Source organism: Meriones unguiculatus, chromosome 19 (assembly GCF_030254825.1).
Source record: "Meriones unguiculatus strain TT.TT164.6M chromosome 19, Bangor_MerUng_6.1, whole genome shotgun sequence".
In the NCBI taxonomy this organism is placed as follows: Eukaryota; Metazoa; Chordata; class Mammalia; order Rodentia; family Muridae; genus Meriones; species Meriones unguiculatus.
This window is the reverse complement of record NC_083366.1, coordinates 1,964,745-2,108,923: the sequence shown is the minus strand read 5'-3', so window position 1 is coordinate 2,108,923 and position 144,179 is coordinate 1,964,745.

The window sequence follows — 144,179 nt, the reverse complement described above, 5'->3', positions numbered from 1 at the left end:
TTGAGTGAGCGACACACTTGTGATTTATTTTACAAAGTAGTGCTTTGGGTTTCTGTTCTTCTTGGAAACTTGTTTCTGTGCTGTACAGTGTGATATATCACTTTTCAGGTTTCCTGTTGTAATAATTGAATGGGCGAAATGTATGTGATTTAGTTTACAAAGTTGTGCTTTGCTTTTCTGTTCTTTCGATGGAAACTAGTTTCTGTGCCGTACAGTGCGAGATAACACTTTTCAGTTTTCCTGTATTCCTAATTGAGCGAGTGACACACATGTGATTCAGTTTACAAAGTAGTGCTTTTCATTTACATTCTTTCGTTGGAAACTTGTTCCTGTTAGGAAACTTGTTACTGTTAGGAACAAGTTAGGGTTAGGGTTAGGGTTAGGGTTAGGGTTAGGGTTAGGGTTAGGGTTAGGGTTAGGGTTAGCGTTAGGGTTAGGGTTAGGTTTAGGGTTAGGGTTAGGGTTAGAGTTAGGGATTAGGGTTAGGGTTAGGGGTTAGGGTTAGGGTTAGGGCCTTAGGGTTAGGGTTAGGGTTAGGGTTATATCACTTTTCAGTTTTCCTGTTATAATAATTGAACAGGCGACACATATGTGAATTAGTTTACAAAGTTGTGCTTTGCGTTTCTGTTCTTTCAATGGAAACTTGTTTCTGTGCCGTACAGTGTGAGATAACACTTTCCAGTTTCCCTGTATTCCTAATTGAGTGAGCGACACACTTGTGATTTAGTTTACAAAGTAGTGCTTTGGGTTTCTGTTCTTCTTGGAAAATTGTTTCTATGCTGTACAGTGTGATATATCACTTTTCAGTTTTCCTGTTGTAATAATTGAACGGGCGACACGTATGTGATTTAGTTTACAAAGTTGTGCTTTGCTTTTCTGATCTTTCGATGGAAACTAGTTTCTGTGCCGTACAGTGCGAGATAACACTTTTCGGTTTTCCTGTATTCCTAATTGAGCGAGTGACACACATGTGATTCAGTTTACAAAGTAGTGCTTTTCATTTACATTCTTTCGTTGGAAACTTGTTCCTGTTAGGAAACTTGTTACTGTTAGGAACAAGTGAGGGTTAGGGTTAGGGTTAGCGTTAGGGTTAGGGTTAGGGTTAGGGGTTAGGGTTAGGTTTAGGGTTAGGGTTAGGGTTATATCACTTTTCAGTTTTCCTGTTATAATAATTGAACAGGCGACACATATGTGAATTAGTTTACAAAGTTGTGCTTTGCGTTTCTGTTCTTTCAATGGAAACTTGTTTCTGTGCTGTACAGTGCGAGATAACACTTTTCAGTTTTCCTGTATTCCTAATTGAGCGAGCGACACACAGGTGATTCTGTTTAAAAGTAGTGCTTTGCTTTTCTCTTCTTTCGTTGGAAACTTGTTCTTGTGCTGTACAGTGAGATATATTACTGTTCAGTTTTCCAGTATTCCTAATGGAGCAAGCGACACACATGTGATTTAGTTTACAAATTAGTGATTTTCTTTTTTGTTCTTTCATTTGAAACTTGTCCCTGTGCTGTACAATGTGATATATCACTTTTCAGTTTTCCTGTTATAATAATTGAACAGGCGACACGTATGTGAATTAGTTTACAAAGTTGTGCTTTGCCTTTCTGTTCTTTCGATGGAAACATGTTCCTGTGCTGTACAGTGTGTTATATCACTTTTCAGTTTTCCTCTTATAATAATTGAACAGGCGACACGTATGATATTTAGTTTACAAAGTTGTGCTTTGCGTTTCTGTTCTTTCTTTGGAAACTTGTTTCTGTGCCATACAGTGTGAGATAACACTTTCCGGTTTCCCTGTATTCCTAATTAAGCGAGGGACACACATGTGATTTAGTTTACCAAGTAGTGCTTTGGGTTTCTGTTCTTCTTGGAAACTTGTTTCTGTGCTGTACAGTGTGATATATCACTTTTCAGTTTTACTGTTGTAATAATTGAACGGGCGACACGTATGTGATTTAGTTTACAAAGTTGTGCTTTGCTTTTCTGTTCTTTCAATGGAAACTAGTTTCTGTGCCGTACAGTGCGAGATAACACTTTTCAGTTTTCCTGTATTCCTAATTGAGCGAGTGACACACATGTGATTCAGTTTACAAAGTAGTGCTTTTCATTTACGTTCTTTCGTTGGAAACTTGTTCCTGTTAGGAACAAGTTAGGGTTAGGGTTAGGGTTAGGGTTAGGGTTAAGGTTAGGTTAGGGCTGGGTAAGGGATAGGATTAGCGTTAGTGTTAGGGTTAGGGATAGGGTTAGGGTTAGGGTTAGGGTTAGGGGTTAGGGTTAGGGTTAGGGTTAGGGTTAGGTTTAGGTCCTTAGGGTTAGGGTTAGGGTTAGGGTTAGGGTTATATCACTTTTCAGTTTTCCTGTTATAATAATTGAACAAGCGACACATATGTGAATTAGTTTACAAAGTTGTGCTTTGAGTTTCTGTTCTTTCAATGGAAACTTGTTTCTGTGCCGTACAGTGCGAGATAACCCTTTTCAGTTTTCCCGTATTCCTAATTGAGTGAGCGACACACATGTGATTTAGTTTACAAAGTAGTGCTTTGGGTTTCTGTTCTTCTGTTGCAAACTTGTTTCTGTGCTGTACAGTGTGATATATCACTTTTCAGTTTTCCTGTTGTAATAATTGAACGGGCGACACGTATGTGATTTAGTTTACAAAGTTGTGCTTTGCCTTTCTGTTCTTTCGATGGAAACGTGTTCCTGTGCTGTACAGTGTGTTATATCACTTTTCAGTTTTCCTCTTATAATAATAGAACAGGTGACACGTATGTCATTTAGTTTACAAACTTGTGCTTTGCGTTTCTGTTCTTTCTTTGGAAACTTGTTTCTGTGCCATACACTGTGAGATAACACTTTCCGGTTTCCCTGTATTCCTAATTGAGCGAGGGACACACATGTGATTTAGTTTACAAAGTAGTGCTTTGGGTTTCTGTTCTTCTTGGAAACTTGTTTCTGTGCTGTACAGTGTGATATATCACTTTTCAGTTTTCCTGTTGTAATAATTGAACGGGCGACACGTATGTGATTTAGATTACAAAGTTGTGCTTTGCTTTTCTGTTCTTTCGATGGAAACTAGTTTCTGTGCCGTACAGTGCGAGATAAAACTTTTCGGTTTTCCTGTATTCCTAATTGAGTGAGTGACACACATGTGATTCAGTTTACAAAGTAGTGCTTTTCATTTACATTCTTTCGTTGGAAACTTGTTCCTGTTAGGAAAAATTTAGGGTTAGGGTTAGGGTTAGGGTTAGGGTTAGGGTTAGGGTTAGGTTAGGGCTGGGTAAGGGATAGGGTTAGCGTAAGGGTTAGAGTTAGGTTTAGGGTTAGGTTTAGGGTTAGGGTTAGGGTTAGGGGTTAGGGTTAGGGTTAGGGTTAGGGTTAGGGTTAGGGTTAGGGCCTTAGGGTTATGGTTAGGGTTAGGGCTGGGTAAGGGATAGGGTTAGCGTTAGGGTTAGGGTTAGGGTTAGGGTTAGGGTTAGGGTTAAGGTTAGTGTTAGGTTAGGGCTGTGTAAGGGATAGGGTTAGCGTTAGGGTTAGGGTTAGGGTTAGGGTTAGGTTAGGGCTGGGTAAGCGATAGGATTAGCGTTAGGGTTAGGGTTAGGGGTTAGGGTTAGCGTTAGGGTTGAGGTTAGGGTTAGGGTTAGGGTTAGGGTTAGAGGTTAGGGTTAGGATTAGGGTTAGGGTTAGGGCCTTAGGGTTAGGGTTAGGGTTAGGGTTATATCACTTTTCAGTTTTCCTGTTATAATAATTGAACAGGCGACACGTATGTCATTTAGTTTACAAAGTTGTGCTTTCCGTTTCTGTTCTTTCTTTGGAAACTTGTTTCTGTGCCATACAGTGTGAGATAACACTTTTCGGTTTCCCTGTATTCCTAATTGAGCGAGCGACACACATGTGATTCAGTTTACAAAGTAGTGCTTTTCATTTACGTTCTTTCGTTGGAAACTTGTTCCTGTTAGGAACAAGTTAGGGTTAGGGTTAGTGTTAGGGTTAGGTTTAGGGTTAGGTTAGGGCTGGGTAAGGGATAAGGTAAGCGTTAGGGTTAGGGTTAGGGTTAGGGTTAGGCTTAGGGTTAGGGCCTTAGGGTTAGGGTTAGGGTTAGGGTTATATCACTTTTCAGTTTTCCTGTTATAATAATTGAATAGGTGACACATATGTGAATTAGTTTACAAAGTTGTGCTTTGCGTTTCTGTTCTTTCGATGGAAACATGTTCCTGTGCTGTACAATGTGATATATCACTTTTCCGTTTTCCTGTTATAATAATTGAACAGGCGACACGTATGTGAATTAGTTTACAAAGTTGTGCTTTGCGTTTCTGTTCTTTCGATGGAAACATGTTCCTGTGCTGTTCAGTGTGTTATATCACTTTTCAGTTTTCCTCTTATAATAATTGAACAGGCGACACGTATGTCATTTAGTTTACAAAGTTGTGCTTTCCGTTTCTGTTCTTTCTTTGGAAACATGTTTCTGTGCCATACAGTGTGAGATAACACTTTTCGGTTTCCCTGTATTCCTAATTGAGCGAGCGACACACATGTGATTCAGTTTACAAAGTAGTGCTTTTCATTTACGTTCTTTCGTTGGAAACTTGTTCCTGTTAGGAACAAGTTAGGGTTAGGGTTAGGGTTAGGGTTAGGGTTAGGGTTAGGGTTAGGGTTAGGTTAGGGCTGGGTAAGGGATAGGGTTAGCTTTAGGGTTAGGGTTAGGGATAGTGTTAGGGTTAGGGTTATATCACTTTTCAGTTTTCCTGTTATAATAATTGAACAGGCGACACGTATGTGAATTAGTTTACAAAGTTGTGCTTTGCGTTTCTGTTCTTTCGATGGAAACATGTTCCTGTGCTGTACAGTGTGTTATATCACTTTTCAGTTTTCCTCTTATAATAATTGAACAGGCGACACATATGTCATTTAGTTTACAAAGTTGTGCTTTCCGTTTCTGTTCTTTCTTTGGAAACTTGTTTCTGTGCCATACAGTGTGAGATAACACTTTTCGGTTTCCCTGTATTCCTAATTGAGCGAGCGACACACATGTGATTTAGTTTACAAAGTAGTGCTTTGGGTTTCTGTTCTTCTTGGAAACTTGTTTCTGTGCTGTACAGTGTGATATATCACTTTTCAGTTTTCCTGTTATAATAATTGAACGGGCGACACGTATGTGATTTAGTTTACAAAGTTGTGCTTTGCTTTTCTGTTCTTTCGATGGAAACTAGTTTCTGTACCGTACAGTGCGAGATAACACTTTTCGGTTTTCCTGTATTCCTAATTCAGCGAGTGACACACATGTGATTCACTTTACAAAGTACTGCTTTTCATTTATGTTCTTTCGTTGGAAACTTGTTCCTGTTAGGAACATGTTCCTGTTAGGAACAAGTTAGGGTTAGGGTTAGGGTTAGGGTTAGGGTTAGGGTTAGGGTTAGGGTTAGGTTAGGGCTGGGTAAGGGATAGGGTTAGCATTAGGGTTAGGGTTAGGTTTAGGGTTAGGGTTAGGGGTTAGAGTTAGTGTTAGGGTTAGGATTAGGGCCTTAGGGTTAGGGTTAGCGTTAGGGTTAAGGTTAGGGTTAGGATTAGGGTTAGGGCCTTAGGGTTAGGGTTAGGGTTAGGGTTATATCACTTTTCAGTTTTCCTGTTATAATAATTTAACAGGCGACACGTATGTGAATTAGTTTACAAAGTTGTGCTTTGCGTTTCTGTTCTTTCAATGGAAAGTTGTTTCTGTGCCGTACAGTGCGAGATAACACTTTTCAGTTTTCCTGTATTCCTAATTGAGCGAGCGACACACAGGTGATTCTGTTTAAAAGTAGTGCTTTGCTTTTCTGTTCTTTCGTTGGAAACTTGTTCTTGTGCTGTACAGTGAGATATATTACTGTTCAGTTTTCCTGTATTCCTAATGGAGCGAGCGACACACATGTGATTTAGTTGACAAATTAGTGATTTTCTTTTTTGTTCTTTCATTTGAAACTTGTTCCTGTGCTGTACAATGTGATATATCACTTTTCAGTTTTCCTGTTATAATAATTGAACAGGCGACACGTATGTGAATTAGTTTACAAAGTTGTGCTTTGCGTTTCTGTTCTTTCGATGGAAACATGTTCCTGTGCTGTACAGTGTGTTATATCACTTTTCAGTTTTCCTCTTATAATAATTGAACAGGCGACACATATGTCATTTAGTTTACAAAGTTGTGCTTTCCGTTTCTGTTCTTTCTTTGGAAACTTGTTTCTGTGCCTTACAGTGTGAGATAACACTTTCCGGTTTCCCTGTATTCCTAATTGAGCGAGCGACACACATGTGATTTAGTTTACAAAGTAGTGCTTTGGGTTTCTGTTCTTCTTGGAAACTTGTTTCTGTGCTGTACAGTGTGATATATCACTTTTCAGTTTTCCTGTTGTAATAATTGAACGGGCGACACGTATGTGATTTAGTTTACAAAGTTGTGCTTTGCTTTTCTGTTCTTTCGATGGAAACTAGTTTCTGTGCCGTACAGTGCGAGATAACACTTTTCGGTTTTCCTGTATTCCTAATTGAGAGAGTGACACACATGTGATTCACTTTACAAAGTAGTGCTCTTCATTTACGTTCTTTCGTTGGAAACTTGCTCCTGTTAGGAACAAGTTAGTGTTAGGGTTAGGGTTAGGGTTAGGGTTAGGGTTAGGGTTAGGGTTAGGGTTAGGGTTGGGGTTAGGTTAGGGCTGGGTAAGGGATAGGGTTAGTGTTAGGGTTAGGGTTAGGGTTAGGGTTAGGGTTAGGGTTAGGGTTACGGTTAGGGGTTAGGGTTACGGTTAGGGTTAGGGTTAGGGCCGTAGGGTTAGGGTTAGGGTTAGGGTTAGGGTTAGGGCCTTAGGGTTAGGGTTAGGGTTATATCACTTTTCAGTTTTCCTGTTATAATAATTGAACAGGCGACACGTATGTGAAGTAGTTTACAAAGTTGTGCTTTGCGTTTCTGTTCTTTCAATGGAAACTTGTTTCTGTGCCATACAGTGCGAGATAACACTTTTCAGTTTTCCTGTATTCCTAATTGAGCGAGCGACACACAGGTGATTCTGTTTAAAAGTAGTGCTTTGCTTTTCTGTTCTTTCGTTGGAAACTTGTTCTTGTGCTGTAGAGTGAGATATATTACTGTTCAGTTTTCCTGTATTCCTAATGGAGCTAGCGACACACATGTGATTTAGTTGACAAATTAGTGATTTTCTTTTTTGTTCTTTCATTTGAAACTTGTTTCTGTGCTGTACAATGTGATATATCACTTTTCAGTTTTCCTGTTATAATAATTGAACAGGCGACACGTATGTGAATTAGTTTACAAAGTTGTGCTTTGCGTTTCTGTTCTTTCGATGGAAACATGTTCCTGTGCTGTTCAGTGTGTTATATCACTTTTCAGTTTTCCTCTTATAATAATTGAACAGGCGACACGTATGTCATTTAGTTTACAAAGTTGTGCTTTCCGTTTCTGTTCTTTCTTTGGAAACTTGTTTCTGTGCCATACAGTGTGAGATAACACTTTTCGGTTTCCCTGTATTCCTAATTGAGCGAGCGACACACATGTGATTCAGTTTACAAAGTAGTGCTTTTCATTTACGTTCTTTCGTTGGAAACTTGTTCCTGTTAGGAACAAGTTAGGGTTAGGGTTAGTGTTAGGGTTAGGTTTAGGGTTAGGTTAGGGCTGGGTAAGGGATAAGGTAAGCGTTAGGGTTAGGGTTAGGGTTAGGGTTAGGCTTAGTGTTAGGGCCTTAGGGTTAGGGTTAGGGTTAGGGTTATATCACTTTTCAGTTTTCCTGTTATAATAATTGAATAGGCGACACATATGTGAATTATTTTACAAAGTTGTGCTTTGCGTTTCTGTTCTTTCGATGGAAACATGTTCCTGTGCTGTACAATGTGATATATCACTTTTCCGTTTTCCTGTTATAATAATTGAACAGGCGACACGTATGTGAATTAGTTTACAAAGTTGTGCTTTGCATTTCTGTTCTTTCGATGGAAACATGTTCCTGTGCTGTTCAGTGTGTTATATCACTTTTCAGTTTTCCTCTTATAATAATTGAACAGGCGACACGTATGTCATTTAGTTTACAAAGTTGTGCTTTCCGTTTCTGTTCTTTCTTTGGAAACATGTTTCTGTGCCATACAGTGTGAGATAACACTTTTCGGTTTCCCTGTATTCCTAATTGAGCGAGCGACACACATGTGATTCAGTTTACAAAGTAGTGCTTTTCATTTACGTTCTTTCGTTGGAAACTTGTTCCTGTTAGGAACAAGTTAGGGTTAGGGTTAGTGTTAGGGTTAGGTGTAGGGTTGGGTTAGGGCTGGGTAAGGGATAAGGTAAGCGTTAGGGTTAGGGTTAGGGTTAGGGTTAGGCTTAGGGTTAGGGCCTTAGGGTTAGGGGTAGGGTTAGGGTTATATCACTTTTCAGTTTTCCTGTTATAATAATTGAATAGGCGACAAATATGTGAATTAGTTTACAAAGTTGTGCTTTGCGTTTCTATTCTTTCGATGGAAACATGTTCCTGTGCTGTACAATGTGATATATCTCTTTTCCGTTTTCCTGTTATAATAATTGAACAGGCGACACGTATGTGAATTAGTTTACAAAGTTGTGCTTTGCGTTTCTGTTCTTTCGAAGGAAACATGTTCCTGTGCTGTACAGTGTGTTATATCACTTTTCAGTTTTCCTTTTATAATAATTGAACAGGCGACACGTATGTCATTTAGTTTACAAAGTTGTGCTTTCCGTTTCTGTTCTTTCTTTGGAAACTTGTTTCTGTGCCATACAGTGTGAGATAACACTTTTCGATTTCCCTGTATTCCTAATTGAGCGAGCGACACACATGTGATTTAGTTTACAAAGTAGTGCTTTGGGTTTCTGTTCTTCTTGGAAACTTGTTTCTGTGCTGTACAGTGTGATATATCACTTTTCAGTTTTCCTGTTGTAATAATTGAACGGGCGACACGTATGTGATTTAGTTTACAAAGTTGTGCTTTGCTTTTCTGTTCTTTCGATGGAAACTAGTTTCTGTGCCGTACAGTGCGAGATAACACTTTTCGGTTTTCCTGTATTCCTAATTGAGCGAGCGACACACAGGTGATTCTGTTTAAAAGTAGTGCTTTGCTTTTCTGTTCTTTCGTTGGAAACTTGTTCTTGTGCTGTAGAGTGATATATATTACTGTTCAGTTTTCCTGTATTCCTAATGGAGCTAGCAACACACATGTGATTTAGTTGACAAATTAGTGATTTTCTTTTTTGTTCTTTCATTTGAAACTTGTTTCTGTGCTGTACAATGTGATATATCACTTTTCAGTTTTCCTGTTATAATAATTGAACAGGCGACACGTATGTGAATTAGTTTACAAAGTTGTGCTTTGCGTTTCTGTTCTTTCGATGGAAACATGTTCCTGTGCTGTTCAGTGTGTTATATCACTTTTCAGTTTTCCTCTTATAATAATTGAACAGGCGACACATATGTCATTTAGTTTACAAAGTTGTGCTTTCCGTTTCTGTTCTTTCTTTGGAAACTTGTTTCTGTGCCATACAGTGTGAGATAACACTTTTCGGTTTCCCTGTATTCCTAATTGAGCGAGCGACACACATGTGATTCAGCTTAAAAAGTAGTGCTTTTCATTTACGTTCTTTCGTTGGAAACTTGTTCCTGTTAGGAACAAGTTAGGGTTAGGGTTAGTGTTAGGGTTAGGTTTAGGGTTAGGTTAGGGCTGGGTAAGGGATAAGGTAAGCGTTAGGGTTAGGGTTAGGGTTAGGGTTAGGCTTAGTGTTAGGGCCTTAGGGTTAGGGTTAGGGTTAGGGTTATATCACTTTTCAGTTTTCCTGTTATAATAATTGAATAGGCGACACATATGTGAATTATTTTACAAAGTTGTGCTTTGCGTTTCTGTTCTTTCGATGGAAACATGTTCCTGTGCTGTACAATGTGACATATCACTTTTCCGTTTTCCTGTTATAATAATTGAACAGGCGACACGTATGTGAATTAGTTTACAAAGTTGTGCTTTGCATTTCTGTTCTTTCGATGGAAACATGTTCCTGTGCTGTTCAGTGTGTTATATCACTTTTCAGTTTTCCTCTTATAATAATTGAACAGGCGACACGTATGTCATTTAGTTTACAAAGTTGTGCTTTCCGTTTCTGTTCTTTCTTTGGAAACATGTTTCTGTGCCATACAGTGTGAAATAACACTTTTCGGTTTCCCTGTATTCCTAATTGAGCGAGCGACACACATGTGATTCAGTTTACAAAGTAGTGCTTTTCATTTACGTTCTTTCGTTGGAAACTTGTTCCTGTTAGGAACAAGTTAGGGTTAGGGTTAGTGTTAGGGTTAGGTGTAGGGTTGGGTTAGGGCTGGGTAAGGGATAAGGTAAGCGTTAGGGTTAGGGTTAGGGTTAGGGTTAGGCTTAGGGTTAGGGCCTTAGGGTTAGGGGTAGGGTTAGGGTTATATCACTTTTCAGTTTTCCTGTTATAATAATTGAATAGGCGACAAATATGTGAATTAGTTTACAAAGTTGTGCTTTGCGTTTCTATTCTTTCGATGGAAACATGTTCCTGTGCTGTACAATGTGATATATCTCTTTTCCGTTTTCCTGCTATAATAATTGAACAGGCGACACGTATGTGAATTAGTTTACAAAGTTGTGCTTTGCGTTTCTGTTCTTTCGAAGGAAACATGTTCCTGTGCTGTACAGTGTGTTATATCACTTTTCAGTTTTCCTTTTATAATAATTGAACAGGCGACACGTATGTCATTTAGTTTACAAAGTTGTGCTTTCCGTTTCTGTTCTTTCTTTGGAAACTTGTTTCTGTGCCATACAGTGTGAGATAACACTTTTCGATTTCCCTGTATTCCTAATTGAGCGAGCGACACACATGTGATTTAGTTTACAAAGTAGTGCTTTGGGTTTCTGTTCTTCTTGGAAACTTGTTTCTGTGCTGTACAGTGTGATATATCACTTTTCAGTTTTCCTGTTGTAATAATTGAACGGGCGACACGTATGTGATTTAGTTTACAAAGTTGTGCTTTGCTTTTCTGTTCTTTCGATGGAAACTAGTTTCTGTGCCGTACAGTGCGAGATAACACTTTTCGGTTTTCCTGTATTCCTAATTGAGCGAGTGACACACATGTGATTCAGTTTACAAAGTAGTGCTTTTCATTTACGTTCTTTCGTTGGAAACTTGATCCTGTTAGGAACAAGTTAGGGTTAGGGTTAGGGTTAGGGTTAGGGTTAGGGTTAGGGTTTGGGTTAGGGTTAGGGTTAGGGTTAGGGTTAGGTTAGGGCTGGGTAAGGGATAGGGTTAGCATTAGGGTTAGGGTTAGGGTTAGGGTTATATCACTTTTCAGTTTTCCTGTTATAATAATTGAACAGGCGACACATATGTGAATTAGTTTACAAAGTTGTGCTTTGCTTTTCTGTTCTTTCAATGGAAACTTGTTTCTGTGCCGTACAGTGCGAGATTTCACTTTTCAGTTTTCCTGTATTCCTAATTGAGCGAGCGACACACAGGTGATTCTGTTTAAAAGTAGTGCTTTGCTTTTCTGTTCTTTCATTGGAAAGTTGTTCTTGTGCTGTACAGTGAGATATATTACTGTTCAGTTTTCCTGTATTCCTAATGGAGCGAGCGACACACATGTGATTTAGTTTACAAATTAGTGATTTTCTTTTTTGTTCTTTCATTTGAAACTTGTTCCTGTGCTGTACAATGTGATATATCACTTTTCAGTTTTCCTGTTATAATAATTGAACAGGCGACACGTATGTGAATTAGTTTACAAAGTTGTGCTTTGCGTTTCTGTTCTTTCGATGGAAACATGTTCCTGTGCTGTACAGTGTGTTATATCACTTTTCAGTTTTCCTCTTATAATAATTGAACAGGCGATACATATGTCATTTAGTTTACAAAGTTGTGCTTTCCATTTCTGTTCTTTCTTTGGAAACTTGTTTCTGTGCCATACAGTGTGAGATAACACTTTCCGGTTTCCCTGTATTCTTAATTGAGGGAGCCACACACATGTGATTTAGTTTACAAAGTAGTGCTTTGGGTTTCTGTTCTTCTTGGAAACTTGTTTCTGTGCTGTACAGGGTGATATATCACTTTTCAGTTTTCCTGTTGTAATAATTGAACGGGCGACACGTATGTGATTTAGTTTACAAAGTTGTGCTTTGCTTTTCTGTTCTTTCAATGGATACTAGTTTCTATGCCGTACAATGCGAGATAACACTTTTCGGTTTTCCTGTATTCCTAATTGAGCGAGTGACACACATGTGATTCACTTTACAAAGTAGTGCTTTTCATTTACGCTCTTTCGTTGGAATCTTGTTCCTGTTAGGAACAAGTTAGGGTTAGGGTTAGGGTTAGGGTTAGGGTTAGGGTTAGGGTTAGGTTAGGGCTGGGTAAGGGATAGATTTAGCGTTAGGGTTAAGTTTAGGGTTAGGGTTAGGGGTTAGGGTTAGGGTTAGGGTTAGGGTTAGGGCCTTAGGGTTAGGGTTAGGGTTATATCACTTTTCAGTTTTCCTGTTATAATAATTGAACTGGCGACACATATGTGAATTAGTTTACAAAGTTGTCCTTTGCCTTTCTGTTCTTTCGTTGGAAACTTGTTCTTGTGCTGTACAGTGAGATATATTACTGTTCAGTTTTCCTGTATTCCTAATGGAGCGAGCGACACACATGTGATTTAGTTTACAAATTAGTGATTTTCTTTTTTGTTCTTTCATTTGGAACTTGTTCCTGTGCTGTACAATGTGATATATCACTTTTCAGTTTTCCTGTTATAATAATTGAACAGGCGACACGTATGTGAATTAGTTTACAAAGTTGTGCTTTGCGTTTCTGTTCTTTCGATGGAAACATGTTCCTGTGCTGTACAGTGTGTTATATCACTTCTCAGTTTTCCTCTTATAATAATTGAACAGGCGACACGTATGTCATTTAGTTTACAAAGTTGTGCTTTCCGTTTCTGTTCTTTCTTTGGAAACATGTTTCTGTGCCATACAGTGTGAGATAACACTTTTCGGTTTCCCTGTATTCCTAATTGAGCGAGCGACACACATGTGATTCAGTTTACAAAGTAGTGCTTTTCATTTACGTTCTTTCGTTGGAAACTTGTTCCTGTTAGGAACAAGTTAGGGTTAGGGTTAGGGTTAGGGTTAGGTGTAGGGTTGGGTTAGGGCTGGGTAAGGGATAAGGTAAGCGTTAGGGTTAGGGTTAGGGTTAGGGTTAGGCTTAGGGTTAGGGCCTTAGGGTTAGGGGTAGGGTTAGGGTTATATCACTTTTCAGTTTTCCTGTTATAATAATTGAATAGGCGACAAATATGTGAATTAGTTTACAAAGTTGTGCTTTGCGTTTCTATTCTTTCGATGGAAACATGTTCCTGTGCTGTACAATGTGATATATCTCTTTTCCGTTTTCCTGTTATAATAATTGAACAGGCGACACGTATGTGAATTAGTTTACAAAGTTGTGCTTTGCGTTTCTGTTCTTTCGAAGGAAACATGTTCCTGTGCTGTACAGTGTGTTATATCACTTTTCAGTTTTCCTTTTATAATAATTGAACAGGCGACACGTATGTCATTTAGTTTACAAAGTTGTGCTTTCCGTTTCTGTTCTTTCTTTGGAAACTTGTTTCTGTGCCATACAGTGTGAGATAACACTTTTCGATTTCCCTGTATTCCTAATTGAGCGAGCGACACACATGTGATTTAGTTTACAAAGTAGTGCTTTGGGTTTCTGTTCTTCTTGGAAACTTGTTTCTGTGCTGTACAGTGTGATATATCACTTTTCAGTTTTCCTGTTGTAATAATTGAACGGGCGACACGTATGTGATTTAGTTTACAAAGTTGTGCTTTGCTTTTCTGTTCTTTCGATGGAAACTAGTTTCTGTGCCGTACAGTGCGAGATAACACTTTTCGGTTTTCCTGTATTCCTAATTGAGCGAGTGACACACATGTGATTCAGTTTACAAAGTAGTGCTTTTCATTTACGTTCTTTCGTTGGAAACTTGATCCTGTTAGGAACAAGTTAGGGTTAGGGTTAGGGTTAGGGTTAGGGTTAGGGTTAGGGTTTGGGTTAGGGTTAGGGTTAGGGTTAGGGTTAGGTTAGGGCTGGGTAAGGGATAGGGTTAGCATTAGGGTTAGGGTTAGGGTTAGGGTTATATCACTTTTCAGTTTTCCTGTTATAATAATTGAACAGGCGACACATATGTGAATTAGTTTACAAAGTTGTGCTTTGCTTTTCTGTTCTTTCAATGGAAACTTGTTTCTGTGCCGTACAGTGCGAGATTTCACTTTTCAGTTTTCCTGTATTCCTAATTGAGCGAGCGACACACAGGTGATTCTGTTTAAAAGTAGTGCTTTGCTTTTCTGTTCTTTCATTGGAAAGTTGTTCTTGTGCTGTACAGTGAGATATATTACTGTTCAGTTTTCCTGTATTCCTAATGGAGCGAGCGACACACATGTGATTTAGTTTACAAATTAGTGATTTTCTTTTTTGTTCTTTCATTTGAAACTTGTTCCTGTGCTGTACAATGTGATATATCACTTTTCAGTTTTCCTGTTATAATAATTGAACAGGCGACACGTATGTGAATTAGTTTACAAAGTTGTGCTTTGCGTTTCTGTTCTTTCGATGGAAACATGTTCCTGTGCTGTACAGTGTGTTATATCACTTTTCAGTTTTCCTCTTATAATAATTGAACAGGCGATACATATGTCATTTAGTTTACAAAGTTGTGCTTTCCATTTCTGTTCTTTCTTTGGAAACTTGTTTCTGTGCCATACAGTGTGAGATAACACTTTCCGGTTTCCCTGTATTCTTAATTGAGGGAGCCACACACATGTGATTTAGTTTACAAAGTAGTGCTTTGGGTTTCTGTTCTTCTTGGAAACTTGTTTCTGTGCTGTACAGGGTGATATATCACTTTTCAGTTTTCCTGTTGTAATAATTGAACGGGCGACACGTATGTGATTTAGTTTACAAAGTTGTGCTTTGCTTTTCTGTTCTTTCAATGGATACTAGTTTCTATGCCGTACAATGCGAGATAACACTTTTCGGTTTTCCTGTATTCCTAATTGAGCGAGTGACACACATGTGATTCACTTTACAAAGTAGTGCTTTTCATTTACGCTCTTTCGTTGGAATCTTGTTCCTGTTAGGAACAAGTTAGGGTTAGGGTTAGGGTTAGGGTTAGGGTTAGGGTTAGGGTTAGGTTAGGGCTGGGTAAGGGATAGATTTAGCGTTAGGGTTAAGTTTAGGGTTAGGGTTAGGGGTTAGGGTTAGGGTTAGGGTTAGGGTTAGGGCCTTAGGGTTAGGGTTAGGGTTATATCACTTTTCAGTTTTCCTGTTATAATAATTGAACTGGCGACACATATGTGAATTAGTTTACAAAGTTGTCCTTTGCCTTTCTGTTCTTTCGTTGGAAACTTGTTCTTGTGCTGTACAGTGAGATATATTACTGTTCAGTTTTCCTGTATTCCTAATGGAGCGAGCGACACACATGTGATTTAGTTTACAAATTAGTGATTTTCTTTTTTGTTCTTTCATTTGAAACTTGTTCCTGTGCTGTACAATGTGATATATCACTTTTCAGTTTTCCTGTTATAATAATTGAACAGGCGACACGTATGTGAATTAGTTTACAAAGTTGTGCTTTGCGTTTCTGTTCTTTCGATGGAAACATGTTCCTGTGCTGTACAGTGTGTTATATCACTTCTCAGTTTTCCTCTTATAATAATTGAACAGGCGACACGTATGTCATTTAGTTTACAAAGTTGTGCTTTGCGTTTCTGTTCTTTCTTTGGAAACTTGTTTCTGTGCCATACAGTGTGAGATAACACTTTCCGGTTTCCCTGTATTCCTAAATGAGGGAGCGACACACATGTGATTTAGTTTACAAAGTAGTGCTTTGGCTTTCTGTTCTTCTTGGAAACTTGTTTCTGTGCTGTACAGTGTGATATATCACTTTTCAGTTTTCCTGTTGTAATAATTGAACGGGCGACACGTATGTGATTTAGTTTACAAAGTTGTGCTTTGCTTTTCTGTTCTTTCGATGGAAACTAGTTTCTGTGCCGTACAGTGCGAGATAACACTTTTCGGTTTTCCTGTATTCCTAATTGAGCGAGTGACACACATGTGATTCACTTTACAAAGTAGTGCTTTTCATTTACGTTCTTTCGTTGGAAACTTGTTCCCGACAATTTAGGGTTAGGGTTAGGGTTAGGGTTAGGGTTAGGGTTAGGGGTTAGGTTTAGGGTTAGGGTTAGGGTTAGGGGTTAGGGTTAGGGTTAGGGTTAGGGTTAGGGTTAGGGTTAGGGTTAGGGCCTTAGGGTTAGGGTTAGGGTTAGGGTTATATCACTTTTCAGTTTTCCTGTTATAATAATTGAACAGGCGACACATATGTGAATTGGTTTACAAAGTTGTGCTTTGCGTTTCTGTTCTTTCAATGGAAACTAGTTTCTGTGCCGTACAGTGCGAGATAACACTTTTCGGTTTTCCTGTATTCCTAATTGAGCGAGTGACACACATGTGATTCAGTTTACAAAGTAGTGCTTTTCATTTACGTTCTTTCGTTGGAAACTTGATCCTGTTAGGAACAAGTTAGGGTTAGGGTTAGGGTTAGGGTTAGGGTTAGGTTAGGACTGGGTAAGGGATAGGGTTAGCGTTAGGGTTAGGGTTAGGGTTAGGGTTAGGGTTAGGGTTAGGGTTTAGGGTTAGGGTTAGGGTTAGGGTTAGGGTTAGGGCCTTAGAGTTAGGGTTAGGGTAGGGTTATATCACTATTCAGTTTTCCTGTGATAATAATTGAACAGGCGACACATATGTGAATTGGTTTACAAAGTTGTGCTTTGCGTTTCTGTTCTTTCAATGGAAAGAACGTAAATGAAAAGCACTACTTTGTAAAGTGAATCACAGGTGTGTCACTCGCTCAATTAGGAATACAGGAAAACCGAAAAGTGTTATCTCGCACTGTATGGCACAGAAACTAGTTTCCATCGAAAGAACAGAAAAGCAAAGCACAACTTTGTAAACTAAATCACATACGTTAGGGTTAGGGTTAGGGTTAGGGGTTAGGGTTAGGGTTAGGGTTAGGGCCTTAGGGTTAGGGTTAGGGTTAGGCTTAGGTTAGGGCTGGGTAAGGGATAGGGTTAGCGTTAGGGTTAGGGTTAGGTTTAGGGTTAGGTTTAGGGTTAGGGTTAGGGTTAGGGGTTAGGGTTAGGGTTAGGGTTAGGGTTAGAGTTAGGGTTAGGGTTATATCACTTTTCAGTTTTCCTGTTATAATAATTGAACAGGCGACACATATGTGAATTAGTTTACAAAGTTGTACTTTGCCTTTCTGTTCTTTCGTTGGAAACTTGTTCTTGTGCTGTACAGTGAGATATATTACTGTTCAGTTTTCATGTATTCCTAATGGAGCGAGCGACACACATGTGATTTAGTTTACAAATTAGTGATTTTCTTTTTTGTTCTTTCATTTGAAACTTGTTCCTGTGCTGTACAATGTGATATATCACTTTTCAGTTTTCCTGTTATAATAATTGAACAGGCGACACGTATGTGAATTAGTTTACAAAGTTGTGCTTTGCGTTTCTGTTCTTTCGATGGAAACATGTTCCTGTGCTGTACAGTGTGTTATATCACTTTTCAGTTTTCCTCTTATAATAATTGAACAGGCGACACGTATGTCATTTAGTTTACAAAGTTGTGCTTTGCGTTTCTGTTCTTTCTTTGGAAACTTGTTTCTGTGTCATACAGTGTGAGATAACACTTTCCGGTTTCCCTGTATTCCTAAATGAGGGAGCGACACACATGTGATTTAGTTTACAAAGTAGTGCTTTGGGTTTCTGTTCTTCTTGGAAACTTGTTTCTGTGCTGTACAGGGTGATATATCACTTTTCAGTTTTCCTGTTGTAATAATTGAACGGGCGACACGTATGTGATTTAGTTTACAAAGTTGTGCTTTGCTTTTCTGTTCTTTCGATGGAAACTAGTTTCTGTGCCGTACAGTTCAATATAACACATTTCGGTTTTCCTGTATTCCTAATTGAGCGAGTGACACACATGTGATTCACTTTACAAAGTAGTGCTTTTCATTTACGTTCTTTCGTTGGAAACTTGTTCCTGTTAGGAACAAGTTAGGGTTAGGGTTAGGGTTAGGGTTAGGGTTAGGGTTAGGGTTAGGTTTGGGCTGGGTAAGGGATAGGGTTAGCGTTAGGGTTAGGGTTAGGGTTAGGGTTAGGGTTAGGGGTTAGGGTTAGGGTTAGGGTTAGGGTTAGGGTTAGGGTTAGGGTTAGGGCCTTAGGGTTAGGGTTAGGGTTAGGGTTATATCACTTTTCAGTTTTCCTGTTATAATAATTGAACAGGCGACACGTATGTGAATTAGTTTACAAAGTTGTGCTTTGCGTTTCTGTTCTTTCAATGGAAACTTGTTTCTGTGCCATACAGTGTGAGATAACACTTTCCGGTTTCCCTGTATTCCTAATTGAGGGAGCTACACACATGTGATTTAGTTTACAAAGTAGTGCTTTGGGTTTCTGTTCTTCTTGGAAACTTGTTTCTGTGCTGTACAGTGTGATATATCACTTTTCAGTTTTCCTGTTGTAATAATTGAACGGGCGACACGTATGTGATTTAGTTTACAAAGTTGTGCTTTGCTTTTCTGTTCTATCGATGGAAACTAGTTTCTGTGCCATACAGTGCGAGATAACACTTTTCGGTTTTCCTGTATTCCTAATTGAGCGAGTGACACATATGTGATTCACTTTACAAAGTAGTGCTTTTCATTTACGTTCTTTAGTTGGAAACTTGTTCCTGTTAGGAACAAGTTAGGCTTAGGGTTAGGGTTAGGGTTAGGGTTAGGTTAGGGCTGGGTAAGGGATAGGGTTAGCGTTAGGGTTAGGGTTAGGGTTAGGGTTAGGGTTAATGTTTAGGGTTAGGGTTAGGGTTAGGGTTAGGGTTAGGGTTAGGGTTAGGGCCTTAGGGTTAGGGTTAGGTTTAGGGTTTGGGTTAGGGTTAGGGTTTAGGGTTAGGGTTAGGGTTAGGGTTAGGGTTAGTGTTAGGGTTAGGGTTATATCACTTTTCAGTTTTCCTGTTATAATAATTGAACAGGCGACACATATGTGAATTAGTTTACAAAGTTGTGCTTTGCCTTTCTGTTCTTTCGTTGGAAACTTGTTCTTGTGCTGTACAGTGAGATATATTACTGTTCAGTTTTCCTGTATTCCTAATGGAGCGAGCGACACACATGTGATTTATTTTACAAATTAGTGATTTTCTTTATTGTTCTTTCATGTGAAACTTGTTCCTGTGCTGTAGAATGTGATATATCACTTTTCAGTTTTCCTGTTATAATAATTGAACAGGCGACACGTATGTGAATTAGTTTACAAAGTTGTGCTTTGCGTTTCTATTCTTTCGATGGAAACATGTTCCTGTGCTGTACAGTGTGTTATATCACTTTTCAGTTTTCCTCTTATAATAATTGAACAGGCGACACATATGTCATTTAGTTTACAAAGTTGTGCTTTGCTTTTCTGTTCTTTCGATGGAAACTAGTTTCTGTGCCGTACAGTGCGAGATAACACTTTTCGGTTTTCCTGTATTCCTAATTGAGCGAGTGACACACATGTGATTCACTTTACAAAGTAGTGCTTTTCATTTACGTTCTTTCGTTGGAAACTTGTTCCTGTTAGGAACAAGTTAGGGTTAGGTTTAGGGTTAGGGTTAGGGTTAGGTTAGGGCTGGGTAAGGGATAGGGTTAGCATTAGGATTAGGGTTAGGGTTAGGGTTAGAGTTAGGGTTAGGGTTAGGGTTAGGGTTAGGGGTTAGGGTTAGGGTTAGGGTTAGGGCCTTAGGGTTAGGGTTAGGGTTAGGCTTAGGTTAGGGCTGGGTAAGGGATAGGGTTAGCGTTAGGGTTAGGGTTATTTTTAGGGTTAGGTTTAGGGTTAGGGTTAGGGTTAGGGGTTAGGGTTAGGGTTAGGGTTAGGGTTAGAGTTAGGGTTAGGGTTATATCACTTTTCAGTTTTCCTGTTATAATAATTGAACCGGCGACACATATGTGAATTAGTTTACAAAGTTGTACTTTGCCTTTCTGTTCTTTCGTTGGAAACTTGTTCTTGTGCTGTACAGTGAGATATATTACTGTTCAGTTTTCATGTATTCCTAATGGAGCGAGCGACACACATGTGATTTAGTTTACAAATTAGTGATTTTCTTTTTTGTTCTTTCATTTGAAACTTGTTCCTGTGCTGTACAATGTGATATATCACTTTTCAGTTTTCCTGTTATAATAATTGAACAGGCGACACGTATGTGAATTAGTTTACAAAGTTGTGCTTTGCGTTTCTGTTCTTTCGATGGAAACATGTTCCTGTGCTGTACAGTGTGTTATATCACTTTTCAGTTTTCCTCTTATAATAATTGAACAGGCGACACGTATGTCATTTAGTTTACAAAGTTGTGCTTTGCGTTTCTGTTCTTTCTTTGGAAACTTGTTTCTGTGTCATACAGTGTGAGATAACACTTTCCGGTTTCCCTGTATTCCTAAATGAGGGAGCGACACACATGTGATTTAGTTTACAAAGTAGTGCTTTGGGTTTCTGTTCTTCTTGGAAACTTGTTTCTGTGCTGTACAGGGTGATATATCACTTTTCAGTTTTCCTGTTGTAATAATTGAACGGGCGACACGTATGTGATTTAGTTTACAAAGTTGTGCTTTTCTTTTCTGTTCTTTCGATGGAAACTAGTTTCTGTGCCGTACAGTTCAATATAACACATTTCGGTTTTCCTGTATTCCTAATTGAGCGAGTGACACACATGTGATTCACTTTACAAAGTAGTGCTTTTCATTTACGTTCTTTCGTTGGAAACTTGTTCCTGTTAGGAACAAGTTAGGGTTAGGGTTAGGGTTAGGGTTAGGGTTAGGGTTAGGGTTTGGGTTAGGTTTGGGCTGGGTAAGGGATAGGGTTAGCGTTAGGGTTAGGGTTAGGGTTAGGGTTAGGGTTAGGGGTTAGGGTTAGGGTTAGGGTTAGGGTTAGGGTTAGGGTTAGGGCCTTAGGGTTAGGGTTAGGGTTAGGGTTATATCACTTTTCAGTTTTCCTGTTATAATAATTGAACAGGCGACACGTATGTGAATTAGTTTACAAAGTTGTGCTTTGCGTTTCTGTTCTTTCAATGGAAACTTGTTTCTGTGCCATACAGTGTGAGATAACACTTTCCGGTTTCCCTGTATTCCTAATTGAGGGAGCTACACACATGTGATTTAGTTTACAAAGTAGTGCTTTGGGTTTCTGTTCTTCTTGGAAACTTGTTTCTGTGCTGTACAGTGTGATATATCACTTTTCAGTTTTCCTGTTGTAATAATTGAACGGGCGACACGTATGTGATTTAGTTTACAAAGTTGTGCTTTGCTTTTCTGTTCTATCGATGGAAACTAGTTTCTGTGCCATACAGTGCGAGATAACACTTTTCGGTTTTCCTGTATTCCTAATTGAGCGAGTGACACATATGTGATTCACTTTACAAAGTAGTGCTTTTCATTTACGTTCTTTAGTTGGAAACTTGTTCCTGTTAGGAACAAGTTAGGGTTAGGGTTAGGGTTAGGGTTAGGGTTAGGTTAGGGCTGGGTAAGGGATAGGGTTAGCGTTAGGGTTAGGGTTAGGGTTAGGGTTAATGTTTAGGGTTAGGGTTAGGGTTAGGGTTAGGGTTAGGGCCTTAGGGTTAGGGTTAGGGTTAGGCTTAGGTTAGGGCTGGGTAAGGGATAGGGTTAGCGTTAGGGTTAGGGTTAGGTTTAGGGTTAGGTTTAGGGTTAGGGTTAGGGTTAGGGGTTAGGGTTAGGGTTAGGGTTAGGGTTAGAATTAGGATTAGGGTTATATCACTTTTCAGTTTTCCTGTTACAATAATTGAACAGGCGACACATATGTGAATTAGTTTACAAAGTTGTACTTTGCCTTTCTGTTCTTTCGTTGGAAACTTGTTCTTGTGCTGTACAGTGAGATATATTATTGTTCAGTTTTCATGTATTCCTAATGGAGCGAGCGACACACATGTGATTTAGTTTACAAATTAGTGATTTTCTTTTTTGTTCTTTCATTTGAAACTTGTTCCTGTGCTGTACAATGTGATATATCACTTTTCAGTTTTCCTGTTATAATAATTGAACAGGCGACACGTATGTGAATTAGTTTACAAAGTTGTGCTTTGCGTTTCTGTTCTTTCGATGGAAACATGTTCCTGTGCTGTACAGTGTGTTATATCACTTTTCAGTTTTCCTCTTATAATAATTGAACAGGCGACACGTATGTCATTTAGTTTACAAAGTTGTGCTTTGCGTTTCTGTTCTTTCTTTGGAAACTTGTTTCTGTGTCATACAGTGTGAGATAACACTTTCCGGTTTCCCTGTATTCCTAAATGAGGGAGCGACACACATGTGATTTAGTTTACAAAGTAGTGCTTTGGGTTTCTGTTCTTCTTGGAAACTTGTTTCTGTGCTGTACAGGGTGATATATCACTTTTCAGTTTTCCTGTTGTAATAATTGAACGGGCGACACGTATGTGATTTAGTTTACAAAGTTGTGCTTTGCTTTTCTGTTCTTTCGATGGAAACTAGTTTCTGTGCCGTACAGTTCAATATAACACATTTCGGTTTTCCTGTATTCCTAATTGAGCGAGTGACACACATGTGATTCACTTTACAAAGTAGTGCTTTTCATTTACGTTCTTTCGTTGGAAACTTGTTCCTGTTACGAACAAGTTAGGGTTAGGGTTAGGGTTAGGGTTAGTGTTAGGGTTAGGGTTAGGGTTAGGTTTGGGCTGGGTAAGGGATAGGGTTAGCGTTAGGGTTAGGGTTAGGGTTAGGGTTAGGGTTAGGGTTAGGGGTTAGGGTTAGGGTAAGGGTTAGGGTTAGGGTTAGGGCCTTAGGGTTAGGGTTAGGGTTAGCGTTATATCACTTTTCAGTTTTCCTGTTATAATAATTGAACAGGCGACACGTTTGTGAATTAGTTTACAAAGTTGTGCTTTGCGTTTCTGTTCTTTCAATGGAAACTTGTTTCTGTGCCATACAGTGTGAGATAACACTTTCCGGTTTCCCTGTATTCCTAATTGAGGGAGCTACACACATGTGATTTAGTTTACAAAGTAGTGCTTTGGGTTTCTGTTCTTCTTGGAAACTTGTTTCTGTGCTGTACAGTGTGATATATCACTTTTCAGTTTTCCTGTTGTAATAATTGAACGGGCGACACGTATGTGATTTAGTTTACAAAGTTGTGCTTTGCTTTTCTGTTCTATCGATGGAAACTAGTTTCTGTGCCATACAGTGCGAGATAACACTTTTCGGTTTTCCTGTATTCCTAATTGAGCGAGTGACACATATGTGATTCACTTTACAAAGTAGTGCTTTTCATTTACGTTCTTTAGTTGGAAACTTGTTCCTGTTAGGAACAAGTTAGGGTTAGGGTTAGGGTTAGGGTTAGGGTTAGGTTAGGGCTGGGTAAGGGATAGGGTTAGCATTAGGGTTAGGGTTAGGGTTAGGGTTAGGGTTAGGGTTAGGGTTAGGGGTTAGGGTTAGGGTTAGGGTTAGGGCCTTAGGGTTAGGGTTAGGGTTAGGGTTAGGTTAGGGCTGGGTAAGGGATAGGGTTAGCGTTAGGGTTAGGGTTAGGGTTAGGGTTAGGGTTAGGGTTAAGGGTTAGGGTTAGGGTTAGGGTTAGGGTTAGAGTTAGGGTTAGGGTTATATCACTTTACAGTTTTCCTGTTATAATAATTGAACAGGCAACACATATGTGAATTAGTTTATAAAGTTGTGCTTTGCCTTTCTGTTCTTTCGTTGGAAACTTGTTCTTGTGCTGTACAGTGAGATATATTACTGTTCAGGTTTCCTGTATTCCTAATGGAGCGAGCGACACACATGTGATTTAGTTTACAAATTAGTGATTTTCTTTTTTGTTCTATCATTTGAAACTTGTTCCTGTGCTGTACAATATGATATATCACTTTTCAGTTTTCCTGTTATAATAATTGAACAGGCGACATGTATGTGAATTAGTTTACAAAGTTGTGCTTTGCGTTTCTGTTCTTTCGATGGAAACATGTTCCTGTGCTGTACAGTGTGTTATATCACTTTTCAGTTTTCCTCTTATAATAATTGAACAGGCGACATGTATGTCATTTAGTTTACAAAGTTGTGCTTTGCGTTTCTGTTCTTTCTTTGGAAACTTGTTTCTGTGTCATACGGTGTGAGATAACACTTTCCGGTTTCCCTGTATTCCTAAATGAGGGAGCGACACACATGTGATTTAGTTTACAAAGTAGTGCTTTGGGTTTCTGTTCTTCTTGGAAACTTGTTTCTGTGCTGTACAGGGTGATATATCACTTTTCAGTTTTCCTGTTGTAATAATTGAACGGGCGACACGTATGTGATTTAGTTTACAAAGTTGTGCTTTGCTTTTCTGTTCTTTCGATGGAAACTAGTTTCTGTGCCGTACAGTTCAATATAACACATTTCGGTTTTCCTGTATTCCTAATTGAGCGAGTGACACACATGTGATTCACTTTACAAAGTAGTGCTTTTCATTTACGTTCTTTCGTTGGAAACTTGTTCCTGTTACGAACAAGTTAGGGTTAGGGTTAGGGTTAGGGTTAGAGTTAGGGTTAGGGTTATATCACTTTACAGTTTCCCTGTTATAATAATTGAACAGGCAACACATATGTGAATTAGTTTATAAAGTTGTGCTTTGCCTTTCTGTTCTTTCGTTGGAAACTTGTTCTTGTGCTGTACAGTGAGATATATTACTGTTCAGGTTTCCTGTATTCCTAATGGAGCGAGCGACACACATGTGATTTAGTTTACAAATTAGTGATTTTCTTTTTTGTTCTATCATTTGAAACTTGTTCCTGTGCTGTACAATGTGATATATCACTTTTCAGTTTTCCTCTTATAATAACTGAACAGGCGACACGTATGTGAATGAGTTTACAAAGTTGTGCTTTGCGTTTCTGTTCTTTCGATGGAAACTAGTTTCTGTTCCGTACAGTGCGAGATAACACTTTTCGGTTTTCCTGTATTCCTAATTGAGCGAGTGACACACATGTGATTCACTTTACAAAGTAGTGCTTTTCATTTACGTTCTTTCGTTGGAAACTTGTTCCTGTTAGGAACAAGTTAGGGTTAGGTTTAGGGTTAGGGTTAGGGTTAGGTTAGGGCTGGGTAAGGGATAGGGTTAGCATTAGGATTAGGGTTAGGGTTAGGGTTAGAGTTAGAGTTAGGGTTAGGGTTAGGGGTTAGGGTTAGGGTTAGGGTTAGGGCCTTAGGGTTAGGGTTAGGGTTAGGCTTAGGTTAGGGCTGGGTAAGGGATAGGGTTAGCGTTAGGGTTAGGGTTAGGTTTAGGGTTAGGTTTAGGGTTAGGGTTAGGGTTAGGGGTTAGGGTTAGGGTTAGGGTTAGGGTTAGAGTTAGGGTTAGGGTTATATCACTTTTCAGTTTTCCTGTTACAATAATTGAACAGGCGACACATATGTGAATTAGTTTACAAAGTTGTACTTTGCCTTTCTGTTCTTTCGTTGGAAACTTGTTCTTGTGCTGTACAGTGAGATATATTACTGTTCAGTTTTCATGTATTCCTAATGGAGCGAGCGACACACATGTGATTTAGTTTACAAATTAGTGATTTTCTTTTTTGTTCTTTCATTTGAAACTTGTTCCTGTGCTGTACAATGTGATATATCACTTTTCAGTTTTCCTGTTATAATAATTGAACAGGCGACACGTATGTGAATTAGTTTACAAAGTTGTGCTTTGCGTTTCTGTTCTTTCGATGGAAACATGTTCCTGTGCTGTACAGTGTGTTATATCACTTTTCAGTTTTCCTCTTATAATAATTGAACAGGCGACACGTATGTCATTTAGTTTACAAAGTTGTGCTTTGCGTTTCTGTTCTTTCTTTGGAAACTTGTTTCTGTGTCATACAGTGTGAGATAACACTTTCCGGTTTCCCTGTATTCCTAAATGAGGGAGCGACACACATGTGATTTAGTTTACAAAGTAGTGCTTTGGGTTTCTGTTCTTCTTGGAAACTTGTTTCTGTGCTGTACAGGGTGATATATCACTTTTCAGTATTCCTGTTGTAATAATTGAACGGGCGACACGTATGTGATTTAGTTTACAAAGTTGTGCTTTGCTTTTCTGTTCTTTCGATGGAAACTAGTTTCTGTGCCGTACAGTTCAATATAACACATTTCGGTTTTCCTGTATTCCTAATTGAGCGAGTGACACACATGTGATTCACTTTACAAAGTAGTGCTTTTCATTTACGTTCTTTCGTTGGAAACTTGTTCCTGTTACGAACAAGTTAGGGTTAGGGTTAGGGTTAGGGTTAGTGTTAGGGTTAGGGTTAGGGTTAGGTTTGGGCTGGGTAAGGGATAGGGTTAGCGTTAGGGTTAGGGTTAGGGTTAGGGTTAGGGTTAGGGGTTAGGGTTAGGGTAAGGGTTAGGGTTAGGGTTAGGGCCTTAGGGTTAGGGTTAGGGTTAGCGTTATATCACTTTTCAGTTTTCCTGGTATAATAATTGAACAGGCGACACGTTTGTGAATTAGTTTACAAAGTTGTGCTTTGCGTTTCTGTTCTTTCAATGGAAACTTGTTTCTGTGCCATACAGTGTGAGATAACACTTTCCGGTTTCCCTGTATTCCTAATTGAGGGAGCTACACACATGTGATTTAGTTTACAAAGTAGTGCTTTGGGTTTCTGTTCTTCTTGGAAACTTGTTTCTGTGCTGTACAGTGTGATATATCACTTTTCAGTTTTCCTGTTGTAATAATTGAACGGGCGACACGTATGTGATTTAGTTTACAAAGTTGTGCTTTGCTTTTCTGTTCTATCGATGGAAACTAGTTTCTGTGCCATACAGTGCGAGATAACACTTTTCGGTTTTCCTGTATTCCTAATTGAGCGAGTGACACATATGTGATTCACTTTACAAAGTAGTGCTTTTCATTTACGTTCTTTAGTTGGAAACTTGTTCCTGTTAGGAACAAGGTAGGGTTAGGGTTAGGGTTAGGGTTAGGGTTAGGTTAGGGCTGGGTAAGGGATAGGGTTAGCATTAGGGTTAGGGTTAGGGTTAGGGTTAGGGTTAGGGTTAGGGTTAGGGGTTAGGGTTAGGGTTAGGGTTAGGGCCTTAGGGTTAGGGTTAGGGTTAGGGTTAGTTTAGGGCTGGGTAAGGGATAGGGTTAGCGTTAGGGTTAGGGTTAGGGTTAGGGTTAGGGTTAGGGTTAAGGGTTAGGGTTAGGGTTAGGGTTAGGGTTAGAGTTAGGGTTAGGGTTATATCACTTTACAGTTTTCCTGTTATAATAATTGAACAGGCAACACATATGTGAATTAGTTTATAAAGTTGTGCTTTGCCTTTCTGTTCTTTCGTTGGAAACTTGTTCTTGTGCTGTACAGTGAGATATATTACTGTTCAGGTTTCCTGTATTCCTAATGGAGCGAGCGACACACATGTGATTTAGTTTACAAATTAGTGATTTTCTTTTTTGTTCTATCATTTGAAACTTGTTCCTGTGCTGTACAATATGATATATCACTTTTCAGTTTTCCTGTTATAATAATTGAACAGGCGACATGTATGTGAATTAGTTTACAAAGTTGTGCTTTGCGTTTCTGTTCTTTCGATGGAAACATGTTCCTGTGCTGTACAGTGTGTTATATCACTTTTCAGTTTTCCTCTTATAATAATTGAACAGGCGACATGTATGTCATTTAGTTTACAAAGTTGTGCTTTGCGTTTCTGTTCTTTCTTTGGAAACTTGTTTCTGTGTCATACGGTGTGAGATAACACTTTCCGGTTTCCCTGTATTCCTAAATGAGGGAGCGACACACATGTGATTTAGTTTACAAAGTAGTGCTTTGGGTTTCTGTTCTTCTTGGAAACTTGTTTCTGTGCTGTACAGGGTGATATATCACTTTTCAGTTTTCCTGTTGTAATAATTGAACGGGCGACACGTATGTGATTTAGTTTACAAAGTTGTGCTTTGCTTTTCTGTTCTTTCGATGGAAACTAGTTTCTGTGCCGTACAGTTCAATATAACACATTTCGGTTTTCCTGTATTCCTAATTGAGCGAGTGACACACATGTGATTCACTTTACAAAGTAGTGCTTTTCATTTACGTTCTTTCGTTGGAAACTTGTTCCTGTTACGAACAAGTTAGGGTTAGGGTTAGGGTTAGGGTTAGAGTTAGGGTTAGGGTTATATCACTTTACAGTTTCCCTGTTATAATAATTGAACAGGCAACACATATGTGAATTAGTTTATAAAGTTGTGCTTTGCCTTTCTGTTCTTTCGTTGGAAACTTGTTCTTGTGCTGTACAGTGAGATATATTACTGTTCAGGTTTCCTGTATTCCTAATGGAGCGAGCGACACACATGTGATTTAGTTTACAAATTAGTGATTTTCTTTTTTGTTCTATCATTTGAAACTTGTTCCTGTGCTGTACAATGTGATATATCACTTTTCAGTTTTCCTCTTATAATAACTGAACAGGCGACACGTATGTGAATGAGTTTACAAAGTTGTGCTTTGCGTTTCTGTTCTTTCGATGGAAACTAGTTTCTGTGCCGTACAGTGCGAGATAACACTTTTCGGTTTTCCTGTATTCCTAATTGAGCGAGTGACACACATGTGATTCACTTTACAAAGTAGTGCTTTTCATTTACGTTCTTTCGTTGGAAACTTGTTCCTGTTAGGAACAAGTTAGGGTTAGGTTTAGGGTTAGGGTTAGGGTTAGGTTAGGGCTGGGTAAGGGATAGGGTTAGCATTAGGATTAGGGTTAGGGTTAGGGTTAGAGTTAGAGTTAGGGTTAGGGTTAGGGGTTAGGGTTAGGGTTAGGGTTAGGGCCTTAGGGTTAGGGTTAGGGTTAGGCTTAGGTTAGGGCTGGGTAAGGGATAGGGTTAGCGTTAGGGTTAGGGTTAGGTTTAGGGTTAGGTTTAGGGTTAGGGTTAGGGTTAGGGGTTAGGGTTAGGGTTAGGGTTAGGGTTAGAGTTAGGATTAGGGTTATATCACTTTTCAGTTTTCCTGTTACAATAATTGAACAGGCGACACATATGTGAATTAGTTTACAAAGTTGTACTTTGCCTTTCTGTTCTTTCGTTGGAAACTTGTTCTTGTGCTGTACAGTGAGATATATTACTGTTCAGTTTTCATGTATTCCTAATGGAGCGAGCGACACACATGTGATTTAGTTTACAAATTAGTGATTTTCTTTTTTGTTCTTTCATTTGAAACTTGTTCCTGTGCTGTACAATGTGATATATCACTTTTCAGTTTTCCTGTTATAATAATTGAACAGGCGACACGTATGTGAATTAGTTTACAAAGTTGTGCTTTGCGTTTCTGTTCTTTCGATGGAAACATGTTCCTGTGCTGTACAGTGTGTTATATCACTTTTCAGTTTTCCTCTTATAATAATTGAACAGGCGACACGTATGTCATTTAGTTTACAAAGTTGTGCTTTGCTTTTCTGTTCTATCGATGGAAACTAGTTTCTGTGCCATACAGTGCGAGATAACACTTTTCGGTTTTCCTGTATTCCTAATTGAGCGAGTGACACATATGTGATTCACTTTACAAAGTAGTGCTTTTCATTTACGTTCTTTAGTTGGAAACTTGTTCCTGTTAGGAACAAGTTAGGGTTAGGGTTAGGGTTAGGGTTAGGGTTAGGTTAGGGCTGGGTAAGGGATAGGGTTAGCATTAGGGTTAGGGTTAGGGTTAGGGTTAGGGTTAGGGTTAGGGTTAGGGGTTAGGGTTAGGGTTAGGGTTAGGGTTAGGGCCTTAGGGTTAGGGTTAGGGTTAGGGTTAGGTTAGGGCTGGGTAAGGGATAGGGTTAGCGTTAGGGTTAGGGTTAGGGTTAGGGTTAGGGTTAGGGTTAAGGGTTAGGGTTAGGGTTAGGGTTAGGGTTAGAGTTAGGGTTAGGGTTATATCACTTTACAGTTTTCCTGTTATAATAATTGAACAGGCAACACATATGTGAATTAGTTTATAAAGTTGTGCTTTGCCTTTCTGTTCTTTCGTTGGAAACTTGTTCTTGTGCTGTACAGTGAGATATATTACTGTTCAGGTTTCCTGTATTCCTAATGGAGCGAGCGACACACATGTGATTTAGTTTACAAATTAGTGATTTTCTTTTTTGTTCTATCATTTGAAACTTGTTCCTGTGCTGTACAATATGATATATCACTTTTCAGTTTTCCTGTTATAATAATTGAACAGGCGACATGTATGTGAATTAGTTTACAAAGTTGTGCTTTGCGTTTCTGTTCTTTCGATGGAAACATGTTCCTGTGCTGTACAGTGTGTTATATCACTTTTCAGTTTTCCTCTTATAATAATTGAACAGGCGACATGTATGTCATTTAGTTTACAAAGTTGTGCTTTGCGTTTCTGTTCTTTCTTTGGAAACTTGTTTCTGTGTCATACGGTGTGAGATAACACTTTCCGGTTTCCCTGTATTCCTAAATGAGGGAGCGACACACATGTGATTTAGTTTACAAAGTAGTGCTTTGGGTTTCTGTTCTTCTTGGAAACTTGTTTCTGTGCTGTACAGGGTGATATATCACTTTTCAGTTTTCCTGTTGTAATAATTGAACGGGCGACACGTATGTGATTTAGTTTACAAAGTTGTGCTTTGCTTTTCTGTTCTTTCGATGGAAACTAGTTTCTGTGCCGTACAGTTCAATATAACACATTTCGGTTTTCCTGTATTCCTAATTGAGCGAGTGACACACATGTGATTCACTTTACAAAGTAGTGCTTTTCATTTACGTTCTTTCGTTGGAAACTTGTTCCTGTTACGAACAAGTTAGGGTTAGGGTTAGGGTTAGGGTTAGAGTTAGGGTTAGGGTTATATCACTTTACAGTTTCCCTGTTATAATAATTGAACAGGCAACACATATGTGAATTAGTTTATAAAGTTGTGCTTTGCCTTTCTGTTCTTTCGTTGGAAACTTGTTCTTGTGCTGTACAGTGAGATATATTACTGTTCAGGTTTCCTGTATTCCTAATGGAGCGAGCGACACACATGTGATTTAGTTTACAAATTAGTGATTTTCTTTTTTGTTCTATCATTTGAAACTTGTTCCTGTGCTGTACAATGTGATATATCACTTTTCAGTTTTCCTCTTATAATAACTGAACAGGCGACACGTATGTGAATGAGTTTACAAAGTTGTGCTTTGCGTTTCTGTTCTTTCGATGGAAACTAGTTTCTGTGCCGTACAGTGCGAGATAACACTTTTCGGTTTTCCTGTATTCCTAATTGAGCGAGTGACACACATGTGATTCACTTTACAAAGTAGTGCTTTTCATTTACGTTCTTTCGTTGGAAACTTGTTCCTGTTAGGAACAAGTTAGGGTTAGGTTTAGGGTTAGGGTTAGGGTTAGGTTAGGGCTGGGTAAGGGATAGGGTTAGCATTAGGATTAGGGTTAGGGTTAGGGTTAGAGTTAGAGTTAGGGTTAGGGTTAGGGGTTAGGGTTAGGGTTAGGGTTAGGGCCTTAGGGTTAGGGTTAGGGTTAGGCTTAGGTTAGGGCTGGGTAAGGGATAGGGTTAGCGTTAGGGTTAGGGTTAGGTTTAGGGTTAGGTTTAGGGTTAGGGTTAGGGTTAGGGGTTAGGGTTAGGGTTAGGGTTAGGGTTAGAGTTAGGATTAGGGTTATATCACTTTTCAGTTTTCCTGTTACAATAATTGAACAGGCGACACATATGTGAATTAGTTTACAAAGTTGTACTTTGCCTTTCTGTTCTTTCGTTGGAAACTTGTTCTTGTGCTGTACAGTGAGATATATTACTGTTCAGTTTTCATGTATTCCTAATGGAGCGAGCGACACACATGTGATTTAGTTTACAAATTAGTGATTTTCTTTTTTGTTCTTTCATTTGAAACTTGTTCCTGTGCTGTACAATGTGATATATCACTTTTCAGTTTTCCTGTTATAATAATTGAACAGGCGACACGTATGTGAATTAGTTTACAAAGTTGTGCTTTGCGTTTCTGTTCTTTCGATGGAAACATGTTCCTGTGCTGTACAGTGTGTTATATCACTTTTCAGTTTTCCTCTTATAATAATTGAACAGGCGACACGTATGTCATTTAGTTTACAAAGTTGTGCTTTGCGTTTCTGTTCTTTCTTTGGAAACTTGTTTCTGTGTCATACAGTGTGAGATAACACTTTCCGGTTTCCCTGTATTCCTAAATGAGGGAGCGACACACATGTGATTTAGTTTACAAAGTAGTGCTTTGGGTTTCTGTTCTTCTTGGAAACTTGTTTCTGTGCTGTACAGGGTGATATATCACTTTTCAGTTTTCCTGTTGTAATAATTGAACGGGCGACACGTATGTGATTTAGTTTACAAAGTTGTGCTTTGCTTTTCTGTTCTTTCGATGGAAACTAGTTTCTGTGCCGTACAGTTCAATATAACACATTTCGGTTTTCCTGTATTCCTAATTGAGCGAGTGACACACATGTGATTCACTTTACAAAGTAGTGCTTTTCATTTACGTTCTTTCGTTGGAAACTTGTTCCTGTTACGAACAAGTTAGGGTTAGGGTTAGGGTTAGGGTTAGTGTTAGGGTTAGGGTTAGGGTTAGGTTTGGGCTGGGTAAGGGATAGGGTTAGCGTTAGGGTTAGGGTTAGGGTTAGGGTTAGGGTTAGGGGTTAGGGTTAGGGTAAGGGTTAGGGTTAGGGTTAGGGCCTTAGGGTTAGGGTTAGGGTTAGCGTTATATCACTTTTCAGTTTTCCTGTTATAATAATTGAACAGGCGACACGTTTGTGAATTAGTTTACAAAGTTGTGCTTTGCGTTTCTGTTCTTTCAATGGAAACTTGTTTCTGTGCCATACAGTGTGAGATAACACTTTCCGGTTTCCCTGTATTCCTAATTGAGGGAGCTACACACATGTGATTTAGTTTACAAAGTAGTGCTTTGGGTTTCTGTTCTTCTTGGAAACTTGTTTCTGTGCTGTACAGTGTGATATATCACTTTTCAGTTTTCCTGTTGTAATAATTGAACGGGCGACACGTATGTGATTTAGTTTACAAAGTTGTGCTTTGCTTTTCTGTTCTATCGATGGAAACTAGTTTCTGTGCCATACAGTGCGAGATAACACTTTTCGGTTTTCCTGTATTCCTAATTGAGCGAGTGACACATATGTGATTCACTTTACAAAGTAGTGCTTTTCATTTACGTTCTTTATTTGGAAACTTGTTCCTGTTAGGAACAAGTTAGGGTTAGGGTTAGGGTTAGGGTTAGGGTTAGGTTAGGGCTGGGTAAGGGATAGGGTTAGCATTAGGGTTAGGGTTAGGGTTAGGGTTAGGGTTAGGGTTAGGGTTAGGGGTTAGGGTTAGGGTTAGGGTTAGGGCCTTAGGGTTAGGGTTAGGGTTAGGGTTAGGTTAGGGCTGGGTAAGGGATAGGGTTAGCGTTAGGGTTAGGGTTAGGGTTAGGGTTAGGGTTAGGGTTAAGGGTTAGGGTTAGGGTTAGGGTTAGGGTTAGAGTTAGGGTTAGGGTTATATCACTTTACAGTTTTCCTGTTATAATAATTGAACAGGCAACACATATGTGAATTAGTTTATAAAGTTGTGCTTTGCCTTTCTGTTCTTTCGTTGGAAACTTGTTCTTGTGCTGTACAGTGAGATATATTACTGTTCAGGTTTCCTGTATTCCTAATGGAGCGAGCGACACACATGTGATTTAGTTTACAAATTAGTGATTTTCTTTTTTGTTCTATCATTTGAAACTTGTTCCTGTGCTGTACAATGTGATATATCACTTTTCAGTTTTCCTCTTATAATAACTGAACAGGCGACACGTATGTGAATGAGTTTACAAAGTTGTGCTTTGCGTTTCTGTTCTTTCGATGGAAACATGTTCCTGTGCTGTACAGTGTGTTATATCACTTTTCAGTTTTCCTCTTATAATAATTGAACAGGCGACACGTATGTCATTTAGTTGACAAAGTTGTGCTTTGCGTTTCTGTTCTTTCTTTGGAAACTTGTTTCTGTGTCATACAGTGTGAGACAACACTTTCCGGTTTCCCTGTATTCCTAAATGAGGGAGCGACACACATGTGATTTAGTTTACAAAGTAGTGCTTTGGGTTTCTGTTCTTCTTGGAAACTTGTTTCTGTGCTGTACAGTGTGATATATCACTTTTCAGTTTTCCTGTTGTAATAATTGAACGGGCGACACGTATGTGATTTAGTTTACAAAGTTGTGCTTTGCTTTTCTGTTCTTTCGATGGAAACTAGTTTCTGTGCCGTACAGTGCGAGATAACACTTTTCTGTTTCCCTGTATTCCTAATTGAGCGAGTGACACACATGTGATTCACTTTACAAAGTAGTGCTTTTCATTTACGTTCTTTCGTTGGAAACTTGTTCCTGTTAGGAACAAGTTAGGGTTAGGGTTAGGGTTAGGGTTAGGGTTAGGGTTAGGTTAGGGCTGGGTAAGGGATAGGGTTAGCGTTAGGGTTAGGGTTAGGGTTAGGGTTAGGGGTAGGATTAGGGTTAGGGGTTAGGGTTAGGGTTAGGGTTAGGGTTAGGGCCTTAGGGTTAGGTTTAGGGTTAGGGTTATATCACTTTTCAGTTTTCCTGTTATAATAATTGAACAGGCGACACATATGTGAATTAGTTTAAAAAGTTGTGCTTTGCCCCTCTGTTCTTTCGTTGGAAACTTGTTCTTGTGCTGTACAGTGAGATATATTACTGTTCAGTTTTCCTGTATTCCTAATGGAGCGAGCGACACACATGTGATTTAGTTTACAAATTAGTGATTTTCTTTTTTGTTCTTTCATTTGAAACTTGTTCCTGTGCTGTACAATGTGATATATCACTTTTCAGTTTTCCTGTTGTAATAATTGAACGGGCGACACGTATGTGATTTAGTTTACAAAGTTGTGCTTTGCTTTTCTGTTCTTTCGATGGAAACTAGTTTCTGTGCCGTACAGTGCGAGATAACACTTTTCGGTTTTCCTGTATTCCTAATTGAGCGAGTGACACGCATGTGATTCACTTTACAAAGTAGTGCTTTTCATTTACGTTCTTTCGTTGGAAACTTGTTCCTGTTAGGAACAAGTTAGGGTTAGGGTTAGGGTTAGGGTTAGGGTTAGGTTAGGGCTGGGTAAGGGATAGGGTTAGCATTAGGGTTAGGGTTAGGGTTAGGGTTAGGGTTAGGGTTAGGGTTAGGGGTTAGGGTTAGTGTTAGGGTTAGGGTTAGGGCCTTACGGTTAGGGTTAGGGTAGGGTTATATCACTTTTCAGTTTTCCTGTTATAATAATTGAACAGGCGACACATATGTGAATTAGTTTACAAAGTTGTGCTTTGAGTTTCTGTTCTTTCAATGGAAACTTGTTTCTATGCCGTACAGTGCGAGATAACACTTTTCAGTTTTCCTGTATTCCTAATTGAGCGAGCGACACACTGGTGATTCTGTTTAAAAGTAGTGCTTTGCTTTTCTGTTCTTTCGTTGGAAAGTTGTTCTTGTGCTGTACAGTGAGATATATTACTGTTCAGTTTTCCTGTATTCCTAATGGAGCGAGCGACACACATGTGATTTAGTTTACAAATTAGTGATTTTCTTTTTTGTTCTTTCATTTGAAACTTGTTCCTGTGCTGTACAATGTGATATATCACTTTTCAGTTTTCCTGTTATAATAATTGAACAGGCGACACGTATGTGAATTAGTTTACAAAGTTGTGCTTTGTGTTTCTGTTCTCTCGATGGAAACATGTTCCTGTGCTGTACAGTGTGTTATATCACTTTTCAGTTTTCCTCTTATAATAATTGAACAGGCGACACGTATGTCATTTAGTTTACAAAGTTGTGCTTTGCGTTTCTGTTCTTTCTTTGGAAACTTGTTTCTGTGCCATACAGTGTGAGATAACACTTTCCGGTTTCCCTGTATTCCTAATTGAGGGAGCGACACACATGTGATTTAGTTTACAAAGTAGTGCTTTGGGTTTCTGTTCTTCTTGGAAACTTGTTTCTGTGCTGTACACTGTGATATATCACTTTTCAGTTTTCCTGTTGTAATAATTGAACGGACGACAGGTATGTGATTTAGTTTACAAAGTTGTGCTTTGCTTTTCTGTTCTTTCGATGGAAACTAGTTTCTGTGCCGTACAGTGCTAGATAACACTTTTCGGTTTTTCTGTATTCCTAATTGAGCGAGTGACACACATGTGATTCACTTTACAAAGTAGTGCTTTTCATTTACGTTCTTTCGTTGGAAACTTGTTCCTAACGTTAGGGTTAGGGTTAGGGTTAGGGTTAGGGTTAGGGTTAGGGTTAGGGTTAGGTTAGGGCTGGGTAAGGGATAGGGTTAGCGTTAGGGTTAGGGTTAGGGTTAGGGTTAGGGTTAGGGTTTAGGGTTAGGGTTAAGGTTAGGGTTAGGGTTAGGGTTAGGGTTAGGGTTAGGGCCTTAGGGTTAGGGTTAGGGTAGGGTTATATCACTTTTCATTTTTCCTGTTATACTAATTGAACAGGCGACACATATGTGAGTTAGTTTACAAAGTTGTGCTTTGCGTTTCTGTTCTTTCAATGGAAACTTGTTTCTGTGCCGTACAGTGCGAGATAACACTTTTCAGTTTTCCTGTATTCCTAATTGAGCGAGCAACACACAGGTGATTCTGTTTAAAAGAAGTGCTTTGCTTTTCTGTTCTTTCATTGGAAACTTGTTCTTGTGCTGTACAGTGAGATATATTACTGTTCAGTTTTCCTGTATTCCTAATGGAGCGAGCGACACACATGTGATTTAGTTTACAAATTAGTGATTTTCTTTTTTGTTCTTTCATTTGAAACTTGTTCCTGTGCTGTACAATGTCATATATCACTTTTCAGTTTTCCTGTATTCCTAATTGAGCGAGCGACACACATGTGATTTAGTTTACAAATTAGTGATTTTCTTTTTTGTTCTTTCATTTGAAACTTGTTCCTGTGCTGTACAATGTGATATATCACTTTTCAGTTTTCCTGTTATAATAATTGAACAGGCGACACGTATGTGAATTAGTTTACAAAGTTGTGCTTTGCGTTTCTGTTCTTTCGATGGAAACATGTTCCTGTGCTGTACAGTGTGTTATATCACTTTTCAGTTTTCCTCTTATAATAATTGAACAGGCGACACGTATGTCATTTAGTTTACAATGTTGTGCTTTCCGTTTCTGTTCTTTCTTTGGAAACTTGTTTTTGTGCCATACAGTGTGAGATAACACTTTTCGGTTTCCCTGTATTCCTAATTGAGGGAGCGACACACATGTGATTTAGTTTACAAAGTAGAGCTTTGAGTTTCTGTTCTTCTTGGAAACTTGTTTCTGTGCTGTACAGTGTGATATATCACTTTTCAGTTTTCCTGTTGTAATAATTGAACGGGCGACACGTATGTGATTTAGTTTACAAAGTTGTGCTTTGCTTTTCTGTTCTTTCGATGGAAACTAGTTTCTGTGCCGTACAGTGTGAGATAACACTTTTCGGTTTTCCTGTATTCCTAATTGAGCGAGTGACACGCATGTGATTCACTTTACAAAGTAGTGCTTTTCATTTACGTTCTTTCGTTGGAAACTTGTTCCTGTTAGGAACAAGTTAGGGTTAGGGTTAGGGTTAGGGTTAGGGTTAGGTTAGGGCTGGGTAAGGGACAGGGTTAGCATTAGGGTTAGGGTTAGGGTTAGGGTTAGGGTTAGGGTTAGGGTTAGGGGTTAGGGTTAGGGTTAGGGTTAGGGTTAGGGCCTTAGGGTTAGGGTTAGGGTAGGGTTATATCACTTTTCAGTTTTCCTGTTATAATAATTGAACAGGCGACACATATGTGAATTAGTTTACAAAGTTGTGCTTTGAGTTTCTGTTCTTTCAATAGAAACTTGTTTCTATGCCTTACAGTGCGAGATAACACTTTTCAGTTTTCCTGTATTCCTAATTGAGCGAGCGACACACTGGTGATTCTGTTTAAAAGTAGTGCTTTGCTTTTCTGTTCTTTCGCTGGAAAGTTGTTCTTGTGCTGTACAGTGAGATATATTACTGTTCAGTTTTCCTGTATTCCTAATGGAGCGAGCGACACACATGTGATTTAGTTTACAAACTGGTGATTTTCTTTTTGTTCTTTCATTTGAAACTTGTTCCTGTGCTGTACAATGTGATATATCACTTTTCAGTTTTCCTGTTATAATAATTGAACAGGCGACACGTATGTGAATTAGTTTACAAAGTTGTGCTTTGCGTTTCTGTTCTTTCGATGGAAACATGTTCCTGTGCTGTACAGTGTGTTATATCACTTTTCAGTTTTCCTCTTATAATAATTGAACAGGCGACACGTATGTCATTTAGTTTACAATGTTGTGCTTTCCGTTTCTGTTCTTTCTTTGGAAACTTGTTTTTGTGCCATACAGTGTGAGATAACACTTTTCGGTTTCCCTGTATTCCTAATTGAGGGAGCGACACACATGTGATTTAGTTTACAAAGTAGTGCTTTGAGTTTCTGTTCTTCTTGGAAACTTTTTTCTGTGCTGTACAGTGTGATATATCACTTTTCAGTTTTCCTGTTGTAATAATTGAACGGGCGACACGTATGTGATTTAGTTTACAAAGTTGTGCTTTGCTTTTCTGTTCTTTCGATGGAAACTAGTTTCTGTGCCGTACAGTGCGAGATAACACTTTTCGGTTTTCCTGTATTCCTAATTGAGCGAGTGACACGCATGTGATTCACTTTACAAAGTAGTGCTTTTCATTTACGTTCTTTCGTTGGAAACTTGTTCCTGTTAGGAACAAGTTAGGGTTAGGGTTAGGGTTAGGGTTAGGGTTAGGTTAGGGCTGGGTAAGGGATAGGGTTAGCATTAGGGTTAGGGTTAGGGTTAGGGTTAGGGTTAGGGTTAGGGTTAGGGGTTAGGGTTAGTGTTAGGGTTAGGGTTAGGGCCTTAGGGTTAGGGTTAGGGTAGGGTTATATCACTTTTCAGTTTTCCTGTTATAATAATTGAACAGGCGACACATATGTGAATTAGTTTACAAAGTTGTGCTTTGAGTTTCTGTTCTTTCAATGGAAACTTGTTTCTATGCCGTACAGTGCGAGATAACACTTTTCAGTTTTCCTGTATTCCTAATTGAGCGAGCGACACACTGGTGATTCTGTTTAAAAGTAGTGCTTTGCTTTTCTGTTCTTTCGTTGGAAAGTTGTTCTTGTGCTGTACAGTGAGATATATTACTGTTCAGTTTTCCTGTATTCCTAATGGAGCGAGCGACACACATGTGATTTAGTTTACAAATTAGTGATTTTCTTTTTTGTTCTTTCATTTGAAACTTGTTCCTGTGCTGTACAATGTGATATATCACTTTTCAGTTTTCCTGTTATAATAATTGAACAGGCGACACGTATGTGAATTAGTTTACAAAGTTGTGCTTTGCGTTTCTGTTCTCTCGATGGAAACATGTTCCTGTGCTGTACAGTGTGTTATATCACTTTTCAGTTTTCCTCTTATAATAATTGAACAGGCGACACGTATGTCATTTAGTTTACAAAGTTGTGCTTTGCGTTTCTGTTCTTTCTTTGGAAACTTGTTTCTGTGCCATACAGTGTGAGATAACACTTTCCGGTTTCCCTGTATTCCTAATTGAGGGAGCGACACACATGTGATTTAGTTTACAAAGTAGTGCTTTGGGTTTCTGTTCTTCTTGGAAACTTGTTTCTGTGCTGTACACTGTGATATATCACTTTTCAGTTTTCCTGTTGTAATAATTGAACGGACGACAGGTATGTGATTTAGTTTACAAAGTTGTGCTTTGCTTTTCTGTTCTTTCGATGGAAACTAGTTTCTGTGCCGTACAGTGCTAGATAACACTTTTCGGTTTTCCTGTATTCCTAATTGAGCGAGTGACACACATGTGATTCACTTTACAAAGTAGTGCTTTTCATTTACGTTCTTTCGTTGGAAACTTGTTCCTGTTAGGAACAAGTTAGGGTTAGGGTTAGGGTTAGGGTTAGGGTTAGGGTTAGGTTAGGGCTGGGTAAGGGATAGGGTTAGCGTTAGGGTTAGGGTTAGGGTTAGGGTTAGGGTTAGGGTTTAGGGTTAGGGTTAAGGTTAGGGTTAGGGTTAGGGTTAGGGTTAGGGCCTTAGGGTTAGGGTTAGGGTAGGGTTATATCACTTTTCATTTTTCCTGTTATACTAATTGAACAGGCGACACATATGTGAGTTAGTTTACAAAGTTGTGCTTTGCGTTTCTGTTCTTTCAATGGAAACTTGTTTCTGTGCCGTACAGTGCGAGATAACACTTTTCAGTTTTCCTGTATTCCTAATTGAGCGAGCGACACACAGGTGATTCTGTTTAAAAGAAGTGCTTTGCTTTTCTGTTCTTTCATTGGAAACTTGTTCTTGTGCTGTACAGTGAGATATATTACTGTTCAGTTTTCCTGTATTCCTAATGGAGCGAGCGACACACATGTGATTTAGTTTACAAATTAGTGATTTTCTTTTTTGTTCTTTCATTTGAAACTTGTTCCTGTGCTGTACAATGTCATATATCACTTTTCAGTTTTCCTGTATTCCTAATTGAGCGAGCGACACACATGTGATTTAGTTTACAAATTAGTGATTTTCTTTTTTGTTCTTTCATTTGAAACTTGTTCCTGTGCTGTACAATGTGATATATCACTTTTCAGTTTTCCTGTTATAATAATTGAACAGGCGACACGTATGTGAATTAGTTTACAAAGTTGTGCTTTGCGTTTCTGTTCTTTCGATGGAAACATGTTCCTGTGCTGTACAGTGTGTTATATCACTTTTCAGTTTTCCTCTTATAATAATTGAACAGGCGACACGTATGTCATTTAGTTTACAATGTTGTGCTTTCCGTTTCTGTTCTTTCTTTGGAAACTTGTTTTTGTGCCATACAGTGTGAGATAACACTTTTCGGTTTCCCTGTATTCCTAATTGAGGGAGCGACACACATGTGATTTAGTTTACAAAGTAGTGCTTTGAGTTTCTGTTCTTCTTGGAAACTTGTTTCTGTGCTGTACAGTGTGATATATCACTTTTCAGTTTTCCTGTTGTAATAATTGAACGGGCGACACGTATGTGATTTAGTTTACAAAGTTGTGCTTTGCTTTTCTGTTCTTTCGATGGAAACTAGTTTCTGTGCCGTACAGTGCGAGATAACACTTTTCGGTTTTCCTGTATTCCTAATTGAGCGAGTGACACGCATGTGATTCACTTTACAAAGTAGTGCTTTTCATTTACGTTCTTTCGTTGGAAACTTGTTCCTGTTAGGAACAAGTTAGGGTTAGGGTTAGGGTTAGGGTTAGGTTAGGGCTGGGTAAGGGATAGGGTTAGCATTAGGGTTAGGGTTAGGGTTAGGGTTAGGGTTAGGGTTAGGGTTAGGGGTTAGGGTTAGTGTTAGGGTTAGGGTTAGGGCCTTAGGGTTAGGGTTAGGGTAGGGTTATATCACTTTTCAGTTTTCCTGTTATAATAATTGAACAGGCGACACATATGTGAATTAGTTTACAAAGTTGTGCTTTGAGTTTCTGTTCTTTCAATGGAAACTTGTTTCTATGCCGTACAGTGCGAGATAACACTTTTCAGTTTTCCTGTATTCCTAATTGAGCGAGCGACACACTGGTGATTCTGTTTAAAAGTAGTGCTTTGCTTTTCTGTTCTTTCGTTGGAAAGTTGTTCTTGTGCTGTACAGTGAGATATATTACTGTTCAGTTTTCCTGTATTCCTAATGGAGCGAGCGACACACATGTGATTTTGTTTACAAATTAGTGATTTTCTTTTTTGTTCTTTCATTTGAAACTTGTTCCTGTGCTGTACAATGTGATATATCACTTTTCAGTTTTCCTGTTATAATAATTGAACAGGCGACATGTATGTGAATTAGTTTACAAAGTTGTGCTTTGCGTTTCTGTTCTCTCGATGGAAACATGTTCCTGTGCTGTACAGTGTGTTATATCACTTTTCAGTTTTCGTCTTATAATAATTGAACAGGCGACACGTATGTCATTTAGTTTACAAAGTTGTGCTTTGCGTTTCTGTTCTTTCTTTGGAAACTTGTTTCTGTGCCATACAGTGTGAGATAACACTTTTCGGTTTTCCTGTATTCCTAATTGAGGGAGCGACACACATGTGATTTAGTTTACAAAGTAGTGCTTTGGGTTTCTGTTCTTCTTGGAAACTTGTTTCTGTGCTGTACACTGTGATATATCACTTTTCAGTTTTCCTGTTGTAATAATTGAACGGACGACAGGTATGTGATTTAGTTTACAAAGTTGTGCTTTGCTTTTCTGTTCTTTCGATGGAAACTAGTTTCTGTGCCGTACAGTGCTAGATAACACTTTTCGGTTTTCCTGTATTCCTAATTGAGCGAGTGACACACATGTGATTCACTTTACAAAGTAGTGCTTTTCATTTACGTTCTTTCGTTGGAAACTTGTTCCTGTTAGGAACAAGTTAGGGTTAGGGTTAGGGTTAGGGTTAGGGTTAGGGTTAGGGTTAGGTTAGGGCTGGGTAAGGGCTAGGGTTAGCGTTAGGGTTAGGGTTAGGGTTAGGGTTAGGGTTAGGGTTTAGGGTTAGGGTTAAGGTTAGGGTTAGGGTTAGGGTTAGGGTTAGGGCCTTAGGGTTAGGGTTAGGGTAGGGTTATATCACTTTTCATTTTTCCTGTTATACTAATTGAACAGGCGACACATATGTGAGTTATTTTACAAAGTTGTGCTTTGCGTTTCTGTTCTTTCAATGGAAACTTGTTTCTGTGCCGTACAGTGCGAGATAACACTTTTCAGTTTTCCTGTATTCCTAATTGAGCGAGTGACACACAGGTGATTCTGTTTAAAAGAAGTGCTTTGCTTTTCTGTTCTTTCATTGGAAACTTGTTCTTGTGCTGTACAGTGAGATATATTACTGTTCAGTTTTCCTGTATTCCTAATGGAGCGAGCGACACACATGTGATTTAGTTTACAAATTAGTGATTTTCTTTTTTGTTCTTTCATTTGAAACTTGTTCCTGTGCTGTACAATGTCATATATCACTTTTCAGTTTTCCTGTATTCCTAATGGAGCGAGCGACACACATGTGATTTAGTTTACAAATTAGTGATTTTCTTTTTTGTTCTTTCATTTGAAACTTGTTCCTGTGCTGTACAATGTCATATATCACTTTTCAGTTTTCCTGTTATAATAATTGAACAGGCGACAAGTATGTCAATTCCTTTAAAAAGTTGTGCTTTGCTTTTCTGTTCTTTCGATGAAAATTTGTTCCTGTGCTGTACAGTGCGTTATATCACTTTTCAGTTTTCTTGTTATAATAATTGAACAGGCGACACATATGTGAATTAGTTTGCAAAGTTGTGCTTTGAGTTTCTGTTCTTTCTTCGGAAATTTGTTTCTGTGCCATACAGTGCGAGATAACACTTTTCGGTTTCCCTGTATTCCTAATTGAGCGAGCGACACACATGTGATTTAGTTTACAAAGTAGTTCTTTCATTTACGTTCTTTCCTTGGAAACTTGTTCCTGTTAGGAACAAGTTAGGGTTAGGTTTAGGGTTAGGTTTAGGGTTAGGGTTAGGGTTAGGTTAGGGCTGGGTAAGGGATATGGTTAGGGTTACGGTTAGAGTTAGGGTTAGGGTTTGGGGTTATGGTGAGTGTAAGGGTTAGGGGTTAGGGTTAGGGTTATGGTTATGGTTAGGGGCTTAGGGTTAGTGTTAGTGTTATTGTTAGGGTAAGGGGCTTAGGGTTAGTGTTAGGGATAGGGTTATATCACTTTTCAGTTTTCCTTTTATAATAATTGAACAGGCGACACGTATGTGAATTAGTTTACAAAGTTGTGCTTTGCGTTTCTGTTCTCTCGATGGAAACATGTTCCTGTGCTGTACAGTGTGTTATATCACTTTTCAGTTTTCCTCTTATAATAATTGAACAGGCGACACGTATGTCATTTAGTTTACAAAGTTGTGCTTTGCGTTTCTGTTCTTTCTTTGGAAACTTGTTTCTGTGCCATACAGTGTGAGATAACACTTTTCGGTTTTCCTGTATTCCTAATTGAGGGAGCGACACACATGTGATTTAGTTTACAAAGTAGTGCTTTGGGTTTCTGTTCTTCTTGGAAACTTGTTTCTGTGCTGTACACTGTGATATATCACTTTTCAGTTTTCCTGTTGTAATAATTGAACGGACGACAGGTATGTGATTTAGTTTACAAAGTTGTGCTTTGCTTTTCTGTTCTTTCGATGGAAACTAGTTTCTGTGCCGTACAGTGCTAGATAACACTTTTCGGTTTTCCTGTATTCCTAATTGAGCGAGTGACACACATGTGATTCACTTTACAAAGTAGTGCTTTTCATTTACGTTCTTTCGTTGGAAACTTGTTCCTGTTAGGAACAAGTTAGGGTTAGGGTTAGGGTTAGGGTTAGGGTTAGGGTTAGGGTTAGGTTAGGGCTGGGTAAGGGCTAGGGTTAGCGTTAGGGTTAGGGTTAGGGTTAGGGTTAGGGTTAGGGTTAGGGTTTAGGGTTAGGGTTAAGGTTAGGGTTAGGGTTAGGGTTAGGGTTAGGGCCTTAGGGTTAGGGTTAGGGTAGGGTTATATCACTTTTCATTTTTCCTGTTATACTAATTGAACAGGCGACACATATGTGAGTTATTTTACAAAGTTGTGCTTTGCGTTTCTGTTCTTTCAATGGAAACTTGTTTCTGTGCCGTACAGTGCGAGATAACACTTTTCAGTTTTCCTGTATTCCTAATTGAGCGAGTGACACACAGGTGATTCTGTTTAAAAGAAGTGCTTTGCTTTTCTGTTCTTTCATTGGAAACTTGTTCTTGTGCTGTACAGTGAGATATATTACTGTTCAGTTTTCCTGTATTCCTAATGGAGCGAGCGACACACATGTGATTTAGTTTACAAATTAGTGATTTTCTTTTTTGTTCTTTCATTTGAAACTTGTTCCTGTGCTGTACAATGTCATATATCACTTTTCAGTTTTCCTGTATTCCTAATGGAGCGAGCGACACACATGTGATTTAGTTTACAAATTAGTGATTTTCTTTTTTGTTCTTTCATTTGAAACTTGTTCCTGTGCTGTACAATGTCATATATCACTTTTCAGTTTTCCTGTTATAATAATTGAACAGGCGACAAGTATGTCAATTCCTTTAAAAAGTTGTGCTTTGCTTTTCTGTTCTTTCGATGAAAATTTGTTCCTGTGCTGTACAGTGCGTTATATCACTTTTCAGTTTTCTTGTTATAATAATTGAACAGGCGACACATATGTGAATTAGTTTGCAAAGTTGTGCTTTGAGTTTCTGTTCTTTCTTCGGAAATTTGTTTCTGTGCCATACAGTGCGAGATAACACTTTTCGGTTTCCCTGTATTCCTAATTGAGCGAGCGACACACATGTGATTTAGTTTACAAAGTAGTTCTTTCATTTACGTTCTTTCCTTGGAAACTTGTTCCTGTTAGGAACAAGTTAGGGTTAGGTTTAGGGTTAGGTTTAGGGTTAGGGTTAGGGTTAGGTTAGGGCTGGGTAAGGGATATGGTTAGGGTTACGGTTAGAGTTAGGGTTAGGGTTTGGGGTTATGGTGAGTGTAAGGGTTAGGGGTTAGGGTTAGGGTTATGGTTATGGTTAGGGGCTTAGGGTTAGTGTTAGTGTTATTGTTAGGGTAAGGGGCTTAGGGTTAGTGTTAGGGATAGGGTTATATCACTTTTCAGTTTTCCTTTTATAATAATTGAACAGGCGACACATATGTGAATTAGTTTACAAAGTTGTGCTTTGAGTTTCTGTTCTTTCTTTGGAAATTTGTTTCTGTGCCATACAGTGCGAGATAACACATTTCGGTTTCCCTGTATTTCTAATTGAGCGAGCAACACACATGTGATTTAGTTTACAAAGTAGTTCTTTTCATTTACGTTCTTTCCTTGGAAACTTGTTACTGTTAGGAACAAGTTAGCTTAGGTTTAGGTTTAGGGTTAGGGTTAGGTTAAGGCTGGGTAAGGGATATGGTTAGGGTTACGGTTAGGGTTAGGGTTAGGGTTAGGGGTTAGGGTTAGGGTTAGGGGTTGGGGTTAGGGTTAGGGTTAGGGTTAGGGTTAGGGTTAGGGTTAGGGTTAGGGGCTTAGGGTTAGGGTTAGGGTTAGGGTTAGGGTTATATCACTTTTCAGTTTTCCTTTTATAATAATTGAACAGGCGACACATATGTGTATTAGTTTACAAAGTTTTGCTTTGTGTATCTGTTCTTTCAAAGGAAACTTGTTTATGTGCCGTACAGTGCGAGATAACACTTTTCAGTTTTCCTGTATTCCTAGTTGAGCTAGCGACACACATGTGATTTAGTTTACAAATTAGTGATTTTCTTTTTTGTTCTTTCATTTGAAACTTGTTCCTGTGCTGTACAATGTCATATATCACTTTTCAGTTTTCCTGTTATAATAATTGAACAGGCGAAACGTATGTGAATTCGTTTAAAAAGTTGTGCTTTGCTATTCTGTTCTTTCGATGGAAACTTGTACTTGTGCTGTACAGTGCGTTATATCACTTTTTAGTTTTCCTGTTATAATAATTGAACAGGCGACACGTATGTGAATTCCTTTAAAAATTTTGCTTTGCTTTTCTGTTCTTTCGATGGAAACTTGTTCCTTTGCTGTACAATGTCATATATCACTTTTCAGTTTTCCTGTTATAATAATTGAACAGGCGACAAGTATGTGAATTTCTTTAAAAAGTTGTGCTTTGCTTTTCTGTTCTTTCGATGGAAATTTGTTCCTGTTTTGTACAGTGCGTTATATCACTTTTTAGTTTTCTTGTTATAATAATTGAACAGGCGACACGTATGTCATTTAATTTACAAAGTTGTGCTTTGCGTTTCTGTTCTTTCTTTGGAAATTTGTTTCTGTGCCATACAGTGCGAGATAACACTTTTCGGTTTCCCTGTATTCCTAATTGAGCGAGCGACACACATGTGATTTAGTTTACAAAGTAGTTCTTTTCATTTACGTTCTTTCCTTGGAAACTTGTTCCTGTTAGGAACAAGTTAGGGTTAGGTTTAGGGTTAGGTTTAGTGTTAGGGTTAGGGTTAGGGTTAGGTTATGGCTAGGTAAGGGATAAGGTTAGGGTTACAGTTAGGGTTAGGGTTAGGGTTAGGGTTAGGGGTTAGGGTTAGGGTTAGGGTTAGGGGTTAGGGTTAGGGTTAGGGTTAGGGGTTAGGTTTAGGGTTAGGGTTAGGGTTAATTTACGGCTGGGTAAGGGATATGTTTAGGGTTACGGTTAGGGTTAGGGTTAGGGTTAGGGGTTAGGGTTAGGGTTAGGGTTAGGGGTTAGGATTAGGGACTTAGGGTTAGGGGTTAGGGTTAGGGTTATGGGTTAGGGTTAGGGTTAGGGTTAGGGTTAGGGTTAGGGTTAGGGTTATATCACTTTTCAGTTTTCCTGTTATAATAATTGAACAGGCGACACATATGTGAATTAGTTTACAAAGTTTTGCTTTGTGTATCTGTTCTTTCAATGGAAACTTGTTTCTGTGCCGTACAGTGTGAGATAACACTTTTCAGTTTTCCTGTATTCCTAATTGAGCGAGCTACACACATGTGATTTAGTTTACAAATTAGTGATTTTCTTTTTTGTTCTTTCATTTGAAACTTGTTCCTGTGCTGTACAGTGCGTTATATCACTTTTCAGTTTTCCTGTTATAATAATTGAACAGGCGACACGTATGTGAATTCCTTTAAAAATTTTGCTTTGCTTTTCTGTTCTTTCGATGGAAACTTTTTCCTGTGCTGTAAAATGTCATATATCACTTTTCAGTATTCCTGTTATAATAATTGAACAGGCGACACGTATGTCATTTAATTTACAAAGTTGTGCTTTGCGTTTCTGTTCTTTCTTTGGAAATTTGTTTCTGTGCCATACAGTGCGAGATAACACTTCGGTTTCCCTGTATTCCTAATTGAGCGAGCGACACACATGTGATTTACTTTACAAAGTAGTTCTTTTCATTTACGTTCTTTCCTTGGAAACTTGTTCCTGTTAGGAACAAGTTAGGGTTAGGTTTAGGGTTAGGATTAGGGTTAGGTTAGGGCTGGGTAAGGGATATGGTTAGGGTTACGGTTAGGGTTAGGGTTAGGGTTTGGGGTTAGGGTGAGGGTTAGTGTTAGGGGTTAGGGTTAGGTTTAGGGTTAGGTTTAGGGGCTTAGGGTTAGTGTTAGTGTTAGGGTTAGGGTTAGGGGCTTAGGGTTAGGGTTAGGGATAGGGGTATATCACTTTTCAGTTTTCCTTTTATAATAATTGAACAGGCGACACATATGTGAATTAGTTTACAAAGTTGCGCTTTGAGTTTCTGTTCTTTCTTTGGAAATTTGTTTATGTGCCATACAGTGTGAGATAACACTTCGGTTTCCCTGTATTCCTAATTGAGCGAGCGACACACATGTGATTTACTTTACAAAGTAGTTCTTTTCATTTACGTTCTTTCCTTGGAAACTTGTTCCTGTTAGGAACAAGTTAGGGTTAAGTTTAGGGTTAGGTTTAGGTTTAGGGTTAGGGTTAGTTTAGGGCTGGGTAAGGGATATGGTTAGGGTTACGGTTAGGGTTAGGGTTAGGGTTAGGGGTTAGGGTTAGGGTTAGGGTTAGGTTAAGGGTTAGGGGTTAGGGTTAGGGTTAGGGTTAGGGTTAGGGTTAGGGGCTTAGGGTTAGGGTTAGGGGCTTAGGGTTAGGGTTAGGGTTATATCACTTTTCTGTTTTCCTGTTATAATAATTGAACAGGCGACACATATGTGTATTAGTTTACAAAATTTTGCTTTGTGTATATGTTCTTTCAATGGAAACTTGTTACTGTGCCGTACAGTGCGAGATAACACTTTTCGGTTTCCCTGTATTCCTAATTGAGCGAGCGACACACATGTGATTTAGTTTACAAATTAGTGATTTTCTTTTTTGTTCTTTCATTTGAAACTTGTTCCTGTGCTGTACAATGTCATATATCACTTTTCAGTTTTCCTGTTATAATAATTGAACAGGCGAAACGTATGTGAATTCGTTTAAAAAGTTGTGCTTTGCTTTTCTGTTCTTTCGATGGAAACTTCTTCTTGTGCTGTAAAGTGCATTATATCACTTATCAGTTTTCCTGTTATAATAATTGAACAGGCGACAAGTATGTGAATTCCTTTAAAAAGTTGTGCTTTGCTTTTTTGTTCTTTCGATGAAAATTTGTTCCTGTGCTGTACAGTGCGTTATATCACTTTTCAGTTTTCTTGTTATAATAATTGAACAGGCGACACGTATGTCATTTAATTTACAAAGTTGTGCTTTGCGTTTCTGTTCTTTCTTTGGAAATTTGTTTCTGTGCCATACAGTGCGAGATAACAGTTTTCGGTTTCCCTGTATTCCTAATTGAGCGAGCGACACACATGTGATATAGTTTAAAAGTAGTTCTTTTCATTTACGTTCTTTCCTTGGAAACTTGTTCCTGTTAGGAACAAGTTAGGGTCAGGTTTAGGGTTAGGTTTAGGGTTAGGGTTAGGGTTAGGGTTAGGTTAGGGCTGGGTAAGGGATATGGTTAGGGTTACAGCTAGGGTTATGGTTAGGGTTTGCGTTTAGGGTGAGGGTTAGGGTTAGGGGTTAGGGTTACGGTTAGGGTTAGGGTTAGGGGCTTAGGGTTAGTGTTAGGGTTAGGGTTAGGGTTAGGGGCTTAGGGTTAGGGTTAGGGATAGGGTTATATCACTTTTCAGTTTTCCTTTTATAATAATTGAACAGGCGACACATATGTGAATTAGTTTACAAAGTTGTGCTTTGACTTTCTGTTCTTTCTTTGGAAATTTGTTTCTGTGCCATACAGTGCGAGATAACACTTCGGTTTCCCTGTATTCCTAATTGAGCGAGCGACACACATGTGATTTAGTTTACAAAGTAGTTCTTTTCATTTACGTTCTTTCCTTGGAAACTTGTTCCTGTTAGGAACAAGTTAGGGTTAGGTTTAGGGTTAGGTTTAGGGTTAGGGTTAGGGTTAGTTTAGGGTTGGGTAAGGGATATGGTTAGGGTTACGGTTAGGGTTAGGTTTAGGGTTAGGGGTTAGGGTTAGGGTTAGGGTTAGCGGTTAGGGTTAGGGGCTTAAGGTTAGGGGTTAGGGTTAGGGTTAGGGTTAGGGGTTAGGGTTAGGGTTAGGGTTAGGGTTAGGGTTAGGGGCTTAGGGTTAGGGTTAGGGTTAGGGTTAGGGTTAGGGGCTTAGGGTTAGGGTTAGGGTTAGGGTTATATCACATTTCAGTTTTCCTGTTATAATAATTGAACAGGCGACACATATGTGAATTAGTTTACAAAGTTTTGCTTTGTGTATCTGTTCTTTCAATGGAAACTTGTTTCTGTGCCGTACAGTGCGAGATAACACTTTTCAGTTTTCCGGTATTCCTAATTGAGCGAGCGACACACATGTGATTTAGTTTACAAATTAGTGATTTTCTTTTTTGTTCTTTCATTTGAAACTTGTTCCTGTGCTGTACAATGTCATATATCACTTTTCAGTTTTCCCGTTATAATAATTGAACAGGCGACACGTATGTGAATTCCTTTAAAAATTTTGCTTTGATTTTCTGTTCTTTCGATGGAAACTTGTTCCTGTGCTGTACAGTGTCATATATCACTTTTCAGTTTTCCTGTTATAATAATTGAACAGGCGACAAGTATGTGAATTCCTTTAAAAAGTTGTGCTTTGCTTTTCTGTTCTTTCGATGAAAATTTGTTCCTGTGCTCTACAGTGCGTTATATCACTTTTCAGTTTTCTTGTTATAATAATTGAACAGGCGACACGTATGTCATTTAATTTACAAAGTTGTGCTTTGCGTTTCTGTTCTTTCGATGGAAATTTGTTCCTGTGCTGTACAGTGCGTTATATCACTTTTCAGTTTTCTTGTTATAATAATTGAACAGGCGACACGTATGTCATTTAATTTACAAAGTTGTGCTTTGCGTTTCTGTTCTTTCTTTGGAAATTTGTTTCTGTGCCATACAGTGCGAGATAACACTTTTCGGTTTCCCTGTATTCCTAATTGAGCGAGAGACACACATGTGATTTAGTTTACAAAGTAGTTCTTTTCATTTACGTTCTTTCCTTGGAAACTTGTTCCTGTTAGGAACAAGTTAGGGTTAGGTTTAGGGTTAGGTTTAGGGTTAGGGTTAGGGTTAGTTTAGGGTTGGGTAAGGGATATGGTTAGGGTTACGGTTAGGGTTAGGTTTAGGGTTAGGGGTTAGAGTTAGTGTTAGGTTTAGCGGTTAGGTTTAGGGGCTTAGAGTTAGGGGTTAGGGTTAGGGTTAGGGGTTAGGGTTAGGGTTAGGGTTAGGGTTAGGGGCTTAGGGTTAGGGTTAGGGTTAGGGTTAGGGGCTTAGGGTTAGGGTTAGGGTTAGGGTTATATCACATTTCAGTTTTCCTGTTATAATAATTGAACAGGCGACACATATGTGAATTAGTTTACAAAGTTTTGCTCTGTGTATCTGTTCTTTCAATGGAAACTTGTTTCTGTGCCGTACAGTGCGAGATAACACTTTTCAATTTTCCAGGATTCCTAATTGAGCGAGCGACACACATGTGATTTAGTTTACAAATTAGTGATTTTCTTTTTTGTTCTTTCATTTGAAACTTGTTCCTGTGCTGTACAATGTCATATATCACTTTTCAGTTTTCCCGTTATAATAATTGAACAGGCGACACGTATGTGAATTCCTTTAAAAAGTTGTGCTTTGCTTTTCTGTTCTTTCGATGGAAACTTGTTCCTGTGCTGTACAGTGCGTTATATCACTTTTCAGTTTTCCTGTTATAATAATTGAACAGGCGACACGTATGTCATTTAATTTACAAAGTTGTGCTTTGCGTTTCTGTTCTTTCGATGGAAATTTGTTCCTTTGCTGTACAGTGGGTTATATCAGTTTTCAGTTTTCTTGTTATAATAATTGAACAGGCGACACGTATGTCATTTAATTTACAAAGTTGTGCTTTGCGTTTCTGTTCTTTCTTTGGAAATTAGTTTCTGTGCCATACAGTACGCGATAACACTTTTCGGTTTCCCTGTATTCCTAATTGAGCGAGCGACACACATGTGATTTAGTTTACAAATTAGTGATTTTCTTTTTTGTTCTTTCATTTGAAACTTGTTCCTGTGCTGTACAATGTCATATATCACTTTTCAGTTTTCCTGTTATAATTATTGAACAGGCGACACGTATGTGAATTCGTTTAAAAAGTTGTGCTTTGAGTTTCTGTTCTTTCTTTGGAAATTTGTTTCTGTGCCATACAGTGCGAGATAACACTTCGGTTTCCCTGTATTCCTAATTGAGCGAGCAACACACATGTGATTTAGTTTACAAAGTAGTTCTTTTCATTTACGTTCTTTCCTTGGAAAGTTGTTCCTGTTAGGAACAAGTTAGCTTAGGTTTAAGATTAGGGTTAGAGTTAGGTTAAGGCTGGGTAAGGGATATGGTTAGGGTTACGGTTAGGGTTAGGGTTAGGGTTAGGGGTTAGGGTTAGGGGTTAGGGTTAGGGTTAGGGTTAGGGTTAATGTTAGGGGCTTAGGGTTAGGGTTAGGGTTAGGGTTAGGGTTATATCACTTTTCAGTTTTCCTGTTATAATAATTGAACAGGCGACACATATGTGAATTAGTTTACAAAGTTTTGCTTTGTGTATCTGTTCTTTCAAAGGAAACTTGTTTCTGTGCCGTACAGTGCGAGATAACACTTTTCAGTTTTCCTGTATTCCTAGTTGAGCTAGCGACACACATGTGATTTAGTTTACAAATTAGTGATTTTCTTTTTTGTTCTTTCATTTGAAACTTGTTCCTGTGCTGTACAATGTCATATATCACTTTTCAGTTTTCCTGTTATAATAATTGAACAGGCGAAACGTATGTGAATTCGTTTAAAAAGTTGTGCTTTGCTTTTCTGTTCTTTCGATGGAAACTTGTACTTGTGCTGTACAGTGCGTTATATCACTTTTTAGTTTTCCTGTTATAATAATTGAACAGGCGACACGTATGTGAATTCCTTTAAAAATTTTGCTTTGCTTTTCTGTTCTTTCGATGGAAACTTGTTCCTGTGCTGTACAATGTCATATATCACTTTTCAGTTTTCCTGTTATAATAATTGAACAGGCGACAAGTATGTGAATTCCTTTAAAAGTTGTGCTTTGCTTTTCTGTTCTTTTGATGGAAATTTGTTCATGTGCTGTACAGTGCGTTATATCACTTTTCAGTTTTCTTGTTATAATAATTGAACAGGCGACACGTATGTCATTTAATTTACAAAGTTGTGCTTTGCGTTTCTGTTCTTTCTTTGGAAATTTGTTTCTGTGCCATACAGTGCGAGATAACACTTTTCGGTTTCCCTGTATTCCTAATTGAGCGAGTTACACACATGTGATTTAGTTTACAAAGTAGTTCTTTTCATTTACGTTTTTTCCTTGGAAACTTGTTCCTGTTAGGAACAAGTTAGGGTTAGGTTTAGGGTTAGGTTTAGGGTTAGGGTTCGGGTTAGGTTAGGGCTGGGTAAGGGATATGGTTAGGGTTACGGTTAGGGTTAGGGTTAGGGTTAGGGTTAGGGGTTAGGGTTAGGGTTAGGGTTAGGGGTTAGGGTTAGGGTTAGGGTTAGGGCTTAGGGTTAGAGTTAGGGTTAGGGTTAGGGTTAGGGGCTTAGGGATAGGGTTACGGTTTGGGTTATATCACTTTTCAGGTTTCATTTTATAATAATTGAACAGGCGACACATATGTGAATTAGTTTACAAAGTTGTGCTTTGAGTTTCTGTTCTTTCTTTGGAAATTTGTTTCTGTGCCATACTGTGCGAGATAACACTTCGGTTTCCCTGTATTCCTAATTGAGCGAGCGACACACATGTGATTTAGTTTACAAAGTAGTTCTTTTCATTTACGTTCTTTCCTTGGAAACTTGTTCATGTTAGGAACAAGTTAGAGTTAGGTTTAGGGTTAGGTTTAGGGTTAGGGTTAGGGTTAGTTTAGGGTTGGGTAAGGGATATGGTTAGGTTTACGGTTAGGGTTAGTTTTAGGGTTAGGGGTTAGGGTTAGGGTTAGGGTTAGCGGTTAGGGTTAGGGGCTTAGGGTTAGGGGTTAGGGTTAGGGTTAGGGGTTAGGGTTAGGGTTAGGGTTAGGGTTAGGGTTAGGGGCTTAGCGTTAGGGTTAGGGTTAGGGTTAGGGTTAGGGGCTTAGGGGTAGGGTTAGTGTTAGGGTTATATCACATTTCAGTTTTCCTGTTATAATAATTGAACAGGCGACACATATGTGAATTAGTTTACAAAGTTTTGCTTTGTGTATCTGTTCTTTCAATGGAAACTTGTTTTTGTGCCGTACAGTGCGAGATAACACTTTTCAGTTTTCCTGTATTCCTAATTGAGCGAGCGACACACATGTGATTTAGTTTACAAATTAGGGATTTTCTTTTTTGCTCTTTCATTTGAAACTTGTTCCTGTGCTGTACAGTGTCATATATCACTTTTCAGTTTTCCCGTTATAATAATTGAACAGGCGACACGTATGTGAATTCCTTTAAAAAGTTGTGCTTTGCTTTTCTGTTCTTTCGATGGAAACTTGTTCCTGTGCTGTACAGTGCGTTATATCACTTTTCAGTTTTCCTGTTATAATAATTGAACAGGCGACACGTATGTCATTTAATTTACAAAGTTGTGCTTTGCGTTTCTGTTCTTTCGATGGAAATTTGTTCCTGTGCTGTACAGTGCGTTATATCACTTTTCAGTTTTCTTGTTATAATAATTGAACAGGCGACACGTATGTCATTTAATTTACAAAGTTGTGCTTTGCGTTTCTGTTCTTTCTTTGGAAATTTGTTTCTGTGCCATACAGTGCGAGATAACACTTTTCGGTTTCCCTCTATTCCTAATTGAGCGAGCGACACACATGTGATTTAGTTTACAAATTAGTGATTTTCTTTTTTGTTCTTTCATTTGAAACTTGTTCCTGTGCTGTACAATGTCATATATCACTTTTCAGTTTTCCTGTTATAATAATTGAACAGGTGAAACGTATGTGAATTCGTTTAAAAAGTTGTGCTTTGCTTTTCTGTTCTTTCGATGGAAACTTGTTCTTGTGCTGTACAGTGCGTTATATCACTTTTCAGTTTTCCTGTTATAATAATTGAACAGGCGACACGTATGTGAATTCCTTTAACAATTTTGCTTTGCTTTTCTGTTCTTTCGATGGAAATTTGTTCCTGTGCTGTACAGTGCGTTATATCACTTTTCAGTTTTCTTGTTATAATAATTGAACAGGCGACACGTATGTCATTTAATTTACAAAGTTGTGCTTTGCGTTTCTGTTCTTTCTTTGGATATTTGTTTCTGTGCCCTACTGTGCGAGATAACACTTTTCGGTTTGCCTGTATTCCTAATTGAGCAAGCGACACACATGTGATTTACTTTACAAAGTAGTTCTTTTCATTTATGTTCTTTCCTTGGAAACTTGTTCCTGAACAAGTTAGGGTTAGGTTTAGGATTAAGTTTAGGGTTAGGGTTAGGGTTAGGTTAGGGCTGGGTAAGGGATATGGTTAGGGTTACGGTTAGGGTTAGGGTTAGGGTTAGGGGTTAGGGTTAGGGTTAGGGGTTAGGGTTAGGGTTAGGGTTAGGGTTAGGGGCTTAGGGTTAGGGGTTAGGGTTAGTGTTAGGGGTTAGGGTTAGGGTTAGGGTTAGGTTTAGGGTTAGGGTTAGGGGCTTAGGGTTAGGGTTAGGGTTAGGGTTAGGTGCTTAGGGTTAGGGTTATATCACATTTCAGTTTTCCTGTTATAATAATTGAACAGGCGACACATATGGGAATTAGTTTACAAAGTTTTGCTTTGTGTATCTGTTCTTTCAATGGAAACTTGTTTCTGTGCCGTACAGTGCGAGATAACACTTTTCAGTTTTCCTGTATTCCTAATTGAGCAAGCGACACACATGTGATTTAGTTTACAAATTAGTGATTTTCTTTTTTGTTCTTTCATTTGAAACTTGTTCCTGTGCTGTACAATGTCATATATCACTTTTCAGTTTTCCCGTTATAATAATTGAACAGGCGACACGTATGTGAATTCCTTTAAAAAGTTGTGCTTTGCTTTTCTGTTCTTTCGATGGAAACTTGTTCCTGTGCTGTACAGTGCGTTATATCACTTTTCAGTTTTCCTGTTATAATAATTGAACAGGCGACACGTATGTGAATTCCTTTAAAAAGTTGTGCTTTGCTTTTCTGTTCTTTCGATGAAAATTTGTTCCTGTGCTCTACAGTGCGTTATATCACTTTTCAGTTTTCTTGTTATAATAATTGAACAGGCGACACGTATGTCATTTAATTTACAAAGTTGTGCTTTGTGTTTCTGTTCTTTCTTTGGAAATTTGTTTCTGTGCCATACAGTGCGAGATAACACTTTTCGGTTTCCCTGTATTCCTAATTGAGCGAGCGACACACATGTGATTTAGTTTACAAAGTAGTTCTTTTCATTTACGTTCTTTCCTTGGAAACTTGTTCCTGTTAGGAACAAGTTAGGGTTAGGTTTAGGGTTAGGTTTAGGGTTAGGGTTAGGGTTAGGTTAGGGCTGGGTAAGGGATATGGTTAGGGTTACGGTTAGGGTTAGGGTTTGGGGTTAGGGTTAAGGTTAGGGGTTAGGGTTAGGGTTAGGGTTAGGGTTAGGGGCTTAGGGTTAGTTTTAGGGTCAGGGTTAGGGTTAGGGGCTTAGGGTTAGGGTTAGGGATAGGGTTATATCACTTTTCAGTTTTCCTGTTATAATAATTGAACAGGCGACACATATGTGAATTAGTTTACAAAGTTTTGCTTTGTGTATCTGTTCTTTCAATGGAAACTTGTTTCTGTGCCGTACAGAGCGAGATAACACTTTTCAGTTTTCCTGTATTCCTAATTGAGCGAGCGACACACATGTGATTTAGTTTACAAATTAGTGATTTTCTTTTTTGTTCTTTCATTTGAAACTTGTTCCTGTGCTGTACAATGTCATATATCACTTTTCAGTTTTCCCGTTATAATAATTGAACAGGCGACAAGTATGTGAATTCCTTTAAAAAGTTGTGCTTTGCTTTTCTGTTCTTTCGATGGAAACTTGTTCCTGTGCTGTACAGTGCGTTATATCACTTTTCAGTTTTCCTGTTATAATAATTGAACAGGCGACACATATGTGAATTAGTTTACAAAGTTGTGCTTTGAGTTTCTGTTCTTTCAATGGAAACTTGTTTCTGTGCCGTACAGTGCGAGATAACACTTTTCAGTTTTCCCGTATTCCTAATTGAGTGAGCGACACACATGTGATTTAGTTTACAAAGTAGTTCTTTTCATTTACGTTCTTTCCTTGGAACCTGTTAGGAACAAGTTAGGGTTAGGTTTAGGGTTAGGTTTAGGTTTAGGGTTAGGGTTAGTTTAGGGCTGGGTAAGGGATATGGTTAGGGTTACGGTTAGGGTTAGGGGTTAGGGTTAGGGTTAGGGTTAGGGTTAGGGGCTTAGGGTTAGGGTTAGGGTTAGGGTTAGGGTTCGGGTTAGGGTTAGGGGCTTAGAGCTAGGGTTAGGGATAGGGTTATATCACTTTTCAGTTTTCCTGTTATAATAATTGAACAGGCGACACGTATGTGAATTCCTTTAAAAAGTTGTGCTTTGCTTTTCTGTTCTTTCGATGGAAACTTGTTCCTGTGCTGTACAGTGTGTTATATCACTTTTCAGTTTTCCTGTTATAATAATTGAACAGGCGACACATATGTCATTTAATTTACAAAGTTGTGCTTTGCGTTTCTGTTCTTTCGATGGAAATTTGTTCCTGTGCTGTACAGTGCGTTATATCACTTTTCAGTTTTCTTGTTATAATAATTGAACAGGCGACACGTATGTCATTTAATTTACAAAGTTGTGCTTTGCGTTTCTGTTCTTTCTTTGGAAATTTGTTTCTGTGCCATACAGTGCGAGATAACACTTTTCGGTTTCCCTCTATTCCTAATTGAGCGAGCGACACACATGTGATTTAGTTTACAAATTAGTGATTTTCTTTTTTGTTCTTTCATTTGAAACTTGTTCCTGTGCTGTACAATGTCATATATCACTTTTCAGTTTTCCTGTTATGATAATTGAACAGGTGAAACGTATGTGAATTCGTTTAAAAAGTTGTGCTTTGCTTTTCTGTTCTTTCGATGGAAACTTGTTCTTGTGCTGTACAGTGCGTTATATCACTTTTCAGTTTTCCTGTTATAATAATTGAACAGGCGACACGTATGTGAATTCCTTTAACAATTTTGCTTTGCTTTTCTCTTCTTTCGATGGAAATTTGTTCCTGTGCTGTACAGTGCGTTATATCACTTTTCAGTTTTCTTGTTATAATAATTAAACAGGCGACACGTATGTCATTTAATTTACAAAGTTGTGCTTTGCGTTTCTGTTCTTTCTTTGGATATTTGTTTCTGTGCCCTACAGTGCGAGATAACACTTTTCGGTTTGCCTGTATTCCTAATTGAGCAAGCGACACACATGTGATTTACTTTACAAAGTAGTTCTTTTCATTTATGTTCTTTCCTTGGAAACTTGTTCCTGAACAAGTTAGGGTTAGGTTTAGGGTTAGGTTTAGGGTTAGGGTTAGGGTTAGGTTAGGGCTGGGTAAGGGATATGGTTAGGGTTACGGTTAGGGTTAGGGTTAGGGTTAGGGGTTAGGGTTAGGGTTAGGGGTTAGGGTTAGGGTTAGGGTTAGGGTTAGGGGCTTAGGGTTACGGGTTAGGGTTAGGGTTAGGGGTTAGGGTTAGGGCTAGGGTTAGGGTTAGGGTTAGGTTTAGGGGCTTAGGGTTAGGGTTAGGGTTAGGGTTAGGTGCTTAGGGTTAGGGTTAGGGTTAGGGTTATATCACATTTCAGTTTTCCTGTTATAATAATTGAACAGGCGACACATATGTGAATTAGTTTACAAAGTTTTGCTTTGTGTATCTGTTCTTTCAATGGAAACTTGTTTCTGTGCCGTACAGAGCGAGATAACACTTTTCAGTTTTCCTGTATTCCTAATTGAGCGAGCGACACACATGTGATTTAGTTTACAAATTAGTGATTTTCTTTTTTGTTCTTTCATTTGAAACTTGTTCCTGTGCTGTACAATGTCATATATCACTTTTCAGTTTTCCCGTTATAATAATTGAACAGGCGACACGTATGTGAATTCCTTTAAAAAGTTGTGCTTTGCTTTTCTGTTCTTTCGATGGAAACTTGTTCCTGTGCTCTACAGTGCGTTATATCACTTTTCAGTTTTCTTGTTATAATAATTGAAAAGGCGACACGTATGTCATTTAATTTACAAAGTTGTGCTTTGTGTTTCTGTTCTTTCTTTGGAAATTTGTTTCTGTGCCATACAGTGCGAGATAACACTTTTCGGTTTCCCTGTATACCTAATTGAGCGAGCGACACACATGTGATTTAGTTTACAAAGTAGTTCTTTTCATTTACGTTCTTTCCTTGGAAACTTGTTCCTGTTAGGAACAAGTTAGGGTTAGGTTTAGGGTTAGGTTTAGGGTTAGGGTTAGGGTTAGGTTAGGGCTGGGTAAGGGATATGTTTAGGGTTACGGTTAGGGTTAGGGTTAGGGTTTGGGGTTAGGGTTAGGGGCTTAGGGTTAGTGTTAGGGATAGGGTTATATCACTTTTCAGTTTTCCTTTTATAATAATTGAACAGGCGACACATATGTAAATTAGTTTACAAAGTTGTGCTTTGAGTTTCTGTTCTTTCTTTGGAAATTTGTTTCTGTTCCATACTGTGCGAGATAACACTTCCGTTTCCCTGTATTCCTAATTGAGCGAGCGACACACATGTGATTTAGTTTACAAAGTAGTTCTTTTCATTTACGTTCTTTCCTTGGAAAGTTGTTCATGTTAGGAACAAGTTAGAGTTAGGTTTAGGGTTAGGTTTAGGGTTAGAGTTAGGGTTAGTTTAGGGTTGGGTAAGGGATATGGTTAGGGTTACGGTTAGGGTTAGGTTTAGGGTTAGGGGTTAGGGTTAGGGTTAGGGTTAGCGGTTAGGGTTAGGGGCTTAGGGTTAGGGGTTAGGGTTAGGGTTAGGGTTAGGGGTTAGTGTTAGGGTTAGGGGCTTAGTGTTAGGGTTAGGGTTAGGGTTAGGGTTAGGGTTATATCACATTTCAGTTTTCCTGTTATAATAATTGAACAGGCGACACATATGTGAATTAGTTTACAAAGTTTTGCTTTGTGTATCTGTTCTTTCAATGGAAACTTGTTCCTGTGCCGTACAGTGCGAGATAACACTTTTCGGTTTCAATGTATTCCTAATTGAGCGAGCGACACACATGTGATTTAGTTTACAAATTAGTGATTTTCTTTTTTGTTCTTTCATTTGAAACTTGTTCCTGTGCTGTACAATGTCATATATCACTTTTCAGTTTTCCTGTTATAATAATTGAACAGGAGAAACGTATGTGAATTCGTTTAAAAAGTTGTGCTTTGCTTTTCTGTTCTTTGATGGAAACTTGTTCTTGTGCTGTACAGTGCGTTATATCACTTTTCAGTTTTCCTGTTATAATAATTGAACAGGCGACATGTATGTGAATTCCTTTAAAAATTTTGCTTTGCTTTTCTGTTCTTTCGATGGAAACTTGTTCCTGTGCTGTACAATGTCATATATCACTTTTCAGTTTTCCTGTTACAATAATTGAACAGGCGACACGTATGTGAATTCCTTTAAAAAGTTGTGCTTTGCTTTTCTGTTCTTTCGATGAAAATTTCTTCCTGTGCTGTACAGTGCGTTATATCACTTTTCAGTTTTCTTGTTATAATAATTGAACAGGCGACACGTATGTCATTTAATTTACAAAGTTCTGCTTTGCGTTTCTGTTCTTTCTTTGGAAATTTGTTTCTGTGCCATACAGTGCGAGATAACACTTTTCGATTTCCCTGTATTCCTAATTGAGCGAGCGACACACATGTGATTTAGTTTACAAAGTAGTTCTTTTCATTTACGTTCTTTCTTTGGAAACTTGTTCCTGTTAGGAACAAATTAGGGTTAGGTTTAGGGTTAGGTTTAGGGTTAGGGTTAGGGTTAGGTTAGGGCTGGGTAAGGGATATGGTTAGGGTTACGGTTAGGGTTAGGGTTAGGGTTTGGGGTTAGGGTTAGGGTTAGGGTTAGGGGTTAGGGTTAGGGTTAGGGTTAGGGTTAGGGGCTTAGGGTTAGTGTTAGGGCTAGGGTTAGGGTTACAGGCTTATTGTTAGGGTTAGGGTTAGGGTTATATCACTTTTTAGTTTTCCTGTTATAATAATTGAACAGGCGACACATATGTGAATTAGTTTACAAAGTTTTGCTTTGTGTATCTGTTCTTTCAATGGAAACTTGTTTCTGTGCTATACAGTGCGAGATAACACTTTTCAGTTTTCCTGTATTCCTAATTGATCAAGCGACACACATGTGATTTAGTTTACAAATTAGTGATTTTCTTTTTTGTTCTTTCATTTGAAACTTGTTCCTGTGCTGTACAATGTCATATATCACTTTTCAGTTTTCCTGTTATAAAATTGAACAGGCGAAACGTATTTGAATTCGTTTAAAAAGTTGTGCTTTGCTTTTCTGTTCTTTCGATGGAAACTTGTTCCTGTGCTGTACAGTGCGTTATATCACTTTTCAGTTTTCCTGTTATAATAATTGAACAGGCGACACGTATGTGAATTCCTTTAAAAAGTTGTGCTTTGCTTATCTGTTCTTTCGATGAAAATTTGTTCCTGTGCTCTACAGTGCGTTATATCACTTTTCAGTTTTCTTGTTATAATAATTGAACAGGCGACACGTATGTCATTTAATTTATAACGTTGTGCTTTGTGTTTCTGTTCTTTCTTTGGAAATTTGTTTCTGTGCCATACAGTGCGAGATAACACTTTTCGGTTTCCCTGTATTCCTAATTGAGCGAGCGACACACATGTGATTTAGTTTACAAAGTAGTTCTTTTCATTTACGTTCTTTCCTTGGAAACTTGTTCCTGTTAGGAACAAGTTAGGGTTAGGTTTAGGGTTAGGTTTAGGGTTAGGGTTAGTGTTAGGTTAGGGCTGGGTAAGGGATATGTTTAGGGTTACGGTTAGGGTTAGGGTTAGGGTTTGGGGTTAGGGTTAGGGTTAGGGGTTAGGGTTAGGGTTAGGGTTAGGTTTAGGGGCTTAGGGTTAGTGTTAGGGTCAGGGTTAGGGTTAGGGGCTTAGGGTTAGGGTTAGGGATAGGGTTATATCACTTTTCAGTTTTCCTTTTATAATAATTGAACAGGCGACACATATGTAAATTAGTTTACAAAGTTGTGCTTTGAGTTTCTGTTCTTTCTTTGGAAATTTGTTTCTGTGCCATACTGTGCGAGATAACACTTCGGTTTCCCTGTATTCCTAATTGAGCGAGCGACACACATGTGATTTAGTTTACAAAGTAGTTCTTTTCATTTACGTTCTTTCCTTGGAAACTTCTTCATGTTAGGAACAAGTTAGAGTTAGGTTTAGGGTTAGGTTTAGGGTTAGAGTTAGGGTTAGTTTAGGGTTGGGTAAGGGATATGGTTAGGGTTACGGTTAGGGTTAGCTTTAGGGTTAGGGGTTAGGGTTAGGGTTAGGGTTAGCGGTTAGGGTTAGGGGCTTAGGGTTAGGGGTTAGGGTTAGGGTTAGGGGTTAGGGTTAGGTTTAGGGTTAGGGTTAGGGGCTTAGGGTTAGGGTTAGGGTTAGGGTTAGGGGCTTAGGGTTTGGGTTAGGGTTAGGGTTATATCACATTACAGTTTTCCTGTTATAATAATTGAACAGGCGACACATATGTGAATTAGTTTACAAAGTTTTGCTTTGTGTATCTGTTCTTTCAATGGAAACTTGTTTCTGTGCCGTATAGTGCGAGATAACACTTTTCAGTTTTCCTGTATTCCTAATTGAGCGAGCGACACACATGTGATTTACTTTACAAATTAGTGATTTTCTTTTTTGTTCTTTCATTTGAAAATTGTTCCTGTGCTGTACAATCTCATATATCACTTTTCAGTTTTCCTGTTATAATAATTGAACAGGTGAAACGTATGTGAATTCGTTTAAAAAGTTGTGCTTTGCTTTTCTGTTCTTTCGATGGAAACTTGTTCTTGTGCTGTACAGTGCGTTATATCAATTTTCAGTTTTCCTGTTATAATAATTGAACAGGCGACACGTATGTCAATTCCTTTAAAAATTTTGCTTTGCTTTTCTGTTCTTTCGATGGAAACTTGTTCCTGTGCTGTACAGTGCGTTATATCACTTTTCAGTTTTCCTGTTATAATAATTGAACAGACGACACGTATGTCATTTAATTTACAAAGTTGTGCTTTGCGTTTCTGTTCTTTCGATGGAAATTTGATCCTGTACTGTACAGTGCGTTATATCACTTTTCACTTTTCTTGTTATAATAATTGAACAGGCGACACGTATGTCATTTAATTTACAAAGTTGTGCTTTGCGTTTCTGTTCTTCTTTGGAAATTTGTTTCTGTGCCATACAGTGCGCGATAACACTTTTCGGTTTCCCTGTATTCCTAATTGAGCGAGCGACACACATGTGATTTAGTTTACAAATTAGTGATTTTCTTTTTTGTTCTTTCATTTGAAACTTGTTCCTGTGCTGTACAATGTCATATATCACTTTTCAGTTTTCCTGTTATAATAATTGAACAGGAGAAACGTATGTGAATTCGTTTAAAAAGTTGTGCTTTGCTTTTCTGTTCTTTGATGGAAACTTGTTATTGTGCTGTACAGTGCGTTATATCACTTTTCAGTTTTCCTGTTATAATAATTGAACAGGCGACATGTATGTGAATTCCTTTAAAAATTTTGCTTTGCTTTTCTGTTCTTTCGATGGAAACTTGTTCCTGTGCTGTACAATGTCATATATCACTTTTCAGTTTTCCTGTTACAATAATTGAACAGGCGACACGTATGTGAATTCCTTCAAAAAGTTGTGCTTTGCTTTTCTGTTCTTTCAATGAAAATTCGTTCCTGTGCTGTACAGTGCGTTATATCACTTTTCAGTTTTCTTGTTATAATAATTGAACAGGCGACACGTATGTCATTTAATTTACAAAGTTCTGCTTTGCGTTTCTGTTCTTTCTTTGGAAATTTGTTTCTGTGCCATACAGTGCGAGATAATACTTTTCGGTTTCCCTGTATTCCTAATTGAGCGAGCGACACACATGTGATGTAGTTTACAAAGTAGTTCTTTTCATTTACGTTCTTTCCTTGGAAACTTGTTCCTGTTAGGAACAAATTAGGGTTAGGTTTAGGGTTAGGTTTAGGGTTAGGGTTAGGGTTAGGTTAGGGCTGGGTAAGGGATATGGTTAGGGTTACGGTTAGGGTTAGGGTTAGGGTTTGGGGTTAGGGTTAGGGTTAGGGTTAGGGGTTAGGGTTAGGGTTAGGGTTAGGGTTAGGGGCTTAGGGTTTGTGTTAGGGTCAGGGTTAGGGTTAGGGGCTTAGGGTTAGGGTTAGGGTTAGGGTTATATCACTTTTCAGTTTTCCTGTTATAATAATTGAACAGGCGACACATATGTGAATTAGTTTACAAAGTTGTGCTTTGAGTTTCTGTTCTTAAAATGGAAACATGTTTCTGTGCCGTACAGTGCGAGATAACACTTTTCAGTTTTCCCGTATTCCTAATTGAGTGAGCGACACACATGTGATTTAGTTTACAAAGTAGTTCTTTTCATTTACGTTCTTTCCTTGGAACCTGTTGGAACAAGTTAGGGTTAGGTTTAGGGTTAGGTTTAGGTTTAGGGTTAGGGTTAGTTTAGGGCTGGGTAAGGGATATGGTTAGGGTTACGGTTAGGGTTAGGGGTTAGGGTTAGGGTTAGGGTTAGGGTTAGGGTTAGGGGTTAGGGTTAGGGTTAGGGTTAGGGTTAGGGGCTTAGAGTTAGGGTTAGGGTTAGGGTTAGGGTTCGGGTTATGGTTAGGGGCTTAGAGCTAGGGTTAGGGTTAGTGTTATATCACTTTTCAGTTTTCCTGTTATAATAATTGAACAGGCGACACATATGTGAATTAGTTTACAAAGTTTTGCTTTGTGTATCTGTTCTTTCAATGGAAACTTGTTTCTTTGCCGTACAGTGCGAGATAACACATTTCAGTTTTCCTGTATTCCTAATTGAGCGAGCGACACACATGTGATTTAGTTTACAAATTAGTTATTTTCTTTTTTGTTCTTTCATTTGAAACTTGTTCCTGTGCTGTACAATCTCATATATCACTTTTCAGTTTTCCTGTTATAATAATTGAACAGGTGAAACGTATGTGAATTCGTTTAAAAAGTTGTGCTTTGCTTTTCTGTTCTTTCGATGGAAACTTGTTCTTGTGCTGTACAGTGCGTTATATCAATTTTCAGTTTTCCTGTTATAATAATTGAACAGGCGACACGTATGTGAATTCCTTTAAAAATTTTGCTTTGCTTTTCTGTTCTTTCGATGGAAATTTGTTCCTGTGCTGTACAGTGCGTTATATCACTTTTCAGTTTTCTTGTTATAATAATTGAACAGGCGACACGTATGTCATTTAATTTACAAAGTTGTGCTTTGCGTTTCTGTTCTTTCTTTGGAAATTTGTTTCTGTGCCATACAGTGCGAGATAACACTTTTCAGTTTCCCTGTATTCCTAATTGAGCTAGCGACACACATGTGATTTACTTTACAAAGTAGTTCTTTTCATTTACGTTCTTTCCTTGGAAACTTGTTCCTTAACAAGTTAGGGTTAGGTTTAGGGTTAGGTTTAGGGTTAGGGTTAGGATTAGTTTAGGGCTGGGTAAGGGATATGATTAGGGTTACGGTTTGGGTTAGGGTTAGGGTTAGGGGTTAGGGTTAGGGTTAGGGGTTAGGGTTAGGGTTAGGGTTAGGTTTAGGTTTAGGGGCTTAGGGTTAGTGTTAGAGTTAGGGTTAGGGTTAGGGGCTTAGGGTTAGGGTTAGGGTTAGGGTTATATCACTTTTCAGTTTTCCTGTTATAATAATTGAACAGGTGACACATATGTGAATTAGTTTACAAAGTTGTGCTTTGAGTTTCTGTTCTTTCAATGGAAACTTGTTTCTGTGCCGTACAGTGCGAGATAACACTTTTCAGTTTTCCCGTATTCTTAATTGAGTGAGCGACACACGTGTGATTTAGTTTACAATGTAGTTCTTTTCATTTACGTTCTTTCCTTTTAAACTTGTTCCTGTTAGGAACAAGTTAGGGTTAGGTTTAGGGTTAGGTTTAGGGTTAGGGTTAGGGTTAGGTTAGGGCTGGGAAGGGATATGGTTAGGGTTACGGTTAGGGTTAGGGTTAGGGTTAGGGGTTAGGGTTAGGGTTAGGGTTAGGGGTTAGGGTTAGGGTTAGGGTTAGGGGCTTAGGGTTAGGGTTAGGGTTAGGGTTAGGGTTAGGGTTAGGGTTAGGGTTAGGGTTAGGGTTATATCACTTTTTAGTTTTCCTGTTATAATAATTGAACAGGCGACACATATGTGAATTAGTTTACAAAGTTTTGCTTTGTGCATCTGTTCTTTCAATGGAAACTTGTTTCTGTGCTATACAGTGCGAGATAACACTTTTCAGTTTTCCTGTATTCCTAATTGATCGAGCGACACACATGTGATTTAGTTTACAAATTAGTGATTTTCTTTTTTGTTCTTTCATTTGAAACTTGTTCCTGTGCTGTACAATGTCATATATCACTTTTCAGTTTTCCTGTTATAAAATTGAACAGGCGAAACGTATGTGAATTCGTTTAAAAAGTTGTGCTTTGCTTTTCTGTTCTTTCGATGGAAACTTGTTCCTGTGCTGTACAGTGCGTTATATCACTTTTCAGTTTTCCTGTTATAATAATTGAACAGGCGACACGTATGTGAATTCCTTTAAAAAGTTGTGCTTTGCTTTTCTGTTCTTTCGATGAAAATTTGTTCCTGTGCTCTACAGTGCGTTATATCACTTTTCAGTTTTCTTGTTATAATAATTGAACAGGCGACACGTATGTCATTTAATTTACAAAGTTGTGCTTTGTGTTTCTGTTCTTTCTTTGGAAATTTGTTTCTGTGCCATACAGTGCGAGATAACACTTTTCGGTTTCCCTGTATTCCTAATTGAGCGAGCGACACACATGTGATTTAGTTTACAAAGTAGTTCTTTTCATTTACGTTCTTTCCTTGGAAACTTGTTCCTGTTAGGAACAAGTTAGGGTTAGGTTTAGGGTTAGGTTTAGGGTTAGGGTTAGGGTTAGGTTAGGGCTGGGTAAGGGATATGGTTAGGTTTACGGTTAGGGTTAGGGTTAGGGTTAGGGGTTAGGGTTAGGGTTAGGGGTTAGGGTTAGGGTTAGGGTTAGGTTTAGGGGCTTAGGGTTAGTGTTAGGGTCAGGGTTAGGGTTAGGGGCTTAGGGTTAGGGTTAGGGATAGGGTTATATCACTTTTCAGTTTTCCTTTTATAATAATTGAACAGGCGAAACATATGTAAATTAGTTTACAAAGTTGTGCTTTGAGTTTCTGTTCTTTCTTTGGAAATTTGTTTCTGTGCCATACTGTGCGAGATAACACTTCGGTTTCCCTGTATTCCTAATTGAGCAAGCGACACACATGTGATTTAGTTTACAAAGTAGTTCTTTTCATTTACGTTCTTTCCTTGGAAACTTGTTCATGTTAGGAACAAGTTAGAGTTAGGTTTAGGGTTAGGTTTAGGGTTAGAGTTAGGGTTAGTTTAGGGTTGGGTAAGGGATATGGTTAGGGTTACGGTTAGGGTTAGCTTTAGGGTTAGGGGTTAGGGTTAGGGTTAGGGTTAGCGGTTAGGGTTAGGGGCTTAGGGTTAGGGGTTAGGGTTAGGGTTAGGGGTTAGGGTTAGGGTTAGGGTTAGGGTTAGGGGCTTAGGGTTAGGGTTAGGGTTAGGGTTAGGGGCTTAGGGTTAGGGTTAGGGTTAGGGTTATATCACATTTCAGTTTTCCTGTTATAATAATTGAACAGGCGACACATATGTGAATTAGTTTACAAAGTTTTGCTTTGTGTATCTGTTCTTTCAATGGAAACTTTTTTCTGTGCCGTATAGTGCGAGATAACACTTTTCAGTTTTCCTGTATTCCTAATTGAGCGAGCGACACACATGTGATTTACTTTACAAATTAGTGATTTTCTTTTTTGTTCTTTCATTTGAAAATTGTTCCTGTGCTGTACAATCTCATATATCACTTTTCAGTTTTCCAGTTATAATAATTGAACAGGCGAAACGTATGTGAATTCGTTTAAAAAGTTGTGCTTTGCTTTTCTGTTCTTTGATGGAAACTTGTTCTTGTGCTGTACAGTGCGTTATATCAATTTTCAGTTTTCCTGTTATAATAATTGAACAGGCGACACGTATGTGAATTCCTTTAAAAATTTTGCTTTGCTTTTCTGTTCTTTCGATGGAAACTTGTTCCTGTGCTGTACAATGTCATATATCACTTTTCAGTTTTCCTGTTATAATAATTGAACAGGCGACAAGTATGTGAATTCCTTTAAAAAGTTGTGCTTTGCTTTTCTGTTCTTTCGATGGAAATTTGTTCCTGTGCTGTACAGTGCGTTATATCACTTTTCAGTTTTCTTGTTATAATAATTGAACAGGCGACACGTATGTCATTTAATTTACAAAGTTGTGCTTTGCGTTTCTGTTCTTTCTTTGGAAATTTGTTTATGTGCCATACAGTGCGAGATAACACTTTTCGGTTTCCCTGTATTCCTAATTGAGCGAGCGACACACATGTGATTTACTTTACAAAGTAGTTCTTTTCATTTACGTTCTTTCCTTGGAAACTTGTTCCTGAACAAGTTAGGGTTAGGTTTAGGGTTAGGGTTAGGGTTAGGGTTAGGGTTAGGGGTAGGTTAGGGCTGGGTAAGGGATATGATTAGGGTTACGGTTAGGGTTAGGGGTTAGTGTTAGGGTTAGGGGTTAGGGTTAGGGTTAGGGTTAGGTTTAGGTTTAGGGGCTTAGGGTTAGTGTTAGGGTTAGGGTTAGGGTTAGGGGCTTAGTGTTAGGGTTAGGGTTAGGGTTATATCACTTTTCAGTTTTCCTGTTATAATAATTGAACAGGTGACACATATGTGAATTAGTTTACAAAGTTGTGCTTTGAGTTTCTGTTCTTTCAATGGAAACTTGTTTCTGTGCCGTACAGTGCGAGATAACACTTTTCAGTTTTCCCGTATTCTTAATTGAGTGAGCGACACACATGTGATTTAGTTTACAAAGTAGTTCTTTTCATTTACGTTCTTTCCTTTTAAACTTGTTCCTGTTAGGAACAAGTTAGGTTTAGGTTTAGGGTTAGGTTTAGGGTTAGGGTTAGGGTTAGGTTAGGGCTGGGAAGGGATATGGTTAGGGTTACGGTTAGGGTTAGGGTTAGGGTTAGGGGTTAGGGTTAGGGTTAGGGTTAGGGGTTAGGGTTAGGGTTAGGGTTAGGGGCTTAGGGTTAGGGTTAGGGTTAGGGTTAGGGTTAGGGGCTTAGGGTTAGGGTTAGGGTTAGGGTTATATCACTTTTTAGTTTTCCTGTTATAATAATTGAACAGGCGACACATATGTGAATTAGTTTCCAAAGTTTTGCTTTGTGTATCTGTTCTTTCAATGGAAACTTGTTTCTGTGCCGTACAGTGCGAGATAACACTTTTCAGTTTTCCTGTATTCCTAATTGAGCGAGCGACACACATGTGATTTAGTTTACAAATTAGTGATTTTCTTTTTTGTTCTTTCATTTGAAACTTGTTCCTGTGCTGTACAATGTCATATATCACTTTTCAGTTTTCCTGTATTCCTAATGGAGCGAGCGACACACATGTGATTTAGTTTACAAATTAGTGATTTTCTTTTTTGTTCTTTCATTTGAAACTTGTTCCTGTGCTGTACAATGTCATATATCACTTTTCAGTTTTCCTGTTATAAAATTGAACAGGCGAAACGTATGTGAATTCGTTTAAAAAGTTGTGCTTTGCTTTTCCGTTCTTTCGATGGAAACTTGTTCTTGTGCTGTACAGTGTGTTATATCACTTTTCAGTTTTCCTGTTATAATAATTGAACAGGCGACACGTATGTGAATTCCTTTAAAAATTTTGCTTTGCTTTTCTGTTCTTTCGATGGAAACTTTTTCCTGTGCTGTACAATGTCATATATCACTTTTCAGTTTTCCTGTTATAATAATTGAACAGGCGACAAGTATGTGAATTCCTTTAAAAAGTTGTGCTTTGCTTTTCTGTTCTTTCAATGGAAATTTGTTCCTGTGCTGTACAGTGCTTTATATCACTTTTCAGTTTTCTTGTTATAATAATTGAACAGGCGACACATATGTCATTTAATTTACAAAGTTGTGCTTTGCGTTTCTGTTCTTTCTTTGGATATTTGTTTCTGTGCCATACAGTGCGAGATAACCCTTTTCGGTTTGCCTGTATTCCTAATTGAGCAAGCGACACACATGTGATTTACTTTACAAAGTAGTTCTTTTCATTTATGTTCTTTCATTGGAAACTTGTTCCTGAACAAGTTAGGGTTAGGTTTAGGGTTAGGTTTAGGGTTAGGGTTAGGGTTAGGTTAGGGCTGGGTAAGGGATATGATTAGGGTTACGGTTAGGGTTAGGGTTAGGGTTAGGGGTTACGGTTAGGGTTAGGGGTTAGGGTTAGGGTTAGGGTTAGGGTTAGGTTTAGGGGCTTAGGGTTAATGTTAGGGTTAGGGTTAGGGTTAGGGGCTTAGTGTTAGGGTTAGGGTTAGGGTTATATCACTTTTCAGTTTTCCTGTTATAATAATTGAACAGGCGACACATATGTGAATTAGTTTACAAAGTTTTGCTTTGTGTATCTGTTCTTTCAATGGAAACTTGTTTCTGTGCCGTACAGTGCGAGATAACACTTTTCAGTTTTCCTGTATTCCTAATTGAGCGAGCGACACACATGTGATTTACTTTACAAATTAGTGATTTTCTTTTTTGTTCTTTCATTTGAAACCTGTTCCTGTGCTGTACAATGTCATATATCAATTTTCAGTTTTCCTGTTATAATAATTGAACAGGCGACACGTATGTGAATTCCTTTAAAAATTTTGCTTTGCTTTTCTGTTCTTTCGATGGAAACTTGTTCCTGTGCTGTACAATGTCATATATCACTTTTCAGTTTTCCTGTTATAATAATTGAACAGGCAACAAGTATGTGAATTCCTTTAAAAAGTTGTGCTTTGCTTTTCTCTTCTTTCGATGGAAATTTGTTCCTGTGCTGTACAGTGCGTTATATCACTTTTCAGTTTTCTTGTTATAATAATTGAACAGGCGACACGTATGTCATTTAATTTACAAAGTTGTGCTTTGCGTTTCTGTTCTTTCTTTGGAAATTTGTTTCTGTGCCATACAGTGCGAGATAACACTTTTCGGTTTCCCTGTAATCCTAATTGAGCGAAGGACACACATGTGATTTAGTTTACAAATTAGTGATTTTCTTTTTTGTTCTTTCATTTGAAACTTGTTCCTGTGCTGTACAATGTCATATATCACTTTTCAGTTTTCCCGTTATAATAATTGAACAGGCGACACGTATGTGAATTCCTTTAAAAAGTTGTGCTTTGCTTTTCTGTTCTTTCGATGGAATCTTGTTCCTGTGCTCTACAGTGCGTTATATCACTTTTCAGTTTTCTTGTTATAATAATTGAAAAGGCGACACGTATGTCATTTAATTTACAAAGTTGTGCTTTGTGTTTCTGTTCTTTCTTTGGAAATTTGTTTCTGTGCCATACAGTGCGAGATAACACTTTTCGGTTTCCCTGTATACCTAATTGAGCGAGCGACACACATGTGATTTAGTTTACAAAGTAGTTCTTTTCATTTACGTTCTTTCCTTGGAAACTTGTTCCTGTTAGGAACAAGTTAGGTTTAGGGTTAGGTTTAGGGTTAGGGTTAGGGTTAGGTTAGGGCTGGGTAAGGGATATGGTTAGGGTTACGGTTAGGGTTAGGGTTAGGGTTTGGGGTTAGGGTTAAGGTTAGGGGTTAGGGTTAGGGTTAGGGTTAGGGTTAGGGGCTTAGGGTTAGTGTTAGGGTCAGGGTTAGGGTTAGGGGCTTAGGGTTAGGGTTAGGGATAGGGTTATATCACTTTTCAGTTTTCCTTTTATAATAATTGAACAGGCGACACATATGTAAATTAGTTTACAAAGTTGTGCTTTGAGTTTCTGTTCTTTCTTTGGAAATTTGTTTCTGTGCCATACTGTGCGAGATAACACTTCCGTTTCCCTGTATTCCTAATTGAGCGAGCGACACACATGTGATTTAGTTTACAAAGTAGTTCTTTTCATTTACGTTCTTTCCTTGGAAATTTGTTCATGTTAGGAACAAGTTAGAGTTAGGTTTAGGGTTAGGTTTAGGGTTAGAGTTAGGGTTAGTTTAGGGTTGGGTAAGGGATATGGTTAGGGTTACGGTTAGGGTTAGGTTTAGGGTTAGGGGTTAGGGTTAGGGTTAGGGTTAGCGGTTAGGGTTAGGGGCTTAGGGTTAGGGGTTAGGGTTAGGGTTAGGGTTAGGGGTTAGGGTTAGGGTTAGGGTTAGGGTTAGGGGCTTAGGGTTAGGGTTAGGGTTAGGGTTACGGTTAGGGGCTTAGGGTTAGGGTTAGGGTTAGGGTTATATCACATTTCAGTTTTCCTGTTATAATAATTTAACAGGCGACACATATGTGAATTAGTTTACAAAGTTTTGCTTTGTGTATCTGTTCTTTCAATGGAAACTTGTTTCTGTGCCATACAGTGCGAGATAACACTTTTCAGTTTTCCTGTATTCCTAATTGAGCGAGCGACACACATGTGATTTAGTTTACAAATTAGTGATTTTCTTTTTTGTTCTTTCATTTGAAACTTGTTCCTGTGCTGTACAATCTCATATATCACTTTTCAGTTTTCCTGTTATAATAATTGAACAGGTGAAACGTATGTGAATTCGTTTAAAAAGTTGTGCTTTGCTTTTCTGTTCTTTCGATGGAAACTTGTTCTTGTGCTGTACAGTGCGTTATATCAATTTTCAGTTTTCCTGTTATAATAATTGAACAGGCGACACGTATGTCAATTCCTTTAAAAATTTTGCTTGGCTTTTCTGTTCTTTCGATGGAAACTTGTTCCTGTGCTGTACAGTGCGTTATATCACTTTTCAGTTTTCCTGTTATAATAATTGAACAGACGACACGTATGTCATTTAATTTACAAAGTTGTGCTTTGCGTTTCTGTTCTTTCAATGGAAATTTGATCCTGTGCTGTACAGTGCGTTATATCACTTTTCACTTTTCTTGTTATAATAATTGAACAGGCGACACGTATGTCATTTAATTTACAAAGTTGTGCTTTGCGTTTCTGTTCTTCTTTGGAAATTTGTTTCTGTGCCATACAGTGCGCGATAACACTTTTCGGTTTCCCTGTATTCCTAATTGAGCGAGCGACACACATGTGATTTAGTTTACAAATTAGTGATTTTCTTTTTTGTTCTTTCATTTGAAACTTGTTCCTGTGCTGTACAATGTCATATATCACTTTTCAGTTTTCCTGTTATAATAATTGAACAGGAGAAACGTATGTGAATTCGTTTAAAAAGTTGTGCTTTGCTTTTCTGTTCTTTGATGGAAACTTGTTCTTGTGCTGTACAGTGCGTTATATCACTTTTCAGTTTTCCTGTTATAATAATTGAACAGGCGACATGTATGTGAATTCCTTTAAAAATTTTGCTTTGCTTTTCTGTTCTTTCGATGGAAACTTGTTCCTGTGCTGTACAATGTCATATATCACTTTTCAGTTTTCCTGTTACAATAATTGAACAGGCGACACGTATGTGAATTCCTTTAAAAAGTTGTGCTTTGCTTTTCTGTTCTTTCAATGAAAATTTGTTCCTGTGCTGTACAGTGCGTTATATCACTTTTCAGTTTTCTTGTTATAATAATTGAACAGGCGACACGTATGTCATTTAATTTACAAAGTTCTGCTTTGCGTTTCTGTTCTTTCTTTGGAAATTTGTTTCTGTGCCATACAGTGCGAGATAATACTTTTCGGTTTCCCTGTATTCCTAATTGAGCGAGCGACACACATGTGATTTAGTTTACAAAGTAGTTCTTTTCATTTACGTTCTTTCCTTGGAAACTTGTTCCTGTTAGGAACAAATTAGGGTTAGGTTTAGGGTTAGGGTTAGGGTTAGGGTTAGGGTTAGGTTAGGGCTGGGTAAGGGATATGGTTAGGGTTACGGTTAGGGTTAGGGTTAGGGTTTGGGGTTAGGGTTAGGGTTAGGGTTAGGGGTTAGGGTTAGGGTTAGGTTTAGGGTTAGGGGCTTAGGGTTTGTGTTAGGGTCAGGGTTAGGGTTAGGGGCTTAGGGTTAGGGTTAGGGTTAGGGTTATATCACTTTTCAGTTTTCCTGTTATAATAATTGAACAGGCGACACATATGTGAATTAGTTTACAAAGTTGTGCTTTGAGTTTCTGTTCTTAAAATGGAAACTTGTTTCTGTGCCGTACAGTGCGAGATAACACTTTTCAGTTTTCCCGTATTCCTAATTGAGTGAGCGACACACATGTGATTTAGTTTACAAAGTAGTTCTTTTCATTTACGTTCTTTCCTTGGAACCTGTTAGGAACAAGTTAGGGTTAGGTTTAGGGTTAGGTTTAGGTTTAGGGTTAGGGTTAGTTTAGGGCTGGGTAAGGGATATGGTTAGGGTTACGGTTAGGGTTAGGGGTTAGGGTTAGGGTTAGGGTTAGGGTTAGGGGTTAGGGTTAGGGTTAGGGTTAGGGTTAGGGGCTTAGAGTTAGGGTTAGGGTTAGGGTTAGGGTTCGGGTTAGGGTTAGGGGCTTAGAGCTAGGGTTAGGGTTAGGGTTATATCACTTTTCAGTTTTCCTGTTATAATAATTGAACAGGCGACACATATGTGAATTAGTTTACAAAGTTTTGCTTTGTGTATCTGTTCTTTCAATGGAAACTTGTTTCTGTGCCGTACAGTGCGAGATAACACATTTCAGTTTTCCTGTATTCCTAATTGAGCGAGCGACACACATGTGATTTAGTTTACAAATTAGTTATTTTCTTTTTTGTTCTTTCATTTGAAACTTGTTCCTGTGCTGTACAATCTCATATATCACTTTTCAGTTTTCCTGTTATAATAATTGAACAGGTGAAACGTATGTGAATTCGTTTAAAAAGTTGTGCTTTGCTTTTCTGTTCTTTCGATGGAAACTTGTTCTTGTGCTGTACAGTGCGTTATATCAATTTTCAGTTTTCCTGTTATAATAATTGAACAGGCGACACGTATGTGAATTCCTTTAAAAATTTTGCTTTGCTTTTCTGTTCTTTCGATGGAAACTTGTTCCTGTGCTGTACAATGTCATATATCACTTTTCAGTTTTCCTGTTATAATAATTGAACAGGCGACAAGTATGTGAATTCCTTTAAAAAGTTGTGCTTTGCTTTTCTCTTCTTTCGATGGAAATTTGTTCCTGTGCTGTACAGTGCGTTATATCACTTTTCAGTTTTCTTGTTATAATAATTGAACAGGCGACACGTATGTCATTTAATTTACAAAGTTGTGCTTTGCGTTTCTGTTCTTTCTTTGGAAATTTGTTTCTGTGCCATACAGTGCGAGATAACACTTTTCGGTTTCCCTGTATTCCTAATTGAGCGAGCGACACACATGTGATTTAGTTTACAAATTAGTGATTTCTTTTTTGTTCTTTCATTTGAAACTTGTTCCTGTGCTGTACAATGTCATATATCACTTTTCATTTTTCCTGTTATAATAATTGAACAGGCGAAACGTATGTGAATTCGTTTAAAAAGTTGTGCTTTGCTTTTCTGTTCTTTGATGGAAACTTGTTCTTGTGCTGTACAGTGCGTTATATCAATTTTCAGTTTTCCTGTTATAATAATTGAACAGGCGACACGTATGTGAATTCCTTTAAAAATTTTGCTTTGCTTTTCTGTTCTTTCGATGGAAACTTGTTCCTGTGCTGTACAATGTCATATATCACTTTTCAGTTTTCCTGTTATAATAATTGAACAGGCGACAAGTATGTGAATTCCTTTAAAAAGTTGTGCTTTGCTTTTCTCTTCTTTCGATGGAAATTTGTTCCTGTGCTGTACAGTGCGTTATATCACTTTTCAGTTTTCTTGTTATAATAATTGAACAGGCGACACGTATGTCATTTAATTTACAAAGTTGTGCTTTGCGTTTCTGTTCTTTCTTTGGAAATTTGTTTCTGTGCCATACAGTGCGAGATAACACTTTTCAGTTTCCCTGTATTCCTAATTGAGCTAGCGACACACATGTGATTTACTTTACAAAGTAGTTCTTTTCATTTACGTTCTTTCCTTGGAAACTTGTTCCTTAACAAGTTAGGGTTAGGTTTAGGGTTAGGTTTAGGGTTAGGGTTATGGTTAGTTTAGGGCTGGGTAAGGGATATGATTAGGGTTAAGGTTTGGGTTAGGGTTAGGGTTAGGGGTTAGGGTTAGGGTTAGGGGTTAGGGTTAGGGTTAGGGTTAGGTTTAGGTTTAGGGGCTTAGGGTTAGTGTTAGAGTTAGGGTTAGGGTTAGGGGCTTAGGGTTAGGGTTAGGGTTAGGGTTATATCACTTTTCAGTTTTCCTGTTATAATAATTGAACAGGTGACACATATGTGAATTAGTTTACAAAGTTGTGCTTTGAGTTTCTGTTCTTTCAATGGAAACTTGTTTCTGTGCCGTACAGTGCGAGATAACACTTTTCAGTTTTCCCGTATTCTTAATTGAGTGAGCGACACACGTGTGATTTAGTTTACAATGTAGTTCTTTTCATTTACGTTCTTTCCTTTTAAACTTGTTCCTGTTAGGAACAAGTTAGGGTTAGGTTTAGGGTTAGGTTTAGGGTTAGGGTTAGGGTTAGGTTAGGGCTGGGAAGGGATATGGTTAGGGTTACGGTTAGGGTTAGGGTTAGGGTTAGGGGTTAGGGTTAGGGTTAGGGTTAGGGGTAAGGGTTAGGGTTAGGGTTAGGGGCTTAGGGTTAGGGTTAGGGTTAGGGTTAGGGTTAGGGTTAGGGTTATATCACTTTTTAGTTTTCCTGTTATAATAATTGAACAGGCGACACATATGTGAATTAGTTTACAAAGTTTTGCTTTGTGTATCTGTTCTTTCAATGGAAACTTGTTTCTGTGCTATACAGTGCGAGATAACACTTTTCAGTTTTCCTGTATTCCTAATTGATCGAGCGACACACATGTGATTTACTTTACAAATTAGTGATTTTCTTTTTTGTTCTTTCATTTGAAACTTGTTCCTGTGCTGTACAATGTCATATATCACTTTTCAGTTTTCCTGTTATAAAATTGAACAGGCGAAACGTATGTGAATTCGTTTAAAAAGTTGTGCTTTGCTTTTCTGTTCTTTCGATGGAAACTTGTTCCTGTGCTGTACAGTGCGTTATATCACTTTTCAGTTTTCCTGTTATAATAATTGAACAGGCGACACGTATGTGAATTCCTTTAAAAAGTTGTGCTTTGCTTTTCTGTTCCTTCGATGAAAATTTGTTCCTGTGCTCTACAGTGCGTTATATCACTTTTCAGTTTTCTTGTTATAATAATTGAACAGGCGACACGTATGTCATTTAATTTACAACGTTGTGCTTTGTGTTTCTGTTCTTTCTTTGGAAATTTGTTTCTGTGCCATACAGTGCGAGATAACACTTTTCGGTTTCCCTGTATTCCTAATTGAGCGAGCGACACACATGTGATTTAGTTTACAAAGTAGTTCTTTTCATTTACGTTCTTTCCTTGGAAACTTGTTCCTGTTAGGAACAAGTTAGGGTTAGGTTTAGGGTTAGGTTTAGGGTTAGGGTTAGGGTTAGGTTAGGGCTGGGTAAGGGATATGGTTAGGGTTACGGTTAGGGTTAGGGTTAGGGTTTGGGGTTAGGGTTAGGGTTAGGGGTTAGGGTTAGGGTTAGGGTTAGGTTTAGGGGCTTAGGGTTAGTGTTAGGGTCAGGGTTAGGGTTAGGGGCTTAGGGTTAGGGTTAGGGATAGGGTTATATCACTTTTCAGTTTTCCTTTTATAATAATTGAACAGGCGAAACATATGTGAATTAGTTTACAAAGTTGTGCTTTGAGTTTCTGTTCTTTCTTTGGAAATTTGTTTCTGTGCCATACTGTGCGAGATAACACTTCGGTTTCCCTGTATTCCTAATTGAGCGAGCGACACACATGTGATTTAGCTTACAAAGTAGTTCTTTTCATTTACGTTCTTTCCTTGGAAACTTGTTCATGTTAGGAACAAGTTAGAGTTAGGTTTAGGGTTAGGTTTAGGGTTAGAGTTAGGGTTAGTTTAGGGTTGGGTAAGGGATATGGTTAGGGTTACGGTTAGGGTTAGCTTTAGGGTTAGGGGTTAGGGTTAGGGTTAGGGTTAGCGGTTAGGGTTAGGGGCTTAGGGTTAGGGGTTAGGGTTAGGGTTAGGGTTAGGGGTTAGGGTTAGGGTTAGGGTTAGGGTTAGGGGCTTAGGGTTAGGGTTAGGGTTAGGGTTAGGGGCTTAGGGTTAGGGTTAGGGTTAGGGTTATATCACATTTCAGTTTTCCTGTTATAATAATTGAACAGGCGACACATATGTGAATTAGTTTACAAAGTTTTGCTTTGTGTATCTGTTCTTTCAATGGAAACTTGTTTCTGTGCCGTATAGTGCGAGATAACACTTTTCAGTTTTCCTGTATTCCTAATTGAGCGAGCGACACACATGTGATTTACTTTACAAATTAGTGATTTTCTTTTTTGTTCTTTCATTTGAAAATTGTTCCTGTGCTGTACAATCTCATATATCACTTTTCAGTTTTCCAGTTATAATAATTGAACAGGCGAAACGTATGTGAATTCGTTTAAAAAGTTGTGCTTTGCTTTTCTGTTCTTTGATGGAAACTTGTTCTTGTGCTGTACAGTGCGTTATATCAATTTTCAGTTTTCCTGTTATAATAATTGAACAGGCGACACGTATGTGAATTCCTTTAAAAATTTTGCTTTGCTTTTCTGTTCTTTCGATGGAAACTTGTTCCTGTGCTGTACAATGTCATATATCACTTTTCAGTTTTCCTGTTATAATAATTGAACAGGCGACAAGTATGTGAATTCCTTTAAAAAGTTGTGCTTTGCTTTTCTGTTCTTTCGATGGAAATTTGTTCCTGTGCTGTACAGTGCGTTATATCACTTTTCAGTTTTCTTGTTATAATAATTGAACAGGCGACACGTATGTCATTTAATTTACAAAGTTGTGCTTTGCGTTTCTGTTCTTTCTTTGGAAATTTGTTTATGTGCCATACAGTGCGAGATAACACTTTTCGGTTTCCCTGTATTCCTAATTGAGCGAGCGACACACATGTGATTTACTTTACAAAGTAGTTCTTTTCATTTACGTTCTTTCCTTGGAAACTTGTTCCTGAACAAGTTAGGGTTAGGTTTAGGGTTAGGGTTAGGGTTAGGGTTAGGGTTAGGGGTAGGTTAGGGCTGGGTAAGGGATATGATTAGGGTTACGGTTAGGGTTAGGGGTTAGTGTTAGGGTTAGGGGTTAGGGTTAGGGTTAGGGTTAGGTTTAGGTTTAGGGGCTTAGGGTTAGTGTTAGGGTTAGGGTTAGGGTTAGGGGCTTAGTGTTAGGGTTAGGGTTAGGGTTATATCACTTTTCAGTTTTCCTGTTATAATAATTGAACAGGTGACACATATGTGAATTAGTTTACAAAGTTGTGCTTTGAGTTTCTGTTCTTTCAATGGAAACTTGTTTCTGTGCCGTACAGTGCGAGATAACACTTTTCAGTTTTCCCGTATTCTTAATTGAGTGAGCGACACACATGTGATTTAGTTTACAAAGTAGTTCTTTTCATTTACGTTCTTTCCTTTTAAACTTGTTCCTGTTAGGAACAAGTTAGGTTTAGGTTTAGGGTTAGGTTTAGGGTTAGGGTTAGGGTTAGGTTAGGGCTGGGAAGGGATATGGTTAGGGTTACGGTTAGGGTTAGGGTTAGGGTTAGGGGTTAGGGTTAGGGTTAGGGTTAGGGGTTAGGGTTAGGGTTAGGGTTAGGGGCTTAGGGTTAGGGTTAGGGTTAGGGTTAGGGTTAGGGGCTTAGGGTTAGGGTTAGGGTTAGGGTTATATCACTTTTTAGTTTTCCTGTTATAATAATTGAACAGGCGACACATATGTGAATTAGTTTCCAAAGTTTTGCTTTGTGTATCTGTTCTTTCAATGGAAACTTGTTTCTGTGCCGTACAGTGCGAGATAACACTTTTCAGTTTTCCTGTATTCCTAATTGAGCGAGCGACACACATGTGATTTAGTTTACAAATTAGTGATTTTCTTTTTTGTTCTTTCATTTGAAACTTGTTCCTGTGCTGTACAATGTCATATATCACTTTTCAGTTTTCCTGTTATAAAATTGAACAGGCGAAACGTATGTGAATTCGTTTAAAAAGTTGTGCTTTGCTTTTCCGTTCTTTCGATGGAAACTTGTTCTTGTGCTGTACAGTGCGTTATATCACTTTTCAGTTTTCCTGTTATAATAATTGAACAGGCGACACGTATGTGAATTCCTTTAAAAATTTTGCTTTGCTTTTCTGTTCTTTCGATGGAAACTTGTTCCTGTGCTGTACAATGTCATATATCACTTTTGAGTTTTCCTGTTATAATAATTGAACAGGCGACAAGTATGTGAATTCCTTTAAAAAGTTGGGCTTTGCTTTTCTGTTCTTTCAATGGAAATTTGTTCCTGTGCTGTACAGTGCTTTATATCACTTTTCAGTTTTCTTGTTATAATAATTGAACAGGCGACACATATGTCATTTAATTTACAAAGTTGTGCTTTGCGTTTCTGTTCTTTCTTTGGATATTTGTTTCTGTGCCATACAGTGCGAGATAACCCTTTTCGGTTTGCCTGTATTCCTAATTGAGCAAGCGACACACATGTGATTTACTTTACAAAGTAGTTCTTTTCATTTATGTTCTTTCCTTGGAAACTTGTTCCTGAACAAGTTAGGGTTAGGTTTAGGGTTAGGTTTAGGGTTAGGGTTAGGGTTAGGTTAGGGCTGGGTAAGGGATATGATTAGGGTTACGGTTAGGGTTAGGGTTAGGGTTAGGGGTTACGGTTAGGGTTAGGGGTTAGGGTTAGGGTTAGGGTTAGGGTTAGGTTTAGGGGCTTAGGGTTAATGTTAGGGTTAGGGTTAGGGTTAGGGGCTTAGTGTTAGGGTTAGGGTTAGGGTTATATCACTTTTCAGTTTTCCTGTTATAATAATTTGAACAGGCGACACATATGTGAATTAGTTTACAAAGTTGTGCTTTGAGTTTCTGTTCTTTCAATGGAAACTTGTTTTTGTGCCGTACAGTGCGAGATAACACTTTTCTTTTTTCCTGTATTCCTAATTGAGTGAGCGACACACATGTGATTTAGTTTACAAAGTAGTTCTTTTCATTTACCTTCTTTCCTTTTAAACTTGTTCCTGTTAGGAAAAAGTTAGGGTTAGGTTTAGGGTTAGGTTTAGGGTTAGGGTTAGGGTTAGGTTAGGGCTGGGAAGGGATATGGTTAGGGTTACGGTTAGGGTTAGGGTTAGGGTTAGGGGTTAGGGTTAGGGTTAGGGTTTGGGGTTAGGGTTAGGGTTAGGGTTAGGGGCTTAGGGTTAGGGTTAGGGTTAGGGTTAGGGTTAGGGTTAGGGGCTTAGGGTTAGGTTTAGGGTTAGGGTTAGGGTTATATCACTTTTTAGTTTTCCTGTTATAATAATTGAACAGGCGACACATATGTGAATTAGTTTACAAAGTTTTGCTTTGTGTATCTGTTCTTTCAATGGAAACTTGTTTCTGTGCCGTACAGTGCGAGATAACTCTTTTCTTTTTTCCTGTATTCCTAATTGAGCGAGCGACACACATGTGCTTTACTTTACAAAGTAGTTCTTTTCATTTATGTTCTTTCCTTGGAAACTTGTTCCTGAACAAGTTAGGGTTAGGTTTAGGGTTAGGTTTAGGGTTAGGGTTAGGGTTAGGTTAGGGCTGGGTAAGGGATATTGTTAGGGTTACGGTTAGGGTTAGGGTTAGGGGTTAGGGTTAGGGTTAGGGGTTAGGTTTAGGGTTAGGGTTAGGGTTAGTGTTAGGGGCTTAGGGTTAGTGTTAGTGTTAGGGTTAGGGTTAGGGGCTTAGGGTTAGGGTTAGGGTTAGGGTTATATCACTTTTCAGTTTTCCTGTTATAATAATTGAACAGGCGACACATATGTGAATTAGTTTACAAAGTTTTCTTTGTGTATCTGTTCTTTCTTTGGAAACTTGTTTCTGTGCCGTACAGTGCGAGATAACACTTTTCAGTTTTCCTGTATTCCTAATTTAGCGAGCGACACACATGTGATTTAGTTTACAAATTAGTGATTTTCTTTTTTGTTCTTTCATTTGAAACCTGTTCCTGTGCTGTACAATGTCATATATCACTTTTCAGTTTTCCTGTTATAATAATTGAACAGGCGACACGTATGTGAATTCCTTTAAAAATTTTGCTTTGCTTTTCTGTTCTTTCGATGGAAACTTGTTCCTGTGCTGTACAATGTCATATATCACTTTTCAGTTTTCCTGTTATAAAAATTGAACAGGCGAAAGTATGTGAATTCCTTTAAAAAGTTGTGCTTTGCTTTTCTGTTCTTTCGATGGAAATTTGTTCCTGTGCTGTACAGTGCGTTATATCTCTTTTCAGTTTTCTTGTTATAATAATTGAACAGGCGACACGTATGTCATTTAATTTACAAAGTTGTGCTTTGCGTTTCTGTTCTTTCTTTGGAAATTTGTTTCTGTGCCATACAGTGCGAGATAACACTTTTCGGTTTCCCTGTATTCCTAATTGAGCGAGCGACACACATGTGATTTAGTTTACAAATTAGTGATTTTCTTTTTTGTTCTTTCATTTGAAACTTGTTCCTGTGCTGTACAATGTCATATATCACTTTTCAGTTTTCCTGATACAATAATTGAACAGGCGAAACGTATGTGTATTCGTTTAAAAAGTTGTGCTTTGCTTTTCTGTTCTTTCGATGGAAACTTGTTCTTGTGCTGTACAGTGCGTTATATCACTTTTCAGTTTTCCTCTTATAATAATTGAACAGGCGACACGTATGTGAATTCCTTTAAAAATTTTGCTTTGCTTTTCTGTTCTTTCGATGGAAACTTGTTCCTGTGCTGTACAATGTCATATATCACTTTTCAGTTTTCCTGTTATAATAATTGAACAGGCGACAAGTATGTGAATTCCTTTAAAAAGTTGTGCTGTGCTTTTCTCTTCTTTCGATGGAAATTTGTTCCTGTGCTGTACAGTGCGTTATATCACTTTTCAGTTTTCTTGTTATAATAATTGAACAGGCGACACGTATGTCATTTAATTTACAAATTTGTGCTTTGCGTTTCTGTTCTTTCTTTGGAAATTTGTTTTTGTGCCATACAGTGCGAGATAACACTTTTCGGTTTCCCTGTATTCCTAATTGAGCGAGCGACACACATGTGATTTACTTTACAAAGTAGTTCTTTTCATTTACGTTCTTTCCTTGGAAACTTGTTCCTGTTAGGAACAAGTTAGGGTTATGTTTAGGGTTAGGGTTAGAGTTAGGTTAGGGCTGGGTAAGGGATATGGTTAGGGTTACGGTTAGGGTTAGGGTTAGGGTTAGGGGTTAGGGTTAGGGTTAGGGTTAGGGTTAGGGTTAGGGGTTAGGGTTAGGGTTAGGTTTAGGGTTAGGGTTAGGGGCTTAGGGTTAGGGTTAGGGTTAGGGTTAGGGGCTTAGGGTTAGGGTTAGGGTTATATCACTTTTCAGTTTTCCTGTTATAATAATTGAACAGGCGACACATATGTGAATTAGTTTACAAAGTTGTGCTTTGAGTTTCTGTTCTTTCAATGGAAACTTGTTTCTGTGCCGTACAGTGCGAGATAACACTTTTCAGTTTTCCCGTATTCCTAATTGAGTGAGTGACATACATGTGATTTAATTTACAAAGTAGTGCTTTGGGTTTCTCTTCTTCTGTTGGAAACTTGTTTCTGTGCTGTACAGTGTGATATATCACTTTTCAGTTTTCCTGTTGTAATAATTGAACGGGCGACATGTATGTGATTTAGTTTACAAAGTTGTCCTTTGCGTTTCTGTTCTTTCGATGGAAACTTGTTCCTGTGCTGTACAATGTCATATATCACTTTTCAGTTTTCCTGTTATAATAATTGAACAGGCGACACGTATGTGAATTAGTTTACAGAGTAGTGCTTTGCTTTTTCGTTCTTTCGTTGGAAATAAGTTCCTGTGCTATACAGTGCGTTATATCACTTTTCAGGTCTCCTGTTATAATAATTTAACAGGTGACATGTATGTGAATTAGTTTTCAAAGTTGTGCTTTGCTTTTCTGTTGTTTCATTGGAAACTTGTCCCTGTGTTGTACAGTGCGTTATATCACTTCTCAGTTTTCTTGTTATAATAATTGAAGAGGCGACACTATGTCATTTAATTTACAAAGTTGTGCTTTGCGTTTCTGTTCTTTCTTTGGAAATTTGTTTCTGTGCCATACAGTGCGAGATAACACTTTTCGGTTTCCCTGTATTCCTAATTGAGCGAGCGACACACATGTGATTTAGTTTACAAAGTAGTTCTTTTCATTTACGTTCTTTCCTTGGAAACTTGTTCCTGTTAGGAACAAGTTAGGGTTAGGTTTAGGGTTAGTGTTAGGGTTAGGTTAGGGCTGGGTAAGGGATATGGTTAGGGTTACGGTTAGGGTTAGGGTTAGGGTTAGGGGTTAGGGTTAGGGTTAGGGTTCGGGGTTAGGGTTAGGGTTAGGGTTAGGGTTAGGGATAGGGTTAGGGGCTTAGGGTTAGTGTTAGGGTTAGGGTTAGGTTTAGCGGCTTATGGTTAGGGTTAGGGTTAGGATTATATCACATTTCAGTTTTCCTGTTATAATAATTGAACAGGCGACACATATGTGAATTAGTTTACAAAGTTTTGCTTTGTGTATCTGTTCTTTCAATGGAAACTTGTTTCTGTGCCGTACAGTGCGAGATAACACTTTTCAGTTTTCCTGTATTCCTAATTGAGCGAGCGACACACATGTGATTTAGTTTACAAATTAGTGATTTTCTTTTTTGTTCTTCCATTTGAAACTTGTTCCTGTGCTGTATAATGTCATATATCACTTTTCAGTTTTCCTGTTATAATAATTGAACAGGCGAAACGTATGTGAATTCGTTTAGAAAGTTGTGCTTTGCTTTTCTGTTCTTTCGATGGAAACTTGTTCTTGTGCTGTACAGTGCGTTATATCACTTTTCAGTTTTCCTGTTACAATAATTGAACAGGCGACACGTATGTGAATTCCTTTAAAAATTTTGCTTTGCTTTTCTGTTCTTTCGATGGAAACTTGTTCCTGTGCTGTACAATGTCATATATCACTTTTCAGTTTTCCTGTTATAATAATTGAACAGGCGACAAGTATGTGAATTCCTTTAAAAAGTTGTGCTGTGCTTTTCTGTTCTTTCGATGGAAATTTGTTCCTGTGCTGTAAATTGCGTTATATCACTTTTCAGTTTTCTTGTTATAATAATTGAACAGGCGACACGTATGTCATTTAATTTACAAAGTTGTGCTTTGCGTTTCTGTTCTTTCTTTGGAAATTTGTTTCTGTGCCATACAGTGCGAGATAACACTTTTCGGTTTTCTTGATATAATAATTGAACAGGCGACACGTATGTGAATTCGTTTAAAAAGTTGTGCTTTGCTTTTCTGTTCTTTCGATAGAAACTTGTTCTTGTGCTGTACAGTGCGTTATATCACTTTTCAGTTTTCCTGTTACAATAATTGAACAGGCGACACGTATGTCATTTAATTTACAAAGTTGTGCTTTGCGTTTCTGTTCTTTCTTTGGAAATTTGTTTCTGTGCCATACAGTGCGAGATAACACTTTTCGGTTTCCCTCTATTCCTAATTGAGCGAGCGACACACATGTGATTTAGTTTACAAATTAGTGATTTTCTTTTTTGTTCTTTCATTTGAAACTTGTTCCTGTGCTGTACAATGTCATATATCACTTTTCAGTTTTCCTGTTATAATAATTGAACAGGCGAAACGTATGTGAATTCGTTTAAAAAGTTGTGCTTTGCTTTTCTGTTCTTTCGATGGAAACTTGTTCTTGTGCTGTACAATGTCATATATCACTTTTCAGTTTTCCTGTTATAATAATTGAACAGGCGACACGTATGTGAATTCCTTTAAAAATTTTGCTTTGCTTTTCTGTTCTTTCGATGGAAACTTGTTCCTGTGCTGTACAATGTCATATATCACTTTTCAGTTTTCCTGTTATAATAATTGAACAGGCGACAAGTATGTGAATTCCTTTAAAAAGTTGTGCTTTGCTTTTCTGTTCTTTCGATGGAAATTTGTTCCTGTGATGTACAGTGCGTTATATCACTTTTCAGTTTTCTTGTTATAATAATTGAACAGGCGACACGTATGTCATTTAATTTACAAAGTTGTGCTTTGCGTTTCTGTTCTTTCTTAGGAAATTTGTTTCTGTGCCATACAGTGCGAGATAACACTTTTCGGTTTCCCTGTATTCCTAATTGAGCGAGCGACACACATGTGATTTACTTTACAAAGTAGTTCTTTTCATTTACGTTCTTTCCTTGGAAACTTGTTCCTGAACAAGTTAGGGTTAGGTTTAGGGTTAGGTTTAGGGTTAGGGTTAGGGTTACGTTAGGGCTGGGTAAGGGATATGGTTAGGGTTACAGTTAGGGTTAGGGTTAGGGTTAGGGTTAGGGTTTAGGGTTAGGGTTAGGGGTTAGGGTTAGGGTTAGGGGCTTAGGATTAGTGTTAGGGTTATGGTTAGGGTTAGGGGCTTAGGGTAAGGGTTAGGGTTACGGTTATATCACTTTTCAGTTTTCCTTTTATAATAATTAAACAGGCGACACATATGTGAATTAATTACAAAGTTGTGCTTTGAGTTTATGTTCTTTCTTTGAAAATTTGTTTCTGTGCCATACAGTGCGAGATAACACTTTTCGGTTTCCCTGTATTCCTAATTGAGCGAGCGACACACATGTGATTTAGTTTACAAAGTAGTTCTTTTCATTTACGTTCTTTCCTTGGAAACTTGTTCCTGTTAGGAACAAGTTAGCTTAGGTTTAGTGTTAGGTTTAGGGTTAGGGTTAGGGTTAGGTTAGGGCTGGGTAAGGGATATGGTTAGGGTTACGGTTAGGGTTAGGGTTAGGGTTAGGGGTTAGGGTTATGGGTTAGGGTTAGGGTTAGTGTTAGGGGTTAGGGTTAGGGTTAGGGTTAGGGTTAGGGTTAGGATTAGGGTTAGGTGCTTAGGGTTAGGGTTAGGGTTAGGGTTAGGGTTAGGGTTAGGGTTAGGGGCTTAGGGTTAGGGTTAGGGTTTGGGTTATATCACTTTTTAGTTTTCCTGTTATAATAATTGAACAGGCGACACATATGTGAATTAGTTTACAAAGTTTTGCTTTGTGTATCTGTTCTTTCAATGGAAACTTGTTTCTGTGCCGTACAGTGCGAGATAACTCTTTTCAGTTTTCCTGTATTCCTAATTGAGCGAGCGACACACATGTGATTTAGTTTACAAATTAGTGATTTTCTTTTTTGTTCTTTCATTTGAAACTTGTTCCTGTGCTGTACAATGTCATATATCACTTTTCAGTTTTCCTGTTATAATAATTGAACAGGCGACACGTATGTGAATTCCTTTAAAAATTTTGCTTTGCTTTTCTGTTCTTTCGATGGAAACTTGTTCCTGTGCTGTACAAAGTCATATATCACTTTTCAGTTTTCCTGTTATAAAAATTGAACAGGCGAAAGTATGTGAATTCCTTTAAAAAGTTGTGCTTTCCTTTTCTGTTCTTTCGATGGAAATTTGTTCCTGTGCTGTACAGTGCGTTATATCTCTTTTCAGTTTTCTTGTTATAATAATTGAACAGGCGACACGTATGTCATTTAATTTACAAAGTTGTGCTTTGCGTTTCTGTTCTTTCTTTGGAAATTTGTTTCTGTGCCATACAGTGCGAGATAACACTTTTCGGTTTTCTTGATATAATAATTGAACAGGCGACACGTATGTGAATTCGTTTAAAAAGTTGTGCTTTGCTTTTCTGTTCTTTCGATGGAAACTTGTTCTTGTGCTGTACAGTGCGTTATATCACTTTTCAGTTTTCCTGTTACAATAATTGAACAGGCGACACGTATGTCATTTAATTTACAAAGTTGTGCTTTGCGTTTCTGTTCTTTCTTTGGAAATTTGTTTCTGTGCCATACAGTGCGAGATAACACTTTTCGGTTTCCCTCTATTCCTAATTGAGCGAGCGACACACATGTGATTTAGTTTACAAATTAGTGATTTTCTTTTTTGTTCTTTCATTTGAAACTTGTTCCTGTGCTGTACAATGTCATATATCACTTTTCAGTTTTCCTGTTATAATAATTGAACAGGCGAAACGTATGTGAATTCGTTTAAAAAGTTGTGCTTTGCTTTTCTGTTCTTTCGATGGAAACTTGTTCTTGTGCTGTACAGTGCGTTATATCACTTTTCAGTTTTCCTGTTATAATAATTGAACAGGCGACACGTATGTGAATTCCTTTAAAAATTTTGCTTTGCTTTTCTGTTCTTTCGATGGAAACTTGTTCCTGTGCTGTACAATGTCATATATCACTTTTCAGTTTTCCTGTTATAATAATTGAACAGGCGACAAGTATGTTAATTCCTTTAAAAAGTTGTGCTTTGCTTTTCTGTTCTTTCGATGGAAATTTGTTCCTGTGATGTACAGTGCGTTATATCACTTTTCAGTTTTCTTGTTATAATAATTGAACAGGCGACACGTATGTCATTTAATTTACAAAGTTGTGCTTTGCGTTTCTGTTCTTTCTTAGGAAATTTGTTTCTGTGCCATACAGTGCGAGATAACACTTTTCGGTTTCCCTGTATTCCTAATTGAGCGAGCGACACACATGTGATTTACTTTACAAAGTAGTTCTTTTCATTTACGTTCTTTCCTTGGAAACTTGTTCCTGAACAAGTTAGGGTTAGGTTTAGGGTTAGGTTTAGGGTTAGGGTTAGGGTTACGTTAGGGCTGGGTAAGGGATATGGTTAGGGTTACAGTTAGGGTTAGGGTTAGGGTTAGGGTTAGGGTTTAGGGTTAGGGTTAGGGGTTATGGTTAGGGTTAGGGGCTTAGGATTAGTGTTAGGGTTATGGTTAGGGTTAGGGGCTTAGGGTAAGGGTTAGGGTTACGGTTATATCACTTTTCAGTTTTCCTTTTATAATAATTAAACAGGCGACACATATGTGAATTAATTACAAAGTTGTGCTTTGAGTTTATGTTCTTTCTTTGAAAATTTGTTTCTGTGCCATACAGTGCGAGATAACACTTTTCGGTTTCCCTGTATTCCTAATTGAGCGAGCGACACACATGTGATTTAGTTTACAAAGTAGTTCTTTTCATTTACGTTCTTTCCTTGGAAACTTGTTCCTGTTAGGAACAAGTTAGCTTAGGTTTAGTGTTAGGTTTAGGGTTAGGGTTAGGGTTAGGTTAGGGCTGGGTAAGGGATATGGTTAGGGTTACGGTTAGGGTTAGGGTTAGGGTTAGGGGTTAGGGTTATGGGTTAGGGTTAGGGTTAGTGTTAGGGGTTAGGGTTAGGGTTAGGGTTAGGGTTAGGGTTAGGATTAGGGTTAGGTGCTTAGGGTTAGGGTTAGGGTTAGGGTTAGGGTTAGGGTTAGGGTTAGGGGCTTAGGGTTAGGGTTAGGGTTTGGGTTATATCACTTTTTAGTTTTCCTGTTATAATAATTGAACAGGCGACACATATGTGAATTAGTTTACAAAGTTTTGCTTTGTGTATCTGTTCTTTCAATGGAAACTTGTTTCTGTGCCGTACAGTGCGAGATAACTCTTTTCAGTTTTCCTGTATTCCTAATTGAGCGAGCGACACACATGTGATTTAGTTTACAAATTAGTGATTTTCTTTTTTGTTCTTTCATTTGAAACTTGTTCCTGTGCTGTACAATGTCATATATCACTTTTCAGTTTTCCTGTTATAATAATTGAACAGGCGACACGTATGTGAATTCCTTTAAAAATTTTGCTTTGCTTTTCTGTTCTTTCGATGGAAACTTGTTCCTGTGCTGTACAAAGTCATATATCACTTTTCAGTTTTCCTGTTATAAAAATTGAACTGGCGAAAGTATGTGAATTCCTTTAAAAAGTTGTGCTTTCCTTTTCTGTTCTTTCGATGGAAATTTGTTCCTGTGCTGTACAGTGCGTTATATCTCTTTTCAGTTTTCTTGTTATAATAATTGAACAGGCGACACGTATGTCATTTAATTTACAAAGTTGTGCTTTGCGTTTCTGTTCTTTCTTTGGAAATTTGTTTCTGTGCCATACAGTGCGAGATAACACTTTTCGGTTTTCTTGATATAATAATTGAACAGGCGACACGTATGTGAATTCGTTTAAAAAGTTGTGCTTTGCTTTTCTGTTCTTTCGATGGAAACTTGTTCTTGTGCTGTACAGTGCGTTATATCACTTTTCAGTTTTCCTGTTACAATAATTGAACAGGCGACACGTATGTCATTTAATTTACAAAGTTGTGCTTTGCGTTTCTGTTCTTTCTTTGGAAATTTGTTTCTGTGCCATACAGTGCGAGATAACACTTTTCGGTTTCCCTCTATTCCTAATTGAGCGAGCGACACACATGTGATTTAGTTTACAAATTAGTGATTTTCTTTTTTGTTCTTTCATTTGAAACTTGTTCCTGTGCTGTACAATGTCATATATCACTTTTCAGTTTTCCTGTTATAATAATTGAACAGGCGAAACGTATGTGAATTCGTTTAAAAAGTTGTGCTTTGCTTTTCTGTTCTTTTGATGGAAACTTGTTCTTGTGCTGTACAGTGCGTTATATCACTTTTCAGTTTTCCTGTTATAATAATTGAACAGGCGACACGTATGTGAATTCCTTTAAAAATTTTGCTTTGCTTTTCTGTTCTTTCGATGGAAACTTGTTCCTGTGCTGTACAATGTCATATATCACTTTTCAGTTTTCCTGTTATAATAATTGAACAGGCGACAAGTATGTGAATTCCTTTAAAAAGTTGTGCTTTGCTTTTCTGTTCTTTCGATGGAAATTTGTTCCTGTGATGTACAGTGCGTTATATCACTTTTCAGTTTTCTTGTTATAATAATTGAACAGGCGACACGTATGTCATTTAATTTACAAAGTTGTGCTTTGCGTTTCTGTTCTTTCTTAGGAAATTTGTTTCTGTGCCATACAGTGCGAGATAACACTTTTCGGTTTCCCTGTATTCCTAATTGAGCGAGCGACACACATGTGATTTACTTTACAAAGTAGTTCTTTTCATTTACGTTCTTTCCTTGGAAACTTGTTCCTGAACAAGTTAGGGTTAGGTTTAGGGTTAGGTTTAGGGTTAGGGTTAGGGTTACGTTAGGGCTGGGTAAGGGATATGGTTAGGGTTACAGTTAGGGTTAGGGTTAGGGTTAGGGTTAGGGTTAGGGGTTAGGGTTAGGGTTAGGGGCTTAGGATTAGTGTTAGGGTTATGGTTAGGGTTAGGGGCTTAGGGTAAGGGTTAGGGTTAGGGTTATATCACTTTTCAGTTTTCCTTTTATAATAATTAAACAGGCGACACATATGTGAATTAATTACAAAGTTGTGCTTTGAGTTTATGTTCTTTCTTTGAAAATTTGTTTCTGTGCCATACAGTGCGAGATAACACTTTTCGGTTTCCCTGTATTCCTAATTGAGCGAGCGACACACATGTGATTTAGTTTACAAAGTAGTTCTTTTCATTTACGTTCTTTCCTTGGAAACTTGTTCCTGTTAGGAACAAGTTAGCTTAGGTTTAGTGTTAGGTTTAGGGTTAGGGTTAGGGTTAGGTTAGGGCTGGGTAAGGGATATGGTTAGGGTTACGGTTAGGGTTAGGGTTAGGGTTAGGGGTTAGGGTTATGGGTTAGGGTTAGGGTTAGTGTTAGGGGTTAGGGTTAGGGTTAGGGTTAGGGTTAGGGTTATGATTAGGGTTAGGTGCTTAGGGTTAGGGTTAGGGTTAGGGTTAGGGTTAGGGTTAGGGGCTTAGGTTTAGGGTTAGGGTTTGGGTTATATCACTTTTTAGTTTTCCTGTTATAATAATTGAACAGGCAACACATATGTGAATTAGTTTACAAAGTTTTGCTTTGTGTATCTGTTCTTTCAATGGAAACTTGTTTCTGTGCCGTACAGTGCGAGATAACTCTTTTCAGTTTTCCTGTATTCCTAATTGAGCGAGCGACACACATGTGATTTAGTTTACAAATTAGTGATTTTCTTTTTTGTTCTTTCATTTGAAACTTGTTCCTGTGCTGTACAATGTCATATATCACTTTTCAGTTTTCCTGTTATAATAATTGAACAGGCGACATGTATGTGAATTCCTTTAAAAATTTTGCTTTGCTTTTCTGTTCTTTCGATGGAAACTTGTTCCTGTGCTGTACAATGTCATATATCACTTTTCAGTTTTCCTGTTATAAAAATTGAACAGGCGAAAGTATGTGAATTCCTTTAAAAAGTTGTGCTTTGCTTTTCTGTTCTTTCGATGGAAATCTGTTCCTGTGCTGTACAGTGCGTTATATCTCTTTTCAGTTTTCTTGTTATAATAATTGAACAGGCGACACGTATGTCATTTAATTTACAAAGTTGTGCTTTGCGTTTCTGTTCTTTCTTTGGAAATTTGTTTCTGTGCCATACAGTGCGAGATAACACTTTTCGGTTTCCCTGTATTCCTAATTGAGCGAGCGACACACATGTGATTTAGTTTACAAATTAGTGATTTTCTTTTTTGTTCTTTCATTTGAAACTTGTTCCTGTGCTGTACAATGTCATATATCACTTTTCAGTTTTCCTGATACAATAATTGAACAGGCGAAACGTATGTGTATTCGTTTAAAAAGTTGTGCTTTGCTTTTCTGTTCTTTCGATGGAAACTTGTTCTTGTGCTGTACAGTGCGTTATATCACTTTTCAGTTTTCCTCTTATAATAATTGAACAGGCGACACGTATGTGAATTCCTTTAAAAATTTTGCTTTGCTTTTCTGTTCTTTCCATGGAAACTTGTTCCTGTGCTGTACAATGTCATATATCACTTTTCAGTTTTCCTGTTATAATAATTGAACAGGCGACAAGTATGTGAATTCCTTTAAAAAGTTTTGCTTTGCTTTTCTCTTCTTTCGATGGAAATTTGTTCCTGTGCTGTACAGTGCGTTATATCACTTTTCAGTTTTCTTGTTATAATAATTGAACAGGCGACACGTATGTCATTTAATTTACAAAGTTGTGCTTTGCGTTTCTGTTCTTTCTTTGGAAATTTGTTTTTGTGCCATACAGTGCGAGATAACACTTTTCGGTTTCCCTGTATTCCTAATTGAGCGAGCGACACACATGTGATTTACTTTACAAAGTAGTTCTTTTCATTTACGTTCTTTCCTTGGAAACTTGTTCCTGTTAGGAACAAGTTAGGGTTAGGTTTAGGGTTAGGGTTAGAGTTAGGTTAGGGCTGGGTAAGGGATATGGTTAGGGTTACGGTTAGGGTTAGGGTTAGGGTTAGGGGTTAGGGTTATTGTTAGGGTTAGGGTTAGGGTTAGGGGTTAGGGTTAGGGTTAGGTTTAGGGTTAGGGTTAGGGGCTTAGGGTTAGGGTTAGGGTTAGGGTTAGGGGCTTAGGGTTAGGGTTAGGGTTAGGGTTATATCACTTTTCAGTTTTCCTGTTATAATAATTGAACAGGCGACACATATGTGAATTAGTTTACAAAGTTGTGCTTTGAGTTTCTGTTCTTTCAATGGAAACTTGTTTCTGTGCCGTACAGTGCGAGATAACACTTTTCAGTTTTCCCGTATTCCTAATTGAGTGAGTGACACACATGTGATTTAATTTACAAAGTAGTGCTTTGGGTTTCTGTTCTTCTGTTGGAAACTTGTTTCTGTGCTGTACAGTGTGATATATCACTTTTCAGTTTTCCTGTTGTAATAATTGAACGCGCGACATGTATGTGATTTAGTTTACAAAGTTGTCCTTTGCGTTTCTGTTCTTTCGATGGAAACTTGTTCCTGTGCTGTACAATGTCATATATCACTTTTCAGTTTTCCTGTTATAATAATTGAACAGGCGACACGTATGTGAATTAGTTTACAGAGTAGTGCTTTGCTTTTTCGTTCTTTCGTTGGAAATAAGTTCCTGTGCTATACAGTGCGTTATATCACTTTTCAGGTCTCCTGTTATAATAATTTAACAGGTGACATGTATGTGAATTAGTTTTCAAAGTTGTGCTTTGCTTTTCTGTTATTTCGTTGGAAACTTGTCCCTGTGTTGTACAGTGCGTTATATCACTTTTCAGTTTTCTTGTTATAATAATTGAAGAGGCGACACTATGTCATTTAATTTACAAAGTTGTGCTTTGCGTTTCTGTTCTTTCTTTGGAAATTTGTTTCTGTGCCATACAGTGCGAGATAACACTTTTCGGTTTCCCTGTATTCCTAATTGAGCGAGCGACACACATGTGATTTAGTTTACAAAGTAGTTCTTTTCATTTACGTTCTTTCCTTGGAAACTTGTTCCTGTTAGGAACAAGTTAGGAACAAGTTAGGGTTAGGTTTAGGGTTAGGTTTAGGGTTAGTGTTAGGGTTAGGTTAGGGCTGGGTAAGGGATATGGTTAGGGTTACGGTTAGGGTTAGGGTTAGGGTTAGGGGTTAGGGTTAGGGTTAGGGTTCGGGGTTAGGGTTAGGGTTAGGGTTAGGGTTAGGGTTAGGGTTAGGGATAGGGTTAGGGGCTTAGGGTTAGTGTTAGGGTTAGGGTTAGGTTTAGCGGCTTATGGTTAGGGTTAGGGTTAGGGTTATATCACTTTTCAGTTTTCCTGTTATAATAATTGAACAGGCGACACATATGTGAATTAGTTTACAAAGTTTTGCTTTGTGTATCTGTTCTTTCAATGGAAACTTGTTTCTGTGCCGTACAGTGCGAGATAACACTTTTCAGTTTTCCTGTATTCCTAATTGAGCGAGCGACACACATGTGATTTAGTTTACAAATTAGTGATTTTCTTTTTTGTTCTTCCATTTGAAACTTGTTCCTGTGCTGTACAATGTCATATATCACTTTTCAGTTTTCCTGTTATAATAATTGAACAGGCGAAACGTATGTGAATTCGTTTAGAAAGTTGTGCTTTGCTTTTCTGTTCTTTCGATGGAAACTTGTTCTTGTGCTGTACAGTGCGTTATATCACTTTTCAGTTTTCCTGTTACAATAATTGAACAGGCGACACGTATGTGAATTCCTTTAAAAATTTTGCTTTGCTTTTCTGTTCTTTCGATGGAAACTTGTTCCTGTGCTGTACAATGTCATATATCACTTTTCAGTTTTCCTGTTATAATAATTGAACAGGCGACAAGTATGTGAATTCCTTTAAAAAGTTGTGCTGTGCTTTTCTTTTCTTTCGATGGAAATTTGTTCCTGTGCTGTAAATTGCGTTATATCACTTTTCAGTTTTCTTGTTATAATAATTGAACAGGCGACACGTATGTCATTTAATTTACAAAGTTGTGCTTTGCGTTTCTGTTCTTTCTTTGGAAATTTGTTTCTGTGCCATACAGTGCGAGATAACACTTTTCGGTTTTCTTGATATAATAATTGAACAGGCGACACGTATGTGAATTCGTTTAAAAAGTTGTGCTTTGCTTTTCTGTTCTTTCGATGGAAACTTGTTCTTGTGCTGTACAGTGCGTTATATCACTTTTCAGTTTTCCTGTTACAATAATTGAACAGGCGACACGTATGTGAAATCCTTTAAAAAGTTGTGCTTTCCTTTTCTCTTCTTTCGATGGAAAATTGTTCCTGTGCTGTACAGTGCGTTATATCACTTTTCAGTTTTCCTGTTACAATAATTGAACAGGCGACAAGTATGTGAATTCCTTTAAAAAGTTGTGCTTTGCTTTTGTTTTCTTTCGATGGAAATTTGTTCCTGTGCTGTACAGTGCGTTATATCACTTTTCAGTTTTCTTGTTATAATAATTGAACAGGCGACACGTATGTCATTTAATTTACAAAGTTGTGCTTTGCGTTTCTGTTCTTTCTTTGGAAATTTGTTTCTGTGCCATACAGTGCGAGATAACACTTTTCGGTTTCCCTGTATTCCTAATTGAGCGAGCGACACACATGTGATTTAGTTTTCAAATTAGTGATTTTCTTTTTTGTTCTTTCATTTGAAACTTGTTCCTGTGCTGTAAAATGTCATATATCACTTTTCAGTTTTCCTGTTATAATAATTGAACAGGCGAAACGTATGTGAATTCGTTTAAAAAGTTGTGCTTTGAATTCTGCTCTTTCGATGGAAACTTGTTCTTGTGCTGTACAGTGCGTTATATCACTTTTCAGTTTTCCTGTTATAATAATTGAACAGGCGACACGTATGTGAATTCCTTTAAAAATTTTGCTTTGCTTTTCTGTTCTTTCGATGGAAACTTGTTCCTGTGCTGTACAGTGCGTTATACCACTTTTCAGTTTTCCTGTTATAATAATTGAACAGGCGACACGTATGTCATTTAATTTACAAAGTTGTGCTTTGCGTTTCTGTTCTTTCGATGGAAATTTGTTCCTGTGCTGTACAGTGCGTTATATCACTTTTCAGTTTTCTTGTTATAATAATTGAACAGGCGACACGTATGTGATTTAATTTACAAAGTTGTGCTTTGCGTTTCTGTTCTTTCTTTGGAAATTTGTTTCTGTGCCATACAGTGCGAGATAACACTTTTCGGTTTCCCTGTATTCCTAATTGAGCGAGCGACACACATGTGATTTAGTTTTCAAATTAGTGATTTTCTTTTTTGTTCTTTCATTTGAAACTTGTTCCTGTGCTGTACAATGTCATATATCACTTTTCAGTTTTCAGGTTATAATAATTGAACAGGCGAAACGTATGTGAATTCGTTTAAAAAGTTGTGCTTTGAATTCTGCTCTTTCGATGGAAACTTGTTCTTGTGCTGTACAGTGCGTTATATCACTTTTCAGTTTTCCTGTTATAATAATTGAACAGGCGACACGTATGTGAATTCCTTTAAAAATTTTGCTTTGCGTTTCTGTTCTTTCTTTGGAAATTTGTTTCTGTGCCATACAGTGCGAGATAACACTTTTCGGTTTCCCTGTATTCCTAATTGAGCGAGCGAAACACATGTGATTTACTTTACAAAGTAGTTCTTTTCATTTATGTTCGTTCCTTGGAAACTCTTTCCTGTTAGGAACAAGTTAGGGTTAGGTTTAGGGTTAGGTTTAGGGTTAGGGTTAGGGTTAGGTTAGGGCTGGGTAAGGGATATGGTTAGGGTTACGGTTAGGGTTAGGGTTAGGGTTAGGTGTTAGGGTTAGGGTTAGGGTTAGGGGTTAGGGTTAGGGTTAGGGTTATTGGCTTAGGGTTAGTGTTAGGGTTAGGGTTAGGGTTAGGGGCTTAGGGTTAGGGTTAGGGATAGGGTTATATCACTTTTCAGTTTTCCTTTTATAATAATTGAACAGGCGACACATATGTGAATTAGTTTACAAAGTTGTGCTTTGAGTTTCTTTTCTTTCTTTGGAAATTTGTTTCTGTGCCATACAGTGCGAGATAACACTTTTCGGTTTCCCTGTATTCCTAATTGAGCGAGCGACACACATGTGATTTAGTTTACAAAGTAGTTCTTTTCATTTACGTTCTTTCCTTGGAAACTTGTTCCTGTTAGGAACAAGTTAGCTTAGGTTTAGGGTTAGGTTTAGGGTTAGGGTTAGGGTTAGGTTAGGGCTGGTAAGGGATATGGTTAGGGTTATGGTTAGGGTTAGGGTTAGGGTTAGGGGTTAGGGTTAGGGTTAGGGTTAGGGGTTAGGGTTAGGGTTAGGGTTAGGGTAAGGGGCTTAGGGTTAGGGTTAGGGTTAGGGTTAGGGTTAGGTTTAGAGTTAGGGTTAGGGGCTTAGGGTTAGGGTTAGGGTTAGGGTTATATCACTTTTCAGTTTTCCTGTTATAATAATTGAACAGGCGACACATATGTGTATTAGTTTACAAAGTTTTGCTTTGTGTATCTGTTCTTTCAATGGAAACTTGTTTCTGTGCTGTACAGTGCGCGATAACACTTTTCAGTTTTCCTGTATTCCTAATTGAGCGAGCGACACACATGTGATTTAGTTTACAAATTAGTGATTTTCTTTTTTGTTCTTTCATTTGAAACTTGTTCCTGTGCTGTACAATGTCATATATCACTTTTCAGTTTTCCTGTTATAATATTTGAACAGGCGACACATATGTGAATTAGTTTACAAAGTTGTGCTTTGAGTTTCTGTTCTTTCAATGGAAACTTGTTTCTGTGCCGTACAGTGCGAGATAACCCTTTTCAGTTTTCCCGTATTCCTAATTGAGTGAGCGACACACATGTGATTTAGTTTACAAAGTAGTGCTTTGGGTTTCTGTTCTTCTGTTGCAAACTTGTTTCTGTGCTGTACAGTGTGATATATCACTTTTCAGTTTTCCTGTTGTAATAATTGAACGGGTGACACGTATGTGAATTAGTTGTGATTCAGTTTACAAAGTAGTGATTTTCATTTACGTTTTTTCGTTGGAAACTTGTTCTTGTGCTGTACAGTGAGATATATCACTTTTCAGTTTTCCTGTATTCCTAATGGAGCGAGCGACAAACATGTGATTTAGTTTACAAATTAGTGCTATTCTTTTTTGTTCTTTCATCTGAAACTTATTCCTGTTTTGTACAGTCCGTTATATCACTTTTCAGTGTTCCTGTTATAATAATTGAACAGGCGACACGTATGTGAATTAGTTTACAGAGCAGTGCTTTGCTTTTTCGTTCTTTCGTTGGAAACAAGTTTCTGTGCTATACAGTGCGTTATATCACTGTTCAGGTCTCCTGTTATAATAATTTAACAGGTGACATGTATGTGAATTACTTTTCAAAGTTGTGCTTTGCTTTTCTGTCATTTCGTTGGAAACTTGTCCCTGTGTTGTACAGTGCGTTATATCACTTTTCAGTTTTCCTGTCATAATAATTGAACAGGTGACACGTATGTGAATTCCTTTAAAAATTTTGCTTTGCTTTTCTGTTCTTTCGATGGAAACTTGTTCCTGTGCTGTACAATGTCATATATCACTTTTCAGTTTTCCTGTTATAATAATTGAACAGGCGACAAGTATGTGAATTACTTTAAAAAGTTGTGCTGTGCTTTTCTGTTCTTTCGATGGAAATTTGTTCCTGTGCTGTACAGTTCATTATATCACTTTTCAGTTTTCTTGTTATAATAATTGAACAGGCGACACGTATGTCATTTAATTTACAAAGTTGTGCTTTGCATTTCTGTTCTTTCTTTGGAAATTTGTTTCTGTGCCATACAGTGCGAGATAACATTTTTCGGTTTTCCTGTATTCCTAATTGAGCGAGCAACACACATGTGATTTAGTTTACAAATTAGTGATTTTCTTTTTTGTTCTTTCATTTGAAACTTGTTCCTGTGCTGTACAATGTCATATATCACTTTTCAGTTTTCCTGTTATAATAATTGAACAGGAGAAATGTATGTGAATTCGTTTAAAAAGTTGTGCTTTGCTTTTCTGTTCTTTCGATGGAAACTTGTTCTTGTGCTGTACAGTGCGTTATATCACTTTTCAGTTTTCCTGTTATAATAATTGAAAAGGCGACACGTATGTGAATTCCTTTAAAAATTTTGCTTTGCTTTTCTGTTCTTTCGATGGAAACTTGTTCCTGTGCTGTACAATGTCATATATCACTTTTCAGTTTTCCTGTTATAATAATTGAACAGGCGACAAGTATGTGAATTCCTTTAAAAAGTTGTGCTTTGCTTTTCTGTTCTTTCGATGGAAATTTGTTCCTGTGCTGTACAGTGTGTTATATCACTTTTCAGTTTTCTTGTTATAATAATTGAACAGGCGACACGTATGTCATTTAATTTACAAAGTTGTGCTTTGCGTTTCTGTTCTTTCTTTGGAAATTTGTTTCTGTGCCATACAGTGCGAGATAACACTTTTCGGTTTCCCTGTATTCCTAATTGAGCGAGCGACACACATGTGATTTAGTTTACAAAGTAGTTCTTTTCATTTACGTTCTTTCCTTGGAAACTTGTTCCTGTTAGGAACAAGTTAGGGTTAGGTTTAGGGTTAGGTTTAGGGTTAGGGTTAGGGTTAGGTTAGGGCTGGGCAAGGGATATGGTTAGGGTTACGGTTAGGGTTAGGGTTAGGTTTAGGGGTTAGGGTTAGGGTTAGGGTTAGGGGTTAGGGTTAGGGTTAGGGTTAGGGTTAGGGGCGTAGGGTTAGTGTTAGGGTTAGGGGCTTAGGGTTAGGTTTAGGGTTAGGGTTATATCACTTTTCAGTTTTCCTGTTATAATATTTGAACAGGCGACACATATGTGAATTAGTTTACAAAGTTGTGCTTTGAGTTTCTGTTCTTTCAATGGAAACTTGTTTCTGTGCCGTACAGTGCGAGATAACCCTTTTCAGTTTTCCCGTATTCCTAATTGAGTGAGCGACACACATGTGATTTAGTTTACAAAGTAGTGCTTTGGGTTTCTGTTCTTCTGTTGCAAACTTGTTTCTGTGCTGTACAGTGTGATATATCACTTTTCAGTTTTCCTGTTGTAATAATTGAACGGGCGACACGTATGTGATTTAGTTTACAAAGTTGTCCTTTGCGTTTCTGTTCTTTCGATGGAAACCTGTTTCTGTGCCGTACAGTGCGAGATAATACTTTTCGGTTTTCCTGTATTCCTAATTGAGCGAGTGACACACTTGTGATTCAGTTTACAAAGTAGTGCTTTTCATTTAACTTCTTTCGTTGGAGTCTTTTTCCTGTTAGGAAAAAGTTAGGGTTAGGGTAGGGTTAGGGTTTTGTTAGGGTTAGGGTTAGGGTTAGGGTTAGGGTTAGGTTAGGGCTGGGTAAAGGATAGGGTTAGGGTTAGGGTTAGGGGTTAGGGTTAGGGTTAGTGTTAGGGTTACTCTTAGGCGGTTACAGTTAGGGTTAGGGTTAGGGTTATAACACTTTTCAGTTTTCCTGTTATAATAATTGAACAGGCGACACGTATGTCATTTAGTTTACAAAGTTGTGCTTTGCGTTTCTGTTCTTTCTTTGGAAACTTGTTTCTGTGCCATACAGTGCGAGATAACACTTTTCGGTTTTCCTGTATTCCTAATTGAGCGAGCGACACACATGTGATTTAGTTTACAAAGTAGTGCTATGGGTTTCGTTCTTCTTGGAAACTTGTTTCTGTGCTGTACGTGTTATATATCACTTTTCAGTTTTCCTGTTGCAATAATTGAACGGGCGACACGTATGTGATTTAGTTTACAAAGTTGTGATTTGCTTTGCTGTTCTTTCAATGGAAAGTTGTTTATGTGCAGTACAGAGCGAGGGTTAGGGTTAGGGGTTAGGGTTTGTGTTAGGGTTAGGGTTAGGGGGTTAGGGTTAGGGTTAGGGTTAGGGTTAGGGTTATATCACTTTTCAGTTTTCCTGTTATAATAATTGAACAGGCGACACGTATGTGAATTAGTTGTGATTCAGTTTACAAAGTAGTGATTTTCATTTACATTTTTTCGTTGGAAACTTGTTCTTGTGCTGTACAGTGAGATATATCACTTTTCAGTTTTCCTGTATTCCTAATGGAGCTAGCGACAAACATGTGATTTAGTTTACAAATTAGTGCTATTCTTTTTTGTTCTTTCATCTGAAACTTGTTCCTGTTTTGTACAGTCCGTTATATCACTTTTCAGTGTTCCTGTTATAATAATTGAACAGGCGACACGTATGTGAATATAGTTTACAGAGCAGTGCTTTGCTTTTTCCTTCTTTCGTTGGAAACAAGTTTCTGTGCTATACAGTGCGTTATATCACTGTTCAGGTCTCCTGTTATAATAATTTAACAGGTGACATGTATGTGAATTAGTTTTCAAAGTTGTGCTTTGCTTTTCTGTCATTTCGTTGGAAACTTGTCCCTGTGTTGTACAGTGCGTTATATCACTTTTCAGTTTTCCTGTCATAATAATTGAACAGGTGACACGTATATCATTTCCTTTACAAAGTTGTGCTTTGCGTTTCTGTTCTTTCTTTGGTAACTTGTTTCTGTGCCATACAGTGCGAGATAACACTTTTCGGTTTTCCTGTATTCCTAATTGAGCGAGCGACACACATGTGATTTAGTTTACAAAGTAGTGCTTTGGGTTTCTGTTCTTCTGTTGCAAACTTGTTTCTGTGCTGTACAGTGTGATATATCACTTTTCAGTTTTCCTGTTGCAATAATTATACGGGCAACACGTATGTGATGTAGTTTACAAAGTTGTGCTTTGCTTTTCTGTTCTTTCGATGGAAAATTGTTTCTGTGCCGTACAGTGCTTTGAACACTTTTCAGTTTTCCTGTATTCCTAAATGAGCGAGCGTCACACATGTGATTCAGTTTACAAATTAGTGCTTTTCATTTACGTTCATTCGTTGGAAACTTGTTCCTGTTAGGAACAAGTTAGGGTTAGGTTTAGGGTTAGGGTTATGGTTAGGGTTAGGGTTAGGTTAGGCCTGGATAAAGGATAGGGTTAGGGTCAGTGTTAGGGTTAGTGTTAGGGGGTTAGGGTTAGGGTTAGTGTTAGGGTTATATCCCTCTTCACTTTTCCTGTTATTATAATTGAATAGGCGACACATATGTGAATTAGTTTACAAAGTTGTGCTTTGCGTATCTGTTCTTTCGATGGAAACTTGTTTCTGTGCCGTACAGTGCGAGATAACACTTCTCAGTTTTCCTGTATTCCCTAATTGAGCGAGCGACACAGAGGTGATTCCGTTTAAAAGTATTGCTTTGCTTTTCTCTTCTTTCGTCGGAAACATTTTCTTGTGCTGTACAGTGAGATATATCACTTTTCAGTTTTCCTGTTGTAATAATTGAATGGGCGACACGTATGTCATTAAGTTTACAAAGTTGTGCTTTGCCTTTCTGTTCTTTCGATGGAAACTTGTTTCTGTGCCATACAGTGCGAGATAACACTTTTCAGTTTTCCTGTTTTCCTAAATAAGGGAGCGACACACATGTGATTCCATTTAAAAGTAGTGCTTTGCTTTTCTGTTCTTTCTTTGGAAACTTGTTCCTGTGCTGTACAGTGCGATATATCACTTTTCAGTTTTCCTGTATTCCTAATGGAGCGAGTGACACACATGTGATTCAGTTTACAATTTAGTGATTTTCATTTACGTTCTTTCATTGGAAACTTGTTCTTGTGCTGTACAGTGAGATATATCACTTTTCAGTTTTCCTGTATTCCTAATGGAGCGAGTGACAAACATGTGATATAGTTTACAAATTAGTGCTTTTCTTTTTTGTTCTTTCATCTGAAACTTGTTCCTGTTTGTACAGTGCGTTTTATCACTTTTCAGTTTCCTGTTATAATAATTGAACCGGCGACAAGTATGTGATTTAGTTTACAAAGTTGTGATTTGCGTTTCTGTTCTTTCGATAGAAACTTGTTCCTGTGCCATACAGTGCGAGATAACACTTTTCAGTTTTCTTGTATTCCTAAATGAGTGAGCGACAAACATGTGATTCCGTTTAAAAGTAGTGCATTACTTTTCTGTTCTTTCTTTGGAAACTTGTTCCTGTGCTGTACAGTGCTATATATCACTTTTCAGTTTTCCTGTATTCCTAATTCAGCGAGCGACACACATGTGATACAGTTTACAAAGTAGTGCTTTGCATTTACGTATTTTTGTTGGAAACTTGTTCCTTTTAGGAACAAGTTAGCGTTAGGGTTAGGGTTAGGGTTAGGTTTAGGGTAGGCTTAGGGTTAGGGTTAGGGTTAGGGTTTGGGTTAGCGGTTACGGTTAGGGTTAGGTTGAGGGTTAGGGTTTTAGGGTTTGGTTTAGGGTTCGGGTTATATCACTTTTCAGTTTTCTTTTTATAATAATTGATCAGGTGACACATATGTGAATTAGTTTACAAAGTTGTGCTTTGCATTTCTTTTCTTTCATTGGCAACTTGTTTCTGTTCTGTACAGTGCGAGATATCACTTTTCAGTTTTCTTGTTATAGTAATTGAACAGGCGACACGTATGTGAATTCTTTTACAATGTTGTGATTTGCATTTCTGTTCTTTCGATGAAAAGTTGTTTCTTTGCCTTACAGTTCGATATATCACTTTTCAGTTTTCCTGTATTCCTAATTGAGCGAGTGACACAAATGTGATTTAGTTTATAAAGTAGTGCTTTGTGTTTTTTTTCTTTCGTTGGAAACTTGTTCCTGTTCTGTATAGTGCGATATATCACTTTTCAGTGTTCCTGTTATAATAATTGAACAGGCGACACATATGTGAATTAGTGTACAAAGTAGTGCTTTGCTTTTCTCTTCTTTCGTTGGAAACTATTCCTGTGCTGTACAGTGTGTTATATCACTTTTCAGTTTTCCTGTTATAATAATTGAACGGGCGACACGTATGTGATTTAGTTTACAAAGTTGTGCTTTGCGTTTCTGTTTTTTCGATGGGAACTTGTTTCTGTGCCGTATAGTGCGAGATAACACTTTTCAGTTTTCCTGTATTCCTAATTGAGCGAGCGACACACGTGATTTAGTTTACAAAGTAGCGCTTTGCATTTCTGTTCTTCTGTTGGAATCTTGTTTCTGTGCTGTACAGTTTGATATATCACTTTTCAGTTTTCCTGTTATAATAATTGAACGTGCAACATGTATGTGAATTAGTTTACAAAGTTGTGCTTTGCGTTTCTTTTCTTTCGATGGGACCACCAGCACTCAGTAATTTTCCAGTTAATTCTCTATGTCCTAATACATTTCAGTCAGCATAAACCAGTGTTTCTCACCTTGTTTGGGTGATGGTGGTCTTAGGGCATCTTGAAAGACACATTTCTTAAAAAGAGCTGTAGGTGCACGTTGGCACTGGCTCACACCTTAATCCCAGGGCTCGGAGGGAAGAGGCAAGCAGATCTCAGAGTCTGAGGCCAGCCTGATTTACAGAGAGGATTGCAGGACATCTAGGGCTCCACTGAGAAATACGATTTTGGGAGAGAAGAGAAAACAAAACAAAACAAAACAAAACAAAAAACTTTAGTGAAAGCACTGTATCGCAGAGTTTGTCCCGCTTATGTGTGTATAGCTTTAATTTCCACACACTTGGTTCTATAGATTATCTAATGTCTATCACCTTTAAATGATAAAAAGGCATCATGCTGGCCTTTTAAATGTAAGCTGTTGTGTAGGAAGCAAGAGTCGGTTTTTAATTCTGTACTTAAGATCTTCAAAGTTCTCAGGCCTGTATGGGGAAAATTATGCAAAGTGGACAGACCCTATTTTGAACAGGAAAAACTGATAGTTTATTTTTTCCTAAGTAAAAACATTCATGAAATGTAGTATAAGAATGAGATGTCATTTATGGAGAGGGAGTAAGAGGGGCTGAAGAAATGACTGACTGGTTAAGATCACTGCTCTTCAGAGGGTAGAGATGGAGTCCCAGCCCACATGGCAGCTCACAGCATTCTCTAACTCTACTTCCAATGGATCTGATGCCCTCTTCTGGCCTTTGTGGTCACCAGGCAAACACTCATGCACATAAATAAAAAAATGTTTCAAATAATAAAATAAAAGAGGAGATGGGAATGCTGTTCTCTTGTCAGAAATGGTACTCAAATACCTCAGCAGGACATGGTGACGGACACTGATGTAGTTTACCTTTCCAGCTGAATGACTTATATCATTCCAGCATGTAGACACCGACTGCAGTTTAAAATTATTACCAGAAAAGGTTTTCAGGGTCTCTTATCCTGGTGTAGAAATCTTTCTAAGTAGGATGCTGTTCCTTATCTGCAATCCACAGACAGCACTGCTCAGCTAACCTCTGCTGCCATCAGAGAGCACTGAATGTCTGGTGCTTTATAGGAAGACTCTAAATTCTCTGGTGAAAAGAGTCGCTTTGGTGTCTTTCAGAGAAAACGCCTCGATTCTTAAAATTGTGCCTGGCCTTGGTCGATCCACAGCCCTGTCAATCCAGATGTGACTGTTTCTAAGAGTTTGTTCCTTCAGGATGGAAGGAATGGAGGGAGGGAGGAAGGAGGGAAAGTAAGGAGGAGTGAGGAAAGACCACAAAGAGGAAGGCCACAGTGAGCCTAACAGGGAACAACCTTACTGGGCTTCTGAGTGTCCCAAAGGTCCACATATACCCAGGGACAGCATCCTTCTAACATGACTTAAAAATAGGCTACCTCTGCCAAGTCTTCACTGACATTGCTAAAACTAACATGCGGAAGCAGCTTGGTTTCTCTATGGCTTAATCCCATTAAGTTTGGGGGAAATGGTGATAATAAAAGACATGGTTTGCCTCAGAGCACTGGTTGGGACTGTGTCTTTCTCTTGAGGCTCTAGAGCCCTAGACTGAAGCTCAACAGTAGTCAGTTTTGGTTGTTCCTGCTCTGGGGAACAGAAGGAAGCCATCATCCCTCCAAGCTAAGCTTGTGAGACTGACACCACTGGGCCCTGAAGCCCCACCCGCCCTATCTTCTCTGTCCTGGGGCCTGAAGTCCCCCCCACACCACTGTCTGTGCACTGCCCTGGGGCCTGAAGCCACCCCTGTCTGCTCTGCCCTGGGGCCAACCACATTACAAACTTGGTTTGGGGAATCACTGCATTCATCCTATTGGCTAATTGATGCACAAAGAACAAATCTAATCTAATTGCCATAACAAAGCCATTATGCTTGGCCAAAGACCAGCCTCTTAAAGGAAACCTAACCATCCAGACATCCAGGTGCCCAGTTTGCAACTGCTACTTATGCATCGTCTTGTGGAGGATTCAGTGACTCTGTTCTTTGTGGGCTGGTGATGTGGCGAGGGAGCTGTTTGTAGAGCCCTCATTTCTATGAGCCAGTTCTATTCCTTCCTAACAGTTCAGGACCCTGTTGGCTGTTCTCAGCTGTTCTCACAAGCCTCCATCTGTGTCATCATCTGTGTTGTGGTTTAGAACCACAGGCCAACCTGTTGGCCGTAGAGGTAGTCTCCTCTTACGCCCTGTGTTTGCGTCAGCTTTCATGCCTCCACTCTAGCAGAAGTGTTAAAGGACTGACCTCCATACTGCTACTGCTCGTTGTCATCAAAGTCCCAAGAAGGAGGATTCCATTTAGCCCTAGCCTTCCAGGCCCAGGGTTCTTAAAGGGTCAGTGGGTTTCTAAGGGAGCACTAGGGACTGAGAAGAACGGAAGTGAAGACTTTCATGACAACTACTAAGGCGTTGCCGGTGTGCCTAAGCCCATCTAAACGGTGGTCCCTGGAAAGTGGGATACTTTTGGCAGTGTGGTATCATCCAAGCTCTTTCTAAAGGGCAGATGAGATGTGAGAGGACAAACCCCGCCAACTGCTTTTCTTTGGAAGGCCTGTGCTCTTTTCATGTCTTGCTTCATAGTCAGCCTTCAGGGCGGCCTGCCCTAGCCTCCTTTCAGACCCAGAGTCCCACACCTCTTGTCATCATGCCACACAGTCCCTTTGCTCGTCCCACAGTGGGCATCTCATCCTTCTGCCTGCTTCCTGGTAAACTTCTCAGGACAAAGACAGGGCTGGGCACAGTATCCTGGTGTGTCAGACTCAAGACAGAAAATGACAGTTGAATGAGTGGGTTGGGAAAATGAATGGTAACTGAGACCTGTGGAGGGGATAGTCAGGAGCAGAGGCTTACAGGATTGGGGTGTCGGTGGATATGCTCCTAAATCCGCAGGTCTGCATAGTTGTCTGCAGTGATAGATATGTATCCACAAACATTTGCGCCAAAGGGGGAGGCTGCAGCTGTTGGCAGACTCCGAGAGTGTAGGGAGCTTACAAGAATTAGATTTTATGTATAAATACACATTTACAGAGGGAGAGAGATGTGGGAAACAAAGGGTGGGAAACAAAGGGTGGGAAACAAAAATTGTGAGACAAAGAGGGAACCTTATATAGAGAAGCAGAGTAAAGGAGAAGAGAGGAAGAATATGAGAGCGGGGCTGGAGAGATGGCTCAGTGGCAAAGATTCTCTCTGCTCTTCCAAAGGTTCTGAGTTCAGTTCTCAGCACCCACATGGCAGCTTTCACCTGTCTGATCCCTCTTCTGGTGTACTCATATACATAAAATACACAAATAAATAAATCTTAAAAATGTATATATGAAAGAAGGCAAGTGAGGTGGGGCTCTCACTCTGGAACAAATTCTTTACACTGGTGCTATACAAGACCTTGCAGTAGCCACTGCCAGTAGCCTGATGAGTAGCCAGGCATGATCGCCCGTCACAAAAGGAGGGTGTCCTGGCCAACTGTAATTTAGGGTAAGTGGAATGAAATGCTCCCAGAGACATTGCAATAGAGTCATTTGTTTGTGCAGAGGAAGGGAGAGTGCACGCTGAAGAGAAAGGAAGGGAAGGCATAGGTGGCTTCCTGTGGTAGAGTCCCGTTTTCTTTTATCCTTAGTACATGGGCCAGGCTTGGGGGTGAGCAGGTGAACACTCAGATAAGAAATGAGTGCGAGTGAAGCCACTGATCTAGGAAAACAGGAGAGCACCTGACTGCAAGACAGTCATAAACACAAACCAGGAAGGAGCTCCCAAGAGGCAAAAAGACTCAGTAGAGAAACAACTGGGTCCAAAAGAGATTGGGGAAAGACAATCACAGTATGCTGAAGTCTTGAGGCAAAAAAATAAATGCCTCTGTTGTCTGTAAATATTCCTCAGCTGACACCTCTACGCATGCTGACGGAGCAGTGCTTGCCCTGGACAGAGGCTGTGCTGGGATGAACCGGTGGGGTCCAGACACTGCACTGCTGTTGCTGTTCTGAGATCCCTGAGATTATGAACTCACAGAACACAAAGAAGCTCGAAGTGTGTGTGTGTGTGTGTGTGTGTGTTGCCTGGTCCCATCTTGCCTTGTTCTGGAGTTAGCAGGAAAGCTTTCCCACTTTTAAAAAGAGCACTACCTCTATGGCCAACAGGTTGGCCTGTGGTTCTAAACCCATAGCACAGGTGGAGACACAGATGGAGGCTTGCGAGAACAGCCGAGAACAGCCGACAGGGTCTGGGAGAAGAACTAATTACAGCCCTATTCTTGCCTGCAGGAACTCTTTAGCAAGCACTTTTCAGGAAAGCTGGATGTGGCTGAGTTTATCTAGTGTTGGCCATCACTCTAAACTGGGCCATGGTGCTGGCCTTGACTGTCTTCCTAGAGTGACTGGCCATGGGGTGTCCCTGGAGTTCAGCAAGGGACATGGAAGTCTGCCGCAGGGGTCTCTGAGGGATGGTATCTGCCCAAGGGGACCTCTGCTGGGTGAATCCACCTTCATTCTTATTTTGTTGGCTGGGATTAGAACATTTCTACAATATTTTAGGTATTTCTGATAGGATTAATCCTAAACAAGAATGTAAAGCAGGGAAATTTAACCCTTACTATCACCTTCACCTGGCATTTCCTCTTCTCTTTAGTTGTCTTTATTTCCCTGTTTTTCCCAGTTACACTGATGTACCTAGAACTCCAGAAAGTTCCAGAACTTTCTGACAAAATCTATTTTTTTAAACGTTTTCACCATGCTGAAGTGCCCAAAGTAAAATTGATTAACAAGGTCATGATCTAAATAATGACTTCATCTTGCTCTTCCTTAATACAAAGTACCTTTGATGAGTGAGGCCCTCGAACCTTTCCTGTGCATCTTCACTTCCACTTACTCAGTCCTTCAGTCAAATCTCTTTTTCTTCTATCATATTTCACAGAAGTCTATCTCAGCCTGAGATTGCAAAGTTATTATAATCCAAAACTCTAACAGCACCTGCCATCCCTCTCAGAGCTACTTGGATCTTCAGAGAATGAGTGAGCCCATAGCCACGCACTGTGGAGAAAACAGTGCTGCACAGGTTGAGAGGACTGATAGGGTCTGCCAGGGGGAAGATAATGACATACATATGGCCATCCTCACCCCAGTTCCTGAAATAATGACTCTGAGACCTTATTATTTATGAATAAATGCTTAGACCAAAAGTTTGGGCTCAATCCTGACCAGCTCAGAACTTATAACTTATTTTACCCATTTATTTTTTCTTTTCTTTTCTTTTTGGTTTGTCAAGACAGATTTTGCTGTGTAGCCCTGGCTGTCCTATACTCACTTTGTAGACCAGGCTGGCTTCAAGCTCACAGAGATTCACCGGCTTCTGCCTCCTCAAGAACAGGGATACAGCAGGGGCAAAGGCCACTGTGCCCAGCTTGTTTATGCTATTATATGTGTGCGGCATGGCTGGTTACCTCACCTTACAGTCCAGGACGAATCTACCTCTGACTCTATCCTAGCATTCATCTCTCTCTGCCAGAACTCCAACTTCCTGTTTCCTACCTCAGCTTTTTATAGACAGGCAATGCTTTCATGCAGTACATAAGAGATTCTCTCTCCACGTGCATTCACAGGCTGGCGGGTGTCTGTCTTCCTCGAGGGGCCAGGGTTGTAACCACAATAGGCCCTACTTGTCTCTGAGCCTAGGGGTGGTCAGTCATCTAATGTGTGAGAGGTCCTGAGAATAGCAACCATTCCTGGCATGTTAGGAATACAACCTCAGTCCTGCCCCTCCCCCAAGCATGGCTCAAATATTAACACAACTGCTGAGAGTTCCTTTACACGTATAACACATCAGAGGCAGCAGGATGGGCTTTTCTGCCAGTTGGCACTACCGAGGGTGTCGTTGGTGGAGAGCAAGTTCGAGGGCCTGGCTTCTACCTGTAAAAGGCAGCACTCCAGCAGACAGCACTCCAGCAGAACAAAGGGCCCTTCCCCTTACTCCAGCATCTGACTCTTGATAGAGCTACTGTTGGCTTGAACTGTTTCCATATCACAACCCAGCTGCTTCTTTCACTAGGCTATCTACAAAATGGTTTTCTCTGTCATGAAAATGCCTGAAGATGAATCAACCCCAGAAAAAAAGGACAGAGAAGATCTTCCGCCAGATGGACACCAATAGAGATGGTAAGAGGCTAAAGGACTTTGCTTGGGTCAAGCTTCTGGTGGAGTCCGGGCAGGGTGGCTCTATAAAAGGACCAAATGTCAACCACAGGGACCTTATGCACAGTGATATGTGACAACCCTGGAGCTGGTCCCAGTCTAGAGCAAAGGCCTTATTTTCTAGGCCCTTCTAGCTTTCTCCTAAGTTAGCCTTCCCCAGAATGGAATGGGTCCTGTGGAGCAGAAATAAAAGGACCCAAGCAGCCACTGAGGTAGGATGGGCCTTTTCTAGAAGTCTGGATCCTTGTGGCCAATAGGCCAGAGTATGGGGATGTGCCTGCTGTTTCTTAAAGACCCCAACAGCTTTTATCCCAGCCTGCCTGAGTGATCTTATGAGCAGACTCTACCATGCTGCGTCCAAGTGAAAGCTCAGGTAGTGGGAAGCAGGTTGGAGTGGTCTGCTGGTTCCACTGGGTGAGGGTGCTGCCTGGATGCAGCCAGCAGGTGCACAAACCAAAGAGCGCTTGGTGACACAGGAGGACCACAAGTCTGAAGCTATCTGCAAAATCAAATAAATAGATATGGTTTCTGCATGTTGGGCTACCAAGTAAGATACAGGATCCCCAGGCAATTGAGAAATAATGACTTCTTTATAGCATCTCTCTCTGTGCAATATTTGGGACATACGTATGCTAAGTAATTGATCGTTATTCAACTGAAATTTAAAGTTATTTTACAATCATTATTTTTATTGCCAAATCTTGAAATGCTATTCAGAAATAGTTCCTGAGTTTACAGTGCTAAGTCAAGGCCTACCATTGATGACCCAATGCTGCCAAAAGCTTCACAGCTCTTTAAACAAACATGTATTTCTTTATTATTTACATGCATGTATGTTTGTACCTGCACACATGTGTGAGTTTATATGCATCACACGCATGCAGAAATCTGCAGAGATCATAAGAGGATATACAGTTCCCTGGAACTCGAGCTGCAGGTGGTTGTGATCTACTCAACATGAATGCTGGAAATCAAACTGGTCCTCTGCTCTTGACTGCAGAGCCATCTCTCCAGCCAACTCATCTTTAAAACATAAAACTCATTTTAATATTACAGTGTAGAATTTTGCAAGTATTATTACATGACATGTATGAGTGTGCCATGGTGCACACATGCAGAAGACATGTTTATGAAGTTCGTTTCCCCCCACTTTCCTTTACATAGTTTCCAGGAATCAAATTCAGGTCATCAGGTTTACGCATCACATACTTCTATTCACTGAGACAGCTCACTGGCTCCAGACCCTCACACCTGATGTTTAATAATTCTAGTGAGCTGTGTACAAATAGACCAGGTCCTTCATGGTGTGTATGATAGCATGTTCTGCATAGAATAAGCCTCCTTTTCCCCCCATACGTGGGGCGCCAGCTCCCTGAGAATCTTGGTTTGGTGGCACAGCCAGCTTGTTCACTGCTAGAAGTTGCCTCCATGAAGCTGCCTGACATCCTCTGAGAGCTGTTTTTCCTCATGTGCCCTGATTCACAGCACATAGTTTGTTTCACAAGTTTAAACAAACATGGGATTGTTTTTATGATATTGAACCACAGGTTTTGGTCATCTGGGGAACATGATGGCTTTAAGACCCAGCCTCTTCCTTAGAGGAGGACTAAATGATGGGGGGAAAGACACTTCTGGATATCTGGCTCAAGGCAATGGCAGAGCCTCTCCACTGGGACTGTTTCTATGGGATCAAAGAGCTCTGCTTGGGCCCTTGCCCAATGCACAGCCGACTACTACTGCCCTGGGCTTTGATAAGGAAAGATTTGTTTAAACAAGGAAAGCTATGGGGATGGAGGCAGTGAGGACAGGAGGGCAGGGACTGCTGAGCACCCGAAAAACACACTGCTTCAGCTCAGGGCTTGGCTTCAGTGCTTCGGGCATGAGCCTCCTGTCCTTCCTCACTTGGAGCAGAGCCGGCGTGGTGTGAAGCCTGCTGCCACCAGAGTCTCCTTAGATAAGGGTCTTTGCATCCCACTGCTGGCCTCTGCCATGAAAAGTCTGCACCTACAAGCAAGTCAATCTGGGAGTCTGTGCAAGAGGCAGAGTTCATATGGGGTACCAAATGCTCTGCAGCTTGTGGTGCCCGATGCCTGTGCTTGTGCCTGCAGCTTTAAAGTGTTTAGATGCTGCTTCCAATCCCAGCCCCTCATTCTCATCCTGCAGGGGCTGAGCAGGTAGCACGGAAGAGCAGCTAAGGAGGTACTGGAGTGCACAGGCCTGGAGGAGCCTGGCAGCCTCGTATCTGTCTTTGGAAAAACAGATGGGGCTAAGTCTGCAGGGAAGGAGAGAGGGCAAAGTTAGGTAGTTAGGTAACGGCTCCCAACAGTTCTATTTCCAACTATCAGTCAATGAGTCACTTCAATCAAACGGTCACCACGGAAGTGCCAGGAATGAGGAAAGCCACCCCCACCCCCATTTCTCCAAAGTGATAGTGACAGAGACCTTTACTGGCGGAAAGTTGAGGAGGAAGGATACTGAAGATCCAGGAAATTGAGGAGCCTGAAGTAAAAAAAGGAAGCTTGGGCTACACAGTAGAGTCCATATCAAAAAAAAAAAAAAGAAAGGAAGCCGTCTGGTGAGAGATCCAGGTTTTTGGCTTCCTTCTCAAGCCGCCTGGGTTGACAGAAGTGTATCACCTTCTGTCTAGAACACACTCCTTTATCCTCCCGACTTTGGATGATGGTGGTGCTATCCTCAAAAGTTGTTAAAAAGAACCTACACTCCTGCTCTGCCCACTGGGAGCGGGGTGGGGGGAGGAGTCTTCTGTAAACCAGAATACAGCAGTACACAGGGGCTGAAGGGCCTGAGCCTGGCACACGCAAACGAGCTAGGGCTACTCAGTCCTCAGAAGCTGAGCATGAGCACGGGGGCTCGAGGAGTGGGGTGAGGCACTAGGGCAAAGATTCAGGTCAGGGTAAGCCAGTACCCTCCCCAGGCCCTGGGTCCTGTCCTGGAGGTCTTGTTAAATGGCCCTGTGCACTGAGCGAGGTGGGGGAATGGGGGAATGCCACGGTAAACAGAGAATTGGGGTCCCTGCCTCATGGTCTCCTGGCTTCTGGTGGGTGAAGCTGTGGGCTTCTGCTGTGCCCCGTGTGCAGTGCAAAGAACCACAGGCCGTCACTCACTGGTCCTCTTGCCTTCTAGGAAAACTCTCCCTGGAAGAATTCATCCGAGGGGCCAAAAGCGATCCATCCATAGTGCGTCTCCTGCAGTGTGACCCCAGCAGCGCCAGCCAGTTCTGAGCCCCGCACCCTAAGGACGCTACAGCTGCCTGGGTCTCTCCCAGTTGGCTTTTGAACTTATTTTATTTGTATTTTTTGCCAAACAATATTGATGGTGAAGCTGTCCCCTCTTCAGTCAGACGTGCTCTGCTGTGACACCCTTGCCCCTTGCTTCTTTCGTCGTGGACGTGAATGCCCAGAGCGCTTGTGGAGAGCATAAACAGACTTCGTGGTGTTCCCTGTTGGATGACTTTTTAATCATCATTACTTTTTTCCCTTTGATTCTAATGTGTCTGTCTTAAAACCCAAGACTGGTGGGGCCAGAGAAAAGAATTCCATTCTGCCCCTGAGATCCTTCAGCAAGCTTTGAGGGGCTTTGTTTGAAAGACAAAACTCCTAATCTGGGTGTGTTGTCACGCATGCCCTCAGGGCTATGGCAGGCACCTGAGGCTAGGTTTTCTAAGAGCAGGTTACCCTCTGGGGTAAAGCTATTAAAGCCAGCTGGGACATTCCCCTCCACCCCAGCAGGCTGTAGTTTCCAAGCTGTGAACATTACAAGGTAAATTACAGAGATGGGGAAAGATGACTCAGCGGTTCTCCCACCCCACAGGTTTACAGAGGTGAGTTAATATGAGGCCCTTTGAAAAATCAAACACAGATGGTAACATTCTAAAACCAGACCCATCTTGCTACCTACTTGTGATTTATAAAAAGACTGCTGTATATAAAATATTGGGTATTGCAGACCAAATTAAGTGTTTTGCCTTGTAAATGCATGTTTAGTGAGCGCTAATGCAATCTTACTACAGAAGACTTGTTTTAGCAGTTTATTGTGAAGCCAACTACAACGAATGTCAGTGTCTTGTTTTAAAGTCCTGTCTTTGCACAAATGTACCAGTCAACAAGTGTATTTTATATACTCCATAAAATTACAAAAGAATGATGACAAGGGCCCAGCTTTGATTTCGAATGCTTTTACAGAGTCAAGGTGGCCAGAGGAAGGCAGTTTCCAAGCGTCTTGTCCACCAGCAGCTCTGAGAAGGGGCCATGGTCCATTAGCGCACCTGCAGGTGCAGGTGTGCTGTCTTTCTAAGCAGGTGAATGTTCCATAGACTCGGAAAAGCAGATTGGTCCTAACAGTGTAACCTACATCCTCAGTGGGGGAGCCACGCCTAGAATCTTCTTTTTCTGCCCCCGGGTATCTTTCATGTAGTGAGGTGTGGGCCAGCCAGGCAGTTCACCCACCCACTGTAGGTGTCGGCTAGGGAGCCTGCAGTGTCTGAGGCCACCGTGGGTCCCAACAGCACTCCCTTTCACCGTGTTATTTGAATCTAGCAAAGCTGAGTTGTTGCTTGGGCTGGTCACCTCATATACACTACTTTGAAATAAGGGTTGGAAGCAAAAACTTCTGGCTACAGGCAACCAAAGCCTCACACACAGTGGCATCAACAAGGCCCAGACACTCAAGGATGTTGGTGGCAGAGCCTGCCTAAGAGGAGTCAGGAAGGTCTCTGCTGCCTGTAGCCACGTCCTGTAGAACAAAGCCGCAAAAAGTTAAACACAGCTATAAGAAATGATGCCCAGGCAATTTTTGCTGGCCGAAGGTCCCCCCCCCATGGCGATACTCTTAACTGGCAGAAGTTCAAACTTTAATGGTGTCTCCATAGGTTGAAATTTTGTGACCTAGATTTTGTAATCTTAATATTTCCTAGTGTCATTTCCTTACCTTTTGTAGCAAGGCTTGCCAAATCCTGTGAGCCAAATGATAAAGTCTGTTTTTGGAAAGCAAAATTAACCCAAGTTGGGATGGAAACCAGAGGTGGCCTCCAGCTCTTCAGAATTCAAGAGCACAGGTTATGAACCCTGTGGTCCCCAGAAGGCCTGGAGAGCTCCAGACCAGCTAGACACACAGACATAACAGACCTATCTGTATGTTTCCTCCTCTTCTCCACCTCTCCCAGGAAGGCATTGGGTGTCATTTTATGCATGCATGTTTGACCAATGAACTTCACAGCATCAGGAGGGCCGAGTGCCTGAAGACATCTGTCACTCCTGTGGCCAGGCAGTGTTTGTGCTGTGTTCAGGGGCCTCTGGTGGAGGTAGAGCCTGTTTTGTTCCAAGTAAAGGAAGTCTGTGCTGTCCACAGGACTGGAGGACGTTTCAGAGTGCTTGACTGTTCATACCTCGCTCAGGATGGAGAAGGGGCGGTGTGGTACTCCCCAGCGGGACTTTCTGGAAATGGATTTAATTATATATATGTCATATTATGTGAAGTGGTCCCATTCTCAGTTGATTGTATAGCTCTTGCCTGGCATTAAAGCATGTTTATTATTTAATATCATTGTCTGGAGCATGAGATTTTTTTCTTACTAAGCTGCCTCAGCTGACAGTGTCTTGTGTCTTTCAGGTTTGAGGGTGGAAGAGTTTGAAAGCAGTTCTGGTCCATGTGTGGCTTCCTTACTTCCTTCTCAGCTTGGCCTTCACTCCCTCCCACTTTGTGCTTCTCCAAACATGAAGCACCAAAGCAAAACTCAGAAAAACTCCTCAGTAGGATCAGGGAAGCACTCAGGAAGCAAAGCAGGCAGATCTGTAAGTTCAAGGCCAAGCTGGTCTATGTAGTGAGTTCTAGAACACCCAAGGGTACACAAAGAAATCCTGTCTCAAAAACCAACCAAACTAAAAATACAACAGCAATATAATCCTTTCCCTTCCCACTCTGTTGGAGATTTAGTGGGAGAGATAACTAAATGTTCCCCCAAAGCCATCACATCAAGCTTTTCTCGTCTTGTTCCTATCACTGGCCTTGACTACAGCCCCAAAGGCTAATGCTATATGAACAAGAGCTACTAACTTGCTCCCTAGATTAGGAGGTACAATAGGCTCCTCACAAGCCAGCTAGACCTTTGGGGTACAGATGTGGAGGAGACTCTTTTCCTCCTCCACAGTTAGTCTCTGTGTGTAAGCAATATCTGAAACACAACACGTGATGATGAGGTGATGATGGGAATGTGGCCAGAGCCCTGAGGAGCCTGTATACCTACAACTCAACCATTTCCCCACTTTTGTAGCATCAATATGCCTGTTGCCTAGGACTTTCTGTACTGAGTGTTAATGTGTGGTGCATAGTTCCAGACCTTCCTCGGGTGCAGAGATAGTGACCATCAGGAGCTAACTAGGGGGCAGCTTGGAGCACCCAGGCCATGGGAAGGCTTAGCTCTATGAATTTCCAGGGAATATTTGATATTTTAGTATTTCTCTGTGACAAACAGTAAAAGCACTCTAAGGTACAATGCAGCTGGACTTGCCAACCCCACTTAGTTAAATATTCCCTCCTATGCCCAAGATTGGGCCCATGGACATTTTAACACGGGTGGGGTTTGGTGTAGGGGATAGGGACAGGGAAGAGACTCCACCCCTCCCTGAGGAGGAAGGGGAGACATTTTCCTTAGGGGTGTAACTTGGTGTAACAGTGATACTAAGTTGCCCATGCCCATGCTCTAAATAACTTTCTCCCCATGCTCACATAAGCAACTCTAAACTCATTGAGTCTACACACACACACACACACACACACACACACGGTGCACATGGAAATGTGGGAGACATGTGAAAGGAGCCTGGTTAGGAAAAATGAAGGGATCAGCAAGAGTGGAAGGGGAACAAACCAGAGTAATGAGGTATGAAAATGACCAAATCATACATGTGTGTAAATATCTAAATTAGTATATGCTAATAAAAATTCTCACCAGTACACACCACCTCCAGGAAGACAGGCAAATGGCCAGTCAGACCTCTCGCTGAACCTCAATAGCAACATCTCATCATTTGGCTGGATTCATACTGAGTGTTTGATGGGGCCGCCAGTCAGCATAAGTGTGGCAGGCTTGGAAGTGTATGTGTGAGCTAGAGAGGCCTTGTTAGCAAAGGAGATGGCTGGAGGGGAATACCTAACTCAGGATCAAATACCACTATAAACACTTCATGGCGAATGGGAAATGTTCTTTCCCAAGTACCACGTGATGGATACTGATGCCCAATGAACATGGGTGGTGCTCACCCTTGGTGTCTTTTCACATTTCTCTTCTCTGCCTCTGGCTCATCAGAGGCCCCCACCGTCTTTCCTCAAATTCTTGACTTCCCAGTATTAACCATGGACCCATTTAGGGTTGCTTAGGAGTACAGAGCTGAAGAACCCTTTGGAATAGATGGAATATGTCACCAAAAATCTCCCCCAGTTTGGGGAGCCTGGGGAGGGGGGAGGAGGGGATAAGCACAGTTCACTGATGTCCACAGGGAAAGGAAGATGTGATAACACTCACATCCCCCCAAACGACCCATTCAGGCAGGTATGAAGAACAATCAGACCCAAAGATGAGGAAGGACATGGGTAGCAATAAAAAAAGACCATGGCCCATTTCTAATTACATGATCTTTCCAGAACTTTCCATAATAAACACTCTCCATCCACCCCAGGCCTGTTTTTCCCTAGCACTGATCTGAGCACAAAGGGCAGGGATCCCATTGGGGGTGAGGCCAGGGAAGGCTTTTTTGAGGCAAGATTTTAGTACTGTGCCTTAGAGAAGGGTGCTGTAGAAAATGCTAGCATTCTGCCTCTTGGAATGGCTGCTCCTGGAGATCATTGACGATACCAGCTGGAGCAGTGTGAATGCTGCATAATGAGGTGGCTAGCACAGGAGCCCCAGTATGGGTTTTCAAGGGTCAGAGAGTGTGGAGACAGAACTGAAGTAGGAGCCGTGCAGTTTCAGCCTCTCCGTAGCGGTTGGCACAGATCTAATGAAGCAGAAATAACCACAAAGTGCCAGAGAGAAGGGAGTGGAAAGAACCCACCTGAGAGGCCAGTCAAGGGCAGCTGTGCTGGCAGCCACCCTGGAGGCCTCTTGTTGCCCTTTGGCCCTCTTCTTTTGCAAGCCTGGTGTAAGGAGGAGGGAGAGCACTGGTAGGCAAGTCTCCACTGTATGAAGGACTGAAGGGGCAGGGACAGCCAAGACCCCAGGCTGGTGACTCTTCCCCACACCAGCAGCCACTGCCCAGAAAGCAGCAGACATAGCTGTTTGACTCATATTGTGAATATTTATTTTTTTTCTTCTTAAAAATGTACAAAAAATAAAATAACATATTTATAGTTTATAGATTCCCCTCTCCCATTTACAAAACTATTAAGTTACATTTACTCTTTTTCTATGTGGGAGTAGATTGTATACAAATCAGTCTCCCCTTGTTTGTCTTTCAGAAAGGGCCATTCTTAGAATTTGGCACAAACCTTCTTTTCCTGTTGCATGAAAAATAAATGTTTTAACTCATTTCATGCTTCCCAGGATTCTGCTTTGGGACATGCCTTAGTCTTTTAGGAACTGATTTCAAGATGGCAGCCCATTGTATATTTTTGTTGTTGTTGGTTCCAATTTCTAAACACTGAGGAAGTTTCAGTGGGGACATAGAATGAAAACACCTGCTTCATGTGTTCCCCAACCTTTTATGGATTACAAAAAAAAAAAGTTTGGGTGCGGTCAATTCGGGGACAAAGGAAAGACAAGCTTTTCTATCTTGTTATTTTTGTTCAGGAAATGATGCTCAGCAAAGCTCTGCTAATGCAGCGAGGGATGGATGCAGAGAAGTCCACCAACAGACACTCCTGGACCTGCCTCTGTACCCCTATTTGTGGTCCTGGCTTCATGTCCCTTGTTCTGGCTACCACAAGGACTGTAGTGACTCAGGACAAAGGCAAAGCCATCTCCAGCTGGTCCTCTGCCTCGGGGGAGATGGGCAGTTTTCCAGAAACTGGAGAGAAGAGCTGGGAGCCTGTCAGATCACTACAGATCTGTCTCCCTGGAATCCTGAGCCACCCTAAGGTCTGCCATTCATGTTTGGAGCTAACCCCAAGTGCTGTAGCATGGGAAGCGCATAGAGCATATATTTCCAACACTGAGTTTGTCTGCCTTAGATCAGAGCCCTGCTAGTGCCCTAGAGGGTCCCCAAGCTGCTGGTTCAGCAAGTGATGTGGGGTGGAGCAGAGGACTAAGCAGAGCTGAGCCCAGGATACAAACCTTTGGCAACACAGAGGGATTCGGAGCCCAGTGGGCTCTCAGAAAGGTGCCCCTGCTATTCTTTGGATCCTCTTGGTCATAGCACCTACTCTCCAGCCCATTCCTCTGCAGCTTTGGGTAGCTAGGCTAGAGTCAGCCTCGGCTGCTCGGGCTCTCAGGGGAAGGTGGGGCAAGAAGGCAGGAGCTGGAGAACAGAGCCTCCAGGTAAGACATCAAAGTGCTTCATAGACAAATTTGGACCTTTCCATGGAAGCTGCCCCATTTTCCAGGCTTTGGGGTGGGATGTGCCTGACTATCTGAACTAGTGCTCAGCCCACAGTGTAACAAAAAAAATCCCCAAACTACCAACCTGTCCTCTCAAAGAGAACTGAGGCCCACCATGGGGCATGCTGTTCAGGAAAGCCTTTTTCTCTTGCCCTCCCAAGGGCCAGGAGAGGAGGAAACAGCCTTAGCTCTCCAGTGTGCCTCTCAAAGCCAGTCTCAGAAGTTCCAGAAATCCCACGCTTTCCACAGCCAGGGTGGACAGCCTCACCTCTTCCCATCTTCAGAAGCCAGAGGAAGCAATGTCTGCTTGTCACAGCCCAGCTGAGCTGCTGGCTCGCTTTGCAAAGGGGCCACTTGAGATGAAGGACATGCTTGTAAACTATGAGCCACTACTGTGTCCATCCCTTGTAAGCCAAGCAGTTCTGCAGCAGGCCCCAGGGATAGGACCCCAGTGCAAACCCTTGCGGAAACTTTGCATAAGCTTCAAGGTGTCTCACTCCAGTGCTAAAGAAGGTGCTGACAGCATGATCTTTCCTGAACAGCTCAAAGGACACTCTTAGACAACAGATCACCATGAGACAAAATGTGATGGCCTCAAGGGAGAGTCATGTCTGAGGGGAGAGGGCTCCATTTGGGGAAACAAGTCCTCAGCATGGCTCAGTGGAGAGTCCATCTTGGCATTCACCAGTCACATGATACCTTAAAGGCCTCTTTCCTAGCCTCCTCTCAGATAGAGCAGAATGCTCTGAGTCTCCAGGTATGTCCCCTCCAGGGCAATGGCAGTAAACATGCCCACACACCACAGGTAAAATATATTATTGCAATATTAGGTACAAATTATGTACATGGCTGTCAATCATACTTTGTGCTCCTTATTACTGACATGGTAGCGGAATGTCTTCCTGAACAAGGCCCAGTGGCTATTTGCTGAGATCCCCTGGAGGTATTTAAGCAAAATGACCTTCCTCAGAGCAACCTGAAGGTTCCAGGCCAGAAAATGGGTGTCCTCTTTACCCCACCCATGACGACTGTGCCAAGAAGCAGCTCATCTTGTCCATCCACTCAAGAAATGTGGAGAGGTAAGAAAAAAGGCATCGCAGTTCCCCAGGCTCTTCGAGATGAATGGACTAGCTGTGTTTCCCTTGAAGGGGGAACTCTGGAGGTCTCAGGTGGAGCTATCAGTAACTTGTAGAGTCCTGGAGGGCCTGGACTCCAGGCTCTTGGGGAAAAAATGGACAATAAATAAGGGCCTGACAGGCTTAAAGAACTTAGCCGAGGGATACAGGCTTCAGCTCCAAGCAAGTAGAAGAGTTGACTGTTGGTCTGTTGGTGGGCCTTGGGCCCTGCCCCCTTCCAAGCAGTCTTTTAACAGTCACTTGGGATGGGTGAGATGGGTCTCCAGGTTGTAGGGCAGCGAGCCCACCTCTCCCAGGAAGGAGTGCACCGGAAGCTCCTGTCAAGGGGACTTGGGCCCAGTGCTCAGATCTCCATAAGCGTGATCTTGAAGCCTTCCACCATGCTCTCCATGTTGAGGATGAAGGTGTCCTCATTTGAATAGTGTTCAATGATGTTGTCATCCATGTTCACCAGGATGCTGCCGAAATTGGGTGAGATGGGGTGGGGTAAGAAACAAAGCCAGTGAACAGAGGGCTTTATGCAAGAGCAGCCTTCAAGCTACTGACTAATCACATTCTTAGGCCCCTCTGTATTTTCATTACAAACCTCAACTGCCCTTGGCTGAACACACATGTACAGTAAAAGTTACATATGACTCTACAGCAACTATAAAGGCAAGTTTTATCAGCAGCGCTTTGCAAGTAAGAAACAACTCAGTAAGGTCAATGGCTCTCCAACTTCACCCAGCCAATGAACGCCTGAGCTGGGTCTAAAGCTGGCTTTGCCTCACCCCAAGCTACTTCACCTCTTCCTGGCTGCCTACTCCATGGTGGTTTGGTTTCAAGAAAACCAACTTCCAGAGTCTATCTGTGATTTTTTTTTATATAAATTTTGCTTTTGTCTTATATTTGAGTGTTTTGCCTGAATGCATCTCTGTGTACGGTATGTGTGCATTGTGCATGGTACCCTCAGAGTTCTGAAGACCAATTTAATCCCCTGGACTAGAATTGCAGGTAGTTGTGAGATGCCATGTAGGTGCTGAGAATGAAACCAGGGTCCTGTGGAAGAGCCACACACGCTCCTAACCAGTAAAGTGTCCCTCCAGCACCTCTATCTGTGACTGAGAAGTGCCTGAGCCTGTCTCACTCTTGTTAGCCAAAGAGATTTCCATTTGAGAAAGAATGACTCCCTGAATCACTTTATAGTGGTGTCATCAGGGATGCTGCCATACCTTCAGTTTGTTCTTTTACGGAATTAAAAGGCACCCACGCTTAGTGGGCTGATGTTGGGATAAAAGCCTTATGCATAGGCCTTCACAGGCCCAGTGCTGAAAGGCAGTGCCATCAGCAGTGTGTTTGTCCACACTGAAGCTCTCTAGCCAGCAAGACTTGAGGCTTCACTCAAAGTGGTATCCCCAGCCTACTGCACTGATCTTGGAAAGAACTGCAGCACACATTCACCGAGTGTCTAACAGGAGTTCAAGTTTGATGCTCCGTCAGCCAAAGACTGCAAAATCAGAAAGCCCGAGAACCCAGGTCACATTTTCTTTATGAAAAGGGTCCAGAAGAGTTTTATGGTACCTACTCCCAAAGAGGAAGCCTTAGAAAGGTCTTAAGAGGGGCAGAGGAGAGGGAAGCACTTGCTCCTTGAGGCCATTGAAGCGGCCCACCTCCCTGCAGGCATTGAATATGCTTTCTGTTTACTGAAAGTGAGACCTGGGGCAAATACTTAAGCAGGCCCTGGGCTTCATTCCTCCTCAGTGAGCCTGTGAGGAGGAAATGGAGCAGGGAACCCAGAGGCTCCTCACCACCCAACCAGGAAGGACTAACTGTTCACTGTTCCTTACCATGTGGGCGAGCAGCCTGACGCCCATTTGAGATTTCATTAATGATTACCTTGAAATAATTTCCTTTAGCCTCAGCTAATTTTTGTCCGTACTGTGTCACTCAGAAGCCAATGTGAAGAGCTACATGTAGTTCTGCAACGTCATTTTCCCCGATGTCCCACCACCTCTAGACTACTCCCGCCCATGGGAGGCTGTCAGTAGATGAAAGCACCTCGGGTGACATGTTAGAAATGCATTGTGGGTCTCCCTGCCTGAACTGCTAGCATCGTGGGCCACGGATGTGACAACAGGTAAAGCTATATTAAAAATGTACCTTGCAGACAGGGCAGCTAGCTGAGTTAGCTTTTTTCTTACCCATTTTTGCTCTTCTGATAAAGCTTTGTGATTTTCTCCACTGGCAGCCCATACTTCTCAGACAGCTGAAACATGAATAACAGGAAAGTGGTCAGCAGAGAGCAGGGACACACTGGGAAGCACAGCATTCCAGCTCAGACCTCACATCTGAGCACAGCACAATCCCCTAATGAGACACGTCAGGAAACCTCATGATGAACACTTTCCCTGCACTAACTGCTGAGACCATTCAGCCCAAGCCACTGGCTTTATAGATTAACAAAATAAGGCGTAGAGAAGTGAATGGAGCCCCAATCCACGTTAGCAGCCACAGGGTCACAGCTCACTAACTATGGCCCTGACTAGTTTCACCAAGTCATTATTTCCTCTGCCCTTAGAAGGAAGAGAAATGCAGCTCATGCTTCGCAGTGTGTCAGAGCCCATGTCTAGTGCCATCCCAATTTTGATTCTCCCTTTGGATAGATCTTAAATCACTCAGCAAAACAATCTTGATAAAAGTGGCATTTCCAATCCCTTGGAAAAAAAAACATCTACTCACAATGTTGGATTAAATAGGTAGCCATGCATCAAAACACATTTCAACTGAGCCACTTGCAGTGGTTCACCCCTGTGAGCCCAGCCCTGAGGTCAGCATGAGCGATGGAGTGCTCTCCAGACCAACCTCAAGAGGTAGTGAGAGAAAAAGTTCAGGTGGATAAAAGATTTATATATGAAAGATGAGACCACTGAGACCATGAAAGCACAGGAAAAGATAAACATGAGTTCATTCTTCAGATAGCCATCATCCTAAGTACAGTTTTTCCAGGAGACATGACACCTGCAAAACAAGCCTGAATAGTAATAACTGTGGAATTCTGAAATATCAGTAGCTCAAACATACCACAAAGAAAAATAATATGCTCGGAAGCATTTTAAAATACAAACAATATATACAGAGCAAACTGCTTCGTTAAAAAGAACTCGATGGGGAACAGGGCAGAGAAGAAAGAAAAAAAAACAGAAAAATTATATACAAGAAGAATATAATCAGGCAATAAGCATATGAAAACTGCACTGAACTTTTACTTAAAAATTTCAAATGAAAATAATGATAGGATAGTACTTTTAATTTAACTATCAAAAATGCAAATGAGCTGAGATCCTGAGAAAAGTTTGTTCCAGAGAACCCTAGGTTCCTGCCTTTCCATCCCTACCACAGGGCAGAAAGACCTCTTCACCATATGTACACTCAGAAGCAAGACAGAGAGGCAGGGTGATAAAGACAGACTAGACAAGTATCCTCTTGCCTGCGTGGGGCACATCACTGGTGGTCCTGATGAGGTTTCCCCACAGCCACAATAAGGCCCAATGAACAAAAGTTAACAAAACAAAACAACACACTTGTTGGCCAGTGGGATGGCTCAGTGGGTAAAGGCCCTCACCACCAAAGCTGGCCAGGTGAGCTCAACTCCAGAAACACAAGGTGGAAGGCAAGAACCTTGACTCTTGCAAGTTGTTTACTGACTTCCACATGAACGTGCAAATAAATAGAAAAGGCAACATTTCTCACAAGAGCCTGGAGGCAGCAAAGAAAACAGGCCTTGTGTTAGAAGGGCCTGTTTGCAGAAAATGTAAACAAACAAATAGGCAGATAAAATGAGAAGCAGATGAGTAGCAGCTGGAGAGGCAAAAGCTAAGGGAAATGAATGGACACAGGAAGTCTCACAAACACACACGCATGGTGGAAGACTTAATTCAGAATTGGAGAAATTTAGCAGATAAATTACAATGACACAGTTGGTCTAGTTTATATAATAGTAAATGCATATACACATACATACTGAATTTCCCAAAGATACTCTGTCATATAATGTGTAATAAAGACAATTGAACCATAATTCAATAAAATGAGAAATAAAAAGTTGAGAAGTTAATAAAAAATGTTAAGCCTCTCAGGAATACTTTACATTGCCTCTACTCTCTTCTCTCTTCCTTCCATTGAGGCCCCTACACTATTTAGCAAGCCCCTTGGTGTCCTATTTGCATATGCAATAAAAGGGAGCCACTTCCATTTTAGACAGGTTGATAAGAGTGCTTTCCTAGTATACACAAGGCTAGGTTTGAGCCCCAAGACCACATAAACTGGGTGTGAAGGGTATCTGTACAATCTCAGCACTGCAGGTGGAGCATATGTTCAAGGTCAACCTCCCCTGCATAGCAAGTTTTGAAGGCAGCCTGGGACACATGAGACCCAGAAAGAGATGGAAGAAGGGAGAGGGAGGAGGGAGAGAGAGAGGAACCCGGTATGGTGAGCTAGCTCTGTCTTTTGAGCTCTGAACTGAATTCAGTTCTTGCTGAAATGGCAAGGCTCTCAAGAGTGACCTCACTTCCTTACTCATTCCCTGGGGATCTAGAACCACTCAGTGAACAGAACTAGTTCTCAGAAACTCCTTGAGAGCAGCCTGCTTCCACATTATTTCCTGATTACTTCCTCAGCATAGCTGGCCAGAGCCACAGCAAGACGATGCACAGAACTCGGATAGGACAACATACATACACCCATACTTAAATTAGCCTCAAACCAGAACCTTTCTATGCCTTTCCCACACAGCAACTAGCTTGTTTTTTGGTGGTGTGGATCACGGATATTTTGTGGTGCATTAGCATTCGGCCTGCAGGGTGGAAAGCTGGCTCAGAGGCCAAGAGCACTTGTTCTTCTTGCAAAGGACTCGGGTTCTATTTCCACAAGGATGTTCACTACTTCCTCATCAGTAGGGACAGATGTGCACAGACATACACACAAAATAATGAATCTTTAAAATTTTCTGTATGCATTTCACAGTATGGGCTGCACTCACCCACCACACTGGGTGCTACTCATCTTATCCCTACATCATATCTGATGCACTATCCTACATCACAGACACTTTCTACCATCTTGGTGACTGCCTTTCATAATGCCATTGCTTTTCTTTGTAATTCTGTTTTAGTTTAGATACTTAAAAGCACTCTCAAAGAGTCAATGGATTTGAAATTGCAAAAGGCACCCATGGCACAAAAAAGTAGGAAGCCCTGGATAGCATTCCTTTCTGTGCATAGTGCTTGCTGCATGTGTACGTGTGCTGGGGGGAAGGGGGAGGGGGAGGATGGAGTCCCCAGTATTTTCACCTAATTATTCTCACTCAGTTGCCTTCTAAGATTTGGCTTTGGTTAGTGTCACTTGCAATTTCTTTTTAATTTTCAAGTGAAAAAGTTTGCTTACTCAACAGCAGTAGTCTCATGTCTGTTCAGTCGCCCTTTTTTCTAAAAGAAAAAGGAATCGATTCCTGGCTCCTCTTTTCAGTAATTAGGCTCTCCACTCTCCAAAGCATGTACTTGGCAAAGGGCTGATCAATCAACTGTCTATCCCGCCTCTTTCCCAGATGCTTATTATCGATTCTTGCTTTCCCTTTACTCTTTGTGTGACTGGCATTGTTTATTCTTCTTTTATGTAAACATATGGACATCTGCCTACCTAGACTTGAGTTGATAGAGAGCTTAGGGTGGTGCCACCATTTGGGGTAGAGCTTGGTAAAAGAGGCACCTATGTCTTCCAGCCTCATTTTCCCTATCTGTAAAATGGTGATGATGCTATTTCCATGCCATGTTCATAGGAGTATGACAATAATTAAAAGGAGCCTGTAGCACTCAGCATGGTGGGACATACTCTGCGAATAGCAAACATTTGCAACAAACATTGTGCCCAAGGCCTGAGGATATGCAACTGAAAGCAAGAAACAAACCCCTCGGGACTGTATATTCTACTGGAGAAAAGAAGGAAGGAACACCCAACCAATATTAGGTATGCCAGGTGGTCTGGCTTCTTTCCTCTTGCAGTAGCAAAACATTCTGACCATCAGCAACTTGAGGACAAAGTTTATTTCCTCTTATACCTCAAATACCAGTCTGTTACTGAGAAGCTAAAAAACTCAAGCAGGAAGTAAAGCAGAAAGGCAGAAAGGAAAGCTGCTTACTGGTTTTCTGACTGGCTCTTGCTCAGCCGTCTAGAGACAGTGCTGACTCAGCAGGCTGGGTCTTCCCATATCATTCATCAGTCAAGACAATTTTTCACAGAAATGGCCGAAAGCCAGTCTGTCTCAGGCAATTCTTCAACTGAGGGTCCCTTGTCCTAGGTGACTCTAGGTCATGTCAAGTTGACAATAAAAACTGATCAAGACACCAGGTTGAAATAAAATAAAGCAGGTGGAGGCACACAGAGAAGAGGTGTTATTTATGTGAGTGGTCTGACAGGCCCCACGAGCTGGGGGTGAGCAGCCCCAACATCGTGATATGAAAGAAGAGCATCCTGGCAGAGGGGACAGCATGTGCAAGAGCCCTGAGGTCTGAGTGGCTTCACTGACCTCCAGAACAAGCTCCGAGGTTCTGTGGTCAAAGTTCACTCTTCATAAGGTTACTATGTGGTGGTTTCAGGAATGGCCCCCCTAGACTAGTGTGTATGAATGCTTGGCCCACAGGAAGTAGCACAGTTAGGAGGTATGATCTTTTGCTTGCTGCTGTGTATGCTTGTGGTAAGAGCCAGGCAAGCTCTGAAACAGTCTCAAGAAACAGCAAGCCCACACACCTCAGTGGTTAAGTGGTTAAAGTGCCTGCCACACAGCATGGGGACCTGAGTCTGGATGTCCAAACTGCACGTTTAGCCAGATGCTGCAGTGCACACCTGCAATGGCCGAGCTCCCATGGACTTGCAGCAGGTGCTACAGCAGAGACTGAGCCTGTCTCAATCAGGGGGAAGCTGAAGTGACCTCAGTGTTGTCCTCTGACCTCCACACATGACACAGCCCATGCTCACTGATGAAAACACATGTGCACACACATACACACAAACACCAGTTTTTTTAAAGTGAGCATACCACCTTCTAGCTAACCGAGCTACTGCACCCATCATGTGGCCTGGCTCACAGGCTGTAGGACATCCATGTGGGCTACAGAAAGTCACCACCTCGGAACTGTTCATGAATCTGTCTGATATGGTACCTTCTGATTCAAATACCAGTTCACACCTGAAGGAAGGGTGGAAACACAGTTGTATTTTTTTTAGGTGACAGAGTCACATTTCATCACTGTCAATAATTATTTTCTTTTTTTAAAAAGTAAAAGACTACTTTAAAAACAAAACCAGAAAAAAACGTATGACATGAAAGAAGAAAAGAGACTGAAGGAGGTTGCCAGAGGTTGGGGACAAGAGGTGGGAAGACTGAGGGAGGAGAGTGTACTAAAACTCACTTCATTCAAAAATGTTTTAATCTAATGTCTTGTATGCTAATGACAAAACTGCAATAAAATAAGTAAAAGGGAGCATATATCCAAGTAACAGAGTCATGGCTGAAGACAGGGAATACTGACCACTCTACTGTACTCTTGACACGTTTACATATGTGGATTCATTTCACACAAGCACATATCACCCATATTTATGCCACTAACAATACGGACATCTATACAGTCTGCCCTCGATAACTGCAGGCAGCACCCACAGGGTTAAGTGACTAAAGATCAAAAGTATTTTATAAAAGTTGTGCTTGTGCTGAATATGTATAGACATTTTTTGCCATTACTTCTTAAACAATGCTATCTACATAGCTTTTACATTCATCAGGTAGTGTAACTAGGGATGGTTTAAAGCAGATGGAGGATTGCCGAAGTTGCGTAGGAATATGCTATTTTATATAAAATACATGGACTTGAGTACTCATGAAGTTTAGTATTATGGAAAGTTGTGAAACAAATTCTAGATATGGAGAGATGATGTATAAATTTATGTATTCATTTTATGCATACATATTACAATATATAGGAATACACATACATTACACATGCATATTATATACCCATGTACATATTTATTATAACATACAAACATGTACTGGTAAATGTGAGTATAATAAAATATCCTGGTTCTCGGCGGATCCACATTCCAGTCAGTTTTCCTACCTCACACAGAGACACAAATCAACTCAGGATAGAATTACATTAGCTGGAGAAATGGCTCAGTGGTTAAGAGCACTGCCTGTTCTTCCAGAGGACCTGAGTTCAATTCCCAACACCCACATGGCAGTTTACAACTGACTGTAATCCAGCTCCAAGTGACTTGACACACTTACACAGACATATATACAGGCAAAACACCAATGCACATAAAACAAATAAATCATTTTTAAAAAGAGAACTACATTAGTAAGCTCTAGTGTTCTTCAAAAGACACCATCTCCATCACACGCTGATGGTCCCCTTCGACAGAGCCTGTGGTCTTGACACCCCTAAGGTCGATGAACTTGGTTTGTAGATCACTACCAGCCCACTTGTGGACCCTGAAAAGGCTCTTCTTGACCACCTTTCCCACTTGTAACACTCCAGAAGCAAGCAGGTAGTTTGTGTTAAACGTTAAGGAAACTTTTTTGTTCCAAGTTGAAAGGAAGATGAAGCCAGAATTGCCTGAAGACTATGACTAAAGCCATGGAGGGAACCTGAAGTTTCCAAGGCTTGCAGATCTCTCTACCCATTCCCCTGCCTCACCCCCATTTACCATCTACCAAAACAACACAGGAGTTGAAGGGAGGCTGAAAAGTTAGAAAAGTTGCTGTTGAGTAGGTGAAGTGACCTTTTGTTCCACAGTGGTCCAGTGTGAACACATCTTCAGGGTACTTATGAAAGTAGACAGAGGTTACAGAAGGAAAAAAAAAACACCAAGGACCAAAGCAGGATCCCAGCATAGCACAGCAGTTCAAACCTGTTCTAGATCTGTGGTATCCATCCCTCAGGCTGTTCTAGGAGTTGGTTAAATATGGATTCCTACAAGGCCTCGTGGTATATGCTTACAGTCCCATAATCCCTGTGCTCAGAAAGGTGAGGCAAGAATCCAGGTCAGCCTGAATCTTCAGCAACATTGCCTCTTCAGCAGGAAGGACTAAGAATGTGCATTGAAATAACCTCTAGATACTCCTATAAACAATTATTTTATCTGCTCTTAAAAACCAGACTAAGGTATGGAAGTGGACAATGATGTTCAGAGAAATCTGACTATTTTACATTATTTTGTAGACCATTTATCCATCCTTCAGCAATTTCAAGGTCATTAAAAAAAATCCTGGTCCATCCCTTCTAGGGCTTTTGTAGTATCTGTTCTTTCTAATCAGTTTAAAATTCAGAGCCCATGATGGTGGTGACACAGCCTTTAGTCCTGGCACTACCGGGGCAGAAGCAGGTGGATCTCTGAATTATATAGGCCAGCCTTGCTTATACAGTCAGTGAATTGCAGGTCAGCTGGGGCTACACAGTAAGACCCTGTCTCAAAACAAAACAAACAACAAAAATCATAGTTCATTAGAAGTTCCATAGTCTTTCTTGCATTTGCTTCTGGATTTGTTTCTGCTCTGAGTAGAATAGAAATCAATAGTCCCCACAAGTCACGACAAATAAAAAGCTGCCAAGCCTCCTCCTGCACTTTCTGGAGAGTGACAGTGTTGCTCTGCTCAGAATGACCAGGGTCATGAAATGCCAGGGTGGGAGCAGTATGAAACCCACCGTGGCCACATTCTTCTAATTTTTTTCTGATTACTACTCAGAACTGTAGATAGACACTCACAATACATTCACAACATCACACAGCTGTTCTCTCAAGTTCCAAAACATTCTCATCACTTCCACAGGAAATGCACTAGTGTAGATCTTCCTTCTGCTCCCCAACCCATGGCAAACTTGCCTGCTTTCTCTCTCCCAGAAGTCATTGATTCTGGACATTACTGATAAATTGAATCGTGTAATAGAGGGCATTTTGTGTCTTCCTGCCAGTTTTACTCTGTATATACTCCTAAAGAATTGGAAACAGATGTCCAAACAGAAAGTAGCCCATGAGCATTCACAGCAGGGCATTCTCAGGAGCACCCCAAGAAGGAAAAGCACATGGACCTGTCAGCTGAATGAATGAAAAAAAATGAAGTATGTTGTGTTCATACAGTGAATGATTACTCTGCCAGTAAAGAGAAGGAAGCGCTGGTTTGTAGCATGTTCTAGCATGGACACACACCAGGGAAAAGTACAAATGAAAGTGATCTCAGGCCACTGTGTTATGTGGTCTACACATAGGAACTTCCTCACGTACTGCAGTGTTCAGCCATAAGCCCAAATATCCCATCCGATGCATTTCTCAGACCAGCAGCCCCCAGGAGAGGTGAGAGGCAGCGCTGGTCCCCATCACTGCCACAGCCTATCCCCTACTGCACAGCTGTCTCTGAAACTGCTCATACTGAGGCACAGTCAAAGCTAGGTGAACAGCGTGTGAATAAAACACAGCTTTCCCTAGGTCGTGCTGCTAACCCTGGCCTAGGGCAGCGGAGAGAAGGGGAGAATCATCTCAAACCACTGCAGTTCTGCAGCAGATCTTTCCCCATAACCAACATGTCCTCTCTCCACTTTGGAATACGCTACCCAAGCCAGCAAGGCACCATACATTTTTTGGTTTGTGTTTATTTGTACACTATATGCACCTAATTTGGTTTTATTAAAACAGATAAACAAAAGCCCCATGTTATCCTTCCTCCAAAGCATCTGACTGGGATGATTAGTCTGGAACCAATAGGAATTTGGCTGTTATTCCAAAAGTCTGTCTTAACACGCTGATAGGCTGACACAGACATGGATATTTACAAAGAACTCGACTCTTCACTTTCTTTCTGATTCTGGAGCCACCTAAGTTCTGCCCAGGTGGCAGGGCAGGGACTCTGGAGGCTGAGGGGGCTGTGGCTTACCGCTTCCATCAGGCCCTTCACTGTGGGCGATCTCAGCATCAGGGCGTCGAACACGTCATCACTCTCCTTCCGCACATACAAAAGCACTACAAGAGAAGGGGACAGCCAGCGTGACTCCTGTCACATGGGAGTCTCAAGCTGACACCACCTGCTCTGCCAAAAGGCCAATGACTACTGGGATGTACCAGCTCTGACACCTAGATCCACACTTTAGTTTCTCAAGAAAGGCACACAGTCTCCTCATGACTACTGTTCCCTGTGCTCATTCAGTGAATACCACTGAAGGCTCCTGGGTGCCATAGGCTGTATATACCAAGAGCTGAGGTTGAGGCAGAGAGCTAATAGACCCCATTCTCTGCCTTTAGGGAGTTTATGGTCCATTAGGAGAGACAGGCAGGTACCAGATGACCTAGACACCATTGTGAGAGTCATAAAGAAAGAGCCAAAAAGAGGATGCTTTCCAGACAGCTCCTACCATGGTGAGGTGAGGGAGAAGGCTAAGATACTCAAGTATCTCTGAGTTGTGAAGAGCATAGAAGCACCAAATCTAGAAAGGAATGACACCAGGAGAAGAGAAGGTCAGGCAGACATTCTCCTGCACAGGCTTGGAAGGGTACCAGGGTAGCACCTAGGACAGTCCAGGAAGAACTTAGGATGCAGAGAATCACAGATTTGGGTGCAAGTCCAGCTCAGCCCCTGCTGTGACCCTAATGACTTAATCTTTCCCTGCCTGGATAATCTGTGAAGTAGGACACTAGCATCCAGCACATAGGTGCCTGCTGCCAGTTCTGGGAAATAAGGTCCATGTGGTAGGCTTCATCTAGGCCCAGCACACAGAGAGGCTCAGTCTTCAACCTACAGAAGCAACCAGGAAGTAGGTGTGGCCCCTGTGCCCTCCAGCGAGGGCATAGCTTTTCCTTTCACTTCTCTGTAAGAGCTCTGAACTGGGGAGTGTGCAGGCTAAGATGGGCAGGCACTGCCGATCTCAGCAATGTAAATGGACCTCGGGAGGCTAAGATGCACCTGTGGGGTCCCACAAACATGGTCACCCTTGCTTCTGCTTCCCCTGACCACTGAGCCCTCCTCCTGTGCCCACCACTCCAGCAATCATGCTGAAAGGGCAGCTTCCAGAAAACAAAAACAAACAAAACAAACAAACAAACAAACAAACAAACAAACAAAAAACTGGCCACTGTCATTCAGGTGCAGTCCGGCATTCCAGAGGGCTACTCTTTTTATCCTCTGGCAGCAGCATAACTTCCCACCCAAGGGAAGAAAAAGCTGAAACCCCTCATCTGTCCACACTAGGGAAAACTGCCCCAGGCAAAAACAATAACAGCAAAACACTGGTGAGCCTACATCTCAACTATCATCTTAAATCCACCTAGCTACCATCACCATCGGCAGAAAAACAAAGGCAGGACTGGGAAATGAAATCAGCCAAATCCAAACTCCATGTCTCCCCTCCCCCTCCGTCCCAAAGGCTTTCTTAAAGCTGTGCATATAAAGGCCACATTGACAGGGGTTCTGCCCAAACTCCCTTCTGTGGCCTGTGAATGTTCAGCTAGATTGTGGTGACTGTGGTAACGGGAGGAGAGGCAGAGGAAGGAGAGAGGCAGACTTGGGCACGGGTGCCTTCTTTATCAAACATCAAAACAGAAGTGCCGAGTAAATATGCAGACTGACTGCATTTCCTACAAGTTTACAACTTTAGTCCCTTGAAGCAATCCTGCATCACTTCCATGTCAGTTAAGCTGCCTAGAACCCAAAGGCTATCAGAAAAGGAGGCAATGTGAACAGTGTGAGAAAAATACTTAGAATGCGGACCCTGGCTACATCCAGATAAGGAAGAGTAAACTCAAGAGGAAGACATACTGGTAGCTATTACTTGGTGGAAATTCTGTAACTTCTTGATGCACCTGTGGGCACGGCCATATGAGATGGTGGCTCCCAGTTCACCATCACTTGGTGCTCTCAACAACAGAAAGAGAGGGAAAGAGCAACTTCCATCAGGATGACCCTAGAGAGATTACATTCTATTAAAATTAGCACTACTAATAAATAGCCTCAGCTTGAACCATTGCTTTTCCTGTTGCTCAGGGGTGGCTGGTAAGAGCTCAGGTGCTTCATTTTGTTCTGTTTTGTTGAGCAGGTGGGGCAGTCTCAGCCTTCCCCTGTCAGGCTTGCTGACAGCTAGCCTAGAGGCCATACTGGGCTCCAGACCGTTAGAGGGCTTGCCCACAGAGCCAGTTTTCATTAGATTTATTCTGGGGTGTACCAATGGCAACAATCCTGCCAACCACAACAGGAACCAGCACTGAACATCCCAGACATCACACAGCCAAAGGCAGGCAGCCTCTTGTGGAGCCCCAAAATGACTCTGACCCAGTTACCCTGACAAGTGGCTGCAAAGGAAAAACAACCTGTAACGATGGCTTTGCTGTTAACTGTCACCATTCTTCTTGAGCGACTGCTAAGAGCAAGGGCCCAGTGATGTCTCCATCCTTCTCCAAAGAGAAGCTCTTGGAGGTAGCGTGGAGGTGGTTTTTACCGCTGGTAGGTTACAGCGCCCTCTGTGTCTGAATTCAAAGTTTCAGAAGCCATACCTTAACTTTTACTTATAGGCCAATACAATTTGTAGTGGCAATTTTGGTGGCAGTTTCACAAGCTTTGAAAAATAGTTATTGGACCAGCTACCAGGCTGTAAATATAATTCCACACACCAGTGTGACTCCTGGTTTCCCTATGACTCTGCCCTATTCCTAAGTAAAGTCAGGGAGGAAAAGACACCAAGGAATGGAGGTGAAAACAAGTGATGGTGAACTGGGAGCCACCATCTCATATGGCCGTGCCCAACCTTTTGTTGTTAATTGTTTTATCTATTGAATATCTCTGAATCACTGGTTCATGAGACGCACTCACAGAGCCAATGTCCTCTGAACTATGTATTTCCCTGCTGGAGGAGTTGGGAGCCACATAACCGTTCCTCCAAGGCCTGTAATGGAAAAGCCTGTAACCTCCCATATGAGGGAAAGCCCACCAGGATTGGGAATGGTTCAGTCTCAGGGAGTGAGTTCTTGACAAGACACTCCCTAACCTTCACACCAGTGGCACACAGGAAGGAGAGATACCTCGCTTTACGTTTTCTTCTTTAATCTGCTTAGACGGTGTCGGACCAAACTCCTCTTCCATGGGCCTGAACATCCGTTTAACAAGGACGCTGCTGCTGGAGAAGACAGGCAGAAATGGTTAAATACATCAGAGAGTGTCACACCACAGGGTACTAACCTGTCCTCCCCTGCAGGCTCTACACCACCATCCCCACTGAGGGAGAAAGATGGAGCCACAAAAGGGAGGTTGCTGAGCCTGCCTCTCCTTTTCTGTTCAGAAGGTCAGGACCACGGAAAAGCTGATGGCACCCAAGTTGCAGCAGCCTCTCACATCCACGGTGAGCTCCCGACAGGAGACAACACAGGCCAGTTCAACAGACCTCTCTTGAAGACTGTCCTGGCTTCCTACAGTTCTCCCTTTCCTGGTTGCCACAGTGAAGGTTCAACCCACTCCACTGAGACCAGAACATTCTCTCTGGAGTCAGTTCTGCATTTGCTTTCAAAGTTCTTATGCTTTCCAGACAGACTAAGGGAATTAGAAGAGAAATCAGAAAAGTGGAGATTTACAATTCTTTAGTCGCAGGCGTAGATGCAGACTTGTAGAAAATGATCATTTCTCTGAAGACTAGCCCATGAGGCAGTGTCTAGCAATCACTTAGCAGAATGGTTAGGACAGGACTTCAGCAGTCAGACCACCTCGATGGATTTAAAATCCCTGCTTTGTAGTTTATTACTGTACAAATTTGGCATGTTGCTCAACTTCCCTGCTCCTCAGTCTCCTAAAAGGAGGCTGTTGACTTAGAAATGATAATATTTGAGGAACTAGAAGTATTAATTACACCAAATTGATCAGTATACACTATTTACACTGTCAAGTGATCGTACCACACCAGATAAATAAGTACAAATATTATGTGCAAATAAAAATTAATTACTTTAATACAATTTAAAAGGAGGCTGGGGAGGTGGTTCAGCAATAAAGGCTGTACACTGCTCTTGTAGAGGACCAGAGTTAGGTTCCTAGCACCATAGCAGGGGGCTAAGCTTTCTGTCCTCCAGCTCCGAGGGATCCAATGCATCTGACCTCCACTAACACCTGCACATACGTGTACATACCCACATGCAATGCACACATGGTTTAAAAAATAATAAAAATGCTAAATTTACAGGAGGCTCCCGGGAGAATTCCATGAGTGTTGGGGACTGAGGGGAAGCACCACCAAAGTGCTAGATGAAGACAATGAAGATGCTGATGATCACAGGCTGAGGGCAAGAACAGAGAAGACTAGATTTTCCACCCAGAGCAAACAGCTCACTACCTCCTGGTCTCACATAGGAGATGGACACAGTAATTAACCCCAGTCCTGCGGGTAACACAAAACTGTGACTCCTGCCTGAGTGAGCTTCCTGCCACCAGAGAGCCATTCAACACTTCCCAAGTCGGGTTGGTAGGGACCCAGCTTATAAAAGCACATGCACACTACCTGGGACAGTCTGAAAACATTCCTATCCATGTTGGAAGCTTATATCACTAAAACCAACGGTACTTAATTTACCTCCAAAGGGAGCATCAGCCAACTGAGTTTCTTAACACACATCTCCGCCTTGCTCACTTACGTCCCGAGCACTCTGAGGCAGCTGAATAAGAACAATCTTAGCCCTTGTGTCCACAATGACAGAAGGCTCAAATGTGTTATCAGCCTTCCACACTGTGATTCAGCTAATAGGAAAAAAGGCTATTCGCATGTGCCACCTTCAAGGGAACCATCTCATGAAAGAGCTACCCAAGAAATCTGAGATGCTTTTGAGGATAGCCTATCAAGAGCCATCTTATTTTATTTCCTCTATGTCAAACAGTAGAAACAGCTAAGGAAAAAACTACGACTCAGGTCTCACCTGAAGGCAGTAAAGAACTTTTAGAACACTGCTGCCTCTGCCTTGCCCTTGCTGCTTTGTCATAAAAGCAGGCATGATACTGTCTCCTCTTGGAACTGACCAAGAACTTAGAACTGTAATAGTAGTGACCATGAACTAGTGACCATGAACTTAGAACTAGAAGATTAAAAAAAAATCCATACACATAGCAGCCAGGCACTATTAGGTTAATAACTGGTAAATTGCCTGAAATGTTATCAGATACCTTCTCATGCTGTGTGAGTCAAGCTGCTTCACAAAGTAAGATTCATTTATATTTTTTCCAGTTCAGTTGACTTTTGAGAACAACTTAATCCAAGCCACAGCAGGCTTTGTCATTAAAATAGTATCTCAGATAAACCACATTTCTCTTGGGAGGCCAAACACTTTCAAATCTATAAACCCAGTAGGAGTCAGTAAGTTTTATATGTTATGAATCCAGTAGTTTCATTTATTTTTCAAAGCAAAACCAAACAAGGCAGCTATGACTTGCCCGCATTCTAATGAGAAGAATGCAGGCTGAAGGCCTTCTTGTGCCCAGCTCAGTGACACTATATAATCATTTTCAAAGGATCAGAGAGCAACAGAGCAGAGCTTTCCCTGACATCATCTCCATCACGAGGCCATCAGTTAGAAAAACCCAGGGCCAGCAGCATACTCAGCCATAGGTTTGTGGGGTTAATCACAAGGAAAACAAGACCCTTGGAAGCAACAAACAATATTAAGATTCATCCAAAAAATCCTGAGAAATGTTAGGTCTGATACAAGAGCAAGGATGGAGAGGGCTACAAAGCTACCAGGACTTATGGTGAAACTTCTGGAGAGCACAAGGCACAGACACGCTCTGCGGGTTATTCTCCAGCCTCTTTAACTACCGCAAACAGTGAAGCTAACTCAAAATCACAAGCTTGGCCTGATCCATCGTCCTGATGGCTGCTGTGACAATGCCACTGATGTTAGTACCTCCTCAGGGCTAGATGAGCACACACGGTGTCCTCAGAGCTCTGAGATCTGTCTGCCCTGCCAGGAGAGCTCATGAGATGAAACAAGGTTAGACCTTGGTAAAGACCAGAAAGCTTACACAATAGGATATGCCCAGCCCCCACCCCTGTGCCTTCCCCTCAGCCATGCATGGGTCTAGAATTGAGGAAACGGGGCAATGGAGGCACATTGGTGAGTGCTGGGAATTATGGGTAGGCACTGGCTCAACCTGTGCTTCTATCATGTACCAGCTAGACAACTTTGAAGACGTTTCCAAATTTCTCAAGGCCTTTTTCCTCACTGTTAATGGCAGATTAACAGATTTCCTATTAGCAGATTTCCTATTATCTCCCAGATTTCCTATTATGAAAAGAATACACATAAAAGCATTCAGAACCTAGCCAAGGTATCCAGGGAGTGCTATTACTTTAACATATAGCAATAGCCAAGGACCCAGCATGCATTAACACAGAGGCACTAACCTGCCCACATTGCTCAACCATAGATGTATGGAAGTACAGGACATGGCTGTCCTTGGAATGGATGACTACGCAACAACACAGGCAATTCTTATGGAGAGACCAGTGGAGTTACAGGTAGGTCACTGGCCACTTAGCTTGCAAAAGACAGGCTGATGGGTCTGCACAATCACTTCACACTCTCCTAAAGTTCCCCTTTATAACACTCCCTGTGAACTTTATCTCAGGAATACCACTAAGCAAAATGCCAAATGCTGGGGATGTAAGAGAGAGAGCCTTCTACAGCACCCTCAGTATAGACCTGAGGACATGGAGGTTAGGGACAGGAAGGTTAGGCTGGATGAGGCTTCATGTGGATAAACAACAGTCCAGAGGATGGGCTTGGCTTCCTGAGCTCAAGCCAACATTCTTTTCATGACGCCATGCTGTCTCTTTATAAAATATGTGATTTAAAGATTAGAATTCATAGGTCTAATCACTTGTTTGTTCCAACCAACTGAAATTTGATTATTTCTGTCCCAAGATAAAAAGAACAAACTACCCATTTCTGTTTTTGAAATGGGAGTTTTTATTTTCTAGACAGACTGGGCTAGCCAAAACGTTTGATCCTCCTGCCTCAGATCCCTGATTTCTGGGACTAGAGGCATGAGCCACTATGCTTGTCTTTCTAATCAATACTTAAAGGATTTACAACTGATTTTAGAGATTTGGTCCTGGACAAGTTCCAGTCCTAAGCAGCCTGGGGGTTATTTAATTTAATTCCTTTGAGAGTGTCTTCCTCTGAGACGGAAGGTGGCAAACTTTGTCTAAAAAGGGCCCAGCAGCAAAGGTTTTTCAGATTCTTACTGTAACACTCAATTCTGCTGCTGTATCACCAAAGAAACCATAGAGAACACATGAAGGAACTAATACAGCTGTGTTCCAGAAAAACATTCCTTGCAGAGGCTCGGGTGTACTTCATATCACTGATCATGTAATGCCAGTCTTCACTGGAGGTTTTTAAACTATTGAAACCATCTTAGTCTGTAGACCATTCAAAATGGGTGAGGCTGTGTGGCATACACACCTTTAATCCCAGCACTCAGGAGGAAGATCTCTGTGAGCTCAAGGCCAGCCTGGCCTACATGGTGTGTTCCAGGCAGCTAGGGCTACAGACTGAGACCCTGCCCACCCCCACCCCCACCAAAAGAAGATCTGGCCCTTGGTCTGTCACTTGAAAACTTCTGCTTCAGGAATAAAGCCAGCAATATCAGCTATACTTCCTTCACCAATTATGAAGTGTTTTACATAGGAATGGGAAAGTTTGACTATGGTTTGTAGGAAATTTATCTTGGGATGTTAGGTATACACAACTAATGCAAACAATAAGCATAAAATATGTATTAAGGAATGAATGTGGTTTTAGCCTGCTTTAAGAGAAAAATATAGCCTTTGGATTATAAGAGAGTTCCCAACATAATCTGCAATTCAGGAGGTTCTAAACACATGTATTCAGAAAACAAAAGCAAATAAAAAGAAAACAAAACCAACTTAGTGGTCAGGCTGGAGAACTATGAGGTTAAAAGCACTGGCTGCTCTTCCAGAGGACCTGGGTTTAATTTCCAGCATCCATAGCACAGTTCATAATCATCTGTAACTCCAGTTCCAGGGATTCAATGCCATTTTCTGGCCTTCATGGGCAATACGCATGCAACTGGTACACAAACCTACACAGAGGCAAAATGCTCCTTTTTTGCTGTTGTTGTATAAATTTAGTAGTCTCCCATGAGAGAAATTAAGATATTAAAAGATAAAATTATATTTTAACTAAGAACAGTTTCAGGGAAGAATAGAAGTTTGAATGTTGAGGGTGGAAAAGGCTTATCCAGAGAACAGAGCAGGAGTGAATGGACAGAAGTTGAACACTGTTATCAGAGAGAACGTGCTATGATAATCTCAACTGTTAACCAATATGAAATGAGAGACCCTAAGAAGATTTGTAAAACACACTCTTGGGTATGTTTGTCAGGATGTTTCCAAAAAGAATTAATTAACCAGAGAAGATCATACTAAACATAGGCAGTGTCATTCAAGAGACTGGAAGCCTAAATGACATTCTCTAACTGGTAGAGGCCACAGAGGAACAGCTCTGGCATCTGCCCCTGCCTCTGCCCTATGTTGTTCCAAAAGAATAAGCCAAAGTACAGTTTTCCTCCTTTAAACTCTAAAAGCTGAAACCACCCAGCTCTTAGAAATAATATAATGAGCTTCCTCATATGCAGAGAGCATTCGTCACTGGCAATATTCAAATAGAAGGCAGCTCAACACCTACCCCGTGAGAATGTGCTACCAACATTACTGTGTCCGAGAAGAGTCATCTCGTGACCTTAAAACAGCCCTTTCATACCTGCAAGCTTCTGAGTATATAAAATGAGTTAAGGAAAGAAACTACACTGAAGAGTTAGCTGCCCCTAAACATTTATAGGTGGGCATATATTCTCTGCAAAGATGGGGCCAGAGAGACACATCTGGAAGATACAGAAGACAACTTCCTACCCCAAACCCACAGGGCAGTGAACAGGTTCTCAATCTACTCAGGCCCCATTCAACACCTTGAGTAAGGCTTCAGGAGCTGTTTGTGTCTCGGGCAGCTTTGAAAGCAGGAAAGGCTTTTACACTCTCAACCAGATCTTGTGCTGAGATGAAACGATGGGAAGCAAGAGCTATCAGAAAGATTTCAACAAACAGTGCACTAGAAGGGATGGGCCACATTTGCAAAATTACCATTTAGTCAAAGGCAGATCACAGGGAGAAAGGGAAGGCACAGAAGATGGGCTTGCAGGAAAAGGTGACCACCTGTTGCCCCTCTCTCCGTTCTAGGTCACAGCACACAGGAAGGTCCCATCTCCTGCCCAGGGCGGCCCAGGCTGGGAAGGTGCATTGCCACCCCACAAACAAACATTATGTGCTTAGAATGAAGGACTGCTCTTACCCTTCTCGTTTGTCATCTGTGTTGTAATACACCTGTGGGGAAAACAAGAGGCTCATGTCAGACAGGATAAAACAGAAATCTGAATGAGTTGTCTGACTGTACAAACTATCTGTGAAGAGGAAAAAAGATACATTTGATTAGCAATGGTGTGTGTGTTAGATTTTTATAAAGTAAATTCAGAAATGTGACTATTTCTAGCTTAAGCTGGTCTGATCTGATCAGGTTACTCTGGCTCTCTGCCAAATGTTGCTCCTGACAATAAGAAAATCTGTTGGTAAGATCTAAACACATTCTTTAGAAAGGCTGTGCTGGCTCCCGGGTGTTTGTTCGTCAAAGGGGGCTTACCCTGGTTTCCCATCACCACAGAAATGTAAGGGTAAACTGTCAGCAAAGAAACTGGTGGACAAATATTTAACTGGGATGCCTATTTCACATATCAAATCGGGCCAGCATCCCTCAGGACCTGTGGCTCCTCTCAACATACCTCACCCCAACCCCTCCCCTACACTCCTCTCTTGGCTGGACTTCCTGTTCCAACAGCATGTAACTCAGCCATTTTGGCTTTCTTTGCCTCTTGAACCTGGTGGCAGCTCTTGGCTTCTCTCTTACTTCTCTCTCCTTGCCCGTTTAGTCAGCTGGCCATGTTCAGCCTGGACTCCTCCCTCTGCCTGCTTTGTCCTTTACATATACAATAAAAATCTCCACACTTTAAGGGGAGCCACATCTTCCTCTTTTTATTTCAGTTTTTCATTCATTAACTCTCTTCATGCTCTAAAGGTCATGTGGCAAAAGGAAGATCTCCAAGGACAAGTGTCATTAGGAACGAGCAGTGGCAAGCACAATCAGAATTAGAGAAACTGAAGTATCCTGCAGACAGTGCCAGACAGTGGTGCCACATGCAGGCAACCATCTCTCTCTCACACACACAGCCTTGCTGGCTGTCTTTTCTGGAAAAGATACAATATTCATATTCTTTCCTCTTATATATTGGTTCCTATGTAATAAGACAAGATAGAAATGTTAAAATGAATTTTAGTAGAAATGTACTCCATGCAAAAAGTATGAATATATTTATTATCATATTATATCATGAACCGAGAAACAAATAAACACACACACACTCATGCATATGCACACATGCAACCCCCCCACACACCATGATCCTCTGCTTGTACAGCTGCCTTGTCACTATATAAAACATTCTCCAGAAAAAGGAGAAGCTGCAAGATTGAGAAATCAGGCTGATGTCAAGTCCCAGCACTTAGAATGTGAGGGGACTTGAGTTTGTCATAATGCTCCTATTTCTCAAAACAATCCTTTCAGCTAAGGATTCTGGATTCAAAAGAAAACAAAACGAGGCAAAATTAAAGTCCCAATTAGTATGGCCAAAACAAACTCGGGCTGATGCTAAGAAACATCTTTTCTTTCTTCTCCAGTTTTCATTTCTCCCTTGGGAGAAGTAACCTTAAAGAGTAAAGGAAATAACATCAGCATCACCCGAGAATTCTGTAAACCTTCCCTTATAGAGGACCAGTCTTCAGTTAGCACAGGAAAAACCCTGAGCAAGCTCCAGTTCAGCTCCGTCAGCACTGGAGTGCTAGACCCAGCACACCAGTACCCTTTTAGTTTTTATTGAACAAAATCATAATTAATTCTCCTGTGGATGCATAGTTTTCATCATTAAATTTCAGTGTCTGCATAATCTTCCACAAAACTAAGCTGTCATAATGATTATTGAATATTTATTTGATTTCCAATCCTTCATTTCATTTGTAGATATAACCATAGGACTTGGCTATTGTGTTTTTGAAGGAAGATCTAACACTCTTTTTCCCTCAGATGACTAATGATTTATCCACTCAATGAGAACTACTAATTTGCTAAGGAAAAAATTGTTGACAAGATCTTAATTTCTCTCCTCTGGGCAAATGTATGTATGAAATGTATGAAACAGTTTTACCTCTCACCACTAGGTGGCGATATGTGCACTGACCGAGTCTGCTTCACAGACACCACAACTTGAACAGGCAGATGAGGAGCTTTCTCCTGTCCTGTTGTCAACAATGCTCTAATAACAGCTCACACCTTTCTTTGCCTTAGCATGCCAGTATTTCCTCCCAAGACAATGTTTTCTGTAAA